The sequence below is a fragment of the Haliotis cracherodii genome, unplaced genomic scaffold (genome assembly GCF_022045235.1).
Source record: "Haliotis cracherodii isolate W230 unplaced genomic scaffold, xgHalCrac1.p SCAF_8, whole genome shotgun sequence".
Taxonomy (NCBI): Eukaryota; Metazoa; Mollusca; class Gastropoda; order Lepetellida; family Haliotidae; genus Haliotis; species Haliotis cracherodii.
The window spans coordinates 50941174-51059140 of NW_027266341.1; the positions used below are offsets into that span (position 1 = coordinate 50941174).

At 42.0% G+C, this 117967-nt stretch overlaps 1 protein-coding gene across 1 annotated transcript; it reads right to left on the minus strand.

Moving 5' to 3' along the window:
- Positions 1-15320: 15320 nt before the first annotated feature.
- LOC139450338 (uncharacterized) lies at positions 15321-72854 on the minus strand. Its single transcript, XM_071232016.1, has 5 exons — positions 71527-72854; positions 25603-25782; positions 23457-23714; positions 19061-19314; positions 15321-17615 (listed from the first exon to the last, which is right to left on the minus strand). Exons 1-5 carry the CDS (start codon positions 71850-71852, stop codon positions 16885-16887), a joined length of 1749 nt encoding a protein of 582 aa, XP_071088117.1. The 5' UTR covers positions 71853-72854; the 3' UTR covers positions 15321-16884.
- Positions 72855-117967: the final 45113 nt, after the last annotated feature.

Sequence of the window (117967 nt, forward strand, 5' to 3'; positions counted from 1 at the left end):
TGCACAAAAGTGACCTCATGAGCTTGAAATAAAAACACACACATATAAACTGACTCTTCTGAACGCGAGTTTGGCACAGAATTACATTTACAATCAGAATCTATTTAATTACCCAAAACTCAGTAAAATGAAAGAGAACATAATTAAAACAGAATTAAATCGGGACACGTTAATAGTAAAACAAAGGACAGGATCGGAAATAACTCAAGCATCAACCTCACGTACATGAACTTGGAATATTACAATACCATAAACTGAATAAAATGAGCTATTACCATTTATCATCAAAAACTGGCTCCCACAGGAGATATCGCTTGGGTGAGATCAAGCGATATCTATACTGTAGATATCGCTGCAATGAAATTTCACAATGCTTTGCAGACCATTGTGACGTCATTGGTTACCATGACGTCACAATCAAATGACATCACTAATGGCTCTGCTACTGAAGCTGTAAGCAGTACTTTTTACCTCTTTTTACTTTGTACCTCTATATGTATATTAAGAGCTATTAACACATGTGAAACATTATGTCAGAAAGAGGGTTAATCAAATTAACCAAAATGTCGCAATGAATGATAATTCTTTACCAGGGTTGATTGATAAGTTCTGAGCTTCACATAGAAAGACAAGGCCAAAAGACATTGAAGTTATTTTTTTCCGACAGTCTTTGCCTTCTTTGGTGGTGGTGATCACTGCAAACACGAAAACGTCGTTTTTTTCCGTATATGGTCATTGGACGGAAAAACGACTAAAAATTCATTAAAATTGATTAATTGGTCAGCGTCTAGAAAGTGTCCAGAAAAGGGTCGAGTTTTTCAAGCGTAAAATGGACGGAAAAACGATGCTTTTTGCTCCGCCTTGTACAACTGTTAACGGCCAATCAGATGGCGCTGGTCCCCCGGCGCACGTGATGTCCAAGGCTTCCTTTCGGAAGCTTTAGGTTTCGTATTTCTGGCATGCCTTGCTCTAGTATCTGTCGCGCGCAGTGCAGCGAGATTTGCTGATAAGCTAGTTTTAGGATATGTTACATGTTAATGGAATTCAGACACGCGCCAAGAAGTCAAACCAAACAATGTTACTAAGTTTATTGTGGTAACGGCTATGTACAGTTACCCCTATCGGATAATGGGTTGTGTTTCATTTGGTTATAACAATAACTAATTTTTTAATGTGAAATTTACAAGATATACGACTTGGACGCGAGGTCGGTCACATGACGTTCTTCACGTGACTGTATTCTTGAAAAGGCGTAAACACTGACTGCTTCCACATTCCTGGGGAAAACCCTTGGAATTCCGTGGTACGAATTCATACAGAAGCGTGGTTGCAAGCCCATTTAAGGATACCCTCGCTACAACCCATCCCAGAGAGAAAAACCACGAAAAAAAATCCAAACTGTCGCAGTGACAATTTACAGAAATCTATGAATTTACCTTAGTATCTATTTGACACATCTTCACAATCACCTTTCAATGATCGGCCAATTGATCAGTGATGCCAAAGGCTTGAAATAGCCACAGGTTAATTAACAACTTCGAAAATATCTCCCGTCACGTTTATCGTGTCGGCCATTTTGACGTATTGTACTTGATGTAAATGTATTACGACGCCCTCTCATTGTAATTGACTTTCTGAGGTAATTCTGTAAAAGATCTTCTCATCTAATGAGGATATTGTTTGGAATATATTCCTTGTAAACATACTAAAACATATGTTCCTCGCTTTGGGGGGAACTATTTTATTCCGGGGTGGCCCATTAAATCTAGTAGTAAGTCAAGGCACCATGCGTGATCTGTTATTTTATGTGTTTAAATTACGATTTGGGGCGTTAATAAAATACACTGAGGCAAGTATATTCTATTCAAATCAATTGTATAATTGAATATGCTTTCTTTTACATATTACATAACATCACTGCACAAAATATGAACAGTTGCAGTAACACACTACGGTAATCGCATTAAACATCATTTTCAACTGTACAGTATTTCAGTATTTCAGTTATATCATGGTGTATCAGACTGCTGTGGGATAAAAATCCGAAGTGGTTCAGGTCATCCAATGGGTGTTCGGGAAAAGGTGAGCGTATCCTGCCACACAAGTGGCACCCGTCACAAACACATGCAAGGACAAGTCAATTGTTCACCTGAACAAAGCACGGAAACACACAATGATGCCCGTCCTCAGTTTTACCGAGCATGTAAATTATTTTGTCCGTCAAAAACATGGACGAGTATAAACAATATGTTCATTCACGTAATACATGTCATACATTTGACAAAATGTATTGGCTCGGAGCATTATTGTTAATCACAGCGTATGCAGTTGAACTCATCACCCATCCCATTATTGATAACCCTTCTTGAAGATCTATTAAATCAGAAGCTGCAACACTATATCTTTTAACTGGCATGTCAGACTTCTATTTCATTACTCAGTTTTATTTGCACGGATTACTATGGAAGGGACATTGTCTCGTTGTCGCATTGTCGCCTTGACGCCTTGATAAAAACAAGCAAAACGTGTCAAAATTAACAAAAGCGCGACAATTGGCCATTTGTCGCATTGTCGCGTGTTCGCATTGTCGCTCTTTGATAATCCTTTTCTTTATTTAACAAAAGGGCGACGATGCCGTAGCGCGACATTTTCAAGGTCAAAATATGTCTCGTTGTCGCATTGTCGCCCCATCACAAATGTGCATAAAAGGCGTAAAGTTCAGTTATTGTTACAGTTAGGAAGTTCAACCTGATAAATGTACGTTTTGAAATGAAAACACAAGTCCGTCCGCGAGACCATAACGTTTTATTGTGAGCTCTTCTCTAAAAGTGCTTAGTGTTCAACTCCCAGTTCCAGTGTTCTTCCGGAAGATCTTACTCTTGACCGTATTAGACAACTGACGAGTGCACGCCTGACCTGTGACCTCGTTGCAACCCTCGTGATGTGTTTGCCGAAGGGAGAGGTGTAGGAAATGTGTGCTCCAGCCCAGCGCAGAGCTCGCGACACACTGTATACTGATGTATACAGTATATTGCAGTTGATATACTGTATACTGCATGCGATACTTATTTGCGGAAATGTTACAACTTTCAAGATTCAAGATTCAATTGCATATATTTCATATACAACAGACCGCCGTCATATATCACTGGAATACTGCTGAGAGCGGCGTTAAAACAAATTGTTTTCATAATGGAGCGCTGCAGTCATTTAAAATAGAACCGTATACATATGTACATGTAGTACCAACTCACTCTATTTGTTTCGAATATTCAGCAGAAAATATATTATTAACCAGGTCTTTGGGAATAGATATCAGATTTTTATAAGCAGCCACATAGGGATGATAAAGGACCCCTCGCTGATTAGGTTCTTGTTTACTTAAGAGCAGAGTTGGCCATGTTAGATGATATAACCAAAATCCGGGAGCTCCGGCGGAGGGCAAGCTGGTCTTGTTAGTGTATGGTATGAGCTGTGACGTTGACCCAAGAGAATAATGTAAAACATGAGACCAACTCAAGTCTATAATGATTGGGAAAGTCTAGATTTCCACAGCTCTAGCCTGAAATTAAGAATTGTTCTATGCTCCATTTTAATTGTATTATTTTGATTTTGTAGACATGGATGGACCAACCAGGAAATAAATTGATTGAATATTAATATCACATGTTACCACTGATCCAGTTAAATTCATCACACAATAATAAATTAGTATTTGACATTACGGCATTTGATTATTAGGGCATGATCATGTATATGTTCACTGTAGTAATGTACACACCAGTCAACTTGATTATAATTGTTATCAAAGTGTAGCGCGGCATCAACGATTACTTTATGATATCCTCACTTGTCATCGATGTATTGACATCGAACAATGGACGGCAATTCGAAATTCTTATGGATAGCTTCAATAGGGACAGCGCCGGTGTCAGTACAATTTTCCTAGTTAAAATAATCTGAAGCAGACAAGAACAATATTTTTTTATTAATGCTTACTTTCATGGATAGAATTAAGGCAATCTAGGCTTGCCAAATCGTTCTAGACTTGAGCTGGATTCCTTTTAAATTTATTCTGTATGGTCTGGGAGACGAACGGGCGTCAGTATCGCATGGAGAACTGGGACAGCCTTAATCAGTGTAATCGGATATGTTGTGGAATTTCGGTTTTGGGCTGTGTGCTGAATATATAGAATTGCGAGTTATGTATACTCTGTATTCTTTCGTCATGGTAGCATATATATTTTCTATGTTGCTTTTTGAATTATCCACAAATAATGAGAACTACAATGTAAACCTCTCTCTGGAGATATGAGATAATACTACTGAAGGGCATATCTGAAAAATGGGACTCCTCGACAAATATTTCTTTCTTAAATACTACCCGTTACAGGCATTCTGATCATTATATCCCACTTTGTACAGTTTAAAAGTCAAATAATGGCAAATTGTGTATCTTTCTACATTTTGAATTAATTATATTTTCTGAAATAAAACCTTAGCATCAGATAGTGATATACACGAATATGATCTATACTATTATAAATGAATTATCAATTTCGTATTATGAATTAGATAAACAGAAATATGATAGTAAAACAAATTATTTTAATCTATTCTTGTGAATAGATAACGAGAGATCTAGGCAACGCACTAACGTAGCCATTTATGAAAAATGAAATATTAAAAGTTTAGGGGTTTGAACATGCACATTGAATGACAGGGAAGAAAGCAACGCAATAATTAAATTATGAATCAAATTATGTTATAAATATAACAGAATATTTAGAAAATATAAGTTTAATTTCTCATTGTTGGAAGGTGTTTAATAATTATATAGATTTTGTTTGATTGTTTGTTGTTTAACGCCGCGCTCAGCAATATACCAGCTATATGACGGTAGTTCGTAAATAATCCAGTCTGGACCAAACAATTTAGTCATTATCATCAAGAGCACCGATCTACGCATTTGGGATACGATGACATGCATCAACCAAGTCAGCGAGCCAAGTCGCCTTCGTACAAGCATGGGTTGTTGAATGCCTATTCTAACCCGGATCTTCACGGGTATTTTTTTAAATAATAAGGTACAATGAAATTCTGTATATGTCCATAATAAGTGTGTATAAGTAGATGGATAATATGTCCATACACGCCAAGTAAATGGTATATGCATTAATTTAAATGCAAATGATTCAATGATGAGTTCTTTCACAAGTCCATATTTCAAGGCATGTATTTGATATAGTCATACTAACTTCACAAAAGCTACACAATGGCAACAAAACGGTACCAGCATCACAGATACCAATAATACATGAGATACATATAATTACTTTAAAGTTAAAACATGTATCTAAATAGAAAATTAGGAGGATACACTTCCGACATTTTTCGTATTTTGTTTTCGTTTGGAGAGAGAAGTTGTGATTGGTATCTGATGGGTGCAAACAGGTGTTCCCTTCCGCCCAGGCCTTGCGGCAATGCTATAGCCCAAAATGAAACAAGCCTTGTTCAACAGGTTCAGACTCAAATTTCTATTCCACTTGGGCTCCTTTTAAATTTAAATATAATTTCTCGTGTCGATATGTGTCAGAAGAAATGAAATATTACAGCACTGGTGAATAGGTTATATGCGCATGTCAGCGTCGATCCTATAATATCCTTTTATGCAAAATACATATTTACTGATGAATTAAGGTAGTAATACTACGCAAATATATGTCCAGATGCATACATCAGTATCATCTCGTGATCTTAATTCGTGCTTTGAGCCCTTTTTCTACCGGAGATTCTGGGGTGTTACATCACACCAGAAAGCCAGGTCCAAATTCAAGTCATAATTTCATGGTCCGCGTCTTGTATGTTGGAAACCAATATCGCAATATGGCTAAATTTTGCTGAACGTGGTATTAACCCGATTACTCACATTATTATTCCATTTTCTACAGTCATCTACGAACACTAGCTTTAAGGAGGTATATCTGTATCATCCAAATGTCCATACATATATGTCCACATTTATATGTATAAAGCAAGTCGTCCTGCACTCTTCCTTAAAAGATAAATGTTAAGCATTTCCTCTGTATGGATTTATATAATGTAATATCGTTTTAATGTAATGCTGATGCAGTAAACGTACCACAGACCTGATGCTAGAATAACATCTAATTTCTGAAATGAACATATTTTACAGAAAAATATAGTTGTTTAAACAATACTTATAAAATATAAGAACAAGGAGCCAAGAGCCAAATATTGGGATGTGTTGGACATATTTGTTTCGGGGTCTTATGACAGACAAACCTGATGCCTTTAAGTATAAAGATAAGTAAGTATAGATGTTGTACATATTCAAATATGTTCGTGATTAACCCAACCTTGAAAAATATTGAAAGATGAGTGGTAACTATTTATGCCATTATTTCAAATTAGAATGAGAGAACATCAGGAAAGCATGGTACTTTAATATACGTATCTTGTTAACCCAATATTCTTTTTTAAGTAAGAGCAGCATGTATATCGAGAGTATAGGTTTGGTGCGTGACTTATCACACAGTACTTTCAGAAAGTGTGCATATTCTGTTTATCGGCAATAGATAACATAAAACGATTCATACGGGTAAATACGATTTACTTCAGAACTAGTATAGATTATTTAAGGTTAGGGGGAAATGTATGTAATAAACAGAACTTTGGCCGGGTTTGAAGGATTTGGGTCCTGGCTTGGGCTTTGTGTTGGACGTGTAGACGGCATTTCCAGGTTTGACGTATCAATGACAAAAATGATGTCAGATGCAATTCTTTGCCTTTTCGGGTGAAAAATTGGCTTGCCTTTGGTTGTGTTTGTGGCGGGTGCCACTAGTGGATCGGAATGAGCTCGCGTTTTTGCGAGCATCCAATGTCATCATTTATTATGATGAATCATGAAAGATGCTCCTGATGTTGTCGCAATGGTGCAGTTGGCGCTACTTTTGGCAAGGGTTTCTCATGATAATGGAAATGCTTATGTCGCTTTTGTTGACCGATAAACATGAAAAGATATAATGTTAGTGTATATGGTCATGTAATTAAGAAACAAACGACGAGTGGGAGTTGTTTATTGTACGATAAACAACGACCGAGACTCGTTTATTTCTATATGCGATATCAACATTACGTAGAGCCTCTTTTAGGGTGTTAAATTAGGAAAATATACACGCTTAACAATATTTACCCGTACTTAAATAATGATGATTCCTTTAATAGAATCCGACAGAGGCCATGCTAGATAAATCCATGGTCCCGCATATTCTCACAATTTTCTCGTCAATCATCTGTACCTTTTCCCCCAATACCGATTGTCATATCACTCTCACTTTCGGATTCTCCAGCAACATTTATTGGGAACAACTCACTAAACACATACCTCTCAAACATAAGGTCAAATTTACAAATATTACTTTTCAAGTTGCGAGTGCATGTTCGAATCTCAATAAATGACGTCATGATAGAACAATGTTTTATCTTGAAATAAATATCGCTTCCTTCTTTGTTCTTTGTGATTTATCGCGTAGCTATCTTATATCATGAAATGCCAATTTCTAATTGCTTTATCATGACGTATCCGTGTCATGTAGCAATAACATACACACATATCGTTGACTTCGACGTTGAATTGTGTCATGAAATATGATTATCCTCTTGTGTGCAATATTTCTGGTTGATAAATCTACCATATTCTTACTTTAAGAATAGCGACTATACGTTATTATATATCCCTTATCAGGTCTCTGTAACATTTGCAAAATGATACAAATATACAAATACAACTGAACCTAAATGTAATGTTTTAATATCCTTACGTTGCTGAGTGCAGCATTTAACAACAAACAAACAAAACATAATATCTTTAAGAATTATGTTAACAATTCCGATGCTAAAAATAATCTCACAATCTCCATACCTCTTTCTCTCTATGAAACAAATAACTTTTTTTTAATAATCTGAAGGAATAATAATGGCAATACTATCATAATTATCATCATTATGTTACTTATCCTCAAGTGAAGTAGTCCTCCACACTATACATTCAGTGAAGAAGCCCATGAACATATGAACTATGTAACATACATTCATGGAAATTAGATGAACAGTTGAAGTAAGCAAATGATATTATTCGGTCGAACGTCTATCAGCCATCTATTCTATTCATGAAGAACATTTCACGTGGGACCAACAGAGGGAATTATGACTATCGACTTGCTAATTATTTTTTATATTCATGCCAGCTCAAACGATCTATTGGCTTGATTTATTGTTATGGTATCCACAAAATAAGTAGGATCCGATTTTTTCCGTTTTTGTTGAAATAAAACTGAATAATATTTGCTGTTTACATATCAAAGTTTGCCAAATTGTTACAAAATGTTTGCCCACAGCAAGGCTACGTATCCCCAACATATTGTGCTAGGCACAGTATCACTGGACTGAGGGAGGGCGGTATTCCTCCTTGTGGGTCACCTGCTTGGCAATATGGGACGGGAAAACTGCAGGGGGTGAGGGCAGTTAAGTTGATGGTACAGACAGATAAGAGAGATCATTTTACAAATGTGAAACCTCAGTCCACAAAGGAAGAGGTGAAAGCTGAAACTTGGTGAGGTTTACAGAACAAAGGCAGTTATTTCTAGTTTCTTACTGACTCTCGAAGATACATTTAATAAAACAATTAATGTGTGTGTGTGTGTGTGCGTGCGTGCGTGCGTGCGTGCGTGCGTGCGTGCGTGCGTGCGTGTGTGTGTGTGTGTGTGTGTGTGTGTGTGTGTGTGTGAGGTAGAAGAATAATTGTACATCATAAAAATGGCTACGTATGTATTTGGGGTAGATATGTTGAATGCCCGGCCAGTGTGACCTTTGAGTCACTACAGTTTCAGTCATTAAAATGCGTAAAACAGTATTTGAGTGAAAGAAAACACTACAAGTGAGTGAAACAAAAGACCTCAGTACAGGCACACCCAGTCCCCAAACCCCAAGTCTGCATGTATCAATACTCATACCTGCCACATCCTCAACCACTTAACTTACTCACACAATCATCTGACAACATGTTCCCCAACCCTCGTATCACAACGCATGCACGCATGCACGCACGCACGCACACACACAGACACAGACACAGACACACACACACACACACACACACACACACACACACACACACACACACACACACACACACACACACACACACACACACACACACACACACACACACACACACATCACATTTTTCTTTCCCCACCATTATGTCTACGTCAGCCATCATGGATCCATGCGCATGCTTTCATACATAATCCATCCTCCCACCATTCCCCAACATCCATCGATCTATAATTATATCCGCCCTCATGTATCGGTATTCGTGCTTTCATACATACATACACACCCCTTCCATTCCCCTACATCCATCGCAGTATAACTATGACTATAACCGCCTTCGTGCATCCGCACTTATGTTCACATTGCATTGCATATGCATCGAATTACACGTTTAAAATATCGTAAATATTTTACAACATGTACATATTATATATCAGCAAACAGAGATTATTATAACGCAATAGATTTCAGCCGTCAAAACATCACAGAAAGAGGGGCAGCCTGGAATTTTACAATGGCATCTGAATGCACTAGACGTTCAACTGGTCAGGAGGTGAGAGTTGCGGAAGATTACGGTAAACTTCAGTTACAGATCTCCATTACGAATATCTAAAGTATGAATAAAGATCACAGCTTGCTATGACGTGTACTTCATGCCTGCAGAAATAGCAATGCCCTTAGCTCTAAATTGTATGTCTAAATGCTTATGTAGACAAAGACCAAAATGTATATAGGCATGACCATATTATATTCTACGCAAATATCACCACATTTAAAAACAAAGCTAGATTGAGTCTTTGAAGGGCATTAAGAACTGATACACACAAGGAAAAATATTTATGGATGTCAACGGAGGAACACTGCGTTTCGGAATATATACTTTCTCCTTCATCAGGTGCATATTATTAAATGCTATGAGGCAGAGAACATATATTTGTACCTGTAAGAACAACAAAAGTAAAAAGATAGCAAAGAAGGGAACGCAACAAGGGAAGCCAACAGATAACTGGCATGGCGCTGATTACCCCGCCTCCCGTTTGCCCATTGTCCATTTCCCATTACCAATCATTCATAAGTTAAGTTTTGGCTTTAATTTGTTCATTGATAATGAACCATCAACGTCCATTATCTCCACCCTAAAATATGTAGTTTACTGAGAAAGTGGTATCCAAATATAATGTGTGTTACTGTTGACCACTTTCTTAAAGGCATTGTTGGTTCAAAGCTTTCGGTCATAGAAGCCGTGCCATTTTTCTCTTGTCAGAGGAGTACACAAAGTATACGTCATCTGGACTAACATTTTTGGTTCGGTGGCTGGGTTAGATCGCCAACTTTGTGTTCTGGCGATTGGGTGCCTCTCACAGTGTGGGTTCAAATCCCGGACGGGACTCAACCCATAAAGTACGAGAATCTGTACTTAACTCAGAAAGTGTTATCCCAATTATAACATTTGTTGTCAAGAAAACACAATAAATGTATATTCGGCTTTGGATGGGTAATGATATCACAGACATATACGGATATTGATGATGACTTGGAGGAGCTTCGTAACGCACGTCTTCTCAATTCAGGGATTGGTAAATCCAAATATGTGCTTGCGTGCGTGCGTGCGTGCGTGCGTGCGTAAATGTGGGCCTGTTGGGTGTTACATAAAACATTCATCTTGAGCGGGATGGTAGTTCGAGTTGGATTAGCATGTTAACTATGTGATCTTCTTTAGGCAGAGAATGCCGCGCATGAATGTATTGATGAAATTCCTAGGTACATTGGGCCTTTTCGTCCCCAGGAATACCCACAGTGGAGACTTCAATGGGGATAGGGTGTACACAATGTGCTACCTGGTAGATTGTGTGTCATCAGACCGGACAACGTTGGTCTTTGACTGATTGTGGCGTAAAACACACTTATTCATTTACTTATATCGGAAATTGAATGTTCATCTTAATTGTTATTGTTGAACATGTAATGTATTTTTAAAGAAATAAAACAGTGACATAATAACTACAACTTTATGTGAGCGCGAGTAGCTTTTTTGGAATGAGATGAATAAGTCTTATAAAGTTGTAAGCTTCTTCACAACCGTGTAACTATGAATTGACTTTATTGGGTAATCAAAAAAGAGATAGGACCTAAAATAGCCAAATTTCATACGATTTCACTTGTCCACCATCTCTGGATGCAAGGCGAAAACATTTCAGCGCGTTTGAAGCCACTGAGAATGCCCCCTGCAGAGTTGAACGAACATTCTGCGGTGGCGCGGCTGAGTTGACCAGAGGCTATCAGCAGTATTTCCTGTCCAGGTTATTTAGGTCAGTTGTTTGTGTGTTTGTTTGTTTGTGTGTGTGTGTGTGTGTGTGCGTGCGTGCGTGCGTGCGTGCGTGCGTGCGTGCGTGCGTGCGTGTGTGCGTGTGTGCGTGTTTGCGTGCGTGCGTGCATGTGGGGGTGGGGGCGTGGGGGGGGGGGGGCGTGGGGGTGAGATTGGGGGGATAGATGATAGATTTAGCAACAAGTAAGGTCATCTTGAATGGAGGGTATTCGCAGATGGATTAGCATATGAACTATGATTCTCTTTAGGCAGAAAATGAGGATCCACGATGTTGGACCTGGTAGAAGTGTGTTATCAAACCTCACAGCATTGGTTTTTTGACTGACTGTAGCGTCAAAACAAACTCATTCATTTACTTGAACTGAATGTTCACCTTAATTGTTATGGATAGTCACGGAGCCATGATCCAGAGTACAGGGTGTCATTAGATAGAAATAAACTAAGTGATAATAGGATTACCAGAAAAACGGGGTTTTACACACAAGCCAATAAACTTCGCTCATTAACACCAGAGTAAGTCAGTACAAGATTGAAAACTGCCCCATAATTATGTATTACATGCTTGTCGGGTATTGCTACATATTTATGTGAAAACAAAGTTATTAAAATAAAGAGCAAAACTGATGAAAGTTAACAATAAACGTGTATACGTGTTATATCGTCACTGCAAAAATAATGATTGTTTGTCTTTAGTATTAACATTCAAATACGTTATATCTGTATTAGCGATATTGTCTTTGTTCCACCGGTGAGTCAGCGTTAGCCGTACTATCTCGTAGTATAATTGTATTTCTGAAGACATCACGATACAGTTTTTACAATGCATCACGTCTGTACTAGCGCTTGATAACAGCCTTGTGTTTGGGTGTTTCAGTGGTTTAAATCGCTGCTCTTGATAGTGTTGATTAAACTTTGATACTATGAACAATATAATGTTATGTGAGCGGTTGACTTTAGAACGGTAACATACTAATAGTATATAGGATGACATAAACAGAACAATGAGAAGTTCGTCCAGATTAGTGTATAGGCAACATTTAATAATTAAAATAATTACATTCAACAACTCCCCTTTTAAGTCCATTTTCCTGACTTATAAGTAAATGCAAGAACAATCGGAATACAATGTAAAGTTCTTCAACAACTCATCTTGGAATCTCCCATATCACTGGGGATCTTCTTCAATTTAAATGGAGTTACTCGTTACGATTCCGAACCTTCACGTGTCTGTGTTTATGAACCATTGTCAAATAGTGGTGACATTAAATCTAGGAAACAATACGCGAAATCGCGCATGCACAGAACGGAAAATTTGGTCAAGGCATTAAGTAATCCGCATGCGCAGAACGATTGATTTCAGTACTTCCGCTAAGCGCTTCGAGTGCAGCGTCAAACGCGGGCCTGTAATCTAACACGCGGGGACTGACCAATGAAATCTGAGAAGTAGAAATACCGGTAGACGCTGTTGCTTGATTGACATTGTCAATCAAGAAAGGGAGGAGCTTAACGCTATCGTTCTCTCCCAGTAAATTCCGATGTCAAATAACGACGTTATTTGGACGGAAAAACGATGGTTTGAAAAGGTCCAAATAACGTCGTTTTTCCGTCCAATGACCATATACAGAAAAAAACGACGTTTTCGTGTTTGCAGTGGATATCGAATGCTCACATTGTTTTGAATGTTTTGTTTGGACTGGAAATGATGGGTCCAGCAATAGTCACAAATCGTTGCAAGAACTTTTCTGGGTCAGCTTCAAATAGACCTAGATATTCACAAGTCATATTGTTCCTGGTGCATTTTTGATCAGATGTCAGAAGCTTTGGCACCCATACTTTATTAATTGGCGTTTCTTTGATAATGTAATATATCCTCTCCTGGGAAATGCCAACTGTACAAGTGTCATTCGTCGGTCGGTGACACCATATCGTGATTCTCTGGATCATGTCTGGTATTGCTGGCTTGACACGCCTTCCAGAACGGATGTCGCCCCGACGAGCTTTAGTTCTGTGCCCACCACATTACACTCACTGGCAGAGGGAGGGACATCCTTCCGTAGTGTTGTACTTCTTCATGGATGGTTTTGGTCTTAAGCCATTTTTCTGCAAGTACTTTGTTACTACACCTTCTTCAAGTTGGTTCATTTTCTGAAGGCCACAGACCCCGGTTATTGCCGCAGCGGAACAATTTGGTCAGATGACTAATATACTTGTGGATATACCTCTATCACATCACATTATGTCCACAACAAAAGTACCCGGGTTAGAATAGGTCTTCAGCAACCCATCCTTGACATACAAGGTGACTATGATTGTCATACGAGGCGACTAACGGGATCGGGTGGTAACTAAAGGCTCACTGACTTCGTTGATGCATGTCATAGATCCCAATTGCGTGGAATGATGCTCATAATGTCAATCGCTGGATTTTCTGGTCCAGACTTGATTATTTACAGAACGTTGTCACATGGTTGGAATATTGCTGAGTGCGGTATTTCACTATCACGCAGTTGGACTCTGATTACAGTAAACTACGGTTATAACGAACACGCTTATAACGAACTGACGGATATAACGAACCTACTCTTTTGGTCCCGACCATTTGCTGTAGTTATGCTGTATATATACTTATAACGAACTACTGTTACAACGAACTAAATTTAGTAGTCCCTTTGAGTACGTTATAACCATACTTTACGGTAGCAATTTGGGGGTTTAGAACATCACCACTCAGCCAAGGTAAGCAATGTGAAAAGAGAAGCAAATATTTGCCATCGTCGTTACGAAAGTGTTACTGTGGTAAGATGCCTTGTATCCATCTTCATTTTCATCTTCATCTACAGACTACTCATCGTTTTAGTATGGGGTATGTTTTATTTCTAAATGAACTGGGTGACTGACAAACTATAACAGCTGTTAAACATTATAGATACAAGCGTAACAATATGTATGTACATGAATATAGAGTAGCATGTGCGACAAACAAAATGTGTGTATATATATATATATTAATATGCTGAACAAAAAGAGTAAGGAATCATTAATATTTTTAATTAATATGTTTTGTGTGAAAAGAGTGAGCACACAATTTCATTAAAAAAAAACAACAATATTCATGATCCCCAACTGTTTTGTTCAGTATATATAGAAATCCAATATGGCATCATTCAGTACGTGTGATATATACACATGAGAAGAGCTTAAGAAAGATGTACATAGACTCTCGTTATCTCGAAAACTTCGAGAGAACCGGAGCTCCAGGAAGAGAAAGTAGTCAAGTCATATTCGGCTACTACGAAGCGAAGTGTAAATGAACATTATTATAAAAAATGATTTAAAACTATTATATGCATTTAGTTCCAAAATATCTCAATTCAAAGGTATCTTGGAGTTATATCCGAATTGTCAGTACACGTTTATCTCGAGTCAACGTATAGAAAAAAATTATGTCGAGTTGAGGAGACGAGGTTCGACTATATTATACCGGAGTCATATTTTAAATATTGGATTGTTGCGAAAATCATTTCAGCAACATGATGAGGATAGTAACCAAATTACACTTTTGATATTTTTCAGGCAGGGGTGATTTTATTTTCAAATATGCTACATTATGAATCTAGTTGTTGAAGATACTTCTGTATCGTCGTATAGCGAATGGGTTTGGTATAATTTGGTTTCATCACGACGTCTCAGCTTAATGTGGGCGGAAAGGACGCAAGTCTTAGAATCTGGGATTGTGCTTGTTAATGTGTATGTCAAGGTCATGCTGAATGTCAAGGTGGTAAGAATGTTCAAGTTGCTAGGTTACCAAGGCCATCCGAATTTACAAAGACAATTTAATATATTGTTATCGAGGTCGTTATGTAATTTCTTACAATAGTTTAGTTATTCAGGACTTGATGTGGTCACATTTATCGTATAATGCTATCTTACGACAAATACACGAGTGAGTACGATGGGTTAACAGTCGTATTGAACATTATATCACTCACTTGTATTACGATATGTCAAGTTACCATGGAAGGAAGCCTAACGTGACGCAGGGTCGAGAGGTTTACCACTGGATATTCATAATCGGATCACTGGATCCTGGCACGGCTAAGGGACGCAACTCTTCACATATAATTGCAGCGCCTTAGTGACAGCGACGCCGCGAATATGTATAACACTGCTCACATTTCAGGAACATACATACGGCTAATATGAGTGAGTACTAGGTTCACGGGGCTACCAAACTCCTGGTAAAAACAGCGAGAAGTTAAGTCCATCAATCTAGACCCCGTCAGTCCGACATGTGTGGTATACACGAGTTTCATTTTTCACCCGGTTTCGGTCTTGCATATTTAAAAACAAGGTGTATATTTATTTGAGATGGTGTGCCCTATAAATTTTAATGTATGTCTCTACGTGTAAGGACTTTGTGACTTGTGACACTTTCCAAAGCAGAAATAATGGTACTTATGATCAATCCCTAGCTATATAACCCTACCGACCCCATCACACCCCAACCCATCTTTATCCCGGTTCCAACATCCGACCCCTCTCAACCAATCTTCCGGAGGCAAGGCAGTTAACTGACTCTGAAAGTCCAGTTTCCACCCTTGCAGAACTAGGCTGGAATTTCTGAGCTCGATCGTAGCGCAACTAGTGGTTATTACGGGTTATGTCCCTTCCATGCCCCTTCTATTGACCAATCACATTCCACCTCTCATAGAACATGCATTGGCTTCAAACAAAACGGCGGCGCCCAGTCAAGACGATCTGATCGATAATCAAGATCTATAATGTAATAAAACGAGTATTATCTCGCGAAGTGTATCAATTCACGTGTGTACCGTGATTAAAAACATGAAAAGATTAGGAAAATATGTGTCATCGCCTCGTTGAGGGTACACATCTTTTGAAAAATCCTGCAGTCGACCGAAATCTGCACTTTGAAATCCATGTTGCTTACGAACTGGATGTCGATTTCGCTCCACGATTTCGATTGGACTATGCATAGACTCGTTAGTTCAGCCAAAATATAATTCCATAACTGCAGCCTAGTTCGGCAAGGTTGGAAACTGGACTGTTACGGTTAATTAACACCCTTGCCTCTGGAAGATGATCTCACCCCAAACCAACTTATCTTCATCATCAACACTATTTCCACATCTTATCCCATATGATCCAATCCCCAACACATTTTATTCCATCCTATATCTGAGCCTAGCTCACCCAATCCCAATCCCAATCATTCACGACTCATTTTATCCCTATTCTCACTACTAAGCTCTTCTCGCCAAATCCCACCCCCATTCAAACGCAACTAACCTTCTCCCCATTCCAACAACCTCGTTTCGACCACACCCATCCCACCAGACCCCACCCATGCCCTTCCTCGACCCTGCCCAAATCTCGCCCTCGGGATCGGCATACACATGTCATACACATTGTCGGAGATCACAATATAAACTTGACAAAATTGTTATTATCAAAAGTCCACGAGAGAAGCTATGCACTGATGCACTTGATGTGTGCGGGCAAGCAAACGTCCATGTTGATAGTGTCTCCAAGGGATAATACGACCCCTTACTGAACATTGTACTATTGTACTGGGTATCTATGGAATATATCAAACCAGATATCCTATTGTCTTTATTTTTCACGAATTCCACAATCTCTGGCTGGAACTGGTCGTCGGAATCACTCATGAACCACAGCGGGCCATAGTAGCGTCCGTGGAACATTGTTTCCGACTGTGGATACAGATTCATCTTCCCAAACCTCCCAAACGTCATCCGCAGGGTGTCTGCAGCATCCTCTTTCTGCTCCACCCGTATTTCGCCGAACCCTCTGTGGTAGTACGACCCCACGTAGTCCTGAGCAGGTCGGGCAGTGACGGTGGTAGTGTCTGTGACGGTAGGGGGGCTGGCGGATTCGAACCCTTCCTTCCACGGGGCTGGGTAGGAACAGATGGTGGATGTGTTGAGCCAAGGGTCCTCGCCCAGCAGTATATCAGCGGCGTAGCTCATGATAGCCCTAAGGGCAAGAGACTTGGTGTGGCTTTGCGGACCGTTGACCACGGCGTAGATGCCGACGTTCTTGTCCGGGAAGAGCCAGAGGCGGGATGAGTGTGTGATGATGCCTCCCGAGTGCCAGACCAGTTTGAAACCTAAATGAAGAGAACTTGGATTAAAGGTCAGCGAAGAGTGAGTGAGTGAGTGAGTTGGGTTTAACGCAGCTTTTAACAGTATTCCACTTATATCGCGGCGTGTCAGCTCAATGTGGGTGGTAAGCCTGAAGTGATGCAGGTCTCAGACGTTTACCACTTCGGTGAAACCCACGAGCACGGGGATGGTGCTGACAAACCTAGAAACATAATTGGGGTGAACCGGGATTCGAACCCACAATCATAGGTTTCTGGCGTGCCCAAGGGACGCAACTCTGCACAGCGAATCGCGGCGTCTTAGACGGCTGGGCCATCCGTGCCCCCAGGTCAGCGAAGAACGGTTATCAGGACCCGCTTGCCCGGAGAATGCTTATTCAGGACGCCATTAGCCCGGAGACACTACATTCCGGACGCCATTAGCCCGGATACACTACATTCCGAAAGCCATTAGCCCGGAGACGCTACGTTCCGGACGTCATTAGCACTATTCCGGACGCCATTAGCCCGGAGACTACATTCCGGACGCCATTAGTCCAGATACACTACATTCCGGACGCCATTAGCCCTTAGACACTACATTCCGGACGCCATTAGCCCGGAGACACTACATTCAAATCGATTAAGTTTTGGTGCATCAGTAAAATTACAAATGGATATAATATACTACTCAAATGACGACTCTGTCATATTATTATTGTTAATCTGTCATCCACAGCACGTGCGAGATTGATCAGGTGCTTGTCTAGGACATGAATAATTTTCATCTGGCCGCATTTTAAGAATTTTCAACTTACATCGTGGGGGCGCATTATGAATACACTTCACATGTTTCTTTGATTCGTGCCATATTTTAGTCAAGGTTAGTTCAAGTAGCAGTTCCCAAAAGAGTCTTTGCTTGATCCAAAACTGGAGGTGGACAATTTTGTAACATCAATATTGACAGATAGCCCAGTACATTTGGCTCGTCATTCAATTAAGGACTGTGGATTTATTTCGGTTAATTGACGTATGAATCGAAAGACTGGTGTGCAAACTTTTGTAATAATCAACTACGTTGGGAGTACACATGCATTACAAATCCTGAAATCGACCGAAATCTCCACGGTAGTTTACGATTCGTTACGCGATTATGATTGGACTATGCATAGACCCGTTAGTCCAGCCAAAGTATACCATGATTCCAGCCTATTTCGGCAAGGATGGAAAATGGACTTTATTAGTCAGTTAACACCCTTGCCTCGGGAAGATGACCAGTCCTTGTCGTATCCCGAGCGCATTGGTGTGACGCGGGCAGACGATCTACACACTAGACTACGGAGGCGCTCATTTCGATATAAAGAGACTTTGATCAACTATTTTCTCGACCGACGCGTTCTGTAACAACTCTCTGTTTAGTGAGAACAAACCTCTTTATAACGAGAATGTATATCGGTATAACGAGGACGTACCTCTATACAGAGACGTGACCCATGCCATGTCATAGTACATCTGCACATCTCCAACAGGGAACGTCGGTCGCTTGAGATTGTCCTGAAGAACCGGAGCCGCCATGCCAGGTTCCTGGGTCTCCGCTATGACCCGGGGGTCAAACACCTGGTCACCCTGTTCAGACTTGCCGTTGTTAAGGAGGAGCTGCACCCACTTGGCCATGTCCGCCGCTGTGGAATACAAGGATCCTGCTGGACCGCACGGATGAACGGCGCTGAAGAAAAAGTGAAAGAAGTATCGTAAAATACCCCATTTGAAGACGATTTGTGTGTCTTTACACAGTTTATTCCAACGATTTCTGTTTGTTTGTTAGTATTAAACGCCTCGCGACATCCCAGCTATATGACGGCAGTTTGTAAATAATCGAGTCTGGGCCAGCCAATCCAGTGATTAACATCATGAGCATCGATGTACGCAACTGAGACACGATGACATGCGTCAACCAAGTCAGCGTGGCTAACAATTGATCCGTTTGTCGAATTTGAAGAATTGAAGAATGCTGAAGACCAATTCTAACCTGGATCTTCACAGGGCATTCCATCATTATCACTGAAGCCTATAAATAATATAACATGGACAAAGAAATTTACCAAATCACTGAAACTGACCCCTAACTAAATTTAGTCCCATCCTTACGACACTTGGTTTATTGGCATCAATTCTACAACATATCCAATCCGGGTGCTACTTAACGCAACTTTCAGGACAAGCAACAATATCATTGCAGGAGACACAAGGAATGGATTTTTGATAAATATTATTTGTTTTAGAAAACTGGGGAGAAATAATTTTTCGACGGTGTGAAATGACAAACAACGTGTGTTTATGAACCAAAATTCTGTGACGACCATAGTGAACGGGTGTGGAGGAAGCGAATAAGGGGTAGGCAGCGTTCCGTATAACCACTTGGTACCATTTCTATCCTTTACCGTTATATATACCATAACCCGTGAAGATCCGGGGTCTTCAGCAATCCATACTTGCCATAAAAGGCGACTGTACTTATCGTAAGAAGCGACAAACGGGATCGGGTGGTGAGGCTCGCTGACCTGGATGATGCATGTCACTGATCCCAATTGCGTGGATAGATGCTCATGATGTCAATCACTGGATTTTCTGGTCCACACTCGATTATTTACAGAACGCCGTCATATGGCTGGGATATTGCTGAGTGCGGCGTTAAACAACAAATAAACAAACAAGAACACGGATATAAGCGGTTCACCCAATATAGATGCATGATCAAACCCCAGACCTTCCGCTCGCCGGGCGACGCACTACCACTAGACCACGGAGGGGGTCAACGGTTGTGGAGAAGCGACCTAGACAGAGCATCAGCGTAACTCCCCAGCGCACTAGACCACGGAGGCGGTCAAACATCTCACGAGCTGAACTACATAACTAAAACACTGTTCAAAGCGACATAAAGCCAAACTCACTCACTCATGATCAATCACTTATTTTTTTACAAGGGTATCGATGACTGAGCGCCGCAATTCGCTGTGCATAGTTACGTCTTCTAGCGGTCTTGGGTTCGGTTATGATGTTTGGTTGTCAGCTCAATTCTCCTCGAGTGTTTCAATTAAATGGTAAACTTGTGTGGCTTTCTTCTACATTAAGCTGACACGCCGTGACGTATTTGAAACACAGTTCAAAGCGGCGTTTACCCTCACTTCCCGACTTATCTCTTTGCTTGGCAGTCGGGTAGCCTAGTGGTTAAAGCGTTCGCACGTCACGTCGAAAACCCGGATTCGAGTCCCGACTTGGGTACAATGTGTGAAGCCCATATCTGGTGTCCCCCGCCGTGACATTGCTGGAATATTGCTAAAAGCGGCGTAAAACCATACTCACTCACTCTTTCTTTGCTATTTTTGTGAATTCAGTAAACTACGGTTATAACGAACACGCTTATAACGAACTACGGATATAACGAACTAACTTTTTAGTCCCGACTACATGCTGTAGGTATGCTGTATATATGCTTATAACGAATTACGGTTATAACGAACTAAAATTAGTAGTCCCTTTGAGTTCGTTATAACCGTAGTTTACTGTACATGCATTATCGAATTTCTTATAGCTCCACAAAGTCATTGGCACGGATTCTGTTTCTGTCACCATGAGAGTATCAAAGGATTTCCAGGAATCCTACAAGATATGTGGGCGCCGACTTGAATAGGACGTTCGTTGCCATTCTCATGGCACCCCTTACACAGGCAATACCGACCATATTCTCAGCTTCTCAACCCTGTCTGGTGTCATGTTCTGCTATTTCCGCATACACGGCGTGAATAATTCTATCTCGTTAAGCCTCCCACACGAATGTAATCTTGATGTATTTGACTCAGGAATTTCGTGCAACTAATTGTCAGTTTTTCGTGCAATATCCGGAAAAGATTTGATGACATCTATTTCTGCCTTCGATCCATTTGTGTCCAATTATTATTGGGAAATGTATCTTGAGAAAATATGTTTAATAGTTGTGTTAGTTGTTCGGGCTCTGGATAACCGTTATCGAAAACATTTGCGTTATGGTGGGTTTGACATAATGTCGTATTGGTGTAATTAATTACGATTGGCTAATGTAAGGATGCTGGGAAGAACTCGTGGAGAGAGTATGGTTTTACGCCGCTTTTAGCAATACTACAGCAATTCCACGGCGGAGGACACGAGAAATGGGCTTCACACATTGTAACAATGTCGGTAATCGAACCCAGGTCTTCGCTTTAAAAATAAAGTGACCCCACCGCCTCGAGTCGACGAAAGAGGATTGGGTGGTCAAAATCTCTCGTTGGCTTGGATCGCTGCTCATGTTTTCAGTCACTGGTTGAATATTTACAGACCGCTGAGTTTGTCTGCTTTTTAACGCCGCACTCAGCAATATGACGGCTGTATGTAAATAACAGTGTGGTCAGACACACTGACTTGGTTGATGCATGTCATCGTACCCCAACTGCATACATCGATGCTCGAGATGTCAATCACTGGATTGTCTGGGCCAGACTCGGTTATTAACAGACCGCCGCCATTTTGCTGGGATAATGCTGAGTGCGCCGTTTAACAAGAAACACACAAATACAAAAAGCTTATTCTGATGAGCTAATAAATGGCCCATATGTTAATTTGCTTGTGGGATGAACTAATAAAGTGGCTTAAATGTTAAATCTTTTGTGAATAGCGTCCGCAAATTACCTGTTATACATATACCGTTCCCAGTAATAACTGTCAAAAGCTGAAATTATTTCTCTCTGCGCTGCGCAGCGACAGCTTACTTTGTATATATGGACGAATATTGTGTTTACAATCTCTACTTTGGTGAATCGGTCTTAAACAGAAACACCTGCAGCTAGTCATACTGAATAACACCTGGCCTGTTCGCGCAAAACGGGGTTATAAATAAACTTGCAAATCAAACAGAACTAAGATTACAAAACACAATTTAAAAAATGAGCAAATCTTACATAAATAAGATTACACACTATACTTAGTCTATAGCCTCCGCCATGACGACTTTATATAAGTACTCGCAGCAGGAAACTGAGCTGATTATTTTTTTAAAATATTTTTTTAATGTCATGCGACACAATAGGGGTACCTTGTAAACATATGCTTTTGGGTTTTCGTCAAACTATATGAGTGTATCCTTATTTATTGGTTATGTTTAATAATCAACAAAAATTAGGACTTGTTTCAACTAAAATTGCGATGACACATCACAAATATAAGGTTACATGTGTGACAATTTATTGTATTGATGCTTTAGTGGAGTGAGTGAGTGAGTTGGGTTTAACGCCGCTTTTAACAGTATTACAGTTATATCACGGCGTGTCAGATTAATGTGGGAGGAAAGCCCGAAGTGATGCAGGTCTTAGACGTTTACCACTTCGGTGAAACCCACGAGCACGGGTATGGTGCTGACAAACCTAGAAACATAATCGGGGCGAACCGGGATTCGAACCCACAATCATAGGTTTCTGGCGTGCCAATGGGACGCAACACTGCACAGCGAATCGCATAGCATAGTCTCCTTTGACGGCAAGCATGGGTTGCTGAAGACCTTTTCTACCCCGGATCCTCGGGTCCGCAACTCAGTGCAGTAACATGGTGTCCAGATTTAGTTTTCCGTGTGTAAATGTGTGTACACGTGTGTAAATGTGTGTACACGTGTGTAAATGTGTGTACACGTGTTTAGATGTGTGTACACGTGTGTAAATGCGTGTGCACTTGTGTAATTGTGTGAACACGTAAATGTGTGGCCTCTCACTGCAGTAACATGGGGTCCAGATTTAGTTTTCCGTGTGTAAATGTGTGTACACGTATGTAAATGTGTGTACACGTAAATGTGTGGCCACTCACTGCAGTAACATGGGGTCCAGGTTGGTGAGTTTCCCGTGCTTCGTGGCCACAGGCAAAGCTAAGTTGGTGAAGTTGAAAAGTCTGTCGATGAAGCCGCTGTTGCGCATGCCGAGGGGGGTAAGGATGTAGTCCTCGACCAGACTCTCCCACGACTTCCCCGTCATCCGCTCGGCCACGTAGCCGGCCAGAGTGTACATGTAGTTGCTGTACATAAACTTGGTCCTGATGGGCTCCGTGGCGGGCATGTAGCGGATCCGCCTGAAACAAACACCCGTCAGATTACACCACTGGAGCGCTAATATCATTTTCATTTCATTCAAATAAAAGCAACAAAATCCTTTTCATATTCGTACGAAATCTCTGCCAAAAGAGAGTCGATTGTACGATTCCGACTACATTATGAGCATGTGTTTATGAATCACTATCAAATAATTCTTCGCGAAAAGGTGAGCGTATCCTGCCCCATCGGTGGGACCGTTTACAAACACATGCAAAGGCAAGTCAATTGTTCATCTGAAAATAAAACACGGGAATATATGATACAAGGTAAATAAGGAACCGCATCGGACACCACTTTTGTCACTTTCAGTTTTGTGAAATCCCAAATAACACTTCTTCTCGGTTGTTAATTTCAGCCCTGTGGGGATTCCGGGTCAGACATGGTCAGATAGATGACCGTAAGAGCCGAGTTATATCGGTTGGTCGCTCTGTTTTGTATGTTTGTTGTTAAACGCCCCACAAATCTGTGATTGATATTAAGAGCAACAATCATCACGGATGATCAACGATGACACGCAATCAACCAAGGGGCTAGTTCCCTAGCACCCCGGCCATATTTGACTATCCACGAGGATTCCGGGTAGAAGAGATCCCAGAGCCCAAGCTAGTCTAAGACCTGACTAATACAAATAGAATGTCGACAATGTGTAACCTTGCTAATTGTATGTCACCGTAACGTGTTGATCAACCACTGGTTTTCCTCGCTCTATTATTTACCCGCCGCCGTAACATAGCTGAAGTGAGTGAGTGAGTTGGGTTTAACGCCGCTTTTAACAGTATTCCAGTTATATCACGGCGTGTCAGCTTAATGTGGGAGGAAAGCCCGAAGTGATGCAGGTCTCAGACGTTTACCACTTCGGTAAAACCTACGAGCACGGGTATGGCGTGACAAACCTAGAAACATAATTGGGGCGAACCGGGAATCGAACCCACAGTCATAGGTTTCTGGCGTGCCCAAGGGACGCAACTCTGCACAGCGAATCGCGGCGCCTTAGACGACTGGGCCACCTGTGCCCCCGACGAACCAAGAAGCACAATTACAGAAAATATGAGTCTGGCCCAGTTTGGGCTGTTATTGTGTTTTCATGCCAGGATTCAGCTGGCGATTATCTGATAATAATTCGAGTGGTTGTGGAAGAAGAACCTTGTACCGCACGTCGGGACAGCCGCCAGCGCACATGTCAGGCTTTGGAGAATTTTCAAGTGGTCGTTATGGATGAATTACTAACACATACAGTCGTGTTATATTTTAAGCTGTGGTATAACAAGTTATGAACCCCTCTTGGTCGAATGGATAGTGTCTGCCCGGAGAGGGGAAGGTCAGGGGTTCGATCCCCGCCCGTCTCGTACAAAAAACCGTTACATGATGGTACTTGTTACCTTGTCTGGCGCTCGGCATTAAGGGGCTAAAACAAGGACTGGTTGGCTCGGAATCAGTGCATTGTGTCTGAGTGGGGTATTCATGTTAAAGTGGGGCATGGTATCACGCACATCATTTCGCCACACCTTAGCTTAGTTTACTATATACTCACTTTATGATAACCAAGACTCTATGCAGGTGTTTTAACTACAGCGAAACCTCGTTAATCCGGACAATATTACCCCTTTAATTCGGATTAAGACATGTCCTGACTAAGGAATATAAGTAACTTGTTTAGATATAGACGTTCAACTATGGAATACTATAAGGGACATTCACGCGATCTCGCATTCTCGTGTTTTGGGCATATTAAGCTCGTTCCAAAGGTCGAGATCGCGAGAATGTCCCTTACAGTATGCCATATTCAACACTGAAAAGTGGGAGGTAAGGTTTCCTGATAAGCGTAGTTTGGCTGTTTGTCGTGCTTTGTTGCTTTGTTGAGCTCACCTGACTACTTCCGATCTGTCGACAGTTTCCGGGAAGCCGACAACCAGAGCTTTGAAGTAGGCTGGTACGCCTACTCGATGTGACAGCAAGTCACGGAGACTCACGAGGTTCGTTCGGACATCGTCGGAAAGTTTAAAGGAGTCGCCGATGATGTCTCGAATAGGAGTGTCGAATGTCACACTGAAACAAAAGATTTACAACTTAAGGCAAAACTCTTCCAAAACGTCGCATACTCGCCACAAAGGGTGTTTTATGCGCCGTAATTTGCAGTGCTGAGTTACCTCCCTTAGATGTACCAGACGCTTATTCTTGTGGGTTCGCGTTCCATATTTGTCCCGATTAGGTTTGAAGCTCAGATGCCCCTCTGTCATATCACTAATAATTAGTTGCTGAAGAATACACCCACACGAAGATAAACTAGAGGCCCCAGAGTACATTCTATCTATTCGTGTTTCGAATCTCATATTTACTGTAATTGTGCTTCTTGGTTCGTCGGGGGCATGGATGGCCCAGTCGTCTGAGGTGCCGCGATTCGCTGTGCAGAGTTGCGTCCCTTGAACACGCCAGAAACCTATGGTTGTGGGTTCGAATCCCGGTTCGCCCCGATTATCTTTCTAGGTTTGTTAGCACCATACCCGTACTCATGGGTTTCACCGAAGTGGTAAACGTCTGAGACCTGCATCACTTCGGGCTTTCCTCCCACATTAAGCTGACACGCCGTGATATAACTGGAATACTGTTAAAAGCGGCGTTAAACCTAACTCACTCACTCACTCACTCACTCACTCTTGGTTCGTCAGCGCTCGTGTTCTTGAGTTTCACCGAAGTGGTAAACCTCTAAGAACTGCATCACACGTTCAGCTGACACGCCGTGATATAACTGGAATAATGTTTAACCAAACCCAAACACTCAAGGCAAAGATCCATATATATTGTTGATCGTATCCACGTTTAAAAAGTTGGTTGGTTGGTTGGTTTGTTGTTTTAGCCGCACTCAGCAATATTCCAGCCATATGACGGCGGTCTGTACATAATCGAGTCCGACCAGACAATACAGTGATTGATACCATGAGTATCGATCCACGCAATTGGATCGATGACATGTTTCAACCAAGTCAGCGAGCCTGACCACCCAAACCCCTTACTCGCCTCTTACGGTTTAAAAAGTAAGCTACTCAACAATCTGTCATGAGTGAGTGAGTTGGTACTCCGCTTGTAGCAATATTCCAGCTCTATCACAGAGGGGGGTACACCAGAAATGGGCTTCACACATTGTACCCATGTCGGGAATCGAACCCGGGTCTTCGGCGTGACGAGCAAACGCTTTAACCACTAGGCTACCCGACCTCCCCTAACTATGTAAGAAGTCTCAGAAGTTGAGTAGTATCCTAGTATATTCAGCTCAAACATATACTTTTTTCTATTTGTGTTGACGTTCCTAAAAACGTAGCTGTGAATCTTCGGAACATAATCGGTCCTTGGTGTGATAAGAGCAAAGGGGTCTCTAAAAGCCGCACAGGGAATCTGGTTTTCCATACGGCTGTAACGATGGCCATATTGATAATATCTTTACCTATTACTCAGCCATTTGTGCTTGTATTATATGAAATTTGATAAATATGTTTTGTGGAACTATAGATATAATACCTTTTTGGGCATACTTTGATCTGTGATCCGGCCATAACCTTTGACAACCTATATCCCCACCCCCTTGATCACATTAATGGTGTCTCTAAAATTTGTTCAAGGAATTCCGATCCGACTTTAAACCTCACCTTTACGTCTTCATAATTCAGATGAGTTATTGAGCCTTGTTGATCTCTTATTCTATTTTTAACAAAGGTGCAAAAACTACATTAGTGTATACTGCTAACTTGAAATGAAAACAGGAACGGCTACCAGAACGCCTTCGTGGTCTTGTGGTTCGAGAGTTTGCCCGGAGAGCGGAAAATCGACGGTTTGATCCCCGGACGCGTCATGCGAAAAGTCGTTAAAAGATTATACCTAGCCTGGCGCTCGGCAATGTATAAACCAAGGACTGGTCGTCTCGGAGTCAGAAATACCGTGTCTCAGTAGGGTATTAATGTTATACTGCGGCATGGTATCTCAGTGAGCTAGCACAATGAAACCGGCAAACGGCACGCACGCACGCACGCGCACACGTCGCAAAATGAGTAAATAATCTTGAACGTGAATTTTTAATCCCCATTCCACCTCATCCCCAGCAAGAAAGGAGTGAGTGAGTGAGTTGGGTTTAACGCCGCTTTTAACAGTATTCCAGTTATATCACGGCGTGTCAGCTTAATGTGGGAGGAAAGCCCGAAGTGATGCAGGTATCAGACGTTTACCACTTCGGTGAAACCCACGAGCATGGGTATGGTGCTGACAAACCTAGAAACATAATCGGGCGAACCGGGACTCAATCATAGGTTTCTGGCATGCCCAAAGGACGCAACACTGCGTAGCGAATCGCAGCGCATTAGACGACTGGGCCACCCGTGCCCCCACCAAGAAAAGAAGAAAAGATTACGTGAGTGAGCGAAACATATTTCTTGGCCCAATTTCAAAGTCCACTTATGTAGAGGCACTGTAATGTACACGTGAACATCATCTGCGCGTGCCCATGTTTTATCGGAGGCTCCGCCCCTTGAGCGGGAATCGGTAGCTATTGTACGGTTGACGTCAAATGAGAAATGCGGCATCCATGCTAGTTGTTGATACCGCTGTGTCGTTCTAAACGACCTCAATAAGATGCTCTTCGGCTCTCTCGTCTAAACAAATAGGTTCCGATACGCTGGGTTGATCAGAGATGGCGAGAGGACACGACATACAAAGCTATCACAGCGAATCGTTGTATACCGCCATTATTAACAAAGAATACATATGACGTTAACAGTAACCCATACTAACGCGCAGACATCTATCGTCACACAGCCGCAGTGAAAAGTAGACAGCCTCACTCTCAACAAGACGACGTCAGAGCGAAAGCGTAAGACAAGCATCTCCTTCACTCGCTAGTAGGTCAAGCATGGTGAATGCTGTATGACGTCAACGCTAGCCACGTGGTGCTTCTTTAATTATTGAGAAAAACGGTTTGAAATGAATTTACAACATTACGACCGTGAACTATATTTTAACAAGGTCAGGCACCCTGCCTTGGGTCATACCAGTAAGATAGTGTAAGTCTGTTTCTGTTAACACACGGAGAAACCTACATTGCTCAGTCGGGTGGATTTGTAGGGGTATGATTAGCTGTATGTGATGAGTACGGTACGGTTTCCGCCTTGAGAATTCCGGGTTACAACAGGGTGACGTTCTCTAAGCTATCTTAGCTTTACGACGACTGTAAGCCTAAAGCGGCTCTCACACTTTGCCGAGGTGGTTGCCGAGCTCTCCCGAGCCTAACTCGGTTAGGACTCGGGAAGAGACTACATATATACGAATATCATACGAGTACGCTACGAGTGTGTTACGAGACCCATAGGGGTCCAATAGGAGTCCAATAGGAGTCTAATAGGAGTCTATTAAGAGTTGCATACAACATACATAGATCGCTCTACTGCAGCCATATACCTTTCTATTGCAACCAGAGATAGTTCTACAACATGCATAGATCGCACTACAGCCTGAATGATCTTTCTATTGCTTTCAGAAATCGTTCTACAACTTTCAAAGATCGTTCTACTGCTGTCTGAGATCGTACTACAATATTCATAGATCGTTCTACTGATGTCAGAGACAATTCTATAACATTCATAGATCGTTCTACTCCATTAATAGATCGTTCCAATATAGCCAGAAATAGTTCTATAACATTCAGACAACGTTCTACCGCAGCCAGAGATAGTTCTATAACATTTATAGATTTTTTACTATTGGTCGAATCCTACAGTAATTTAGATACACGTTTCTCCAGAAATAAAAACCCATTTCACTGCAATATTGCAGTTGATTATTCAATTTATAAAATGGAGTTTTTAATGTTTAGCATTAAAATGTAGCATATAAAATATAGTCATACTCAAAGGCTTGTCGTAACACCTAGGCTAATGGCCTAATTATCTATCAGTGTGCATTGAACAAAACAACCTTAGCGGTATAGTGATCGTAAGTCTATGTTAAAGTATGGGAGTTACAATCACCTTAGCGCTGAGATCGCTTTGGACAACGATACCTGTACAGTGAGCAGCAAAGCGTCTCGCAAAACAAACGAATTAACATCAGAAGCATCTCCAGGAAATATCACCGTATCACATGCTGAAGAGCGATGAAAAAGATTCAATTTGAGTTGATGCCTCAGAGAATCGGCCAAGGACAAGCATCCATTGTCAACGAACAAACCAACTTGTACATTGATAAAGCACGATGTGTCGAAAAAAAGAAAGGCTGGCCCCGGTCTCTTATATGTTTTTCGATATAACTCACTACAAATCTGAACACGTAGGCCTAAGTGTAGCATCAATGCCATCGGTCTTTTTACCAGATGTGCCAGTCAGCCTGTCGCTGTTGCCCTGAAGATGTTAAATGATCACCTCTAGATAGTAGATCCATTTGTCGACGGGAAAGGTGATTCGGCAGTCATGTGTCACTGGTAATGAATGCATTTTCTGCTTCTCTTTTTATTTACGAGGATATCGAGTAATCACGTTGGTACTAAACCTAGATGTATCGTAGGGCGATAAGGCAGCTACGAGTTAACGATGTTTATACACGAATGACGTCATACAGAACGTGATGTCATGGCGTAACTGACCGCAGTGGAGTCTGGTTGCAGGGTTTCGTGGTAAGTAAACTACGGTTATAACGAACTCAAAGGGGCCACTAATTTTGGTTCGTTATAACCGTAGTTCGTCATGGCGTAACTGACCGCAGTGGAGTCTGGTTGGAGGGTTTCGTGGTACAGCAAACTACGGTTATAACGAACTCAAAGGGGCCACTAATTTTGGTTCGTTATAACCGTAGTTCGTCATAAGCATATATACAGCAAATGGCCGTGACGAAAAAAATAAGTTCGTTATATCCGCCAGTTCGTCATAAGAGTGTTCGTTATAAAAGTAGTTCACTGTATAAACGTATTTACTGTAAATGGTTTCGGTCAAACACACAGCATTTTATGAATGTATAGGTTTGAAGGCGGATCACAGAGTATCATCTTGGTGATTAACGATCTCCCTGCTGAATAAATGCACCACGTTTAGACCATGACAAGCTTAGTTGTGGTACAGTGTCTCTTGTTTTCTAAAGAATGTGGGCGCAAAAAACATACACCCCTGTACAAACGATACGTTTCTTCAAGAACCATACTTGTTCATCGTATGATTAAATACATTAATAGCAACTACACCGAATTACCTGCATATGACTGTAGACAAAAGGGCATGTATGCTGGGGTTATGAAATCCAATACAATCAAATCTTGTAATTGATATTCATAGGACAATATTTTTTATAATTTGAAGTTTACACGATATACGACATTTCCATTGGACGAGAGGTCGATCACATGAGCGCGAGATTGATGTTTCCTAGGTGTATTAACGACACATTTTGACGTTCAGAAGTTTTTCGCGAGACCGTGTTCCTGAAATGACGTAAACACTGAAATTACTACTTCCACATTCCTGGGGGAATATCTGGGAATTCCGATCCATAGCACGAATAAATACAGAAGCGTTCTTTCTGATCATTTAAACCCTTTAATCTTGAACTCAGCATTTAGTATACATTGAGAAACGTCAGAGAGTTTGACTGCATGATTGTTCACGAATATCCTCGCTACGACCCATCTGAGTGAACGATACGAAAAAATGCGCATCCAAACTATCGTAGTATTGACTTGATCAATGGGGACTTGACATGTAACCGCGACAGGTTCATTAACAACTTCTGAAATCTCTCCCGTCACGTTTATCGTGTCGGCCATTTTGACGTCTTGTACTTGATGGAAATGTATTACGACGCGCTGTCATTGTGACTGACTTACTGAGGTAGTTCGTAACAGACCTTTCTCATCTAATGGTGATATCATTTGAATAGATGTGTTGTGTCAGATATTCCTAGAGAACAAGTTGTGCATACATACGTTCGTGTCACTTCTCTTATTGAGGAATTATTTTATTCCGCGACAGCTGGTTATTGTAGGGCTGTTAGTGTAAACATGATGTCACACGTACTAAATAAAATTGTGTATAGATCTAGGCCTATAAGAAGTTGTGATAAAAAATTATAGGTGAGGTGAAATGGGGTTTAACGTCGCGTCCAAGATTATTGCACTTATATAGCGACGTGCATGCACGTGTGTGTGTGTGTGTGGCTGCTTGTACTAGTCCGGACTGATGCCGATTTATAGTGCTAGCTCACTGAGATACCATGCCACATGAATGCCCCACTCAGACGCAGTATACTGACTCCGAGCCGACCAGTCCTTGTTTTAGCCCCTAAATGCTGAGAGCCAGACAGGGTAACATCTTTTAAGTCTTTTGACACGGCCGGGGATCGAACCCCGGACCTTCCGCTCTCCGGGCGGACGCTCTACCACTAGACCACGGAGGCGGTCGATAAAAAATTCTAAGAATTGACTTATACTTTGTGTGAGTTCATTGGAGTATGAACCTTCATAGAGTCGCACGCTCCGCCGTTTATACAGTTTGGTCCTCACTCTATGAACATTCATACCCCAATGAACTCACACAAAGTGAAAGTTAATTCTTAAATACTGAACTCAGCTTAATATGGGAGGAACGCCCGAAGTGACGCAAGTCTAGTTTCGAACGGTACGCAATTCGGGTGCCTAAAGCGAGTGGACCCCTCGTAACCCCAAGGAACAAAGTGATTGTCATTTTCACCAGACTGAACTACTGCCCCAGTGTGTCATATAGCTAGCTCTATGAAAGGAAAACATAGCCGATAAATGCCCAGGGAGGATCGTTTAAGATAACCATCGTCAGTGATTTTTAGAAATGCGCCGTCATTGTAAACAAACATCAACGTCAAAGGCGACATAGGCTGCCTCGCTTCATGTTAACAAGATAATGTTTACACCATTCGATTCAGATCTCTCATGACATACGACTTCACACATGACTGGCCATCTGTCCGTTTAGCTCTGACGTCAAACGTCGGATAACAATTGGCGGTTGACATAAATGACGTCAAACGTACATATGCATTCCAAATATGGTCTACACGATGTTAAAATTAGTTTGTCTCCTTATATATATGTCGACAAAGGGAGGCTTATCTCTGAGCTCGCTGAAAGTCCCATTGTGTGGATTGTCCCGAAATACTACAAGGGTCTCGTTGTTACCTCGTTAAAACAGTATCGCGTGTTCGTCAAGGCCGCGGTGGTTTTTAATGGTAGTTGCTTATGATGTCAAGCGGTATAAAAGCTAGCAAAAAAGCTCCAGACTGCAGATAAAATAGTTTCATGCTCAATATATACACATGACACTTCACCACACATGCACGCACATACGCACACACGCACAACACGCACAACACAGGCACAACACACGCACAACACACCTCCAACATGCGTAAAACACGCACCTGATGTCGGACAGAGCCCGTGTATATCGTGGCTGTATCACTACCGTGCATCCATATTTTATCGGGGTGATAAAAAACATAATCATTTATATCTCAACGTCGGGTCGCATAAATTAAGATACACATTCGGCGCTATATATTGAGACTAAGGTCAAGAGAATATTATCCTTATTACACAATATTATCATTCATCTAAATAAAAGCTACCCTTTTCATATCCAAAAGAAATCTCTGCTAAAAGCAGAGTCGATTACGATGCCGACTATATCATGAGCATGTGTTTATGGATTTCTGAGTTCAAACCATGTGAAGAGTTCTCCTCAAACCAACCTGAAATATGTTTATGTAATATATATAAGAGACAGGAAGGACCTGTAAACTCTGCATTTTCTAAATACCATACGTAACAGAAAACTTCTCTACCCACTGCATGTAACATGAATAATTGTGTAGAAGATTTAGTTTGATCTAAGTGGCTCTTTGTATATCTGTAGATTGAACTAATATTTATGGGAGTTACTTGACTGTTCTTCTCTGTTGTATTTTGTGTATAAACATCAAGGGGATTACTAGTATCTTATGTAGATGGGCTATCTCTGAACATTAACTCTTAACAGCCAAAGTGATGTGGTATTTACAGGGTATGTTCATATCAAGTGGCGTTTTTGGTTAGATAAATCTAGGTCATGGAGTTCGAAAATGTCTTCCTCGAATTTTCTTGTTTAATCCAAGTGAATACAATGACGTAAATGTCATTTCAGTTTGTATGGTGTACAACATAAGTAGATCAACCCGTGTTTCAATTTAAAGCTATGTTAACTGATTTGATACCGGTAACAGAGCTATGTTAACTGTATCTTTGATACCGGTAAGAGAGCTATGCTAACTGTATCTTTGATACCGGTAAGAGAGCTATGATAACTGTATAGTTGATACCGGTAACAGAACTATGGTAACTGTATCTTTGATACCGGTAACAGAGCTATGCTAACTGTATATTTGATACCGGTAACAGTGCTATGTTAACTGTGTAGTTGATACCGGTAACATAGCTATGCTAACTGTATATTTGATACCGGTAAAATAGCAATGTTAACTGTATATTTGATACCGGTAACATAGCAGTGTTAAATGTATATTTGATGCCGGTAACATAGCAATGTTAACTGTATATTTGATACCGGTAACATAGCTATATTTATTGTATATTTGATACCTGTAAGAGAGCTATGCTAACTGTATCTTTGATACCGGTAAGAGAGCTATGATAACTGTATAGTTGATACCGGTAACAGAACTATGGTAACTGTATCTTTGATACCGGTAACAGAGCTATGCTAACTGTATATTTGATACCGGTAACAGTGCTATGTTAACTGTGTAGTTGATACCGGTAACATAGCTATGCTAACTGTATATTTGATACCGGTAAAATAGCAATGTTAACTGTATATTTGATACCGGTAACATAGCAGTGTTAAATGTATATTTGATGCCGGTAACATAGCAATGTTAACTGTATATTTGATACCGGTAACATAGCTATATTTATTGTATATTTGATACCTGTAAGAGAGCTAACTGTATATTTCAAACTAGCCTTGCTCCAAAGCTCTGCTGAATGATAAGTCCATAGATGTAAAGTAATTCTATCGTCTTTTATTGGAACAATGTGTTCTTATTATTTAAATAATCTAGAAGTTATGATTTAAAATAATAATAATTGAATTCGAGACTTGTACAAGTCTAATTTCATACCGATAACGGATAATGTATGATGACGGCCCTTTGGCTCTTTGGATCTGCTAAAATTAATTATGAAAGGAGCTAGTAGAATTTGTTTTTAATGTTAGATATTAATCATCGCATACACTCCCACCATCCGATACAGTTAGACATTCTTGCCAACCCCACCCTATCCCCACGTCACCCACCTCTCTCTCACACCTGCAACCTCCCCCCTCTTCTTCACTTGTTGCACATGTAGAGCTGTAAGTGTGTGTAGGTCTATTGCTGGCGGTGTAACTGTCTTATCTCTACACGGCAGTACATTCCATCGCAAATTACCTTGCAACGTATTTACATCCGACGGTGTGTGAGATGTTGGACTATATCTACACGTGTAACACGTGTTTCTTTCAAGTCGACGATTGGTTCAAGTGGATTCTAAGAGATGCATCTTGAATTACGAGCAGCTGCTCTGCCACAAACCAAATACATACTACAAAACACCTTTACTGATAACATCAATGCAGAGGAATTCCTCCAACGGTGGCTTGTGTGTGGCGACTCGGAATACAGTAGAGCCCCGTTAGTCTGGACCCCGTTAGTCTGGACCCCGTTAGTCTGGACTCTGTTAGTGTGGACTCCGTTTTCCTGGAAGACGTTTATCTAGACCCGATTAGCCTAGACATCGTTAGTCTGGACCCCGTTAGTCTGGACCCCGTTAGTCTGGACTGCGTTAGCCTGGACTGTTAGTCTGGACCTCATTTGCCTAGACCTTGTCAGTCTGAACGCCGTTAGTCTGGATCCCGTTAGTGTGGACGCCGTTAGTCTGGACCCCGTTAGTCTGGACCCCGTTAGTGTTGACCCCGTTAGTCTGGACCCCGTTAGTGTTGACTCCGTTAGTGTAGACTCCGTCAGTGTGGACTCCGTTAGTCTGCACGCCGTTAGTCTGGGCCCCGTTAGTCTGGACCCCGTTAGTGTTGACCCCGTTAGTGTGGACCCCGTTAGTCTGGACCCCGTTAGTGTTGACTCCGTTAGTCTGGACCCCGTTAGTGTTGACTCCGTTAGTCTGGACCCCGTTAGTGTTGACTCCGTTAGTGTGGACTCCGTTAGTCTGGACCCCGTTAGTGTAGACTCCGTTAGTGTGGACTCCGTTAGTCTGGACGCCGTTAGTGTAGACTCCGTTAGTGTTGACACCGTTAGTGTTGACTCCGTTAGTGTTGACACCGTTAGTCTTGACCCCGTTAGTGTGGACTCCGTTAGTGTTAACACCGTTAGTCTTGACACCGTTAGTCTGGACGCCGTTAGTCTTGACCCCGTTAGTGTTGACCCCGTTATTGTTGACTCCGTTAGTGTTGACACCGTTAGTCTTGACCCCGTTAGTCTGGACTCACAGCCTAGCACAAAATGCTGGCGGAGGACACCAGACATTTGCTTCTCACATTGTACCCATGATGGGAATCGAACCCTGGCCTTTGGAGTGACGAGCAAACGCTTTAATAGCAAGGCTACCACACCGTTGTTCGGGATTCTAAATAAATAGACAGCACACGACTCGGTATCCATGATGCATTAATCGATGACGTCGCTCATGTGTAAGAGACATTGTCCTCGTGTGACAGTACTAATGTCTTTCGACATAGCAGAAATAGGTATAGACAGAGTGGATGCAGGGAGGGTGGATGTTAGCAGGGTGGATGTAAGCAGAGTGGATGTAAGCAGAGTGGATGTAGGCAGAAAGGATGTAGGCAACGAGGATGTAAGCAGAGTGGATGAAGGCAGAGAGGATGCAAGTAGAGTGGATGTAAGCAAAGAGGATGTAAGCAGAGTGGATGTAAGCAAAGAGGATGTTAGCTGAGTAGATGTAAGCAGAGATGATGTAAGCAGAGTGGATGTAGGCAGAGTGGATGTAAGCAGAGAGGATGTAAGCAGAGATGATGTAAGCAGAGTGGATGTAAGCAGAGAGGATGTAGGCAGAGTGGATGTAAGCAGAGAAGATGTAAGCAGAGATGATGTAAGCAGGGTGGATGTAAGCAGAGTGGATGTAGGCAGAGTGGATGTAAGCAGAGAGGATGTAGGCAGAGTGGATGTAAGCAGAGAAGATGTAAGCAGAGATGATGTAAGCAGGGTGGATGTAAGCAGAGTGGATGTAGGCAGAGTGGATGTAAGCAGAGCGGATGTAGGCAGAGTGGATGTAGGCAGAGTGGATGTAGGCAGAGTGGATGTAAGCAGAGATGATGTAAGCAGAGAGGATGTATGCAGAGATGATGTAAGCAGGGTGGATGTAAGCAGAGTGGATGTAGGCAGAGTGGATGTAAGCAGAGCGGATGTAGGCAGAGTGGATGTAAGCAGAGTGGATGTAGGCAGGGTGGATGTAGGCAGAGTGGATGTAGGCAGAGTGGATGTAAGCAGAGTGGATGTAGGCAGGGTGGATGTAAGCAGGGTGGATGTAAGCAGAGTGGATGTAGGCAGAGTGGATGTAAGCAGAGTGGATGTAGGCAGAGTGGATGTAAGCAGAGCGGATGTAGGCAGAGTGGATGTAAGCAGAGCGGATGTAAGCAGAGTGGATGTAAGCAGGGTGGATGTAAGCAGAGTGGATGTAAGCAGGGTGGATGTAAGCAGAGTGAATGTAAGCAGAGTGGATGTAGGCAGAGTGGATGTAAGCAGAGAGGATGTAAGCAGAGAGGATGTAAGCAGAGAGGGATGTAAGCAGAGTGGATGTAAGCAGAGAGGATGTAAGCAGAGAGGATGTAAGCAGAGTGGATGTAAGCAGAGATGATGTAAGCAGAGTGGGTGTAAGCAGAGTGGATGTAGGCAGAGTGGATGTAAGCAGAGAGGATGTAAGCAGAGATTATGTGAGCAGAGATGATGTAAGCAGAGAGGATGTAAGCAGAGTGGATGTAAGCAGAAAGGATGTAAACAGAGAGGTTGTAAACATAGAGGCTGTAAGCAGAGAGGATGTAAGCATATTTGATTAGGCAGAATAGTGGGCAACCGTCTCATTAGCAAGATGGAGCCTCAGATAAAGCAAAGAGTAATCAGTGAGTCGGGTGAACAGTTTCCTTAATTAGTACATGGTATGATTAATGTAACAGTCAGCTGAACTCTTAATTAATTGAAGTAAAACCTCGTTAAATAGATAAGAACGGTGCCAGCATCAATTAGGAAACCTTACTACCTCTGACACTAGAATTACTTACATGCAGCCTAACGGGGTTATAATGAAATTCACCGCCTTCACGGAACAGAATCATAAATGGCAAATTTGTGGAAGGTGAAAATATGTATAATGACATACTCATGGAGATGGTTATTGTCATTAAGTAACTGTGAAAAGAAGCTGACAAGGAACATGAGTTTAATGCGTGAAATATCCCCAATATATCGATATCCCGAACCTTATTTATTGAGGATATTTGGTATACAACAGTAGTTTAGTCACGGATAAAGCTAAAAAGGTGCGTGAGTGCGTATATACGTGTGTGTGTGTGTGTGTGTGTGTGTGTGTGTGTGTGTGTGTGTGTGTGTGTGTGTGTGTGTGTGTGTGTGTGTGTGTGTGTGTGTGTGTGTGTGTGTGTGTGTGTGTGTGTGTGTGTGTGTGTGTGCGTGTAAATCTTAGTGAGTTAGTATATCTTTCAGGACATCCATTATGTCTAGAAGTGAACCATTTTGTTGTAAATAATACATTTTGGAACAAATTATATTTTTCAAAATGTTCAAAAGCCCCTATCCCTAATGCGTTTGAAGAGCAATAAACCTTATCTTTATGCAGACTAAATTGTAAATAATACCGGTTACCACCTCTTCGAAACAGAATCATAAATGATAAACTTGGCATAAAATATGCATAATGGTATAATGGTAAGAAATGAGTTTACAATGACATTGATAAAAGTGGTTGACAAGAAACATACACTGTCACCTCGCAGTTGGGTGGCTTATAATAGCTGCGGTTCCATATCGCTTCATCCGTTCATCGCTTATTATCAGGTCTATGTCAGGGTATACGGATCAACCCGTTAGAAAACGATTTTTTATCGACACCAAAAACCGGTTTTAGATTTGGAAATCAAGATGGGACCCCGAAACAGCTTTCGGTTTTTAAACGAACTACAATCTTTATTCAAAGTTCAGTTTCGATGAAATAAAATATACGTATATGAATTAATGAAAAGATGGTTTAGATTTTTTATGGTATATAGCCTGCTGATCCGGAGATGTAGAAGAGCGCTGTATATCCCACAGTGGTTATAACATACAGAACAGCTATAATTGATAAGCGATGGCCGATGGGGGGATGGAGTACAAGCATCACTGAGATGGAATGCAGGGTGCATCGGTACGTAATTAAAATAACGATTATACAACGATAATTGGGTATATGAAAATGTAACACAATTAATATTCAGGCCCCAGTGGATCCAATCGGAGTGAGTGAGTGAGTTTGGTTTAACGCCGCTTTTAACAGTATTCCAGTTATATCACGGCGTGTCAGCTTAATGTGGGAGGAAAGGCCGAAGTGATGCAGGTCTCAGACGTTTACCACTTCGGTGAAAACCACGGGCACGGGTAAGGTGCTGACAAACCTAGAAACATAATCGAGGCGAACCGGGATTCGAACCCACAATCATAGGTTTCTGGCGCGCGCAAGGGACGCAACTCTGCACAGGGAATCGCGGCGCCTTAAACGACTGGGCCACCCGTGCACCCGGATCCGATCAGAAACCTCTACAAAGCAATCTTCTATTTTCTCAAAAACAATCGCGTTAAAACGTGTGAATTATATAGATTATGTTTTATTGAAACTATAAAATTTCACTATAAACTTTCCACATGTTTTTTTTAATGAAATGTTTGGTTATTTTCATTCCCCAATGTACAGATGTTTGAAAGAAAAACCATGTGAGAAGTACCATTTCTTTTTCATCCCCAGAAGCTCTGTCAAAATGGTGCTTGTTGTTTCTCTGCCTAACGCTCGGCATTAAAGGGGCTAAAACAAGGACAGGTCGTTTTGGAGTCAGTATAATGTGTCTGAGTGGGGGTATCCATGTAAAACTGCAGCATGGTATCTCAGTGTGCTAGTGCTTTAAAACCGACATTAGTCCGGACCAGTTCAAACAGCAGCAGCGCGCACGCGTAAATCAACTCCGTAGCAACCCATTTATAGTAAGAGTCGATTCGGTGACTTGGCTAACTGTGTGTCACCTGCCCCGGTTGTATGGATTGTTGCTCATGCTTTCAATCACTGGTTTGCCTGATCCAGGTTCGATTATGTATGGGCCACCGTGATAGCAACACTGCTGATCACCGGAACAAATTCATTCACTCACTCACTCACCCAATTCCTCGGGGCATTTGGAAATATAAACTACGTATCTCAAGATACGCGGAGGGCTTATTTGATTCCGCAGCTACCTATGCTGGTCATGTAAGGCGACTTACTTGGTTGATGGCGTATCTCGTACCGCAACGGCGAGTTGCTCATTATATCAATCACTGGTTTGTCTGATTCAGGCTCGATTATATATCATGTAGGTGGAATATCCTCTTAAAGGAGATCAGGGGCTGTGGAGTAGCCTAGTGGTTATGGCTTGTCACGCCGAAGATCCGGGTTCGATTCCCGACATGGGTACAATGTGTGAAGCCCGTTTCTGGTGAAGTTTGACCCAGTGACCTGATCCACAAACGATCCTTCGATTCGAGTTAAGAAAGCTAAAAGTTACCACCGTCGTCCTAAGACCGCTATTAAATGGCAATCCATATTAGCTGAAGTATGTGATAACCAATCAAATACATTAATGACATTTTTATTATACTTCGTTGTGTCGGACAGGATATGTTGAGCTTTATAAACAATACTAAGGTCGGTCATGTTATGTGCACGTGTCGGCCGAGCTGTTATAAGCGAATCAATCAGGTTGTCATTTTCAACCTGGGGCAAATATTGTAATAAATGCGATGTTTGAAATTGAGAAATTGTCTAATTATGATTATTCTTAAATGAGTGAGTGAGTGAGTGAGTTGTGTTTAAAGCCGCTTTTAACAGTATTCCAGTTACATCTCGCGTGTCAGCTTAATGTGGGAGGAAAACCCGAAGTGATGCAGGTCTCAGACGTTTATCACTTCGGTGAAACCCACGAGATCGGGTATAGTGCTGACAAACCTAGAAACATAATCGGGGCGAACTATTCTTAAATGCTAGATTTATGAATAATTAAGTTTGAGTTGAATCAAATTTATTAGTATGTTTTTGCCTGAGCTTCATCCCGTTTTAATAAGTGGCTGATATCAGTGGAAAGCAGGTACACGACTCGCGACGCTTTCACTAACTGACGTTTTAATCCGACCCAACACTTCAGTTTGCGACAGATAAGACTGCATGTATTGAGCGCGAGTTCCTTCAAGCCACCATAACGCCCCGTGTTGTATTTGTCTTAACAAGCGCCATCCTTCATCAGTCAAGCTAGCGCAAATCTACAAGCCACGAGTCTTCGCAGTATTAAATACACTACCACTGTTTTGGCAAAGCGTATTCCCCACGTGATAAAACTTACTTTATTTTCCGTAAAAAGCCACGAAAACTCAAACTGAATTATAGGGAAAAACGTAACGTACTAGAATTGCCGATAAGATCCATTAAGCCATAGTTACAAGCGACAGTTCGTTGTAGCAGTGTTCTTACCTGCCCAAGGAATTAAGCTCAACCAGAATCAATTTGCGCTGTGAAAGTTTTTACACATATTCTGACAATTTCGATGTAAGGTCCATCTGATGCGGCCAGACCGAGCGAGCGTTAATTGGGGGGGGGGGGGGGGGGGGGGGGTAACAATGATGAAAGGGGACACATGGAACCGAGGGGTAATGGCTTTAACTGGTGTTGCTGTTGGAATGCTCAACCACATGGTTGTAGTTAGGTATCTATAGACAGGGACCAAGTCTGTGACAGGTTTCGCTAGAGCTAACGATGTCAGTTTAATGTGGGGCGAAGCAGTTCTTGGATGTGTCAGTTAAATGTGAGACAATGCAGGTCTCGGACCTGTCGGCCTAATGTGAGACGAAGCAGGTCTTGAACCTGTCAGCCTAATGTTAGACGAAGCAGGTCTTGTACCTGTCAGTCTAATGTGAGACGAAGCAGGACTTGGACCTGTCAGCCTAATGTGAAACGAAGCCCGTCTCGGACCTGTCAGCCTAATGTGAGACGAAGCAGGTATTGGACCTGTCAGCCTAATGTGAGACGAAGCAGGACTTGGACCTGTCAGCCTAATGTGAGACGAAGCAGGTATTGGACCTGTCAGCCTAATGTGAGACGAAGCAGGTCTTGAACCTGTCAGCCTAATGTTAGACGAAGCAGGTATTGGACGTGTCAGCCTTATGTGAGACGAAGCAGGTCTTGTACCTGTCAGTCTAATGTGAGACGAAGCAGGTCTTGTACCTGTCAGCCTCATGTTAGACGAAGCAGGTCTTGGACCTGTCAGTCTAATGTGAGACGAAGCACGTCTCGGACCTGTCAGCCTAATGTGAGACGAAGCAGGTATTGGACCTGTCAGCCTAATGTGAGACGAAGCACGTCTCGGACATGTCAGCCTAATGTGAGACGAAGCAGGACTTGGACCTGTCAGCCTAATGTGAGACGAAGCAGGACTTGGACCTGTCAGCCTAATGTGAGACGAAGCACGTCTCGGACATGTCAGCCTAATGTGAGACGAAGCACGTCTCGGACCTGTCAGCCTAATGTTAGACGAAGCAGGTATTGGACCTGTCAGCCTAATGTGAGACGAAGCAGGACTTGGACCTGTCAGCCTAATGTGAAACGAAGCCCGTCTCGGACCTGTCAGCCTAATGTGAGACGAAGCAGGTATTGGACCTGTCAGCCTAATGTGAGACGAAGCAGGACTTGGACCTGTCAGCCTAATGTGAGACGAAGCAGGTATTGGACCTGTCAGCCTAATGTGAGACGAAGCAGGACTTGGACCTGTCAGCCGAACGTGGGAGGATAGTCCCAAGTAGACGTTAACAAGTTGATGATGCCAACGAGGTATGGTGCAGATGAATCTTGAAATCTAGTCAAGGCGAATCTGACAGTCAAATTCATAATAGTAGGTTTAAAGCACGTCTACTGGGCCACCCGTACCCTTATTTACTTTTGAAAGATGATATTCTTTCAGTTTCATACGTTACAGAGCCAGTTCATAATGTGTTGAATCGTGTTGATTAAACTAGATAATCCAGCATGAGTCAACAAATGACCAACATCCTGTACTAAAACCGGACATCCAACAAAGCTTTGAAGTTCTGTCAAATTACGACCGGCGTTTGATATTTGAATTCATGCTTCAACAGTATCAGTTGATAAGGCTCCAGATCATACCTCCTCTCAATATAGCTGAGGTCAAACGCCAGCACTTCGTTTGCTTTCAGTTCAAATAACTCTTTTGAATAACTCTTTATTGTCATCGATTAACGACACATTTCATAACGTACTCAATAACTTTTTAAACATTACCGCCGCCGTATAGAGTGCGGAGTTAAAAATACACAACAAACATTCTAAACACCAAATTCAATTTCTAACGACTATGACATGTGGACTTGCCCGGTCTCGTGGCCTGGGATAGGTCAGAGGTCATCCACTAAAGTATCAGATGTAAATGTCAGACCTATTTGTTGAAATATTATGACTTCTCTCGAGTGCTAGTAAGTAGGTAAGTTGAATGTTTCAAATGTTTCAAACATTCAAGGTATTAAGTGAAGGAATGCAGTGTGGCTTACATCCAAAGGACATTTGTGTAGTGAGATGAAATGGGGTTTCTCGTCGTGATATTGCACTTATATAGTAACGTAAATGAAAGCGCGGCTGTGCGTGCGTGCGTGCGTGTGTGCGTTAGTGCGCTAGTGCGTGCGTGCGTGCGTGTGTGTGTGTGCTAGTCCGACCTAACGACGGTTTTATAGTGCTAGCCTACTGCGATACAATGCCGCAGTACATGAATACCCCACTCAGATACAGTATACGGACTCTGAGCCGACCAGTCTTTGTTTTATCCCCTTAATACCGAGCGTTGAACAGGGAAACAACAAGTACCATTTTCTAAATTATTTTGGTGAGACGGGTTTTTTCTATTTATGCCGAGCGCAGGGTAACAACAAGTACCATATTTTAACGACCTTCCACTCTCCGGGCAGACTCTCTATCCACGACATCAGTAGTTTTAGTAGCATGGTCGTAGCGGTCGTGAAGTGGGTGTTGTACTCGTTCTGGATTAGAGTAAGTCTTAATATGTATTTACCCGTGAAGATCCGGCAAAATACCCTTGCCGTTAAGGCGACTATGCTTGTCGAAAGAAGCGACTAACGGGATCGGGTCGTCAGGCTCTCTGACTTGGTTGATGCATATCATCGTATACCAGTTGCGTAGATGGATGCTCATGATGTCAATCACCAGATTTTCCAGATTCGATTATTTACAGAACACCGCCATATAGCGTGAATATTGCTGAGTGCGGCGTCAAACAACAAACAAACAAGACAATCGTGGCTGAATGTGTTAAATACGTAATCAGCAAATGCTACATCCACCATTTAAGGCCATTTGGATAAAAACAAGAACCAACTTCAACATTGAGGGTTGATTTTTGTTTTTTCGTTGTTTAACGCCGCACTAAGCAATACTCCAGCTATATGACGGCGGCCTGTAAATAATCGAGTCTGGACCAGACAATCCGGTGACTGATATTTCGAGCAACGATCCACGCCGTCAGGGTATGATGACTAGCAGCAGTAACATTCGAAACTGAAGATTTAACACACAGAATAAGCAGTAGTCATTGTCGTAGCAGTAGTAGTAGCAGCAGTAGTCATCGTCGTAGCTGTAGTAGTAGCAGTAGTATCCGACACTTCACAGGCTCTTTAAAACCGTTCGTGTTTGTCTTGTGGTCGAGGTGCACGGTTTGGGGGTGGGGTCAGGGTGGAGGTGGGTCAGGTCAATCTTTCCCCACCCTCACGAACATCCCAGCTAACTCAGTCTGCAGTGTATGGGTTAATATGGAGCTATTCCTTAACGACTTGTCTGTGGGACGATGTGAAGAAAACCGTCGAGAAGGACGGCGACCCAAGCGCCTCCCTTGTGCTCTGAATGCATGTCTGGGGCATATAATTGCTGTGAAAGTAAGCCGGTCTATTGATGAGTGGAGTGTCAGACTCCACTGTCTGTGGCGTACATCGTGGAATGGTTAGCTCGTCAAAGAACGCATCTTAACGCTGCTAGTGATCACGCTCGGTTATAGCAAGCCATTGAAACTTGTATTTCCTTCATGTGTTGAATACAAACATAGCCCAACGTTCATTCTCTTCATGAAAGAAGCTGCCACTATGATTTGACAAATACAGGGCTTCCTCAAAGGTGTGTGAAGAGGTGAAATTGGGTTTAACGTCGCGTCCAAGATTATTGCACATTTATACCGACGTGCATGCACGTGTGTGTGTGGCTGCTTGTACTAGTCCGGTCAGTGCCGATTTATAGTGCTAGCAGTTTAATATGAATACCCCACTCAGACACAGTATACTGACTCCGAGCCGACCAGTCCTTGTTTTAGCCCCTTAATGCCGAGCGCCAGACAGGGGTAACAACAAAAACCATCTTTTAACGTCTTTTGGTATGACGCGGCCGGGGATCGAACCCCGGACCTTCTGCTCTCCGGGCGGACGCTCTACCACTAGACCACGGAGGTGGTCTAGGTATGTGAAGAAATCACTGGGCAAGTATGTCATGGGGCTGGAACGTGAAGGAACGTGCCTAGGTACTGGAAGTGATGACGAGTGAGTGCATGTTGTTTTGTGACGCCGCATTCAGCAATATTCCGGATGGCGTTGGAATCATTATTGGAGTATCCATTTTGTAGAATAAAATTGTAGTATTCACCATTGTAGTATTAATTACTAGTAAATATATCATTCAGCAGTGAAGTATTCATCATTGTAGCATTATACAGTTCAGCATTCATTTTTAAATTCAACGATATAGCATTTACTGAAGCTCTCAACTAGGTAGCACTGTAAAATTAGAGGTGAGGTGAAATTGGGTTTAACGTCGCTTCCAAGATTTTTGTACTTATATAGCGACGTGATTGCAAGTTTATGTGCGTGCGTGTGCGTGTGTGTGTGTGCGTGTGTATGCGCGCGCGCGTGTGTGTGCGTGCGTGCATGCGTGCATGCGTGCATGCGTGCGTGCGTGTACGTGTGTCCACTAGGCCACGGGGTCGGTTGTAGCATTAGAGCATCAGCGGCATTCAACATTATAGTTTTTGGTAATTAAATTTTCATCATTATAGCATTCAACTTTGTATCTTTCATCATGTTACCACTCTCTGTTGTATCATTCAATAATATAGAAATCATCACTTCTGTTGGCAGCGATTGACTGAAGATTGAGATTTAATCCAACTACCCATGTCCACAGGAATCCCGGAGCCAATGGTCACGCTATCCTTATAAACATAGGTTCTACATGTTCAGTAACATTGCCCAATGGCCTACAACTTCGCTGGCGTAATGTGTGAAGACGTAACAGATGAAGTCATAGTCTTGTTCAGTTACGTCATCATATCATGGGCCAATAGGATTACATCATGGAATAAATGGTGGACGCTGCAAAAACGTCATGTAAAAGCAACTTACACTACTTTTATGCAGACCATGTTATTCATCATTGAGTTTATGCTGAAGGATGGGTAAGGGATCCATAAATCAATTAATAAATGCAGTCCAGGCTGCACAAATGAAAATCTCGTTTGGTGTCTTCATTGTCCTCGCATCTTATCCGCATCCTTCCCGCATCTTGTCCCAATCTTCTCAGCATCTTCGCTGCATCTTGCAGTATCTTCCTCCCCGCTTCTCTATTCTGGGCGTTCCTCAAATATCCCCAGTTTCTTTCTCGCATATTTCCTTCAATTTGCCTACATCTTCCTCGCATCTTTCTCGTACCTTGTCCAAGATCTTCCAAGCATCTTATCCGCACGTTCCTCGGCTCTACACGGTTCTTTGTGTCTCTTTGTTAATGCTGATTAACGCGCGACTTTCTGTCATCATTCCTGAAGGCAGTGTGGGACCATTGCTATGTTGAAGTAAAGCCCCTGTAGTCCAGTAATTAAAAGGACCAGGTTCAACAAAATTGACGGAAAAGGTTTATTGCTGGATCTTGGTGCCTTGGCACCTATACATTAAAATAAAAAATAGTTTACCAAAATCGGACATGGGGAACCATCCGAAAATAGGTCAAATCCAAGATGGCCGCCAACAAAAGTAATAATAGTCATAAACGTGGAACCAATAACAAAAAAAACATTTATGATGAGTGTATCTATATTAGCTTGCCAGGATAAATGCAAAAGAATGTATATTTAACAATTTTGAAAGGAAAATTCACATAGAAATTTAAAATAATGCTTCAAAATGACGAAAAAGTACATAAATTTGTTAATATCAGTAATTCTTGCAGAACATGAACCGATTTATTATAATGTTGACGTTTTGCATATAAAATCATGCAGTTTGTTGTCTTCACGTAAATAATCAAGTTAGAAACAAATATAATTGAAAAAACCCAAAGTATTCCCTTCTTCAAAATGGCGGCCGAGCATACAATATCTTAAAGATAGACCTCAAGAACATAAAGGTATGTATAAGCTATTTTTCTTTTATAGCTAAAATGAAAACTTGTATAATATATAGTTGATTGGCTCTAGAGAGGAATAACTGATGAAAATATGAACAAATATAAATATAAAATTTGAAACAGAGCCTTAAAATTAACATCAACATTTGTTTAAAGGAAAATCAAGGGAGATAATCCAAACTCCGGGAAGCAGTTATTTTTCTCAAATGGTATTAGCTTCTCAGAAACTTTATTAAAAGTTAATTCAGAAGATATAATCAAGACGTTTTGCACAAAAATCATTTGCTATAATCGGAAAAGCAACATTTGTATCTGGACACATGTCAACCATATTTCTATCAACTGTTACTATTCGCAGGTGACTATTCTCAACTGAAGGTGTCCTATGTAGATCACAGATGGCGACTTGTTTGCTATGTATGGAACCAGTTAACCTGGACAAACCCCAGGATTATGTGAAGTTGATTGCAAAATGCTGCTGTAAATTCGATGCACCAGACATCATATACAACTGTAGCCTGTTGGTACACAGACAGTGTCGAAGTATGCATAAAAATCCAAAGGCAATCAAAGTAGCTGAAACCTTTTGATCATATGTTAAAGCCTTAAATTTTAAAACTCACTGTTTTCTATGTGGTACTTGTACAAACATCCATATAGAAGTGTACTTCAGCCCTGCGATGGCTCTTCAGTTACTCAACATATGTCTGCAACATACTGTGTCAACAGGCAAGATGATTGGACCAAGATGGTACAGTCAAGTATTGTGCCCATATACAATCTACCAGCTGAAGAAGCTATCCATCACCATGCTTGTGATAAGAATTTTCGGAGAGGGACAAGTATACCTGCAGCTTGTATTGAACATGGGGAGGCTCCACCAAAGAAACGGAGACTTGGTCGACCGAAGTGTATGTCCTAGATGACAGCATTTGAGATTGCCATTTATTACTTGGAAGAGAATGATGATGAAACGATTCCTTTGGACAATTTGCATCACATTATGAAGTCAATGAGTGCACTGAGTGATGATCAACTACACACTACTTCTCAGCTGAAAAGGGAATTCATGAATCACTATGGGAACAAGGTATTCATAACAAATCAGGCAACAACCTAACATTGCATCTCTTACGGCATATGAAAATGTTGCAAAGGTGGACAAATCTGACATGGACAGTTTGATTAAAGTTGGAGGAGGATACATTCATACGCAGGTAGAGAGCATGTCGAAACATGTTGATGTGTATCTCGACAATGAGCAGATGGCATTGATTGACACCAATCTTGATTACCTCCCACATGCATTACTCATCCTCCTTCAAACTATCATCAAGAGCTGAGCTGCGTCATTGGGTCAGGCAATAATGCATTCGAAATGTCCCCATCATTTCTGCCTCCTCGACAAGTTTGACAAAGTATCACACTATAACACATATATGGTCATCGTAATTTAGTGGATATGATAAGCCAACTCGGTTTCAGCTCCTCGTAAATTTAGAAAATTCTCGGTGACCACTCATGGTGTTCACCTAATTAGAGACATTGCAGATACATTCGTGCAATACCAGGCTGGTTATATAGATCATGCCAGCAAAAAGTTTGATGGGACTGGCTCAATCCATACTATGAGCGAGATGGTGAGACGGAGGGTACCAAGAGTTAAGGTGGACTTGGATGATGTTAAAAAAATCAACAGTGTCAAACCATTCTCACAAAGAAATCCAAAGGCAGTGCTGGCGAACATTATCTATTCACCAATTGGTGACTTCTGTCTTGATGAAAAGAATAGCAAACTAGATAGTTTGTGGAGTGCGCCACTTCTATGTGTGTTGACCACTGTGTTCCGGTTGCACGCAATTGCTCCATTCTGACATTCCATACCCCAGGAAGAGCTCTGAGATATTGTTGATTATCAACTTGACACCATGTGACGAATCCTGTGTCAGATCAACGCTGGAGTATATTTCAAAATATGCCAGACGACATGGAATCACACCGGTTATTACAATCGACCAGCAACTTTGGTGAATTGCATACATGATCATCGAATCACGGCCAGCTGAGAGCCCCTTGCATCGAATAGCCCTGGTCTTGGGGGGATTCCATACTTAGATGAGTTTTGTGGGTACAGTTGGGAATCTGATGGCTGGATCTGTGTTAAAGGAGATCATCACTCAAGTATATTCAGAGGGTAGTACAGATCAGATGTTGTCCGGCAAATCTGTGTCACAAGCTGTGCGGGCTCATTTCTTGAGGAACCACTTCTGCAATGCTCTTATCGTGTTGATGGTTATTGTGGTGTTTTTTTTACCAAGGATGAGACCCATCAGAGAATAACTGGAGGCCATCTTTCTTCAGACAAGTACAAAGATCACTGACATCTTCATCCTACAGATGATCCTTGATCCTAATCTCAGCCATTCTTTGCTCTTTGTACATGCATTGTCAGGGACCGACACAACATTGAGGCCATATGGCATAGGGATGGTCTCAGGAATATTCAAAGGTTTTCATGGTGACAGGTGGAAACCATGCAGAAATCGAGCAGGCTGGTAATCAGGCACTTGCAATCCTCTGCGGCTGTATGCCTGGCTTGGATTTGAATTCTGAACGTGTGACAAAATTCACTGAGAAGGTATGTATCAAGCTCAAATTACCTACCCCTTCGACACCTTCCACCGACATCAGATGCTGCCAGATTGCCCAGCCAACGAGTCTGACTCCAAGTGCAGACCTGGCTAGGCAACAATATGGATGCGACAGAATGGGGCTGGACGTTTCACAAGAGCAACAAGGGCACTATATTGAAACCAATCACAAGGCACCAAGCTGTCACTCCTAAATTTCTGTTGAAAATAATCAGATACAATTGCACTGGAAAGTGTGATGAAAACACATGCTCATGCAGAATTATTTTGTCTACAATGTACCTCAGCATGTGGACAATGCAAAGGGATGACATTATCAAATGGACCAAGTCATGACTTCTCTGACATTACTGAATAATCGTCTCTTCATGTCCAATATATGAGTGCGACTGTCTTGAACTTTAGACATTTAAATTGATAGTAAGTTTGACTTGTAAACTGTAGTATTGCAGGGTTATTCCCTCTTTATAAGCCTGTGTTAAGTATTTTGTAGTCCGATATGGAACAATTGCATTTTTTTCACATTTCGGGCAGCCGTAATTTATTTCTGTGTAAGATTTCACTTTAAAATTGTTAAATATATATTCCCCTGTCTTAATCTTATGAAGTTGATTATAAATAGAGTCATCATCCATTTTTAGATTTTGATTGATTCTTTTTTTTTACTTTTTCGATTTTCGTTTGTATTGATGGCGGCCATCTTGGATTTGACCTATATTGGGTGTTTCCCCAAGTCAAATTTTGGTAAACTATTTTTTTTTTTAAAGTAGACCTATCAAGGCAGTGAAATGTGTTAAAAAACCTTTTCCGTCAATTTTGTTGAACCTTCATGAAAAATAAACCTTTAATTACCGGACTACTGTGTGTGACGAATATTGGCTAATTGAAGAAAGCCTTCATGTAGTAAGAGCTGTACAAACGGAATGAATGACAGTTCATTCCTAATCAGGCGTATTACTTAGATGCTCAAGTTATCAAATGTTGATCTCTGAGGTGTGGAATCATCAGCCAGATCTCCATCCCTCCTCCATCACCCAGGTGATTTACCAGAGATGAGGTGAGGTGAGGTGAGGTGAGGTGAGGTGAAATTAGGTTTAACGTCGCGTCCAAGATTATTGCACTTATATAGCGACGTGAATGCACGTGTGTGTGTGGCTGCTTGTACTAGTCCGGACTGATGCCGATTTATAGTGCTAGCTCACTGAGATACCATACAGTATACTGACTCCGAGCCGACCAATCCTTGTTTTAGCCCCTTTAATGCCGAGCGCCAGACAGGGTAACAACAAGTACCAAGTAACAAGTCTTTTGGTATGACGCGGCCAGGGATCGAACCCCGGACCTTCCGCTCTCCGGGCGGACGCTCTACCACTAGACCACGGAAGCTGTCAGATTTACCATAAACAGTGAGTGAGCGAGTTTGGTTTAACGCCGCTTTAAACAGTGTTTGAATTAAATCACGCTAGCACACTGAGATACAATACAGTATACTGACTCCGAGCCGACCAATCCTTGTTCTAGCCCCTTTAATGCCGAGCGCCAGACAGGGTAACAACAAGTACCAAGTAACAAGTCTTTTTTTATATGGCGCGGCCGGGGATCGAACCACGGACCTTCTGCTCTCCGGGCTCCGGGCTCTACCACTAGACCACGGAGGCGGTCAGATTTACCATAAATAGTGAGTGAGCGAGTTTGGTTTAACGCCGCTTTAAACTGTTTTTGAATTAAATCACGGAGGTGCGGCGTGATGTTTGAGGACAATATGACGCTGTTCGTAAACGCTTACCCCAGAAACACAGACTATGTGCTGACAAACCCAAGATCATATTATGTGAGAATCAGGGATTCAAACCTACTGACGATCAGCGGATGCAACATACTAAGGGGCGCAACTCTGAACAGGACCAACGTTGCCGCTTCAGAAACAATATTTTAAACGACACAGAAGCTCGAGCCACTTTTCCAGATTTAAAACTGTCTTAGAATTAATGGAAAATAGTTGCCATTGTCAGTTTGATTTATTGACAAGATCTGTAAAGTAGCTGTTAAAGAGGCCACAAACAAAGCAGTCCACATCATAGCTGTCACACCACGTCTATTTATATCAGGCGTCAGTCCCACGAGACCTGGTTCTGTTTTTAGCATTATGAGCCTCTCTTTACTCGCTTAGTTCGGATGTGACAGTGACAGCTAGAGGCAATCGTTGTGACATAGCCCTGAAGATATGGCGATACGATAGAGGGTTAATGGCATTCTAATGCCAAGCAGTAGTGGAAATATTTGACACACACAGGCCTTCACCTCCTCTTGCAGTCACAAAGTAAAAAAACATATTGAAAACGAATTACACTTTTTGTTTATATGTCCAATTTACGACAACCTTAGATTGAAATATATGCCTGATATCACTAAGAACCACTATTCCATGAACAAAATATTATCCTTTAATGGTATCCTTAGTCAAAAATTAACTAAGATATTACAATACATCTATCAAAGTCTACGAGTGCGTAGTAAATTACTTAGTAAATCCGATATGTCCAGAAATAATCAGTTGTTTTGAAACTTTCGCATCTAGATCAAGAGTATCTACATTTCCTTTTTGTTTGTTTGTTTGTTTCTACTAGAAATGAATATACATTTAAATTGTCAAATTGTCATGATGAGTATATTACTGATAGATCCTTTTGTATTGAACGTCGTGCTATGGCTGAAAGCCTTTGCGACGTAAAACTTCATATTTCCATTCCATTCCTTTTGTATTCCTTTTGTATTTTCTACTACTACTGCTGCCACTGTGGTTATTACCACTGTTATTACAATACCTCTATTACATGTCAAGCATCATATTAGTTATTCAATAATTATATAATGCGCTGTTCAGCTGTAAATGATATTGTTTATCTGTATTGTGTATATGGGCCAATAGCCTTTCATAGAATAAAGATTGAGTGAGTGAGTGAGTGAGTGAGTGAGTGAGTGAGTGAGTGAGTGCTCGAAGACATGTGACATATTACGAAGGCAATTGTGCTTCAATTGTGCCGATACATCGATGATGTCAAGAAGTGGCAATTAACCTGTTCGGGTTTTTAACTGACTTGAGATGACTTGAGGCCATTCTACTTTGTTGTTTGTTGTATGTTGGCTTCGTGTTTTCCATAATATAATATTATTTACGGAGTTTGTTACATCCGGGATACGCCGAGCTTTGAGCTTTTTCAATAAGTCAATAATACTTTATATCCAGGATTTACCATGCCAAGTGTCAGGATCATATGCCAAGACAAGATATTTCTCAATGTTTCCTCATCCTTTGTGGAGTTTTGACAATAGAATACCATGAGTTTGTTATATCCGATGTTTCAAGTTTGCTTTATCCAAACAATATAATACCTGGAGTTTGTTATATCCGATGTTTCAAATTTGCTTTATCCAAACAATATAATACCTGGAGTTTGGTATATCCGAACTTTGTAGTTTGCAATGTCCAGACAATTTAATACCTGGAGTTTGTTATATCCGATGTTTCAAGTTTGCTTTATCCAAACAATATAATACCTGGAGTTTGGTATATTCGAACTGTGTAGTTTGCAATGTCCAGACAATATAATACCTGGAGTTTGGTATATCCGAATTGTGATACTTTTAAATTCGAGTTTGGAGTCTGTTTTATCCGAAGTTTCTTACATGCGGAGTATGGAGGGTTCTTTTCTATCAGCAGTTGTTATGCCGTAAGATTGTTATATTTGGAGGCTACTTTATAACACACAAGTGTGATTTATATATTTGTCAGCAACTATTATCATAACATCCCCAAGAGTGCCAGAGTGGACACATCCTATACCCACAACTCTTTTTGAAAACATCAATGGATGTGAAAATATTACCGCGGCATTATATACTTGCTTTGAAGAAAATAATGGTTAAAATCTTATTATGAAGTTATGTATATTCATATGTACTCCAACATTCATATTTAGTCATTGTTTCTTGTAAGAAAAGGTAATTATTCTATTTGGGTCATTCTCAACAGTTTCAAGTAATTGGGACCGCTGTCAATACGCCATTGATTAAGTTACGAAATAGTTTGATCACATATTGATAGAGATACGTTCACATTTACCGCCATACTCTGGGGGCACGGTGGTTGAGACACATCCTGGGTAGAGAACTATCGTGATGAGCCATCTTAGAGAGGTCATCGGATCCTGGTGCTAACGAAGTCATTCAAAGTCCGCGTCAAGCAGTTTTATCTATGTGGGGGGTCGAACGTGACAAGCGAACGCTTTGACCACTGGTCAGCCTAACGTCATCATAGGTCGGATTAGAGAAGTATGTCAAGGTTGTTTTGTTAGCTCTAATTAGTAAGAGTAAGTGAGTGAGTTGGGTTTAACGCCGCTTGTAACAGTATTCCAGTTATATCACGGCGTGTCAGCTTAATGTGGGAGGAAAGCCCGAAATGATGCAGGTTTCAGACGTTTACCACTTCGGTGAAACCCACGAGCACGGGTATGGTACTGACAAACCTAAAAACAAAATCGGGGCGAACCGGGATTTGAACCCACAATCATAGGTTTCTGGCATGCCCAAGGGACGCAACTCTGCACAGCGAATCGTGGCGCCTTAGACAACTGGGCCACCCGTAACCCTCATGTTTGTTAGAGGCGCTGTTAGTTCGGTCATTGATATAAGAGATCCGCTTTTGTTCTCCTTCTCAAAGGAGGAACCAAACTCTGAATAAAAAAATAAGATTAAGCATATCATTTGACTGTGTCTAAAACTGAGTGTTCCTTTAAGTCATTTCCACCAGTAATTTGTCTATGTCAGCCACGTGCTTGTTATACGGGTCTATTTTGACACAGGGCAGTACGAGTCGGAACTTTAGGTTCATGTTGTACTTTGTACCGCGAAGGTAGTTCAGAACTGCTGTACGCCATACAAAAGTGTCGGGACATTCAACAATTTTAAGCGTCTACAAGATTCCATTTGAGCAAAATCATCATGAAATGAGATTCGAATTTATTGAATGTCTCTTGACACCGAAGTGGTAGGTATCGATTCTTTATCGTACTGGTGTTTCATCGTGTTATTTTCACAAACTGACATTTCAGATATTATGCAGTGCACTTCCTGGTTAAACCAAAAGGTGTTAATTGCTATTGACCATTGCCTTCCAAATGCATTAATTTTCATTTTGTCATCACATACTCGTGTTGTGTTCTTAACTTCTCGTGTATGCAATCGTATTGCTATGAATCTATAATACTGTTACGTGATCTGTCTGGCTGTGCATGCCTCATTATCTCGAATGTCCGGATATCTCGAAGTTAAAACACGGCCTCACTAAGTTCCAGATACCGGGGTCCGACTGTATTAAGAGATGTTATCTGACTTAAACTTATGCCTTCATATGTAACGGCGTTATCAGCTCCTGGCGTCTTTCTTTAATAAAAAGCCTTTGTGGGTAAACTTTCAAAGGTATTTTTCAACTCTTCACTAGTCCTGTTGTCCTGTCACGATGTCTTTCTGTTGTCCGGTTGCCCCATGTCGTTCTGTTTTACTGTCACGATGTCGTCCTGTTTCTATGACGTCCTGTTCACGATGTCGCTCGGTTCTCCCGCCACGATGTCGTTCTGTTGTCCTGTCACCATGTCGTCCATTTGTTCTTTCACGATGTCGTTCTGATGTCCTGTTGTCATGGTTTCTTTGTTTTCCTGCCACTATGTTGTGCCGTTGTCCGTTAACGATGTCGTCCCGTTCTCCTGCCACGATGTCGTCCCGTTGTCCGTTAACGATGTCGTCCCGTTCTCCTGCCACGATGTTGTGCCGTTGTCCGTTAACGATGTCGTCCCGTTCTCCTGCCACGATGTCGTCCCGTTGTCCGTTAACGATGTCGTCCCGTTCTCCTGCCACGATGTTGTGCCGTTGTCCGTTTACTGTGTCGTCCCTTTCTCCCGCCACGATGTCGTTCTGTTGTCCTGTCACCATGTCGTCCTTTTGTTCGTTCACGATGTCGTTCTGATGTCCTGTTGTTATGTCGCCATGTTCTCCTGCCACGATGTTGTGCCGTTGTCCGTTAACGATGTCGTCCCGTTCTCCTGCCACGATGTTGTGCCGTTGTCCGTTAACGATGTCGTCCCGTTCTCCTGCCACGATGTCGTCCCGTTGTCCGTTAACGATGTCGTCCCGTTCTCCTGCCACGATGTTGTGCCGTTGTCCGTTAACGGTGTCGTCCCGTTCTCCCGCCACGATGTCGTTCTGTTGACCTGTCACCATGTCGTCCTTTTGTTCGTTCACGATGTCGTTCTGATGTCCTGTTGTTATGTCGCAATGTTTTCTTGCCACGATGTCGTCCCGTTGTCCGTTAACGATGTCGTCCCGTTCTCCTGCCACGATGTCGTCCCGTTTTCCTGCCACGATGTTGTGCCGTTGTCCGTTAACGATGTCGTCCCGTTCTCCTGCCACGATGCCGTTCTGTTGTCCTGTCACCATGTCGTCCTTTTGTTCGTTCACGATGTCGTTCTGATGTCCTGTTGTTATGTCGCAATGTTTTCCTGCCACGATGTTGTGCCGTTGTCCGTTAACGACGTCGTCCCGTTCTCCCGCCACGATGCCGTTCTGTTGTCCTGTCACCATGTCGTCCTTTTGTTCGTTCACGATGTCGTTCTGATGTCCTGTTGTTATGTCGCCATGTTCTCCTGCCACGATGTTGTGCTGTTGTCCGTCCACTGTTGTCATCTTGTCCCGTTGCAATCATCATCATCATCATCATCATCATCATCATCATCGTCGTCGTCGTCGTCGTTGTCGTCGTCATCGTCATCATCATCATCATCATCATGAGAATATCATCACAATGCGAGACTTCATCGTTAAGTTCATTTACCGACACTACGCCATGCCCACAGTCAATACACTTAATTAGTACGTAATTATCACCATCATTACCATCATGTCAGTATCTCAAATTACCAATTACCATCATGTCAGTATCTCAATTTACCAATTACCATCATGGCTGCATCTTTCCGTGTCCATCGTCCTTATGTCAATATAGTTTTATTATCACGCCCTTCTATACGGCATGATCCATATCATTCTCGCATAATTCCGCCTGTCCAGTATATCTTTGCCCGTATGCCAACATGCCTATATTTCAGCCAAGAATACGCAACAAGCAATGTACTCTAGCAGAGAGATAAACAACATAAATACTACCTATAGCTGTAAGAAGGATGAGGATGAGTAAGTCAATGGAGCATTTAACCACCTCAACCTGCATTTGTACGCGACAAACGCTGTACCATTCCATTCGACAAATGATACCTTACATTAACTGCCTGGAATTATAGCATTTACGCAAATCACTGGCTCTCGTTACGCGTACGACAATCGTGGTTTCCCAGTCACAGACAAGACAATGTTTTAGTGCCAGCATACTAGTGACCAACATTACAATACATATTCAATTTGTTTCTGGAGCAATTTCCATAAAGGGACGCGGTTTTCACAAAACTGATCCGTCAAACGAAACAGTAAACGCTACAACATGTAGAACCAGTGTAGAATTAGTGCCGTCAAACACGACGGCATGTAGAGCAATGAGGTCTGTAAACACGACGGTATGAATACCGACGTATGTAAACACGACGGCACGTGGAACAATGACGTATGTTAACACGGCGACATGTAGAACAATGACATATGTAAACAGGACGACATGTAGCACAATGACGTATGTAAACACGGCGACATGTAGAACAATGACATATGTAAACACGGCGACATGTAGTACAATGACGTATGTAAACACGACGGCATGTAGATCAATGACGTCTGTAAACACGGCGACATGTAGATCAATGACGTCTGTAAACACGACGACATGTAGTACAATGACGTATGTAAACACGACGACATGTAGAACAATGGCGTTTGTAAACACGATGGCACGTGAAACAATGACGTTTGTAAACACGACGGCATGTGGAACAATGACGTATGTAAACGCGGCGACATGTAGAAAAATGCCGTCTGTAAACACGAAGACATGTAGAACAATGACGGCATGTAGAACCAATGACGTATGTAAACACGACGACATGTAGAACAATGGCATTTGTAAACACGACGCCACGTGGAACAATGACGTTTGTAAACACGACGCCACGTGGAACAATGACGTTTGTAAAAATGACGGCACGTGGAACAATGACGTATGTAAACACGGCGACATGTAGAACAATGACGCCTGTAAACACGACGGTATGTAGAACAATGGCGTTTGTAAACACGACGCAACGTGGAACAATGACGTTTGTAAACACGACGCCACGTGGAACAATGACGTTTGTAAACACGACGCCACGTGGAACAATGACGTATGTAAACACTGCGACATGTAGAACAATGACGCCTGTAAACACGACGGTATGTAGCACAATGACGTATGTAAACACGACGGCATGTAGCACAATGACGTATGTAAACACGACGGCATGTAGCACAATGAATTATGTAAACACGACGGCATGTAGCACAATGACGTATGTAAACACGACAGCATGTAGCACAATGACGTATGTAAACACGACGGCATGTAGCACAATGACGTATGTAAACACGGGCAAGAGCGGATACATATGGAGATACACGTGCTAGAAAAAGCAATTAATCCGCGAAGAAACATATACTTCGGGGAGTCGTGTTTATATTTTTGAAAACATCAGATTTGTAAGTAATCCTTTTACATCATGTACACCCGACAAACTATAAGACGTCCAAAGTTATAATTGTACCCTTCAAGAGGCTGGGGGTACGCGCACCTGCACCACTATCACATAGGAGCTTCCGAGTATGTCACATCTAAGGATGTCTGGAGCCAACAATAAAGTATGTCACATCTAAGGATGTCTGGAGCCTACAGTAGATTGTCACATCTAAGGATGTCTGGAGCCAACAATAGAGTATGTCACATATAAGAATGTCTGAAGCCTACAGTAGATTGTCACATCTAAGGATGTCTGGAGCCAACAATAGAGTATGTCACATATAAGAATGTCTGGAGCCTACAGTATATTGTCACATCTAAGGATGTCCTAAGGCCGAGTATGTCACATTTAAGGATGTCTGGAGCCTACAGTAGAGTATGTCACATATAAGAATGTTTGGAGCCTACAGTAAAGCATGTCACACATAAGGATGTCTGGGGCCAACAATGGAGTATGTCACATATAAGGGTCCCTGGAGCCTGCAGCCGAGTATGTCACATATAAGAATATCTGGAGCCTAAGGCCGAGTATGTCACATATAAGAATATCTGGAGCCTAAGGCCGAGTATGTCACATATAAGAATATCTGGAGCCTAAGGCCGAGGATGTCACATATAAGAATATCTGGAGCCTAAGGCCGAGTATATCACATATAAGAATGTCTGGAGCCAACAATGGAGTATGTCACATATAAGGGTCTCTGGAGCCTGCAGCCGAGTATGTCACATATAAGAATATCTGGAGCCTAAGGCCGAGTATGTCACATATATGAATGCCTGGGGCCTACATCTGAGTATGTCACATATAAGAATGTCTGGAGCCAACAATGGAGTATGTCACCTATAAGGATGTCTGGAGCCTAAGGCCGAGTATGTCACGTTTAAGGATGTCTGGAGCCTACAGTAGAGTATGTCACATTTTGGAATGTCTGGAGCCTACAGCCGGGTATGTCACATATAAGAATGTCTGTAGCCTACATCTGAGTATGTCACATTGTGGAATGTCTGGAGCCTACATCTGAGTATGTCACATTTTGGAATGTCTGGAGCCTACATCTGAGTATGTCACATTTTGGAATGTCTGGAGCCTACATCTGAGTATGTCACATTTTGGAATGTCTGGAGCCTCCATGTCGTGTGTCGTTTGCCCTACTGAGCAGTACCCATGCACTTACAGACAACATCCATCACTGTAAATTTAATTGTCTACGTTGAAACGTTACAATTGCAGCTTCGGGTGATTTGTTTTCCTGTGGTAAATGATACATCATTGTTTGGTGTGAAGACATTGCCAGACAGAAAAACATGGACTTGTGACTTGGCGATCAGTCAGCCGTGCGCCCTATAGCAAGATTGCTGGTATCTGCTGGCAATGTCGGGATCACTCAACAACGTTAAACAATACCTCCACATGCTGATTGTAAGGAATTCCAGAATTCCAGACATTGATAAAAAGCTACATTTATCGTTTCTATGGTCTCGAATAATGAGGCACACTTACAAGCGAGATTACTTTAAGCCGTACTTTAAATTGTTCTTGAGAGACGTTCTTTCAACAGAAGTGCATGGTGTCAGGTTGGGCTTTCCTTGAAAGAGATCGCTTGGGGTGTTGTTTTTATTAAATTCGTCTTTTCGAATACGCCAGATCGATTGCTTTAATCTTATTATATCTACAGACGGTTGGGTTTCTAGATGTATTTGGCTACACTATGGAGAACTTCGAGTTTAGCCTTCAGATGGGGTCGTCGGGTTTGAAAACACAAATACATCACAAAAGCAGTGGGATGGTCCTTCTGATCTTGATAACAAATTGAAAACACATCTGTGGACATAATTTCTCATTTCTGATGATGGGTACTTTGTCTTAAAGGCAGTTCAATATTTCCTACGCCGTCGTTCGAATGGGATTTACTCACTGTAATGGGATATTACACATGAGCTTCAATATTATGCCCCCTTTATGTTCCCCATGACAAAATAATCCGTTTTCTCGAGGAATATAAACTTTATATTAAATTAAAGCTCGTGTAATATCATTGTTATTAACGAAGAAACATTTTAAGAGGAATCAACAGAAATGGAAAGTTTTAGTACTCCCCATAAAGCGACCGTGGGAAAGGTCAAGGTTACAACGTCCGTTGACCTAATCACTCCAATCAGTGTGGCGCTGCGCTGTAACAACATAGTTCCTACTTCACAATTACACCATTAGTTTAAAAGACATTAGCACAGTTCTGACAATATCAAAGCCATTACTTGTTTGAAAATAGACAAATCCAATTTGGCAGTATCATTTAATCGTACTTATTTGGCCCATTTTCGACCTATGAATTAGTTTCCTGTCTGTAAAGACTTGTTAACTGATAACTGTTTTCACTTGAGTCGGCAAGTAGAAGAAGAGCTTTAGCTTTGAGCTTGTGAGGTTACTGAGTGTACGTTTGTAATGGCGAAATCATGAGAATCTGTTGATCAGAACTAGAGATCAACGAGCACATGCAGGGGCACTTTCGAGTTATTCGTCTATCTTAAAGTATGTTATGGTTGATGTATAATTTCTCAATAATTTGCATAACAACTATAGTTGCGTCCGTTTAACTTGTAAAAATGCACGCTCAGAATGGCCAGTGAATTCCTTGCTCAGAAGGGGCGGTCGGGTAGCCTGGTGGTTGAATCGTTCGCTCGTCACGCCGAAGACCCGGGTTCGATTCCATGTCGGGTACAATGTGTGAAGCCCATTTCTGGTGTCCCCCACCGTGATATTGCTGGAATATTGCTAAAAGCGGCGTAAAACCATACCCACTTACTTCTTGCTCAGCATCAACCGCAACAACAAAAAGGTGACATCATCATTACTGCATAGAGAAGAATCCAAACAGTTGGAGACGAACAACATCTCCAGAAAACGTTTTTGTTGCTATGATCGATATGTTAAATGATCGGATATTTGACTCGTTACACAATTTCTGCTTAAAACTGAATTTGACGTTACACATTCTGATTTAGGGGGTATCAAATCTACATTTGACATCGCTCTAAATTTAAAAACAAAGCTGGAATATTCCTTACAACTTTAATGAAAACTATTTCGTGTCAGAACAAACTGACTGACAACTAGCATTTCTGGGTTTTTTTAAACATTATTATTTTTAAAACAATACTAGATAGAGTTTTTTGGTATGTCTTTGAGTGAGTGAGTGAGTGTGTTGGGTTTAACGCCGCTTTTAACAGTATTACGTGTCGGCTTAATATGGGAGGAAAGCCCGAAGTGATGCAGGTCTCAGACGTTTACCACTTCGGTTAAACCCACGAGCAAGGGCATGGTGCTGACAAACCTAGAAACATAATTGGGGCGAATCGGTAATCGAACCCACAATCATAGGTTTCTGGCGCGCCCAAGGGACGCAACTCTGCACATCACCTGATGAAGGAATAAGCATATACACCGAAATGTTGTGTTCCTCATAATAAAGATGTTGATATCCATAAATTCTCTCGCTTAAGTGTAACTGGGTCAAGGACTCATGTTAAAAAAACAAGTTTCTGCAAAACGCTCTTAAACCGTCCCTTCAAACAATTTTAGTCATACCATTGGATTTATTTTGATAAATCTAAAATTTGAAGTGTCAAAGAGATAATGCTACTGCCAGATATATGAACTCTGTAAAGATTTTCAGGACTGGTTTTTCAGCTGGTTTACGACTTACGACTTCTACGCTTAACTTGTAATGGAGTGTAATAATGTATTTATAGTTACGCTTGTCTATTATACTAATGTCATGTTTTCCCTACACGTGCCCGCTCGCCTATGGTGCAAACACAGAAATAGACAGTACACCATCAAACCAGGACGAACCCATTCTTGTCTATTTTAAAATGTTTTCGTTATTAAAAGGGGACTGTTCGCCATGGTCTGAGGCCCACGTCTGGTTTACATCCACGCACTGAGATTAGTTCCATGTGGGTAATTTGGCTGTGGTACTGCCAAAGAATTATTACCAGAGCGGAACTGGGCTCTGAACCCACACTCATAGGAGTCTGTTATCTCTAAGGGGCGCAACTCCGCACAGACAGGACAATGACAGTTATTATAGATTACTACATGTTCTTTCCACATCCAACATCATAGAGTTGAACTGATCACGGATATCACCGCTCATTGATCAGGTGCTTAAGAAAACGTTCTGTAGATAAAAAAGGTTCCAATGTGCATTCTGTCCATTGTCGGAGATGACGTTGCCGGGCGGTCCAGAGCACCGCAGTCCGCGGTGCAAAGTTGTGTCCTTAAGCGTGCCAGAATCCTATGTCCGTGGTTCGAATCTCAGATTCTACATGGCCCTGTTTCTGGGTTTGTCAGGACCGTACCCGCGCGTTTGGGATCCAACAAACCTTTTAGACATCTATGACCTGTATAACTTCGGGCTTAGCTTCGACATGGAATTGACACCTTGTGGTGTAACTGCAATACTCTTCGCGGCGGTGTATAAGCTCACTCACTCAACTAATCACTCACTCATTCACTCAGCCACTCAACCACTTACTCACACAACCACTCACTCACTCACTCACTCAACCAGTCAACCACGCACTCACTCACTAGACCATGCAACCACACACTCAACCATACATTCAACCACACACTCAACCACACACTCAACCACACAATCACTCACGCACTCACTCACTCACTCAATCACTCAATCACTCACGCACTCACTCACTCACTCACTCACTCACGCACTCAACAAGCCAGCCACTCACTCACAATCAGGTAGTACGATCAGAATAATGGAAAGATGAAAGAATGAATGATTCAACGAGGAAGGGAAAGTACTCGGTCAAAACTCGGGAATAACAATCAGCAAATCATATGTGTAGAATATCAGATAGATCATATACCCATATGTCCCACCCCTCATGTCATCATGAATACAATTCCGACCAAATCAGAACAGCGTTCATTGTAATGTGCCCTGCAAAACCAAATCAGTCAGTTTGAGGACAAATCCACGCGTTTGGGGAGCCAAATTACACCTCGACCCACAGATCTGTAAACTGATCACCCCGAAATGATAACCTATTATGATCACCTATAGGCATTGTAACCGTAACAAACCATTCTGGTCACCCAGTCCCAAATTACTTCTCAAATTACTAGGGTCATATTTTTCTCTGAAAACCCAATGAGGGTTCCTCGTCCATGAACACAAACCCCATATATTTTAAAAACCATTCACGACCCCTCAATCAAGTTATCACGCATTCTTTTGTTTCAAAATATTGTTTCCTAATTGTCAAGCTACCGATCTCCCTTCAAGTTGTCTTGTTCATCCCTTAACCAGGGACGACAGCCTCCGTGGTCTAGTGGTAGAGCGTCCGCCCAGAGAGCGGAAGGTTCGGGGTTCGAACCCCGGCCGCGCCATACCAAAGGACGTTAAAAGATGGTACTTGTTGTTACCCTGTCTGGCGCTCGGCATTAAGGGACTAAAACAAGGACTGGTCTGCTCGGAGTCAGTATACTGTGTCTGAGTGGGGTATTCATGTATGGTATCTCAGTGGGCTAGCACTATAAATCGGCATCAGTCCGGACTAGTACAAGCAGCCACACACACACACACACGTACATGCACGTCGCTATATAAGTGCAATAATCTTGGACGCGACGTTAAACCCCATTTCACCTCACCTAAACCAGGGACAATATCATCCCGTCTCTCAGTTCCGTTCCGCCGGAGAGCTATAGCTGTTTAATACCGTGTCTTACAACGTCAACATGTCCCACCATTCCAATCAATTCCCATTGGTAAAGTAAATAGGCTTCATCCTCACAAAATGATGGACATTTTATGTCTTAACTACACAATAAGGCCTTTGCATCATAATGGACGACAACGGATTTGAAAATTAGCTTCCACATTTAGCGCTGAAGGCGTTTTTATGTCCGTCAGAACACAAATATTCCATCCACAGCGCTCCAGCACGGAGTGAATAGACTGTGGGTATGTGTGTCTCTTTATAGCATTAACTTTAAATTAGGGTGTAGTATGAATGGAGGCAGCGCGTGGAGCAAGATGCCTTTTCCTCGTGCAGACGTAAACCAACACGGGGCTTTCAACGCAGGTGTCGTTTTTTGTCTCACCGAAAGCTGGAATTGCTATCTTAACTGATTCTTTTGTGACGTACATGACCCGTACAAAAAACTAAGACTGTTGAATGGAAATGTAGTTATAAGTTTAAAATTTTACCTATAACATTGGCACGTTATTGCGTTGCAACGAGGACTCACTATTTATATATTAATCTGTTGGTGCCAGTAGTGGATGGGAGCTGTAGTGTTTAAGAATAATTGTGTAAGGCGAATTTATTGCTAGTCAAAGACTAGTTATGTATCAATGATAGTGTGATAAAGCTTATTAATGTATGAGAGCAAAACAGTACAATACTTTTATTGTATAATAGACCAGTACACGCCTAGAAACTGTATCATGTATTAATAAACGACTTGTCCAAGACTCGTACTATATGAATAAAGGACTTGTACAAGACTAGTAATGTATGAAAAAAAGACTTGAACTAGCCTAGTAACATATTAATGATAAACTAGTGGCACGAATATTAATGTGATATAGTAGACTTGTACAGTGCTAACACACGTCAGCAATGCATGAATAGTAGACAAGAACCATCTTGACGCTCAAATTTGAGTCTCTTTGAGATCTTATCTATAGGTACACATTACCAGCAATGCGGTCGACCTCCGTAGTCTTGTGGATAGAGCGTCTGCCCGGAGAGCGGAAGGTCATGGTTCGATCCCTGGCCCCGTCATACCAAAGACATCCAAATAGGTACTTTTTGTTACCCTGCCTGGCGCTCGGCATTAAGGGGCTAAAACAAGGACTGATCGGCTCGGAGTCAGTATACTGTATCTGAGTGTGGTATTCATGTGCGACATGGTATCTCAGTGGGATAGCACTATAAAACCATCAGAAGTCCGGAAACGTACAGGCAGCCACGAACGCACTTGCACGTCACTATATAAGTGCCAGAACCTTGAACACGACATTAAACCCCATCTCAACTCACCTCATGAAAAATAGCCTAGCTCAGTCGGGTCGTCAGCGGACGTGGATTAAGTAATGACTTCTTGCCCAGGTCAAATGTGGTGCTATACATAACAGACGAGTATTGAGTTGACGCGTGTGTACTCGACTCATTATTAGTGATGACATATATTTATGATCTTAATCGCCCATAGTATGAACATCAGAACTGTACCTACATAATGAAAATGTACGCCAAATGATTAGAGATACATTGGTGTTATATATACACACACGTAGACCTGTAACAGTGTATACTACACACACACGTGAACCTGTAACTGTTTATACTGTACACGTTTGTACCTGTAACAGTTTATACTACACACACGTGAACCTGTAACAGTTTATACTATACACACACGTGAACCTGTAACTGTTTATACAACACACACACGTGAACCTGTAACAGTTTATACTACACACACGTGAACCTGTAACAGTTTATACTACACACACACGTGAACCTGTAACAATTTATACTACACACACGTGAACCTGTAACAGTTTATACTACACACACACGTGAACCTGTAACTGTTTATACTACACACACACGTGAACCTGTAACAGTTTATACTACACACACACGTGAACCTGTAACTGTTTATACTACACACACACGTGAACCTGTAACTGTTTACACTGCACACACACGTGAACCTGTAACTGTTTATACTACACACACGTGAACCTGTAACAGTTTATACTACACACACACGTGAACCTGTAACAGTTTATACTACACACACACGTGAACCTGTAACAGTTTATACTACACACACTCGTGAACCTGTAACTGTTTATACTACACACACACGTGAACCTGTAACTGTTTATACTGTACACGTTTGTACCTGTAACAGTTTATACTACACACACGTGAACCTGTAACAGTTTATACTACACACACGCTTCAAACTGTAACAGTTTATACTACACACACCCTTCAAACTGTAAGAGTTTATACTACACACACGCTTGTACCTGTAACAGTTTATACTACACACACGTGAACCTGTAACAGTTTAAACTACACACACACGTGAACCTGTAACAGTTTATACTACACACACGCTTGTACCTGTAACAGTTTATACTACACACACACGTGAACCTGTAACAGTTTATACTACACACACACACGTGAACCTGTAACAGTTTATACTACACACACCCTTAAAACTGTAACAGTTTATACTTCACACACGCTTGTACTTGTAGCAGTTTATACTTCACACACGCTTGTACTTGTAGCAGTTTATACTTCACCGCGCCTCAAACTGTAACAGTTTATACTACACACACGCTTGTACTTGTAGCAGTTTATACTACACACACGTGAACCTGTAACAGTTTAAACTACACACACACGTGAACCTGTAACAGTTTATACTACACACACACACGTGAACCTGTAACAGTTTATACTACACACACACTTCAATTTGTAACAGTTTATACTACACACACGCTTCAAACTGTAACAGTTTATACTATACACACACTTCAATTTGTAACAGTTTATACTACACACACCCTTCAAACTGTAACAGTTTATACTACACACACACTTCAATTTGTAACAGTTTATACTACACACACCCTTCAAACTGTAACAGTTTATACTACACACACACTTCAATTTGTAACAGTTTATACTACACACACGCTTCAAACTGTAACAGTTTATACTATACACACCCTTCAAACTGTAACAGTTTATACTTCACACACCCTTCAAACTGTAACAGTTTATACTTCACACACGCTTGTACTTGTAGCAGTTTATACTTCACACACACTTCAAACTGTAACAGTTTATACTTCACACACGCTTGTACTTGTAGCAGTTTATACTTCACACACCCTTCAAACTGTAGCAGTTTATACTACACACACACTTCAATTCGTAACAGTTTATACTACACACGCGCCTCAAACTGTAACAGTTTATACTACACACAAGCTTGTACTTGTAGCGGTTTATACTACACACGCGCTTCAAACTGTAACAGTTTATACTACACACACATAAGCACACACGTCCAAACAAATAAATTAATAATGACATGTTGAGTGACATTGGGACAAAATTACACAATGGATTATCCGCTTTTTAAATACAGGTATCCTGAATGATCGACTTCTTAAAAGCAGATATACAACTGCTACAGTTGTATATAGTTGCCGCAGTTGTATACAAGACGATGATTATGCAGACATCTTGTCATCAATTCTGAACATGCGCCACAGTAATCAGAACCTTAACGTTTACAGTCTGTCATAATACGCTCACGACCGATAATATAAATCAAATCATTTTGAGTAAATGAGGAGCGGCGTAAAGTGAGCGTTATGTTCGGCAGACTAAATAAGAGATGAACATCGTGGTTGAGCAACCTCCTCCTACAACACATCAGCCTCCAGGAACTATGTGGCAGTGGCCAGTGTTGCTGACCAGTGATCCCGACCAGTAGGTACTGATTGTAAGCAGACCATCAATATTTAGACTACCAGATGACTGACTTCACCACTTCGCAACAACTCCGATATACACAGACAAGATCCCACCTGGGAGCTTCGTTGAAGGAAGGATGTTATCTCTTCATCGCATGTGTTTTATCTCCGCGGATTGTTCTAACTGGGACGAATGACTTGCCAGACCTTGCGTACCGGAGGGCCTGAGCAGGTCTCGTAGACCTTGCCTTAACACTTTGAAGCCTAAATGGAGGTATCTGTTATCTAGTGCTGTGGCAAACAAATGCATCCGTTGTACGCTAGCCTTCATGTGGTCCGGATTAGCGTGGTTGAACTGGGTTAAACGACGCTTTTAACAGTATTTCAGTTCTATTACGACATTCCAGCTTAATGTGATAGGAAAGTCAAATGTGGAGTAGGTCGTAGATGTTTAACAGTTGGTGAAGCCCATGAGCGAGGATGGCGGCCCATTAGAAATGTATTTGAACAGTATGGTTTGTGTGAGAGGATACTGTCTGTTTTCGTTTAATAACTGGAGCATGTGGTTAACGCCTGCGCGCGTGTAGTACGCTGTACGTTTCTGGACTTACGTATGTCCTACTGAAGTTATTGATAAAGCCGTGCGCTCGACCTACACTATATCCTTGGGTTGAGACTATAAACATGGTAATAAGATGCTAGAATGACAGGTACACGAATTTGTCCACAGTTCGGTTTCAATGGTATATTGAACAACACACATATGAGTTTACTCATATTAGCTGCACTACGATCGTGGTTGTATTCTGATTATATCTTGGTATTGATATATTCTGAATCCTTCTAAATATTGCTATATAAACGTCTCACGTATGTGTGTTAAACTGTCTGTCTAGTATTGTCACTGCGCAGTGATATGTTATACAATATACCTGGGATGGCATTTGTATGACGGCATGTTATAAATAGGTATTATACGTGCACGTGTGTTCCACTTCATCTATTGTTAGGAATGTCACATACACGTGTGTTCCACTTCATCTATTGTTAGGAATGTCACATACACGTGTGTTCCACTTCATCTATTGTTAGGAATGTCACATACACGTGTGTTCCACTTCATCTATTGTTAGGAATGTCACATACACGTGTGTTCCACTACATCTATTGTTAGGAATGACACATACACGTGTGTTCCACTTTATCTATTGTTAGGAATGTCACATACACGTGTGTTCCACTTTATCTATTGTTAGGAATGTCACATACACGTGTGTTCCACTTCATCTATTGTTAGGAATGTCACATACACGTGTGTTCCACTTCATCTATTGTTAGGAATGTCACATACACGTGTGTTCCACTTCATCTATTGTTAGGAATGTCACATACACGTGTGTTCCACTACATCTATTGTTAGGAATGACACATACACGTGTGTTCCACTTTATCTATTGTTAGGAATGTCACATACACGTGTGTTCCACTTCATCTATTGTTAGGAATGTCACATACACGTGTGTTCCACTTCATCTATTGTTAGGAATGTCACATACACGTGTGTTCCACTTCATCTATTGTTAGGAATGTCACATACAAGTGTGTTCAACGTCATCTATGGCGTTAAAATGACACAAGCACGTGTGTTCATCTATAATATTGGAAAGGCATATACACGTGTGTTCTATTTTATCTATGACACTAAAGTGATACATGCACGTGTTTTACTTCGTCTGTGAGTGAGTGAGTATGGTTTTACGCCGCTTTTAGCAATATTCCAGCAATATCACGGCGGGGGACACCAGAAATGGGCTTCACACATTGTACCCATGTCGGGAATCGAACCCGGGTCTTCGGCGTGACGAGCGAACGCTTTAACCACTAGGCTACCCGACCGCCCATTTCGTCTATGATATTGTAATGACACATGCACGTGTTTTACTTCATCTATGATATTGGAATGACACATGCACGTGTTTTATTTTATCTTTGCTATTGGAATGACACATGCACTTGTTTTACTTCATCGTTGCTATTGGAATGACACATGCACGTGTTTTACTTCATCGTTGCTATTGGAATGACACATGCACGTGTTTTACTTCATCTATGCTATTGGAATAACACATGCACGTGTTTTATTTCATCTATGAAATTAGAATGACACATGCACGCGTTTTACTTCATCTATGATAGTTGAATGACATGTGCACGTGTGTATTGGAATGACACATGAACGTGTGTACTACTTCATCTATGACTTGGAATGACACATGTACGTGTCTTACTTCAGCTATGATATTGGAATGACACATGCACGTGTGTACTACTTCATCTATGACTTGGAATGACACATGCACGTGTTTTACTTCATCTATGATAGTTGAATGACACATGCACGTGTTTTACTCCATCTATGACTTGGAATGACACATGCACGTGTTTTACTTCATGTTGTTTTACGCTGCAGTAAGTAATATACCAGTATATTACGGATGCCTTTAATAAAAATCGAGTCTTGGCCAGACAAACCACTGGTTGATATCATGAACATCAAACGATGTGGAGGTACGATGACACACAATCAACCAAGTAACCTAGCATGACCGCTATAAGTGATAGACCTAGGCCTATTCATGACCGAGTATGTTTGTCACAAGCAGTACGTATCAGTCGTAAAGAAGTTGGTCGGTAACACCTAACATCAGACCTCTGTATGCGTTTTATAAAGTTTTAAATAGAACAGTTTTCTCCTTGAGTAAACACAGTTACTGTGAAAATGTCTAATCTTGTAATCATAACTTTTTTTGTGTAAATGATTGAAAATGCAACCTTAGAGGATGAAATTTACCGTTACGATGATTATACGACAAGCATTTCCGTACTATCGGGGCACACTTTCAACGCCTCTGAATAACAGACTTCAATATTGAAACGTATTACTTTCGTTATGCAATAGATAATAAAGTAGCACGATGTCAACATGCAGTGAATTTTAATACTCACTTTTTTCTCTCCGTTACAAGCTTGGCCAAAATCGTTGAAGTAAATGCCTTCGTTAATGATCCAATGCAAAATTTGGTGTCATCCTTGGCATGAATATTCTTCTCCGGGTCGGCCTTTCCAAACGATCTCTTCATCAACACTTTCCCATCTTGCACGAGCGTTACCGACGCGGCGGGTACATTTCTACAATGGAGGACCTTCTTCACAACTTCCTCAAACTCGGACAACTTTCTCTCCGAGAGACATTCACACTGAGAAAGCAGGACGACCAGACACACGTGCACAAGTAACAAGTGTTGCACCCACGATCGTCTGCTTCTGCCCATGTCGTCGGCTGCTACAGCTGATAGCAGACGACACTCTCGCGGGCTTTTTGTCCGTCCGCTTACCTGGCCGTGCGACGGATGAGCTACTTCCAATCACCGCGCGAGAAGCGTCAGTCCCGCGCACACGATTCAACGAAGGATGCCTATCCCAAGGACATTGACTTGGAATGACCACACGTATTTCATCGGTTCACCATTCTGTCTAATCAATGCACTGTTTTCATGCCAGCGCAACAGACCTCTCCAATTTTCTCGCACCTGAGTCAAATCACCTCCCCCAATCGATTCAATCCCGAGCCTCTTCTCTGTATCCCCGTCTCCGTCAGTAGGCCTGAGTTGACTACCCTCGCGTGCTGATCAATGCTACGGGTAAATGCGATCTGGACTCTACACCACGGAAGAAAACAATGCATTTGTGGTGAATATAAAAGCCTGTGGGATATGTCTGTCTCTGAGGGAGTTTACAGTTCATTCAGCCTCGACTACAGTCAATACTTGTCTGTCGTTGGCAACGCTTCTAATATATCTATCTCCGAGCCGCTCAGACGCTTCCTGTATACGCTCGCTATCGTCGGCTTCACTACCAGCCTTGCACCTCCGACATAAGGGACGTTTGGCTGAAGTCGCCTCCGGCAGACATGCATCGCGCGACACCAGGATCTGGAGGAGGCCTGGCAACTGCATGTGGAGGTACACACAACACAACCAGAACACTTCACAACACTATATTTCAATCAACTCTCTATCAGAGACTTAACTGCACTGTCCCATAAAATAATCCATACATCTCCATAGCGAGTGAATGAACGTCAGGAGGTTGACATAAATGCGTAATCAACGTCGTCTGTTTCCGCCAAAAAACACAAAGAAGCACAGAGGTTGGAAGGTTCCACGACGACATAAGCGTGGAATCAGCTGACTGGGAGACCCACCCATACTACACCCGTGAAGGCAAAGCGCTGTGCGCCTCCGTGTCCATACCGTTCGCCATATAGGACACAAATCAATATTCGCACTTCACATCCCTACACACGTCAACTGGGAGATCTCATGGTCCACGAAGCCTCAGTTTGGAGTGACATATCGCATCCACTAGCTTCATTCAAGGCAAGGTCATTAAGCCATGTAGTTCAATCGCATGGAGCTGACTCTGCCCTGTTCCGATAACCTGTCAAGATGGTAAACTTACGCACGATACGTTGTAATGATGTGTCAGATCATTTATTGCTTTATTTTATGACATCATGCATTGTTGGACATTAGCCCTGCACCATGACTGTGGAATATATGTCTTTTATGAAAAGAAAACCAGCCTAGATATATATCAAAGTAAGTCTAGCCAATACCAGCCAGATCTATTTAACAATGAACTCATCATCATGAAAACTAATTGTTTTATTTTTAGAGGAGAGAAATGAATTGTGTAATAAAAGATTTCCTAGGCGATAAATGTCAGCCTTTGGGGACATCTTATTATGCGTGTAAATGATAAAGGGTTTAACGCCTTTCAGCATAAGGGCAATTATTTCACAATTGTCAGGTTTATACCGTTAGAGGAATGTGTATGCATGGCAATTATTTCACAGGTGTCAGTTTTTATAACGTAAGAGGAATGTGTATGTGTCAGTTATAACACAGGTGTTAGGTTTCAAAACGTTAGAGGAATGTGTAGGTATGTCAATGTTTTCACAGCTGTTAGGTTTCAAAACGTTAGAGGAATGTATAGGTATGTCAATGTTTTCACAGGTGTCAGGTTTATAACGTTGGAGGAATGTGTAAGTAAGTCAGTTATATCACAGGTGTCAGGTTTTATAACGTTGGAGGAATGTGTATAAGTAAGTCAGTTATATCACAGGGGTCAGGTTTTATAATGTTGGACGAATGTGTACGTGTGTCAGTTATATCACAGGGATCAGGTTTTATAACGTTGGAGGAATGTGTGTAAGTAAGTCAGTTATATCACAGGTGTCAGGTTTTATAACGTTGGAGGAATGTGTAAGTGTGTCAGTTATATCACTGGGATCAGGTTTTATAACGTTGGAGGAATGTGTGTAAGTAAGTCAGTTATATCACTGGGATCAGGTTTTATAACGTTGGAGGAATGTGTGTAAGTAAGTCAGTTATATCACAGGTGTCAGGTTTTATAACGTTGGAGGAATGTGTAAGTGTGTCAGTTATATCACTGGGATCAGGTTTTATAACGTTGGAGGAATGTGTGTAAGTAAGTCAGTTATATCATAGGGGTCAGGTTTTATAACGTAAGGTGAATGTTTAAACATGTCAGTTATATGACAGATGTTAGGTATATAACGTTGAAGGAGTGTATAAGTGTGTCAGTTATATCACAGAGGTTAGGTTTTATAACATTGGAAGAATGTGTAAGTGTGTCAGTTGTATCACAGAGGTCAGGTTTTATAACATTGGAAGAATGTGTAAGTGTGTCAGTTGTATCACAGGGGTCAGGTTTTATAACATTGGAAGAATGTGTAAGTGTGTCAATTCTTTCACGGGTGTCAGGTAAATTACGTTGGAGGATAGTGTAAGAATGACAGTTATATAACAGGTATTAGGGATATAACACTGAAGGAGGAATGTGTGAGTGTGTCAGTATTATCACAGTGGTCAGGTTTTATAACGTTGGATGAATGTACTAGCATGTCAGTTATTTCACAGGTGTCATGGTTTATAACGTTTGAGGAATGTATAAGTATGTCAGATATATCACAGGAATACGGTTGTATAACGTTTGAGGAATGTGTGAGTATGTCAGTTATACCACAGAGGTCAGGTTTATAACGTTAAAGTAGTGTATAAATATGTCAGTTATATCACAATGGTCGTGTTTCTTGACGTTGAAGGAATGTATAAGTATGTCAGTTATACCACAGAGGTCAGGTTTATAACGTTAAAGAAATGTATAAATATGTCAGTTATATCACTAGGGTCGTGTTTCGTGACGTTGAAGGAATGTATAATTATGTCATTTATATCACAGTGGCAAAGTGTACGTGTGTCAGTTATATCACAGGGTCAGGTTTATAACGTTAAAGTAGTGTATAAATATGTCAGTTATATCACAATGGTCGTGTTTCTTGACGTTGGGGGAATGTGTAATTATGTCATTTATATCACAGGGGCAAAGTGTACGTGTGTCAGTTATATCACAGGGTCAGGTTTTATAACGTTGGAAGCATGTATAAGCATATCACTTATATCACAGGTACTATGGTTTATAACGTTTGAGGAGTGTGCAAGTATGTCAGTTATATCACAGGAATACGGTTTTATAACGTTTGAGGGATCGGTAAGTATGTCAGTTATACCAGAGGGGTCAAGATTTATAACGTTTGAGGAATGTGTATATATGTCACTTATGTAACTAATGTTATATTTGGGATAACACTTTCTTAGTAAAGTACATATTCTAGTACTTTTCTAAATGGCATTGTGTATTCATAGCTTTCGGCCATGGGAGCCGTGCCAATTTACACTTGTCAGGGGGGTACTCAAAGTACGTGATCTAGACTACCAGTTGTCGGACTTTCATTTTGTGGAAGCCTCGGTGGCTGAGTGGGTTAGATCGCTAACTTTGTGTGCTGGCGATTACGTGCCTCCCCCTGGCAGGTGTGGGTTCGAATCCCGGACGGGACTCAACCCCAAAAAGTACTAGAATCTGTACTTGTTATCCCAAATATAACATTAGTTACATTTGACCACTTTCTAAATGGCATTGTGTATTCATATGTCACTTATATCACAAGGTCAGGTTTTATAACGTCAGAGGAATGTGTAAGTATTTCAGTCATATCACAGGAATAAGGTTTTATAACATTGATGGAATGTGTAAGTATGTCAGTTATATCACAGGTGTCAGGTTTATAACTTTAGAGGAATGAGGCGATATAACTACCATATCACCTGCAGCATGTGAATTACTCATCTATTTGCAAAGGCATGTGTGGTCTAGTTTTCTGAGGCATCGCATTTCGCGTACCACAGTACATTCTATTATAAAAAGTACCCTGGACACATTTTTGCGTCATGACTTCGTTTCAGAAGTGACGTCACCACGTCATCGCTCCTCGATCTAAGTTAGCACAGAACTCCTCGCTCTCGTGAGATTAATCACTAACCTCGAGCCATACGAATCGCTCTTAAAACGAAGCTATAGTGGCGAATGGTTCAAGGGTATTCAAAACATAATAGGTGAGATGGGGTGAAATGGGGTTTAACGTTGCGTCCAAGATTATAGTGTGTGTGTGTGTGTGTGTGTGGCTGTGTGTGTGTGTGTGTGTGTGTGTGTGGCTGTGTGTGTGTGTGTGTGTGTGTGTGTGTGTGTGTGTGTGTGTGTGTGTGTGTGTGTGTGTGTGTGTGTGTGTGTGTGTGTGTGTGTGTGTGTGTGTGTGTGGCTGTGTGTGTGTGGCTGTGTGTGTGTGTGTGTGTGTGTGTGTGTGTGGCTGTTTGTACTAGTCCGGAATAATGCGAATTTTATAGTGCTGGTCCAGTGAGATACCACGCCGCAGTTTACTCGTAACACGAATACCCCATTCGGACACAGTATACTGACTTCAGTCCTTGTTTTAGCCCCTTAATGCCGAGCGCCAGACAGGGTAACAACAAGCACCATATAGGTGAGATGGGGTGAAATGGGGTTTAACGTTGCGTCCAAGATTATAGTGTGTGTGTGTGTGTGTGTGTGTGGCTGTGTGTGTGTGGCTGTGTGTGTGTGTGTGTGTGTGTGGCTGTGTGTGTGTGTGTGTGTGTGTGTGTGTGTGTGTGTGTGTGTGTGTGTGTGTGTGTGGCTGTGTGTGTGTGTGTGTGTGTGTGTGGCTGTTTGTACTAGTCCGGAATAATGCGAATTTTATAGTGCTGGTCCAGTGAGATACCACGCCGCAGTTTACTCGTAACACGAATACCCCATTCGGACACAGTATACTGACTTCAGTCCTTGTTTTAGCCCCTTAATGCCGAGCGCCAGACAGGGTAACAACAAGCACCATATTTTAACTCTTTTGGTATGACGTTCTACCACTATATACCACGGAGGCGGTTTCAAGGCACTGGAGATATAACACTGTGCATGATCGAGGATGAAAACAGAGATGCGCCCCTTTAATGTGATGAGGTCCCCTAACATTCTCAGATTCACGAACTTGGGAGTTTCACCTAAATGATAAACGCCTACGACCTGTAATACACCGTAGTTTTCGCGACTGAGCCAGGCAATCCTGCCAATCACTGGATTTTCTCGTCCAGACTCGATTATTTACAGACCGTCGTCATAAAGCTGGAATATTCCCGAGTGCGGTGTTAAACAACAAACAAACAAACAAATATGGATCGTACCCGTGCGTGTGGGATTCGTAAAGCTATACTCACTCACTCACTCACTCACTCACTCACCCACCCACCCATCCACGCACGCACGCACGCACGCACGCACTCACTCACTCACTCACTCACTCACTCACCCACCCACCCACCCACCCACGCACGCACGCACGCACTCACTCACTCACTCACTCACTCGCTCACTCACTCACTCTATATATGAAGCTGTTAATCCCAGATACACTCACTCACTCATCATGTTTTGTTTTGTATCATCAGATAACCCGTCACATATATTGCAGCACAACGTAAAGGATATGTGATGATACGTGTGTTTATCTACGCCAGCAAAAAGACAATGCCTGAGAGACGGTCTGAGTGACGACATGCCCCAGTCATCGCTTCACCTGCATCTGTGCACGCCTTTGTTGTTGCCCACGTGGATGAGGCAACAAGCACTACAAGGATATCGAGTGTGGTACTAATGTTTCTTGTTGAATGTACCCGGCATTACCTGTCAGCCATTCATCTTACTTAGTTTGGAGATTTAACGTGCGCTTTCCGACTGTAGCGTATTTCGCACACGGGCCATTCATCTTTGGAGATATCTATTTCAGATGGATATTGTTTCTTGCCCTCTGTCAGACTAAGTGGTAATTGTTACATCCACACTGGAGCTACTTCTTGTCAGACTAGGCGGACATTGTTGGATCAACATTTGAGCAACTTCTTGTCAGACTAGATGGACATTGTTAGATCAACATTTTAGCAACTTCTTGTCAGACTAGACGGACATTGTTACATCCACACTGGAGCAACTTCTTGTCAGACTAGACGGATAATGTTAGATAGATAGATAGATAGTGTTACATCCACACTTGAGCTACTTCTGGTCAGACTAGACGGGTGGTGTTACATCCACACTGGAGCTTCTTCTGGTCAGACTAGACAGGTAGTGTTACATCCACACTGGAGCTACTTCTGTTCAGACTAGACGGATAATGTTAGATAGATAGATAGTGTTACATCCACACTGGAGCTACTTCTGGTCAGACTAGACGGGTAGTGTTACATCCACACTGGAGGTACTTCTGGTCAGACTAGACAAGTAGTGTTACATCCACAATGGAGCTTCTTCTGGTCAGACTAGACAAGTAGTGTTACATCCACACTGGAGGTACTTCTGGTCAGACTAGACGGGTAGTGTTACATCCACACTGGAGGTACTTCTGGTCAGACTAGACGAGTAGTGTTACATCCACACTGGAGGTACTTCTGGTCAGACTAGACGGGTAGTGTTACATCCACACTGGGGGAACTTCTGGTCAGACTAGACGGGTAGTGTTACATCCACAATGGAGGTACTTCTGGTCAGACTAGACGGGTAGTGTTACATCCACACTGGGGGAACTTCTGGTCAGACTAGACGGGTAGTGTTACATCCACAATGGAGGTACTTCTGGTCAGACTAGACGGGTAGTGTTACATCCACACTGGAGCTACTTCTGGTCAGACTAGACAAGTAGTGTTACATGAACACTGGAGCTACTTCTGGTCAGACAAGGTGACTACAGAAACAACTCATCCCAGAGCTAGTGTTGGCATAGCTCAATCCACACAATGGTAACATATTGTAAAATTTGGTAGATAGACACGCATCTACCTTTGTCATTGAATTATGAATGTTTAGTGTTAAAATACATACATTTTTGTGGTTGATGAATATTAAATTGGTTTCACGGTTATCCGAATCAGGATATATGATATACTGACATAGATCTGTTTCAGTGTACCTTCTGTGCCAAAGTAAAACATTGTAAGCCTTATATATTTATAAAGTGACTTTTTAAACCCACCCATCAATATTCCAGATCTAGCTTGGTCTTTAAAGAAAGAAAAGAGAAATAAATCGATAACACATCATTAATTTGACGACGAAATCCTGAAAAATATAACAATAATAAGAGGGTGATGTGAAATACTCGAAACGGGATTGAAATATCAATTATTCAAAGCTGTGATGAGCAGTTCAGAATGTTCTGTTCAAAGGGTCAACATAAACATAATACATCTAGATGTAGTACCTGAACTATAGTGATTTATACCGTCATATTTCATACTTCTTCACATGATTTCGGCGATGTAAGGAGTTGTGGTGGTCAACAATACATCTCGACTCCACGGCTACCGACAATGAGCAGGATCCACGGCTACATTCACCGAGTGGAATGGCTTCAGTTGGTAACTTTGTTGAATGCCTGTCAGCGTACCCCGATTCCACAGAACGATGCTCATAATATCAATCACTGGTATGTCCAGACTCGATAATTTACAGTCCGTTTAACATCTGGAATAGTGCTAAGTGCGGCCTAAATAACAGACAAAAAGACATTTGTGTCATACATACGATGACACCTTGAATCTCACTTTGATACAGATGCAAACGTCCCATGCGACTCGATGGCCAATTATAATGTAGAGTCATTTTGACCAGCAACTCCCCTATATCTTCTTCTCTTTCGACATAATCGGAAACAGCGCAGTTGATGTCTATATACCAAAACAGTCCTTGAATGTGTTCTTATGATGTGGGGGCACGGGTGGCCCAGTCGTCTAAGGAGCCGCGATTCGCTGTGCAGAGTTGCGTCCCTTGGAAACGCCAGAAACCTATGATTGTGGGTTCGAATCCTGGTTCGCCCCGATTATGTTTCTAGGTTTGTCAGCACCATACCCGTGCTCGTGGGTTTCACCGAAGTGGTACACGTCTGCACCATACCCGTGCTCGTGGGTTTCACCGAATTTGTACACGTCTGAGACCTGCATCACTTCGGGCTTTCCTCCCACATTAAGCTGACACGCCGCGATATGACTGGAATACTGTTAAAAGCGGCGTTAAACCCAACTCACTCACTCACTCACTCTTATGATGTAGCCGAACGGTTTGGCATAGGAGAATGTCTGTATTCCAAAGACGTCCTTAGTCACACAGCATTTCAGTGTAACCAGCCAGTTCAGGTATGGTGCTGACAAACCAAGGAGGATACATAATCGGGGAAATTCAAGACAAGCTGATGCAGCTGGAAGCACAACTCCACTCAGTAACCTAGCTGCAACGGTCCCATACCCATCGCGGCCACGATGTTGTTTACCGGGATCATGATAAGAGGACGAGTGCCAGTAGTTCGTCTGGAAATAACAAAAACAAAGTGAAAGGCAAAGTGTTTCTTTATATCCCGATAAAGTACATACTGAGGAGTTTGCATGAAGTAGAAACCATGTTTACATGTTCCAATGAACAATCATGCAGTACATTTATGCTGGCATCGAAATGAATAGAAATTCTGTTGGTGAAAATGGACGAAATTGGCTACCACTCTGTCATCAAGCATCGCCAACTCTAAGGGCTAATTTCAACAGCCATCCATGCGAATATGGTGTTGACTTTTGGAGATGATGTTCATTCCTTTGCCAAAGTTTGTTTGTTTCTTGCTTAACGCCGCACTCAACAATATTCCAGCTATATGATGGCGGTCTGTAAAATAATCGAATCCGGACCAGACAATCCAGTGATTTACATCATGAACATCGATCAACGCAATTGGGATCGATGACATGCATCAACCAAGTCAGCGAGCCTGGCCACCCGATCCCGTTTGTCGCCCCTTACGACAAGCATAGTCGCCTTTTACGGCAAGCATTGGTTGATGAAGACCTATAATTCTACCCCGGATCTTCACGGGTCCCTTTGCCTGTGAGAAGAGGTGAGCAGCGGGGAAGGGGAAGCATTGAAAATAAGTCAAGACCAGAAAGACCATCATTGGCCACCACTAAGTAAAATGTTAATGAAATACATGACCATGGACTCATGTTGGAGGGTCAATACAGTGGGCATCTCTCATGAGGGAGTTGAGAACAGTCTGAGGAATGAACTGACATGACAAAGGTGCTGGCCCATTGGGTTCTCCTGACACAAAACGTTCACCATCTCTCCTGAGAATTTAGGTCGATTTGAAGCAGACCCAGCTGAATTTGTTGAATGATTTGTAACTATGGTCATGGTAACCATTAGCAGCAAGGGGACTAAACACAGTCAGACATATGTCAAACAAGATGGAAACATCTAACGTCTTCTCCTCCAAAGTGTTCAGTTTTCGGGATTTCAAAGGAATCCTGCTGGTGGATTACCTCCCGAAAGGTCAGGGCATTAATGACCATTGTTATTGTTATCTTCTTTGGCAACTGGGTGATAATGCCAGGGCTAAACGCCATGGGAACCTCACTAAAGGTGTTTTATTCCATCAGGACAATGGAGTGTCCACAAGTCTCTTGTCATCATGGCTGCAATACGTGACTGTGACATTGAACTCATTGGAACATCCAGATTTAGCACCGTCAGATTTTCACCACTCCCAAAAATGTGAAGTAAGAACTGTCTGGCAAGCAAAAAGCAAATTGTGTCGTTTTTGGTGTGGTGGACTTTTTACACCATCAGCCTCCTACACCTGAGTGATCCAGACACTGTAGCGGCGTTGGCAGACTTGTGTGAACGTTTATAAACTTCATGCTGGAAAATAATAAACAGTCATCAACGCTGTCAATCGTCGTTAGGCTCAGAACTTTTCAGCCATCCCTCGTACTCGAGTTCCATGAAACGTGTCAAAAATCAACATTTTCACGCAAATGTCTCTCTTCTCAAACCCCCGACCAAGGGTTGGAGTACATAATCAAAATATAATTACACAAAGCGTGACCCTAATGGCTAACTCCTATTGAACTGGAGCATTTGCTCTGCGCTGAGCACGCAAATGGTTTGTTCAAAATTCATGCATCATGCTTGCATTAAACAACTTCCAAGTGTGATGGTAGGACGTGTTGCGCATGAGAGATAGTAAAAAAAACACCAGAACCATGTAACACATTTGAAGCTCTCCCCATGCTGCAGTCGTGTTCCAAAGCCTCCATGTGCAACAGGCATCGATAGCTGTCAGTCAACGTGAAATACTATCGCTGTAAGCGTCACTCAAAGTGAAGAATGTTTTATCAATTAAACGATGAGAACATTTCCCTTCACCGATTTCTTTTATCAGTTCTATGCCGTTCGGTTTTATCAAAAGACAAAATATAAACCATCCTTTACTGCTTCGTTTATTATCGGTATGTGCTGCTGATGTAAGAGTATAGCGTTGTCCTATAAAATGATGAGGTTACAAGCATAAGCGGGAGTTTGCGAGAGATGGAGTTGATAAACGTAAATATCTTCACACATTACGTCACTTGCTCTGACAACGTGCCCACGTTTCAATGACTTTAGTGTAAAACCGCTCAGAGCATGTGAATTCGTTTCGCTATGAAAACATGTATGGCGTATGGTTTTTCTTACGTCACAATGAATTAGAAAACCATGTATTAAGACTAAGTAAATTGAATTAATATATTTTTAAAAAATAAGAACTATTCCTGTTTTCGTTTTAAAACTGCACTTGCTTCCTGTTTTGTAAATGTTCTTTGCCTGCGCGCACATGGGGTTAAGTGGGCGTGAAATGAAAACTTGGATGTTCTTTCGGGCGTTTACATGTCTGATGAATAGCAGCACATGTCTAGAGCGCAGACCATTACCGTTTACTCAACATACCTTGGGTGCACTGTCTGAACAATATGACTATTTGGGTGAGGTGTCGAAGATTACTTATATAGCGACGTGCATGTACGTGTGTGTGTCTGTATGGCTGTTTGTACTAGTCCGGACTGATGCCTATTTATAGTGCTAGCTCACTGAGATACCATGCCGAAGTTTTACATGAATACACCACTTAGACACAGTATACTGACTCCGAGCCGACCAGTCCTTGTTTTAGCCCCTTAATGCCGAGTGCCAGACAGTGTAACAACAAGTACCATCTTTTAACGTCTTTTGGTATGACGCGGCCGAGGATCGAACCCCGGACCTTCCGCTCTCCGGGTGGACGCTCTACCACTAGACCACGGAGGCGGTCTATGACTGTTTGGGGGTTAATGTAATTAGCGATATGATCTCTAGGATACGTTGTCTGAATGATATCAATGGAGCAGGATATTGTTGTTAAACATCCCTACGATCTTCTGTCTGAATGACATCAAAGTAGCAGGATATTGTTGTTAAACATCTCTAGGTTCTATTGTCTGAATGATACCAATATAGCAGGATATTGTTGTTAAACATCTCTAGGTTCTATTGTCTGAATGATACCAATATAGCAGGATATTGTTGTTAAACATCTCTAGGTTCTATTGCCTGAATGATACCAATATAGCAGGATATTGTTGTTAAACATCTCTAGGTTCTGTTGTCTGAGTATCCATGTAGCAGGATATTGTTGTTAAACATCTCTAGGTTCTATTTTCTGAATGATACCAATATAGCAGGATATTGTTGTTAAACATCTCTAGGTGCTATTGTCTAAATGTTATCAATGTAGCAGGATATTGTTGTTAAACATCACTCAGTTCTATTGTCTGAATGATATCACTGTAGCAGGATATGTTGTTAAACATCTCTAGGTTCTATTTTCTGAATGATATCAACGTAGCAGGATATTGTTGTTTAACATCTCTAGGTCTATTGTCTGAATGATACCAATATAGCAGGATATTGTTGTTAAACATCTCTAGGTTCTATTGGGTGAATGATATCACTGTAGCAGGATATTGTTATTTAACATCTCTAGGTTCTATTGTCTGAATTATATCAACGCAGCTGGAATACTGTTAGAACTTATCTAGGATCTGTTGACGACATGTTCTCAGCAATAGTTTAGTGACAAACAATCATTTTAATCAAAACCGATGTATATGTTGAGATGAAAAACCTTTTCTGAAGCGGGACTACTGTTTGTAGAGTCAAAGTAATCAACTGACTGCTTATAACGTTAACAGAATTATAAACTGCCACGCGTCCAAAGTCAGCAGCCGACCAACGCAGAGTAGCATCTAACACGATTCACATAGTAGTACCAAGGCCAGACGCTTGAACTACAACGCGTAACTATTCAGGTCAAACACTTCACAGCAGGTTAGGAAGAAAGGGCGGGTCCTTCTGATCAGTAATGTTCAGTAACCGCTAGTTTCAAACATTAGATGGGGCGGTCGGGTAGCCTAGTGGTTAAAGCGTTCGCTCGTCACGCCGAAGACCCGGGCTCGATTCCCGACATGGGTACAATGTGTGAAGCCCATTTCTGGGGTCCCCCGCCGTGATATTGCTGGAATATTGCTAAAAGCGGCGTAAAACCCCACTCACTCAAACATTGGATGCGTTTCCTACTAACTGGCATAGACTAGTTTGCAATATGATGGTTGGTTTGTTTGTTGTTTAACGCCCGCACTCAACAATATTCCATGACGGCGGTCTGTAAATAATCGAGTCTGGACCATAAAATCCAGTGATTGATATCATGAGCATCGATCCACGCAATTGGGATAGGATTACATGCATCAACCAAGTCAGCGAACCCGACCACCCATCCCGTTAGTCGCCTCTTACGATAAGCATAGTCGCCTTTTACAGCAAGCATGTGTTGCTGTAGACCTATTCTACCCCGGATCATCGCCTGTTTGCAATAAATGAGTTGGAAATGAAACCTGTTGAAATTAAATTTGTGGAGCTGAGATTGTATGATACAGAAGAATGTTAAGACCTAGTGAATTTGGAGAACTAATCCTTGATGGAATGAGACAAATAGTGTGAATTTTGGTAACTTTTATCAAAGAGTTTTCGAATTTCATTGACCGTCCATTTGTATCCTACATGTGTGTTGTATGGGCTTTATCGTTATTTATACCACCTTGGATATTTTCCTGTTTTGCTTTGTGGGAAAATGTTAACCAGACAATATATACACACACAATCTTTATTTCGTAAGTAATTACTTTTTAATGTACGCTGACAAATGCAGATTATATTCTCATCAGAATGTTTGATTTCAAAACATCGCATAACGTTCACCGCAAAGATCCGGGATGGAATTGATCTTTAGCAGCCCCTGCTTGTCGTGAGAGGCGACTAACGGGATCGGGTGGTGCGGCTCGGTGACTTGGTTGGTGCATGTCATACATCGATGCTCATGGTGTCAATCACTGAGTTGTCGCATTGCGGGGATTAAATAACAAATAAACAAACAACTTTATGAGGTAACAGTTAGGCAGCAATGGTAATCCCTACATTTGCAGTGGGGTGCCCGCCAATCAGATTGTCAATGCACACACGCACACGCACACGCACACGCACACGCACACGTGCACACACAGACAAACACATGCACAGGCACGTATGCACGAAAACACACCGAGATTATAGAATATTATCAATAAAGTAGGATGTGATATCATTGAAACAACGTTCAAGAAAATTTGTCTGATTGATGTAGGGGCACAGGTGGCCCAGTCGTCGAAGGCGCCGCGATTCGCTGTGCAGAGTTGCGTCCCTTGGGTACGTCAGAAACCTATGATTGTGGGTTCAAATCCCGGTTCGCCCCGATTATGTTTCTAGGTTTGTCTACACCATACCCGTGCTCGTGGGTTTCACCGAAGTGATGAGACCTGCATCACTTCGAGCTTTCCTCCAACGTTAGGCTGACACGCCGTGATATAACTGGAATAATGTTAAAAGCGGCGTTAAACCCAACTCACTCACTCACTCACTGATTGATGTAGTAGTGATGGATAATTCACGCTGTTGAATATTGTCGTTAGTAGTCACATTTTGATAATATCCCAGCGTATATCCTAAACGTGTCACACAAACTTCTGTTGACATATATGTTACAGTCAATGTGTATAATGAACGAAATGTTCAGTTAGACAATCTACAAAACGTATAGATATTTCAATCCTTATGCAAACAAAAAAATGAAAGATTTGTCCAATTTTTTCTACCATGACAACGAAACACTTTGATGTTACATTTCATCACCCAGTGTCTGAAAATGATAGGATTAAAAGAAATCAAAAGCCGTTGTATATATTTATTTTATTTGGGGTCTTTCATTTAAACATAATTAGTATACTCGCACCCCGTGGTACCGCGTCATTCATCGTATGGCGGCATTTGTGATTTCCGGTAGTTCACGCGGGACACGCCTCTTAGCGGCTGTCTATTAACGTAAATCATTAACCAGGAAGTGCTCACTTCGACAATTTCAATTTCCCCTAAATGTTCCGTCTGCTGTAAGTAAAGAGTTGCAAAGTGTTGATACTTACTTCTGGCATCTTTTTTTAATATTGCCTCACCCCCATCTATCAATGGCCAACGATATAAACCGTGGTCCCCAAGTAAAGTTTCTCTATCGACCTGAACTAGATAATCTGCATATTCATGGCGACTAATAAGGTAACGGAAGTTACGTAGTCCGCACATTTTCCCCCGCTCTGTGCCCAGAATCTATTGGAAGATCATAAGGGCCATAATAGTCAGTTGGCCACCAGCGGAAATGAGGCTTAGTTTAGATTTTAGTTCCCACATTTTCCTGTATACCTTAAACCTTTTCTATTGCATAAAGGAGGTATCTGTACACAGTTTTCATTGGGTAAGCTTGCAAGTTTGTGCAGGAATTTTCAGGGGGTCAAAATTGCATAAATTGAAGGAAAAATGCATAATTTGACAAAATTGGCTGTAACATTTTTATTAAGTCATTAAACTATCCAAATTATGTCTTTGATTACAGGTTATGTGTTCGGTTATCTGAATTTGGCAAACATTTTGTTTCATTTAACTGTAATTCTAATTCTCAGTGGAAACATTGGTAAAAATCATGTTTTTTTACTTCATTTTCAAATCTTGTGAGTAGGTAAAACACTAATTCCATTGAATTGTGACAATAAAACCAGTATAACTGGGTATTAAAATCTGCCTGAACCATTGTACTATCCTATACAAAAAACAAAATGAAAATATATTACATATATTAACGTCTTAATGATTTGTACTCAATCTTTCAAATAATGGACAGGGTTTCAGAAAAGTTGTAAAATTACTGAAATATACATTTTGAAACATATGCTCTTGCATGTTCTTGATATTTTCACCCTTGACCGAAGAATTCTGACCAGTCGGAGATTACGTTTGTTTGTGTGAAAATAATGGGGAACCTAATGGAATAAAGGGCACAGTTCTTGACCTGAAACTAAGCATTCGAAACTTGAAGTAATTCCTTCAGATAAAAGTCTCTGTCGACAGAATCAAACTGTTATAGTGCCGTAGAAAACTGAAGACTTTCATAGATGTAACTATGCTATATTAGTATAGAAAGACTACCTTACATACACTTGAAATAATGTACAGTAAAGTACGGTTATATCGAACTCAAAGGGACTACTAATTTTAGTTCGTTATAACCGTAGTTCGTTATAAGCATATATACAGCATAACTACAGCAAATAGTCGGGACCAGAAAAGTAAGTTCGTTATATCCGTAAGTTCGTTATAAGCGTATTCGTTATAACCGTAGTTTACTGTACACGTCGTTTGCGTTTCCTCCAGCGAATTGCAGCATATATCTGTAAAGAAAATCAAAGTTGTTTTTTCTTCAAGTTGTAAAGTTTTCAAGCAATAAACCACATATTTTACCGCTTATCATCAAAGCGTTGATGCTAGGGAGCCAGGTAAAGGTTGATGATGTAGCGACTAAGTGCTAATGTGTCAATACGATATATGTACGTCTTTATGCTGGAGACCCATTGCCGCTGACAAACCTGGTTATCTCTCAACGCAAAGATACAGATGCGAGTGGTTCAGATAGGAAGGATGAGGAGCACGCTGGTACGTTTCAGGTGCTGTGATGGCGAGACCGTCATGGGCGTTCAGCACGACTGAACATTCGGTTTTTTCCCTATTTCTGTTTTTTGCTTCCGCGGTCGTTAAAGATAATGTAATCCTTTTTTATTTCAGTGACTATTTTCAATGTTTTGTTTGGTTGGATATAATTATTTTAAAATTAAATGTATTTGTTTCGCGTCTGTAAAGATGAAATATAGGCGTCTAACCATTGCTATATTTACTTATATATGGGGGTGGGGGAAGGGGGGGGGGGGTCCGATGGGCAGGGGTAAGTGGTTTGACGCCTCTTTGAACAGTATTTCAGATAAAGCCAGGGCGAGAGAGACAAGAGAGAGGGGAAAGTCACTGAGAGATGACAGGTACACACAAGGAGAGACAGAGAGAAGCACAGAGAATGAGGTAGAGAGATTAGATGAGGGGAGAGAGAAATAGAGAACGAGACACAGCGAGATGACAGTGACAGATAGAAAGAGAGAAACAGAGACAGACACAAAGATAAGAGACACACAGAGGGAGGGGGAAAGGTGGAGGGAGAGAAAGAAGAGAGGAGAGAGACAAAGAGGACCTAGCCTTAGAATGAGAGAGAGAGAGGGGAGAGCTACAGATTCAGGGAGATGAGAGAGGGAGGGAACACACACACACACAGAAGAAGGAGGGAGAGACAGAATGAGACAGAGAAAGGATAGAGACACAACGAGAGAGAAAGAGAGACAGGGTGTAGACAAACACACAGGGGGGGGAGGAGAAAGAGATACAAGGAGAGGGGAGGGCGAAAGAGAAAGAGAAACAGAGAGAAAACAGAGTCACAAAAAGAGGAAGACATAGAGAGAGCAGTGACAGATACGGAGAGAGGAGAGAGAGACACACATGCAGAGAGAGAGGAGAGAGAGGGACAGAGAGAAAGGGTGGACATAGACACAGAAAGAGAAAGAGAGAAGCGAGAGGAGATAGAGAGTGAGAGACAGAGAGACAGGTAGGTACAAGGATAGAACAGAGGAGACAAGAGGAGAGAGAGAGAGATAGAGAGAGAGACACACACACACACACACACACACACACACACACACAGAGGCCGTGACACAAGTACAAGGCTTCGTGTTGTTCTCGGACCGATCCTGTTGCGCTGTGATGATGTTACATCCATGTACACAGACTGAAACTCATTTAATGATCTTACCTATCAGTGTTTATCTAGCCCTGAAACACACCAGGATAAGAAAACTATCATCACGTCTTTCAGGAGGATAATAAACAGAATGCGAAATGAAAATAAACGCCGCTGCCTATCGGTAGTCATTTCAGTAACAGTTTGGATTGAAACAAGGCCGGTTTGTCTTCGCGGACACATTAAACGCTTCTACCAGGGACTACACACACGCGGTTGAGTGGGGAGCACTCGTTCTCCGTTATTGGCTGTCTACAGGCTGCGTGAAATCGGGGATTTTATTTATTATTCGATAACAATCTAAACAAATACTATTGGGGACCAGGCGCAAAGACACTATTGACTTCGAGTTTTAATTTAGATAAAAACATATGCATTGAAATAGGAAAAGATTTCCTTACGTATGGGCATGGTTGATCCTAACATTTCAAGTGTTATTGAGACCCGTGGCAACAGCATCTTCCCGAGGCAAGGGAGTTAACTGACTATAAAGTCCAGTTTTCACCCTTATCCTTATCTCCGCACAATTCATAACTATCACAGTCAGGGCTTCCAGATCATTTACTTTGATTAATCATTCCACTGACTATATAAGGCTATCGGCAGATGGACAAAACACCCATAGAACTACAAGTAAAGGTAATCGGGTCATTGTTTTGCAGGCCGACTCCCGTGATCTGGGGCGTATTGATGGATATGTGGTAGTTTTCGAGGTGAAAAAGAAAACTGGTGATTTCAATAAGGAAATTATAGGAGGAGATATGTTCATAGACTGGTTGGAACTTCATTTATTGCTCATTTTAAACAACTTGTTTTCAAAGTGATGGATAACGCCAGTTAATACAACGTCATGGAACCAGAGACAGACGCGCCAACCATGAGCAGTCTGAAGGCGACCACACAGGATACTGTCGACTAAGGGTGAAACTATACGCCGATATTCCGATGCATCGCGATACTTGACCCACGGTACGATATACGATAAACGTGGGCCCATATATCGATACGCCACGACAGCTTTTCCTCGCTATTGAGCCTTTCAATAAACCGCTAACTTGGTTAAAGCGCGCGGTAACGCATGGCTCCCCAAAACGTAATTACATTTTTAATAAGCTCAGGTTTTACAATGACAGATGTGTTTCCTCATCTCAAATAACATTATCAGCTGATCACCGCAAGCACATAACACCGGAAATACCAGTCAGCAAAACCAAACTGAAGTACGCAATTCAATACCATCATTATACTATCTTGTTATTAAAACGTGTTCATTGTATATCTGGTCATGTGTTTGTAATATATTTTTAAAATTTTATTCAAACTTTCATTTAATATTGTTTTCATTAAGTTAGGTGAAATCGTGTGTGAAGAGATACAGCAACCACAGTCAGATTACCGCTTTTGACGTATTGAAACGAACTTTAGTTGCTAGAGAATGGATACATATATTAAAAATGACATACTTTGGCTGATATATTTCAACATAACATTTTCGCATTCGAAATACCTGTCGCGGGGAAGTCCCTCGGTGACTGGTCAAATTGTTCCATACGTAAAAATATCCTGCAACAGCAATCACCAGTACCAAAATGCTACGCCTGTGGATTTCAAAATTTTAAATACATATAGAGTAAAAGCTGCAACTAAAGTAACACGATATTGGAATATATTATTCCTGATAAAACAATAATTTCAGATACAATTTCTTCGACCATTGCATACAAATTCTTTGAAGTTGTATAACTGGTGAAGTACATTAATTATTTTCTGGTGTTTGAACTTTGAATTGTTTTAAGGAAAGTTAGAGAAAGTTCCACTTTGAAGCTTAACAACTTCAGTTGTCTTGTTATTATAAAATAATGTTGACTGTTCCAAAATCATGAAAGGTTCAATCTTGACATGCTTTAAGTCTTGTTTTTGTATCATTGCGTATCGAGATACGTATCGTATCGTGACCAGAATATCGAGATGCGTATCGTATCGTGGTCTTCCTGTATCGTTGCAGCCCTACCTATGACTCGTATTTATTAAATGAAGCCAGAAAAACATGTTTCTAGCAATTCCGACAGTACTTCTAGTGGAAGTTTTTTCAGAGCGTATTACAGATCTTCTATCGATAATCCATAATTATCTAGATATGATAAAGCAACTGCGACAGTGAGGAATATGGCGGTGTATCTGCACATATCAAAATGACCGCTTCGCAAGCTAGCCGCAGGGCTTCGATGTCTGCACGTGGAACGTCCATCCCTTGTATACAAATGGAAATAGTTTTTCACTTTTTAAGAATTTTGTAGGATTTTGCTAATGCTTGTCGAAAGAGGCGACTAACAGGATCGGGTGGTCTGGCTCGCTGACTTGGTTCATCGTATCCCAATTGCGTAGATCGATGCTCATGATGTCAATCTCTGAAGTGTCTGGTCCAGAATCGATTATTTACAGACCACCGTCATGCAGCTGAAATATAGCTGAGTGTGGCAAACTAACAAATAAACAAACAAACAAACCGTAGGCCTAACCATTGCGTATTTCGACTGTTACATGTTCAACAATGACATCATTGCTTTCCAACGTGTACACAACTTAAGACGCTATAAAATTATGTGAATCGATTACATTATAAGTAATTTAACTCTTATTTAAGCTCGCAATAAGTGATAAATACTTATCCTTAGCCCTATTGCTTCGAATTAGGGATAATATGTTAGTACTCATTTTTTTCTCATATCTGGCAAAGCACCTTCCAATTGATTTGGCGGCCTCGGAAAATATAATGCAAAATATGGAAATTAGTATGAGAGTTTTTTTCACATATCTCCATGGTGATGGTTTATCATGAAGACCCACGTGAGTAGGTCAGGAACGATTTTCTCCTTGAACTACAGTAAAAATGGAATGGTTCGCATGAATAGTCATAAACAACTTTTGTCATGAACCACGAAATAACACTGCTCTGAAGATAGTACGCTATAGCATGTATATCATCCCTGGGCTCACGACGTGTCCAACTTGCTGCAGTCGAGGACGTCCATGATGCAGTGCCCGGCGATGATGAATGTAATCGGTATTCTGATACATTTTGTTGTCTGACTCTCGTGAAAACAGTGCTTGTTTTGCAATCGGGAAAACACTTTTACCCAATGATAGACACTTCAGCTGCTCTGAGGCGGAAGAGGTGGCCCGATGGCCCTGTCTACCTGTCGCTGTGCTGTATCTGCTGAATCGATTCAGCCTTGTCTGCATTTGTAGACTTCGGGAACAATCCCTCATTGTCTCGGTGTCCGTTTTCAGGAACGTGAAGTAAAACACACAGAAGTCCTCCCTGTCTCCAGAAGTCTGTGTCTGTCTCTGTGTCTGTGTCTCTGTGTCTGTCTATCTGTCTGTTTCTCTGTGTTTGTCTATCTGCCTGTGTCTCTGTGTCTATCTGTCTGTGTCTCTGCGTCTGTCTATCTGTCTGTTTCTCTGTGTTTGTCTATCTGTCTGTTTCTCTGTGTCTGTCTATCTGTCTGTTTCTCTGTGTCTGTTTCTCTGTGTCTGTCTATCTGTCTTTTTCTCTGTGTCTGCCTTTCTGTCTGTTTCTCTGTGTCTGTCTATCTGTCTTTTTCTCTGTGTTTGTCTATCTGTCTGTTTCTCTGTGTGTTTCTCTGTCTGTGTCTCTGTGTCTATCTGGTTTTTTTCTGTGTCTGTCCCATCTGTCTGTTTCTCTGTGTTTGTCTATCTGCCTGTGTCTCTGTGTCTATATGTGTCTCTGTGTCTGTCTATCTGCCTGTGTCTCTGTGTTTGTCTATCTGCCTGTGTCTCTGTGTCTATCTATCTTTTTGTTTCTCTGTGTCTGTCTATCTGTCATTTTCTCTGTGTCTGTCTATCTGTCTGTGTCTCTGTGTCAATCTGTCTGTTTCTCTGTGTCTGTCTATCTGTCTGTTTCTCTGTGTCTGTCCCATCCGTCTGTTTCTCTGTGTTTGTCTATCTGCCTGTGTCTCTGTGTCTATCTGTCTGTGTCTCTGTGTTTGTCTATCTGCCTGTGTCTCTGTGTTTGTCTATCTGCCTGTGTCTCTGTGTCTATCTATCTGTCTGTTTCTCTGTGTCTGTCTATCTGTCTGTGTCTCTGTGTCTGTCTATCTGTCTGTGTCTCTGTGTCAATCTGTCTGTTTCTCTGTGTCTGTCTATCTGTCTGTGTCTCTGTGTCTGTCTATCTGTCTGTTTCTCTGTGTTTGTCTTTCTGTCTGTTTCTCTGTGTCTGTCTTTCTGTCTGTTTCTCTGTGTTTGTCTTTCTGTCTTTGTCTCTGTGTCTGTCTATCTGTCTGTTTCTCTGTGTCTGTATATCTGTCTGTGTCTCTGTGTCTGCCTTTCTGTCTGTTTCTCTGTGTCTGTCTATCTGTCTGTTTCTCTGTGTCTGTCTATCTGTCTGTTTCTCTGTGTCTGCCTTTCTGTCTGTTTCTCTGTGTCTGTCTATCTGTCTTTTTCTCTGTGTTTGTCTATCTGTCTGTTTCTCTGGTGTCTGTCTATCTGTGTGTTTCTTTGTCTGTGTCTCTGTGTCTATCTGTCTGTTTCTCTGTGTCTGTCTATCTGTCTGTTTCTCTGTGTCTGTCTATCTGGCTGTGTCTCTGTGTCTATCTGTCTGTGTCTCTGTGTCTGTCCCATCTGTCTGTTTCTCTGTGTCTGTCTATCTGTCTGTTTCTCTGTGTCTGTCTATCTGTCTGTGTCTCTGTGTCTGTCTATCTGTCTGTATCTCTGTTTTGTCTATCTGTCTGTTTCTCTGTGTCGGTCTATCTGTCTGTGTCTCTGTGTCTGTCTATCTGTCTGTATCTCTGTGTCTGTCTATCTGTCTGTTTCTCTGTGTTTGTCTATCTGCCTGTGTCTCTGTGTCTGTCTATCTGTCTGTTTCTCTGTGTCTGTCTATCTGTCTGTTTCTCTGTGTCTGTCTATCTGTCTGTTTCTCTGTGTCTGTCTATATGTCTGTGTCTCTGTGTCTGTCTATCTGTCTGTTTCTCTGTGTCTGTCTATCTGTCTGTTTCTCTGTGTCTGTCTATCTGTCTGTTTCTCTGTGTTTGTCTATCTGTCTGTTTCTCTGTGTCTGTCTATATGTCTGTGTCTCTGTGTCTGTCTATCTGTCTGTTTCTCTGTGTCTGTCTATCTGTCTGTATCTCTGTTGTGTCTATCTGTCTGTTTCTCTGTGTCTGTCTATCTGTCTGTTTCTCTGTGTCTGTCTATCTGTCTGTATTTCTGTTTTGTCTTTCTGTCTGTTTCTCTGTGTCTGTCTATCTGTCTGTATCACTGTGTTGGTCTATATGTCTGTGTCTCTGTGTCTGTCTATCTGTCTGTTTCTCTGTGTCTGTCTATCTGTCTGTGTCTCTGTGTCTGCCTTTCTGTCTGTTTCTCTGTGTCTGTCTATCTGTCTGTTTCTCTGTGTCTGTCTATCTGTCTGTTTCTGTGACTATATATCTGTCTGTTTCTGTGTCTGGCTATCTGTCTGTTTCTCTGTGTCTGTCTATCTGCCTGTGTCTCTGTGTCTGTATATCTGCTTCTGTCTTTGTGTCTATCTACTTGTGTCTCTGTGTCTGTCTGTGTCTCTGTGTATGGCTGTCTGTCTGTTTCTCTGTGTCGGTCTATCTACTTGTGTCTCTGCGTCTGTCTATCTGTCTGTTTCTGTGACTGTCTATCTGCCTGTGTCTCTGTGTCTGTCTATCTGTCTGTTTCTCTGTGTCTGTCTATCTGTCTGTTTCTCTGTGTCTGTCTATCTGTCTGTTTCTCTGTGTCTGTCTATCTATCTGTTTCTCTGTGTCTGTCTATCTATCTGTTTCTCTGTCTGTGTCTCCGAGTCCGTGTGTCTCTCAACGGAGAGACAAAAGCCATGATCTCCGAGAGGCAATAACCCTGATATTGCTGGAATATTGCTAAAGGCGGCGTCAACCTATACCGGGGGGACAGTAGCTAAACTTAACAACATGTGAAAGCAAATTTCTGAATAAAGATCTGATCCAAATGTCGTTTTTATAACTCACTCTATCGCGATGAACTCAAAACACGCATGTAGGACTCTAATTATCATTATTGACTCTATTTCCACAATTCTTTATGGCCGCATTAAATGGTACCCGGAAACAAAACAAAAAATGATTATATAGCCATATGTGTGACATAGGTTACATTCCCACACTCGTTATACAACACGCTAGCCGTGTAGACACCATGTGATCAATTATCTTTGTTTTCTGGTATTGTTTTCGCTCTGTCGTGCAGTGGAGTAATTATATCATCCGTTGTTTGATTATCAGCACCTTTACACTGTCGGAAATGCCGAATATCAGAAAATAGTGGATAATTAGGAGATAGAATTCCTACCATGGTTGTTAGACGCCTGCTAGTCACAACATGTTTACGATGATTTCGGCCAATTTATGTTTCATAAACTGTATTTTCGTACTGATTACTCTCCTTTTATTTTACCAGATTACGACTAAAAAGTAAGTTTGATTCTAGTTTAGATCTACCGTGACTGCCTTTGGCCACAAAAACAAAAACTGGTATTTCCTGCTTCCATAAGACAGTTACCAATATATGTTTCGAGCTGAATTCCTTAAAAAGTTTATGTTCAACTACATTGTAAGCCAATAAGGTTTGTTTGTTTGTTGTTTAACGCCGCACTCAGCAATATTCCAGCTATATGACGGCGGTCTGTAAATAGTCGAGTCTGGACCAGACAATGCAGTGATGGACATCATGAGCATCAATCCACTCAATTGGAATACAATGACATGCATCAAGCAAGTCAGCGAGCCTGACCACCTGATCCCGTTAGTCGCCTCTTACGACAAGCATAGTCACCTTTTACAGCAAGCATGGGTTGCTGAAGATCTGTTCTAACCCGGATCTTCACGGGTTTGCAATAAGTGAGTTGGAAATGAAACCTGGAGAAATGAAATTTGTGGAGCTCAGATTGTATGATACAGAAGAATATTAAGACCTAGTGAATGTGGAAATTTGCTGTGCTGTCTGACCAGCCAATAAGGTAGAATAAGAAAACGTACAACTTTTTGACTAACAACTTCTGATTCATTGCATAAAGCGACGTTTCGATGTAGATTCTTACACCGATATCACGCCAGTTTAATAACGATGTAAGAATATACATGAAAACGGCGCTGTATGCAATAAACCAGAAGTTGTTATTTTTTAAGTTGTACACAATTTAAATTTACTCAGCATCTTCAACGATGCCATTCCTACAGCCAGTAGGGTAGAAATTGGTGCATTGGGTTTATAAAAATGTGTTTTGGTTTGTAGTCACTGAGGGGGTACGGGTGGCCCAGTCGTCTAAGGCGCCGCGATTCGCTGTGCAGAGTTGCGTCCCTTAGGCACGCCAGAAACCTATGATTGTGGGCTCGAATCCCGGTTCGCCCCGATTATGTTTCTAGGTTTGTCAGCACCAAACCCGTGCTCGTGGGTTTCACCGATGTGGTCAACGTCTGAGACCTGCATCACTTCAGGCTTTCCTCCCACATTAAGCTGACACGCCGTGATATGACTGGAATACTGTTAAAAGCGGCGTTAAAACAGACTCACTCAAATTGTAGTCACTGAAATAGTAGAAGATGTAGACGCGTCATATGCGCTACAACTGTTTAGATCATGTAGATAAAACCCTAAGTCTGACTGAACCTTTTTTTACACTCAGGCTGCTATCAGCGGTATCAGCAACATAATACATATATATAAATGTAGAATAGATACAAAATATCTTTGCCGCGCATGCATGTATATTTATACAGTGAGTGAGCGAGTGAGTGAGTATGGTTTTACGCCGCTTTTAGCAATATTCCATCAATATCACGGCGGGGGACACCAGAAATGGGCTTAACATATTGTACCCATGTCGGGAATCTAACCCGGGTCTTCGGCGTGACGAGCGAACGCTTTAACCACTAGGCTACCCGACCGCCCTATATATTTATACAGATTCACTGGGGTAGTAATATACATGAATGTGCAATTCAGAAAGAGGGAGAGTTACTTGATAGGTTTAAACAATGACTTGATGATTTTATAGAATTTGACTAATTTTCTCAATGTTCCTAATCGTGGATTATTGAAAAGTAAATCCATGTTTTGCATATTGGATTCATTGTAGTAGAATCTGTGTAAATGTTTCCTTTCGTTTTCTAAAGATGGACAAATAAACAATAATGGAATTCATCACCTTTGTCAAATAGTTTACAGTGTGGACATTATCTTTCGGTTAAAGCTATTTTCCTCCATCTACCTGCTTCAATAGGTAGATCATGTTTACAAGTTCTAAATTTAAGTAACACTCGCCAAACGTTTTCCTGCAGTTCATTTAAGTAATATTCAAAATATAAATAATCATATTTTATATGAAACTCGACATCGAATTTTTTAAGACTTATTTCTTGCGCTTGTCATTTATTTTTTAATGGACTAAATGTTTTAAATAAGTGGGATTTTTAGAATTTTGTGAAAACCAGATGTAGCTAATGGAATTCGCTCAACCACCAAGTACATAAAATCAACTCACTCATGGATTCAACACATTCGCTCAATGATTCTCCCAACACTCAACTCACTCGGATTCTACCATCTTCCCGAGGCAAGAGCGGTAACTGACTTTAAAAGTCCAGTTTCCACCCTTGCCGAACTAGGCTGGAATTCCTGGGCTCGATCGTAGTGCTACCAGTGGGTATTACGAGTTATGTCCTTTCTATGCCTCTCCCATATGGACCAATCAGATTCCACCTCTCGTATCACATGCATTTGCTTCAAACAAAATGGTGGCGCTCAGTCAAGACGATCTGATCTACCATCAAAATCTTTTTGGTGATAAAACGGTTCTTACTTCGCGAAGTGCATCAAATCGCGTGAGCACCTTGATTAAAAACATGAAACGATTTGGAAAATATCTGTTGACAACGTGTTGGCGATGCACATGCTTTGCAAATCCTGCAATCGACCGAACTCTGCATGACAGTTTACGAACCGGATTTCGATTTCGGTGCGCGATTTTGATTGGACTATGCATAGACTCGTTAGTCCAGCCAAAATGTAACTCCATAATCCAAGCCTAGTTCGGCAAGGGTGGAAACTGGACTTTTATAGTCAGTTAACTCACTTGCCTCAGGACAATGGGATTCTACAGGCATTCACTGGTCACTTCACTCATCCGCTCTATGCACTCGGACTCTCCAAGCATTCACTGGTCACTTCACTCATCCGCTCTATGCACTCGGACCCTACAGGCATTTACTGGTCGCTTCACTCATCCGCTCTATGCACTCGGACTCTCCAGGCATTCACTGGTCACTTCACTCATCCACTCTATGCACTCAGACTCTCCAGGCATTCACTGGTCACTTCACTCATCCGCTCTATGCACTCGGACTCTCCAGGCATTCACTGGTCATTTCACTCATCCGCTCTATGCACTCGGACTCTCCTGGCATTCACTGGTCATTTCACTCATCCGCTCTATGCACTCGGACTCTCCGGGGATTCACTGGTCATTTCACTCATCCGCTCTATGCACTCGGACTCTCCAGGCATTCACTGGTCACCTCACTCATCCGCTCTATGCACTCAGACTCTCCAGGCATTCACTGGTCATTTCACTCATCCGCTGTATGCACTCGGACTCTCCAGGCATTCACTGGTCACTTCACTCATCCGCTCTATGCACTCGGACTCTCCGGGGATTCACTGGTCATTTCACTCATCCGCTCTATGCACTCAGACTCTCCAGGCATTCACTGGTCACCTCACTCATCCGCTCTATGCACTCGGACTCTCCAGGCATTCACTGGTCATTTCACTCATCCGCTCTATGCACTCGGACTCTCCAAGCATTCACTGGTCACTTCACTCATCCGCTCTATGCACTCGGACTCTCCAGGCATTCACTGGTCACTTCACTCATCCGCTCTATGCACTCGGACCCTCCAGGCATTCACTGGTCACTTCACTCATCCGCTCTATGCACTCGGACTCTCCAAGCATTCACTGGTCACCTCACTCATCCGCTCTATGCACTCGGACTCTCCTGGCATTCACTGGTCACTTCACTTATCCGCTCTATGCACTCGGACTCTCCAGGCATTCACTGGTCACTTCACTCATCCGCTCTATGCACTCAGACTCTCCAGGCATTCACTGGTCACCTCACTCATCCGCTCTATGCACTCGGACTCTCCAGGCATTCACTGATCATTTCACTCATCCGCTCTATGCACTCGGACTCTCCAGGCATTCACTGGTCACCTCACTCATCCGCTCTATGCACTCGGACCCGTGAAGATCCGGGTTCGAATCTACAGCAACCCATGCCCGTCGTAAGAGGCGATTAACGGGATTGGGTGTTCAGGTTCGCTGTCTTGATTCATGCATGTCAATTGCTTAGATCGATGCTCATGATGTCAATCATTAGACTCGATTATTTACAGACCGTCGTCATCTAACTGACATATTGCTGAATGTGGCTTTAAACAACAAACAAACAAACACACTATGCACTCATAGAAAGTGGTGGTGTGGGGTCGGGTGGGGCGTTGGCCTTGTGGTTAAAGTGTTGTCTAGGGTTCGATTCCTCACTGAGGACTGAGGGTGAAGCTTATTGTAAATGTACCATACACAACTGGATTGTTGATAATAGAGGCGGAAGACTCTCTCACTCAATCACGAAACGCATTCTTGATATACAAATCAACCTTTCTTGCGGACATACGTGGCTGACATTATCACACTGCTGATAGTCCAACGACTCGCTCCGTAATTGTTTGGAAACTGTGTGCTATCAAATACAATAGGTGGCATGTACACCTATCGGAGAATATCCGTCTCCGCTGAACATGGAAGACTTGGTGTACTTAAAAGATGATTTTATGGGCCCTTCTCGTGATATTCTGAGATTTTTTCAACTTGCGGAACGTGAACATCCCGAGATTACCACAAGACACATACGTGGGTTTGGCAACCAGGAGAATGACTTCTGCGAAACTTTGATAAAATCCATCCAACATCGTTGGCAAAAATGGATCAGTGAAGAAGGGGATTATGTTGAAAACCAAATCATCTTAAGGTCTTTAGGTCAAGACTTTCTAAATTGCTAGGCGAAAGAAAGTATACTCCCTTGTTTGATGAAGGCTAATTTGATAAAAACAAACAAGAAATGGTTATTCGATGGTGAGGTATTTAATACGGGTGTTGGATCTTAAATATGTAGTGGACCGCCTCCGTGGTCTAATGGTAGAGCGTCCGCCCGGAGAGCGGAAGGTCGGGGTTCGATCCCCAGCCGCGTCATACCAAAAGACGTTAAAGATGGTACTTGTTGTTACCCTGTCTGGCACTCGGCATTAAGGGGCTAAAACAAGGGCTGGTCGGCTCGGAGTCAGTATACGGTGTCTGAGTGGGGTATTCATGTTCAACTGCGGCATGGTATCTCAGTGAGCTAGCACTATGAATCGGCATCAGTCCGGACTAGTACAAGCAGCCATACAAACACATACACGTACATGCACGTCGCTATATAAGTGCAATAATCTTGGACGCGACGTTAAACCCCATTTCACCTCACCTCACCTAAATGTGTAGTGTTTCGGCGACAGTTTCCAGCCTTGTAACGTTTTGATAACGTTTGTAAAAAGTTGTTTGGGTGAAATTCAGTTTTCAAGTGTATGCTTTCTTTGTCCGGCAGTTTATGTGAGACTCAGAACATGTCACTCCCCCCGATACCAGATCGTAGGAAACACACGCGGTATAAAAAAGACAATACATCACTGGGTATATATCACAGTTTGAAAAAAATCCAAACACATATTGGATTGAACCAATATAGCCCGTGGCTACTGCAATGCATTGTATGTTAACATCAACAAGTGAGTGAGTATGATTTTACGCCGCTTTTAGCAATATTCCAGCAATATCACGGCGGGGGACACCAGAAATGGGGTTCACACATTGTACCCATGTCGGGATTCGAACCCGGGTTTTCGGCGTGACGAGCGAACGCTTTAACCACTAGGCTACCCGACCGCCCCTTCGGCCATGGGAGCCGTGCCAATTTACACTTGAAAAAGGGGTACACAAAGTACGTGATCTAGATACCAGTTGGCGGACTTTCATTTTTGTAGTCGTCTCGATGGCTAAGTGGGTTAGATTGCTGAGTGGGTTAGATCGCTGCATTTGTTTGCGGACGATTAGGTGCTTCTCTCTGGCAGCGAGGATTCAAGTCCCGGATGTGACTCAACCAAAAAAAGTACAAGAATCTGTACTTTCTAAGGAAGGGTTAACCCAAATATAACATTTGTTAAAGTTTTTTTTTTTTACAATTTGGGATTAATTGGCTTACATTCAGAAGTATTTTAACAGTGTATTCAAGGCAATGATCCAAAACAAAGCATTAGGAGATGAAGCCTCTTCCTCGGCGAAATACATGTCCGATCTGTCAAGTCATTATATTTGGTACAACGATATTAACATGATTTGGGATTTTTTAAGTCCAGTTTGGGAATTTTCACTGACATTTGCTGCAGACTTCCGGCCCATTATCAGTGTCTGATCAGGGCTTGGATAAATCCCTTGATTCAAATGCATTAGATTTGGCAAGTTCAATATTTACGTTAGTTGGTATTTCTTCAGAGAATTCTTTCAGAAAACGTGTACACATCTAAGAAATATGAACGCTTAAAAGTCCGTCAGTAATAGGCTTTTTGTTTCTTTTTGTTTATTTGATGTTTAACGCCGCAATCGGCAATATTCCAGCTATATGACGACTGTCTGTAAATAATCGGGTCTGGACCAGACAATCCAGTGATCTACATCATGAGCATCGATCCACGCAATTGGGATCGATGACATGCATCAACCAAGTCAGCGAGCTTGACCACCCGATCCCGTTAGTCGCCTTTTACCACAAGCATAGTCGCCTTTTACGACAAGCATGGGTTGCTGAAGACCTATTCTACCCTGGATCTTCACAGGTCGTCAGTAAGAGGCACCTTCAGTCACAAATAGGCACCTTCAGTCACAAATAGGCACCTTCAGTCACAAATAGGCACCTTCATTCACAAATAGGCACCTCCAGTCACAAAAGAAGAACGTACGAGACATCGTGCGAGGGCTGGTCAAAACGTTCTTAGCCTGACTAACTTCAACTGGGCCATAACAAAGTGAACTAGTCAATGAAGTACATTGTTTGAGGAGTTCATTGCAAGTGTATTTGGTCTTTTGAGGTATAGTCGCCTAAGGCGCTGTGCAGAGTTGCGTCCCTTTGTCAAGCCAGAAACCTGAGATCGTGGGTTCGAATCTAAACAAAACAAAACTTCCAAGTTCACCCTTTTACTATCCGAGGTTAGACACAGATGCGTGATATAAAGGTGGTTACATAATTGAGGACCCGTGAAGATCCGGGTAGAATAGGTCTTCAGCAACCCATGCTTGTTCTGAGAGGCGACGTCGACTATGCTTGTCGTAAAAGGCGACTAACGGGATCGGGTGGTCAGGCTCCCTGACTTGGTTTATGCTTGTTATCATAGCCCAATTGCGTGGGTCAATGCTCATGATATCAATCACTGGATTGTCTTGCCAACACTCGATTACTTACAGACCGCCTTCAAAAAGCTGGAATATTGCTGAGTGTGGCGTTAAACAACAAACAAACATAACAGAGACGGTTAAAATGTTTCACATGTGGTTTACATGCAGGTTTACAAGTAAGTTCCAAATTACATGGACCATGTACTCACAAATTAATGTCTACCTGATTATCAATCCCCGTTCAGTGTACGCTTGTGCAAATAAATATCAACAGAATTTACAGTACGCTCTCGATCCTCCGTTACCATGGTAACGAAGAGGTGTATAATTATTTGGAGTGGTGCCTGCAGTGCTGCCGCCCCCGCACGCGTGGAACTGTATCTTGCACTGAACTAGTGGTCGGTAAGTAGCATCACCAGACCCACTTGTTGAATGGGAGAACACATGACCTTGGTTGTGACGTGGCAAGGCCTGATTGGCCGATAGGTCGACGCTTCCCGGAATGAGGTAAACTGCCTTGAACCTGTCCAGGATTGGTGTCTAGATATGGCAGGCCAGGTGTGTTTCGCTAATATGCGCCTTAAACGGTAGCCATTGAAGGCTTGGTTAAATATATAGACAAGAAAAGATATATACCGAAAAAAGTTATAAACTGACGAAATATATTTTGGTTTGTACTACTTGATTCGTATTCAAGTTGTTTGTCGACGTCTATCGCTGTTATGAAAACACACAAGATGTTTCAAAGTAACAGGCCATAGAACATGGCGTTCATTCTAAGGTGGTACTATAGCAACCCGCCTCTCCAACGTAATATCGCATCGAAAGCTAGGATTTCCTAACGTTTGTGTTGTTACAAGATAGGGCACTTTGTGATGTTTTCACGGGCTATACTCGATGTACAATGCATACTTGGCGTATATAAACCCGTGAAGATCCGGGGTAGAATAGGTCATCAGCAACCTATGCTTGCCGTAAAAGGCGACTATGCTTGTCGTAAGAGGCGACTAACGGGATCGGGTCACCGGTGGTTAGGCTCGCTGACTTGGTTGATGCATGTCATTGTATCCCCATTGCGTGGATCGATGCTCATGATATCAATCACTATATTGTCTGGTCAAGACTCGATTATTTACAGACCACCGTCATATAGTCATATAGCTGGAATAATGCTGAGTGCGACGTTAAACAACAAACAAACAAACTTAGCGTATAGTGAACTCCCTAATCCTGACTAATCCTAATAAGGATTCATGGTACATATTAATGTCACTTTGATCATATACAGATATTCCCAGCAGTATTATGGGTTTTCTTTTACATCACACTTAAAACAACGTAGTGTAGAGTCGGGTGAGGTGTGGGTGCAGATCTAGGAAGCTATGGAATTGTGACAGTTGGCATATTTAAGACTGACCCTGCATATGTGAATATAATTATGAGGAACTTAGAATCAACTTAAAACAAATAAGGGAATACTCTAATTAATTGTACAAAAATCAATACAACCTCACTATCTGCCACCATCGCTATTAAACGGGCGAGTAAACGAAGCGGTAGTAAAATATATCCATAGCGTATCACACTGGGCTTTATAATCTTGGAATACAAAAGTATACTTAATATATATAAGGAAGGAAATAATGCAACCCATCAAACATATGAATTTAAAATATCAAGATATAAAAATGGAATGTCTGAGGATTTGAAGCGAAATCATATTGCGGACGGGGAGATAACTCTACCATGTCCATGACTGTTGTCAATGTTGTCTACATATTTTTGTTTGTTTGTTTGTTTGTTTAACGCCCCACTCAGTAATATTCTAGCTATATGACGGCGGTCTGTAAATAATCGAGTCTGGACCATAAAATCCAGTGATTGACGTCATAAGCATCGATCCACGCAATTTTGATACGATGGCATGCATCAACCAAGTCAGCGAGCCTGCCCACCCGATCCCGTTAGTCGCCTCTTACGACAAGCATGAGTTTGCTGAAGACATATTTTAAAAGCGATGTCGAATCTCACGACGTAATTATGACTGCCGTCTTTCATGACTGCAGTGTGTCATTTGCAGTACCTGATGATGGGTTGTTGAATGTAATGAAAGTTAAAGGGGCACTGATCTAACGCAATTCCCCGGACTGGTTGTTGCCTTTGTTATTGCTTTTTCCCCCGTGAGTACCCGGATGATACGCAACGCAACTGAGCGTGACCAGAGACTGGGCTACCGTCTGCAAGGACAGCTAAATAAACTTGGAGGCTGGAGGCAATATTTGTTTTACGCATTTTTGCATAAACACTGATTGGTTAACTGTTATCTATAAAGATTTTGACAAAGGGCGCATGTTAATTAATTTCTTCAGCCTAAACAAACAGACAAAAAGAACGGCGGAGCTCATCGGATGTCGTAATTTGGAAATACCCCAGATGGTTATAGTTTAATACTAAAAAAAGTATCCATGCAGTGAAATCATTTTCGGATTTCGGATTGCGTCGATAATACGATTACTACTCCCTTGTTGTCATCCACGTTTTCTCGTATAACCCTACACTTGTGTATTTGTCGTCATTCACTTGATGCTCAGTAATGAATTTATTACAGGTACAATTAGTGGTAGCACCACTTAGATTACCTGACAAAGGTTCCCATTTGGCATTTATTGTGTCTGGGGTAATTATTCAATCTAAATCCAGGTTTGAAGTGAGGTGAAATGTGTGTTATGTAATATGCACGTGGCAGCCCAGCAAGAGATGAATGATCAGTTGATTTACTTTTTTTGTAAATCAACGGATCGTTCCTAGTCATCAAAGGATTAACAGAAAATACATTGATTGATTAATCACTGTTATCTTGCACAGTGGATATGTCAAAAGTGAGTGTTTACATGTCTAGGTTTACTAAAACAAAGGGAATACACTCATATCATGGCGTGAAGTGCCGATGTAAAAACAACATACTTTGTTCAAAGGGTTAACTGATAATACGTTGATTGATTGATCATTGTTATCTATCACTCAATGGATTTTTTAGGAACCGTGGACGTTATGAAAATAGTTGTCACGTGGGCTTTCTCAGCCGACCCTTGAGACTTGACACCTATGTGAAACACCTGAAACAATCCAAGTGATCAGTTGAGAAACGAACACGGGTTATAATATCCCGAAACGATATATATCTTTTAAAATATTTGATTGTTACAGAGACATGTGACATCGAATAAGTTTCTTTGTACAGCTGCAGACGAGTGGGATATTGTTCCTTTGTGTGGATATTCACGGATACATTCCTCGAACAAGGAAGCTGCCTAAAATTTATACACATAAATTTGGTAGGTTGTAATTATGGTATTTGCATTTTGTTTTCCTCCATTTGAACCGATAATTCGTTCTTGTTTCTCTACGTCTTTGTTGGGAAATTCTTCAATGCGCGATAGACGTTGTTTTCACAGGTCTTTTCCTTTGTAAGCGTGTATATATTACCGTCAATTTGTAAAATGTGATTCTCTCAGGCAATTTATAAAATCTGTCCAGATTGATTAATTCAAACGGGATTTACTTAAGCGTCTGTGAGTTGTGTCTTGCAGATTCTATTGTGTTAAATATAGATGTTTGATTTACTATTTGATCTTCCTTTCTTCTATTGTAGGGGTGGTGACGTAGTCTGGTGATTAAAGTGTTCGCTTTTCACGCGAAGACCCGGGTTTGATTCCCCACATGGGTACACTTGTGAAACCCATTTATGGTGTCCCCCGATGTGATATTGCTGGAATTGTGCTAAAAGCTGCGAAAACAACTCTCATTTATTCATTCTTCCTATTGTAGATGCGTAATTTTCTAATGCAACTTTCTCTTGTGTCGCTTACCTCCCACATCAAGCTGACACGCCGTGATATAACTGGAATACTGTCCAAAGCCATGTGAGTATAAACACACTCACTCACTCACTCTCGTCACATGAACTAAGGCCAGTGTTGTTTCAAGTTCTAGAGCATGGATATTGATGGGATATTGCTAAAAGTGGTGTAACACCAAACTCACTCACTCACATTTTCCGTATCTCTGTGTGCGTGGTGGGGTGAAATGGGGTTTAACGTCGCGTTCAAAATTATTCCACTTATACAGCGTCGTACATGCATGCGTGCGTGTGTGCGTGCGTGCATGCGTGCGTGCGTGTGTGTGTGCTTGTTTTAGTCCAGACTAATGCCGATATCATTGTGCTATCCCACTGAGATACCATGCCGCAGTTAAATATCCGACTCTGACTCGAAGCCGACCAGTCCTTGTTTTAGCCCTTTAATGTCGAGCGCCAGGTAGGGTAACAACAAGTACCAGCTCTCCAGGCGGTCGCTCTACCACTAAACCACGGTGGCTGTCTGTGTGTGTGAGTGTATGTGTCCTATATCATCATCAAATCACACACCACACACACACCACACACACACCACCACCACCACACACAACACGTACACACCACCACTCACACACAAACATAACCACACACATCCCACACACATAACCACACATACTCTACACCCGACCTCCCACCCACACCACCACACACACAACACATACACACCACACACACACACCACCACACACACAACACATACACACACCACCACACACACAACACACACACACACGCCACCAACACATACACAACACACACACCACCACACACACAACACATACACACACCACCACCACACATACACAACACACACATACACAACACATACACACACACACCACCACACACACAACACATACAAACACACAACACATACACACACACACAACACATACATACCAAACACACACCACCACTCACGTCACCAACACACCAACACCACATACACACACCACCACCACCACACACACACACAACACATACACACACCACCACCACACACACAACACATACCACACACACACCACCACCACCACACATACACAACACACACACCACCACCACACACACAACACATCATACCACACACAACCACACTCACGTCACCACCACACACACACAACACACACACACACCACCACACACACACAACACACACACCACCACCACACATACACAACACACACACCACCACCACACACACAACACATCATACCACACACAACCACACTCACGTCACCACCACACACACACAACACACACACCACCACCACACATACACAACACACACACCACCACCACACACACAACACATCATACCACACACAACCACACTCACGTCACCACCACACACACACAACACACACACACCACCACCACACACACACAACACACACACCACCACCACACATACACAACACATACACCACCACCACACACACAACACATCATACCACACACAACCACACTCACGTCACCACCACACACACACAACACACACACACCACCACCACACACACACAACACACACACCACCACCACACATACACAACACATACACCACCACCACACACACAACACATCATACCACACACAACCACACTCACGTCACCACCACACACACACAACACACACACACCACCACCACACACACACAACACACACACCACCACCACACATACACAACACATACACCACCACCACACACACAACACATCATACCACACACAACCACACTCACGTCACCACCACACACACACAACACACACACACCACCACCACACACACACAACACACACACCACCACCACACATACACAACACACACACCACCACCACACACACAACACATCATACCACACACAACCACACTCACGTCACCACCACACACACACAACACACACACACCACCACCACACACACACAACACACACACCACCACCACACATACACAACACATACACCACCACCACACACACAACACATCATACCACACACAACCACACTCACGTCACCACCACACACACACAACACACACACACCACCACCACACACACACAACACACACACCACCACCACACATACACAACACATACACCACCACCACACACACAACACATCATACCACACACAACCACACTCACGTCACCACCACACACACACAACACACACACACCACCACCACACACACACAACACACACACCACCACCACACATACACAACACATACACACCACCACCACACACACAACACACACACCACCACCACACACACAACACATACACACCACCACCACACACACAACACACTCACGTCACCACCACACACACAACACATACACACCACCACCACACATACACAACACACACACCACCACCACACATACACAACACACACACACCACCACCACACATACACAACACATACACCACCACCACACACACAACACATCATACCACACACAACCACACTCACGTCACCACCACACACACACAACACACACACACCACCACCACACACACACAACACACACACCACCACCACACATACACAACACATACACCACCACCACACACACAACACATCATACCACACACAACCACACTCACGTCACCACCACACACACACAACACACACACACCACCACCACACACACACAACACACACACCACCACCACACATACACAACACATACACCACCACCACACACACAACACATCATACCACACACAACCACACTCACGTCACCACCACACACACACAACACACACACACCACCACCACACACACACAACACACACACCACCACCACACATACACAACACATACACACCACCACCACACACACAACACACACACCACCACCACACACACAACACATACACACCACCACCACACACACAACACACTCACGTCACCACCACACACACAACACATACACACCACCACCACACATACACAACACACACACCACCACCACACATACACAACACACACACACCACCACCACACATACACAACACACACACCACCACCACCACACACACAACACATACACACCACCACCACACATACACAACACATCATACCACACACAACCACACTCACGTCACCACCACACACACACAACACATACACACCACCACTCTCACACACAACACATACACACACACACCACCACACACACCACCACCACACATACAACACATACACTCACACACACACACCACCACACACACAACACATACACACCACCACTCAAGCCACACACACATTACAACACACACCACACACACATAACCACACACACACACACCACCACACACACAACACATACACACCACACACACATACCAAACACACACACTGATCATACGGGCCTTTGCTATGTATATCAACGTATACAAAACTTGTTCCCGTCGTGTAAATAGTGCATGGGAAACAATACACAATAGTAATACGATAACGCGCACGAGTAGGACCTAAGACCCTTGTAAATATCTTCTAAACAGAACAGGAAATAGTATCCGGTTGAAATTCCGATAATAAACACTAAATAAACATTTACAAGGGAATGGTGTCTATACATCTCCGAGTTACACATTTGCATATATTATATCGAGTGTTTCGCGTATCAAATCGATGGTTGCGTGGAGAGAACTATATGCCGGATTTAGAACGCGCACCTGTGATAAAAAAAGAGAGTAAAACAGGAAAGGTAGATAGCACGATCTGGTTAAATCTGTGATATTTTTCGATGCACTTTATAGCTTTAGCTGCGAAGCTACGGTTTATTGTTTAAAAAAACACGTGTCGCCAGGTTCGATCTGCAAACTTCTTGAAACGTTCCCGTTTTGCAAATGTTGTTTCAAATTTAGCGTTGTATCCTGTGAGGTGAGATGAAATGGGGTTTAACGTTGCGTCCAAGAATATTGCACCTATATAGCTACGTGCATGTACGTGTGTGTGTTTGTGTGGCTGCTTGTACTAGTCCGGACTAATGCCGATTTATAGTGCTAGCTCACTGAGATACCATGCCGCAGTTTTACATGAATACCCCACTCGGTACTGAGGCGAGCCGACCAGTCCTTGTTGTCGAGCGCCAGACAGGGTAACGTCTTTTGGTATGACGCGGCCGGGGATCGAACCCCGGACCTTCCGCTCTCCGGGCGGACGCTCTACCACGGAGGCGGTCGTTGTATTCTGTGGCACGGCATGGTAGTTAGGATGTAGCACTCGAGACTGTTATTGAATAACACTGTTATAAGACAATGCGAGAAATGTACAACAGTAAACTGTCAATCTTATTACCTTACATTTAATATGTTTGATCTGCCGTGACAAACGCGGGTCCGGCAGTCGTCGGCGACGTTGCCAATGTTGGGCATACGCAGTCGCAGTCAGTCAGTTGTCATGGCGATGGAAATACCAGCAACTCATGACATTTTGATTAACTTGTATACCATATTAGCACTCCGCACAACACGATCTCAGACCCTGGTTTGATACGACATCAAGGTGAGCTGTGATATAGTGTGATGTAACGCATCGCCACTGGTCACATGGACAGACGTTAGGGTAAGCGTCGTGGATTGACGGAGGCGTGAAGGTGCGGCTGTTGACTGCAATGTCGTCACGATGGACCACGGGCAAGGCAAGTTGGTAAACAGGCGAGCTTTAACATGCACGAGTGAGTGAGTTTGGTTTTAAGCCGTTTTTAGCAATATTCCAGCTATAGGACGGCGGTCTGAAACAATCGAGTCTTTACCAGACAATCCAGTGATCGACATCATGAGGATGGATCCACGCAATTGGAATACGATGACATGCATCAACCAAGTCAGCCAGCCTGACCAAGCATAGTCGCCTTTTACGACCAGAATGGGTTGCTGTTCTACCTATTCTACCCCAGATCTTCACGGGTCACGAACAGTAGGTAACGAGTGAGGTTTGTAAATCGCCGCTTTCAACAGTATTTCTGTTCTATCAAGGTGTCTGCTTTGAAGTGATGCAGGTCGTAGATGATGACCACTTTGGTGAAAGACACGAGTGCTGTTTGTTTGTTTGTTTGTTTGTTTGTTTGTTTGTTTGTTTGTTGTTGTTGTTTAACGTCACACTCTAGTGCTTGATATCATGAGCATCGTTGCATGCTAATGGGATACGATGACATGCATCAGCCAAGTCAATGAGCCTGACCACACGATCCCGTTAGTCTCCTCTAACGACAATCCTGGGTTACTGAAGAGCTATTGTATGCATGCAGAATAAAGAATAAGATAATATACATAAAGATGACACACTGAGAATAACATCTTATGTAAAAAAATGTAAAATCCGATGCTATACATCACACGATAACAATAAGTTGATATACATCACAAATGAACAATAAGGGGATATACGACACACATGAACAATAAGGTGATATACAACACACATGAACAATAAGGTGATATACATCACACATAAACGATGAGGTGATATACATCACACATGAACAATGAGGGGATATACGACACACATGAACAATCAGGGGATATACAACACACATAAACAATAAGGTGATATACAACACACATAAACAATGAGGTGATATACAACACACATAAACAATGAGGGGATATACAACACACATGAACAATGGGATGATATACAACACATATGAACAATGAGGTGATATACATCACGCATGAACAATAAGGTGACATACATCACACGTGAACAACAAAGTTATATACCACACACATAAACAATATGGTTATATACAACACACATAAACAATGAGCTGATATACAACACACATGAGCAATGAGGGGATATACAACACACATGAACAATCAGGGGATATACAATACACATAAACAATGAGCTGATATACAACACACATGAGCAATGAGGGGATATAGGACACACATAAACAATGAGCTGATATACAACACACATGAACAATGAGGTGATATACAACACACATAAACAATGAGGGGATGTACAATACACATGAACAATAAGGTGATATACAACACACATAAACAATGAGGTGATATACAACACACATAAACAATGAGGGGATATACATCACACATGAACAATGAGGGGATATACATCACACATAAACAATAAGGTGATATACATCACACATAAACAATAAGGTGATATACAACATACATGAACAATGAGGTGATATACATCACACATAAACAATAAGGTGATATACAACACACATAAACAATGAGGGGATATACATCACACATAAACAATGAGGGGATGTACAATACACATGAACAATAAGGTGATATACAACACACATAAACAATGAGGTGATATACATCACACATAAACAATGAGGGGATGTACAATACACATGAACAATAAGGTGATATACAACACACATAAACAATGAGGTGATATACAACACACATAAACAATGAGGGGATGTACAATACACATGAACAATAAGGTGATATACAACACACATAAACAATGAGGGGATATACATCACACATAAACAATAAGGTGATATACATCACACATAAACAATAAGGTGATATACAACATACATGAACAATGGGATGATATACAACACATATGAACAATGAGGTGATATACATCACACATAAACAATAAGGTGATATACATCACACATAAACAATAAAGTGACATACCACACACATGAACAATGAGGTGATATACAACACACATAAACAATGAGGGGATATACAACACACATGAACAATGGGATGATATACAACACATATGAACAATGAGGTGATATACATCACGCATGAACAATAAGGTGACATACATCACACGTGAACAACAAAGTGATATACATCACACAATAACAATAAGGGGATAAACAACACACATAAACGATAAGGTGATAAACAACACACATGAACAATGAGCTGATATACAACACACATGAACAATGAGGGGATATACGACACACATGAACAATAAGGTGATATACAACACACATAAACAATAAGGTGATATACAACACACATAAACAATAAGGTGATAAATAAAACACATAAACAATGAGGTGATATACAACACACATAAACAATGAGGGGATATACAACACACATGAACAATGGGATGATATACAACACATATGAACAAAGAGGTGATATACATCACGCATGAACAATAAGGTGACATACATCACACGTGAACAACAAAGTGATATACCACACACAATAACAATAAGGTGATATACAACACACATAAACAATGAGCTGATATACAACACACATAAACAATGAGGGGATATACAACACACATGAACAATGGGATGATATACAACACATATGAACAATGAGGTGATATACAACACACATGAACAATAAGGTGACATACATCACACGTGAACAACAAAGTGATATACCACACACAATAACAATAAGGGGATAAACAACACACATAAACGATAAGGTGATAAACAACACACATAAACAATGAGCTGATATACAACACACATGAACAATGAGGGGATATACGACACACATGAACAATCAGGGGATATACAATACACATGAACAATAAGGTGATATACATCACACATGAACAATATGTTGATATACAACCATATGGACAATGAGGTGAAATATCAAATGCACGTCAATAGGTCTCCTCATCATATACATTTCGCACGAAGAGATACCAAATCCTGCTTTTTAAACTAAAAACATATTTCAGTAGCTGAAGAAATAAGGAACTTGAAATATATTTCCGTTAAATAGCTTGGTCGATTATGTATTGTATGATCGATATGCGTTTACCATTCCATTACAATGTTGTAACTTGTCTTCTGTGTTCATTATCTTGTTTTGACCATATTTGTCAAGCTCGCGTGGCCTTTCCAGTGCAGTAAGGTGTATTGAAACTCGGTGGGATTCAGTTCCACAAACAAGTCATCAGCACTGCAAAAAAATCTATAAATTCATTCGGAAACGAAAGCCAGTTACTACGTGAGTATCCCCCGTGACGTCACTCGATTGATCTACTTAGCAACATGCTGACAAGGCAAAAAGCCAGCTAAGTGATTACATTTTCAAGTACCGTGGATAGAGTACAGTGTCTTTATTATTTTAAGCAAAACGAATTGACTACGCGTGTTGGGTTCTGTTCGTGTCTTTGCGCTGTGATGTGGTCACTCCGTGCAGCGTGACGCGACCATAGGGGGACATTTAAAGCAAAGGAGGACAGAAGCGTGTGTTTTTCTTCTTCAGCTAAAAATATAGATTTGCAAAAAAATCAATCTACAACTATACCGCTAATTTAATCAAACGAGCCGCTCCTTGATTTTGAAACATAGCCATACGTTCACAGCGCCGATGCTCATTGACGCACTGTAGTTTGAGGGCCAGTTTATGGGAGTTTTAATTGGTTGTGTGTTTTATTGAAAGGGAGATTAAACATGGATTTTTTTAGAGGGAGATTAACGAGTTGTGGTGATGGTTTGTATTACAGACCCTTTACAAGGAATATGTTTGTCATGGATGAAATATTTCGCACGGAATTAAGTAGTGTGGTATAACATTTGTTAATACGAATTAAAGGGACACTCGGCTCGATTCTTTTGGCAGGCCAGGCGCATGGAATTCAAATAATTCAAAAGGTAGTCAGTAAATTCAAATTTAATTATTTATATCTGGTTGTTGATGATTTCCTTCATGACACGCAGAGAAATGTCTCAGTTAAAGACAACAAGCTAAAACGTAGAAAATAGGAACAGGATCCGCTACGATTGTCTTCGGCTTATGTTAAAGTAAGGTGGTTACGATCGACTTAGCACTAACACCGCTTTGTGGAACGGGGCTAGGTCGTGAAACATAACCCCTACCCACCGCTCCCGCTTTAAATTTTAAGGTCTAAGACGGGCGCCACTTTAGGCTTACCTTCCACACCAAGCTCGCACGTCGAGAAACTCTTTTCCAAACAAAATTAAACCAAACTCGCTCACTAACAGTGCCATGAAAGTGAGAGATATCCCAACGTGTACCTGCAAGATATTGACATACTCTACATGACTAATCTGCAATTTGTCAACCACTGGCTGTGATAAGTAAGAATTGATTGCACTTGTAAATTGTTTTACTCCAGAGTGAGTGAGTGATTTGGGTTTAACGCCGCTTTTAACAGTATTCCAGTTATATCGCGGCGTGTCAGCTTAATGTTGGAGGAAAGCCCGAAGTGATGCAGGTCTCAGACGTTTACCACTACGGTGAAACCCACGAGCACGGGTATGGTGCTGACAAACCTAGAAACATAATTGGGGCGAACCGGGATTCGAGCCCACCATCATAGGTTTCTGGCGTGCCCATGGGACGCAACTCTGCACAGCGAATCGCGGCGCCTTAGACGACTGGGCCACCCGTGTCCCCGTTTTACTCCAGATCAATTGCACTTCAGTCACCAATGGGCAAGTTATATATGGTGCTGACAAACCAAACATCATAAAAGAGTCAAGCCAGAGAGTCGAACCCGCGACAAGAGGTTCCGAGCAACATATCAGCTCTGCACAGCGATTGTGGCGCCTTTGAGCACAGGCCCGTCTCAGCCGTAATAGAAGAGGTTGGGTAGCCCTGTGGTCTATCTTATTCTCCACATGATCACATAATATAAAGGTAAAATCAGTGTTCAGTCCTATTCATTTTTTTTATTTTGTTAAACGCCGCACTATTCCACCTATATGACCGCGGTCTGTAAATAATCGAGTCTGGACCAGACAATCCAGTGACTGATATCATGAACATCGATCTGTGCAATTAGGATAGGATGACATGTATCAACCAAGTCAGCGAGTCTGACCACCCAAGCTCGTTACTCGCCTCTTATGACAAGAATAAACGCCTTTTACGGCAAGCATGGGTTGCTGAAAACCGATTGTAACGCGGATCTCCTCTTCAGCGGATCTCCTCTTCAGCTGATAGTGGACCCCATCTTCATTTCGACCGCCTCCGTGGTCTAGTGGTAGAGCGTCCACCCGGAGAGCGGAGGGTCCGGGGTTCGATCCCCGACCGCGTCATACCAAAAGACGTTAAAAGATGGTACTTGTTGTTACCCTGTCTGGCGCTCGGCATTAAGGGGCTAAAACAAGGACTGGTCGGCTCTCAGTTAGCTAGCACTATAAATCGGCATTAGTCCGGACTAGTACAAGCAGCCACACAAACACACGTACATGCACGTCGCTATATAAGTGCAAGAATCTTGGACGCGACGTTAAACCCCATTTCACCTCACCTTAATCTTCATTTCAATTAACAACACAGTATATGGTACTGAGGGTCACAAAGACGTAGATTCGCAGCTTCATCAAGTAATACGATAGCAGCACTAATCACAGAGCCAGGTGCCCGTGTGCGCCAATCGCGTTACAAAAACGTCATTGTCTCCTGCAGAACGGCCATTGTTGCTCGGTTTAATGGTTTGAACCCTGACTATGTTCGTCGTCATACAGCCTAATACGGTCTGACAGCGTGTATAGATGGAGACGAGAATCAACGTGATGGGAGGTGTTGAAGGTCAATCCCGTCGTTGACGTAAACGTGTGCTACTGCAACTCTCAACATCACTTGAACGTGGAATCCTGGTCAGAACATCGATTACCCTTGATGGCAGCCTGACTATCAGTAATGATGGGATTCCTCGCCTGTGTGTCGTGACAATTAGATGTAGAGGACTTGGTAACGTCCACGTCTAGGTCTTAGCTACAGCTTATATTGTACTGTTGTAATTAATTCATGGCCGCCTTTCGTGAAAGTACCTACTCCCTACAAAGGTTCCTCCGCTCTGTCATAGATTACAAAGGATAAAATTGTGGTCACTCATTGGTCAAAACACATTTATGAAACAAAAGGACATAAGATCCTGCAAACCTTTTGAAAATCTTCTGAGCGCCATATTTAAAAACAAAATTATGATTTGTGAAAATACCAGGTTCGATTCCCTACATGGGTCCCGGGGTAGAATACGTCTTCAACAACCCATGCTTGCCGTAAAGGGATGCTTGTCGTAAAAGGCGACTAACGGGATCGGGTGGTCAGGCTCCATGACTTGGTTGATACATGTCATCGATCCCAACTGCGTGGATCGATACTCATGATATTTATCACTAGATTGTCCGGTCCAGACTCGATTATTTACAGACCGCCGTCATATAGGTGGAATATTGATGAGTGCGGGGGATGGGTGGGTGAAGGGGGGGGGGGGGGGGGGGGGGGGGGTTGTTAAAAAACAACAACCAACCAACCAATCTACATGGGTCCCACCGCTTTGGCATTGATTACAAAGGCTACAATTGTGGTTCTGAAAAGAAAACACGTTATGGCTATATGCATTTGTTATCGTTC

Excerpts from the sequence above, each read along its gene's own strand:
- LOC139450338 (XM_071232016.1), bottom strand. The coding sequence starts at position 71,852 with ATGGGCAGAAGCAGACGATCGTGGGTGCAACACTTGTTACTTGTGCAC. Across the intron at positions 25,783-71,526 it reads CTTGTAACGGAGAGAAAAAA|TGTGACATTCGACACTCCTA; the intron begins GTGAGTATTAAA and ends CTTTTGTTTCAG. Across the intron at positions 17,616-19,060 it reads GGTCACGTCTCTGTATAGAG|GTTTCAAACTGGTCTGGCAC; the intron begins GTACGTCCTCGT and ends CTCTTCATTTAG.